This window comes from Scophthalmus maximus, chromosome 2, assembly GCF_022379125.1.
Source record: "Scophthalmus maximus strain ysfricsl-2021 chromosome 2, ASM2237912v1, whole genome shotgun sequence".
Taxonomy (NCBI): domain Eukaryota; kingdom Metazoa; phylum Chordata; class Actinopteri; order Pleuronectiformes; family Scophthalmidae; genus Scophthalmus; species Scophthalmus maximus.
This window is the reverse complement of record NC_061516.1, coordinates 10,811,952-10,933,847: the sequence shown is the minus strand read 5'-3', so window position 1 is coordinate 10,933,847 and position 121,896 is coordinate 10,811,952. Positions and strand designations below refer to the sequence as shown.

Sequence of the window (121,896 nt, the reverse complement as noted above, 5' to 3'; positions counted from 1 at the left end):
TCGAACGATGAATTTTGAATCAATATTACAGCTTTTACTTCATTTTCTTGGCTTTTTGTTTTAGTCTGAGCGATCTTCTGCTCAAATGACCTCTGTTCAGAATGTCCTCAGGAATTTAGATGAAAACACCAAATCGTTTTATACTGTAATATCATTATTTGTATGTACGTGCTAAATGTTTCTATGGGATCTGTGCCTGTGTTCCAATTGTATGACCTGCCAACAGACGTCTTTGTTCTTATTGTACATGACTTCTGAATGTTACCTTCCCGGACAGAAAAGCTTACTCATGCCTGACAAAATGGCTTCCGAAAGATAGCGCTTCCTCTAGCGGTTCAGTTCTGACTTCTGCCTCAAAAAAAAAAACAAAAAAACGGCACCGAGGCCCAATGTGAGTTTTGCGTCGCACATAAATGTAATCTAGAATTTAAAACTTAAAAGTGTCAAAGTATGCATTCAATGTTCAAATTCATGTTTCAGGACAAATCAGGAAGTGTGCTTTTTTTTTGTTGGTTTGCCAAAAGCTGTCCTGAGCATTGGGTGTGCACTGGGCTGAGTGGTTTCAGTTTGGTGCACAAGTGTGTGTCTGGGCGTGGGGGGTTGTGGGTGTATGAGTATGTGTGTGTGTGTTTTGTGGTGGATGTGGGTGCAGGTGCAGAAGAACGGCGAAGCTGGGGGAAAAAAGGCAGAAGACGGAAGAAGAAGAGCGGTGGATGTACAGTGCAGTCATCCATAAAGTAGAAAGCACTACTAAACTCCATGCCACAGTGTAGTGTTTCCTACTTTATGGATGAGTGTACTGTTGGCTTCAGGGAGAGGAGAGACCCGTCATGGCGCCCGTGAAAGGAAATCACAAAAAAAAAGAAAAGAGGAAGCCGCTTTGTCTCGCAAGGCCACACGTTACCCAGAGTGTTGCCTCAGTCTGTTCACATGGGCGGTGTGTGGCGCAGAGCTGAGCGTGCAAACTCTTTCCTCCATTTTATTAGTGTATCTGTTTCAACTGTCCTGAAAAAATAAAAAAAGAGATTATCGTGTACAAAGTGTATGATATACAATAAAGGTGGACGTGAAGAAAAAATACGGTTTTACATCCAGTGTTTTCTGAGAAAATAAACATACTTTATTCCTGTAAAAAGATCCATATGGAAAGAAAACATCACAATTTCAAGTCAAGAAGTCCTCTGTGCGTGTGTGTGTGTGTGTGTGTGTGTGTGTGTGTGTGTGTGTGTGTGTGCACACTACATCTTATGTTAATGTTCCTCCATCAACACTGCCTGGTCATGCGAAAAGAAACAACTGAAAAACAATATAAACAAAATATTTACAGATGATCAATTCGGCATTATATATATATATATATATATATATATATATATATATATATATATATATATATATATATATAAACAAAGGTTCATCTTCCACTGGTTTCAAACAATGAATGCAGATCAGGAAAGACGAAAAGAAAAGAAAAGAAAATTACAGTTTCCCGCACAAGGCCCAACAACTGTTCATTATATACACTGAGCTCCTACGGCTTCTCCCCAACTGCATTGACAATCTACAAGTCAACCATTGTAGACGAGTCCTGTCTAGAAAAAACTGAAATATGACAAGAACATAAATAAGGCCAAACATGGGTATAACATAGTTAATGCATGCAGTCAATAAAACATCCTGTAAACAACATGGTAAGACTAAACAAGGTCTTCCTGTAAGGCTAAATATGACGGGCTGAGCTACACTACGCCTATGTGGGTCGAGGTCCTCCTCAGTCACCAGCGGAGCTCGAGGGTTATTACTTGTGCATTAAAAGGCCGTCGAATACAAGATCAGTACACAATGTTCGCTGTACATTCCGGCAACTTTTGATCACCCGCTCCCTCTTTAAACCAACATGAGAAGAACAAAATTTAACACACAGCACAGCCTCGGCCTCGCCTCTATCCTCGCTACGTCACGTCTAAGTGTCCGTCTGCCCCTCTCTTAATATTCTTGCCATCATCATCATCATCATCATCGTCGTGCTCCCTTCATGTAACACTGACAAACCGTTCAAACATTCATGACATCAAAGAAAAGCACTGGGGCGTGACTCCGTCCGCCCGCGTGGGGAACGTCAACGGCGTGAACGAAACCAGGTGTGAAAAACAGGCCGACCCCGCCTCAACCCCCGCGCTGCTCTCTCTCACACAGCTACGCTTAACAGACAAAGCACCTAATAATTTTGGCATATGCAGTTTTGCTTTTTTTCAATCCCGACAGGCGGAAAGTCAACAGGTGGCTTAGCGCGAATGAGGAACTACAAGTTGAAAAAAACCTGAGAAGTGACCCGGCAGCCGTCTGCCATCACACCAGACCAGAGATCCAGCGAATCAGCACGTGTTGTTGTGACTGAATACTGAGGCCCGGTCCAAACATTCACATGCACCATGGAACCCCGACTTGTACTACAGCTTCATCTACGTTAAGCTGTCGCAAACAGCACGGTGCTGTTTTTTATTCTAGTATTGCTAAACCAAACAGTCGAAGGTGTTATGACGCTAATGCATGGACTAAAAAAAAACACTGCACGGGCTGAAAAAGATGTTACTAAACTGTTTACTCTGAGCCAATGTTCACACACTGCAAGTTCAACTTCGCTGACCCCCAAACACGAAGGGAAGACACGTGAACGACTTATTACCCAGTCCATCGCAGTATTGTGGAGCCAACGGTGAAATCTGTTCAGTTGTTATGATGTTAGTTGATTATTGTTACTGGCTGACAGACTGTATGTTTAGCATCGGGCTGCTGACGGCTCACTGTAGCATCCTGACACTGCGTCATTCTAATCTGGATACGCAGCTGCACAAGAGTCTTTTGGGCCTGCAGCCTGGAAGCGAACAGGAATGTTGTACATTTAAACAAAGAGCCCCCCAAAAAGAACTTGTTGCCCACAACTAAATATCAGATTTCATGGCAATATGGGGACAAGTGACATGTGGCCACACTCCCTTCCAATTTCGGGAAGTGTAGCTCCAAAATGTAGGGCTTGATTATCCCCCAGGTAGAAGGAAGACAAAGACTTGTAATGGGTGAGACAAAATGTATAAATATGAAAAGGGTTCATATTATACCTGGCGACACTCCTTAGGTTCTCATATGAGAGAATTTGCTCATAAAAATGTATCTTACATTTTAGTTAACTGAATATATTTGGGGCAAGACAAAACATGACTGGTGACTTCACGTTGGGCACACACACACACACACACACACGCACACACGCACGCACACGCACACACACACACACACACACACACACACACACACACACACACACACACACACACACACACACACCATTTAAGCTAGTTGTGACTGTAGTCACAAATATCAAGAGTTCCTGTGTAACTGTCAAGGCTTCTGTTCACACCAGTGGACTGTGCAACTTCATCTACACCCACAGCCACACGCACACACACTCACTCACACACACCAAAGAAGAGCAAACTTCCACACTCTTTACATTTAACAGCATGTTCCACTTCAACCAACAGCGCCCCCCCTCCTCAAATAAATTAGACCTAAACTACGTACATCAAAGTGGACCGTCCCCGTCTCTCTGCCTGACGAACCTCCCACCCTGAGGTCACTTCACGCGACAACTGGGGCAAGAGTCTGAACGCAATAAATAACATGTTCTGTACATAGTATAAATACTCTTAAAGACAAGAGACACGCAGTAGGCATATTTAACTCAACTCGGGATGAATAGTGCATTTTTCTGTCAGTCACGCGGACCATGTATAAACTGCAGCTTCTATTTGTTCCCTTCATCTAAATAAAGTGGCACGAGTACGTGGGCATTAACGCCAATATACAACTAGCTGTGTCCGAGTTGGGCCTGAAGTGTGGAGCTGCTGTTCAACATTAGTTTGTGTTGGACTAATGGATCATGGTTATAAATAAATATGACCCACTGTTGGGGTCTATATGTAAAGAACGTGAAGCAGTTTACGCGTATTAATCCCTGACTTTCTCTGTTGCCTAGAAAAGCTGATTTCTACATAAAAGTACCAAAGCATGTGACAATTTATGCTTGGTTACCGAGCAGCTCGTCTCGACGCCTCGGGTCAACGTTAGCCGTCGACATTGGAGCGGCTCCCATCGCATCACAGGCTTCATCATGAAATCCTCGTTAGCACAAAAAACAAAAAAATCATTCAAGCTCATCTGGCCATTTGGGGGTAAAACAAATAAAATAAAAAAGGGTCAAACTAAAATTACTTTGGTTACCTCATCTATCAACATGTTGCTGGTCAACCACGCTCAGTCTGGTGTACGTAACGTCACCGCTTTGGCCGATGGCCAGGACGCAGCCTACGGAGTTGCGAGCACGCTCTCCGGCAACATGATGCGGACTGCCGCCTGCTGTCATTAATAACGAGGGTTTTCTGAATGTAGCACAAAGAACCTTTAAAGCCTCCGACGAGTTGGAAAATCTGCTACTGCTTATAGAATTAGGAAGCATATATTTGCACACTTCAACATGCACCATGCTCGTGTGACGCTGTCAGCCGTACTATGACGTTTGAACATACATGTCAAACAGCTGGTCTTGCAGTGCTCTAAGGCAAATATATAGTTACCAACGGTTAAAGCGTCAGTTGTTAGATCTGACAGCAGCTAACTGCACAGACGAACCGACCGAGACGAACAGTGAAGAAAAAAGTGCATTCAATTTGGCGCTGAGTCCTGAGTCAGGTGTCCCCAACTCTCATTCCTTCTTGCTGGATCCCAGCTTTTTGAACAGCTTCTTGCCTTTGGAGAAAAAGCCTTTCTTCTTCTTCCCTTGCGCAGGGCTGTCTGTCTTTGTGGGGCTGTCCACCGGAAGAGGGGCTGGGCGGGAGCAGCACACCTCCACTGCAGCTGGAGCAATAGCTGGACCCAGAGCCGGGGCCAGGTCTGAAGTGGGGCTTGCGGAGGGCGCTGGTTTGGATGGTGGGTCTGTGTGTGTTGTCGGGTGAGGGAGAGGAGGTTCTGTTTGGGTGTACGAAGATTCTTCTGCAGTCGAGCATCCGGGATGTTGTGGGGCTGTAGAAGACGCCCCAGTTCCCTTCAGGAGGAAAAACAAGAGTTTCAGAAGGAGCATGCCAAATTTGTTAATTCAATAATATCTAAAGCTCATTTCGGTTGAAAATGATCGTACAAAATGGGGGAACACTAAGATGGGACACACAAAGTAGGAGACTCTCTCAGCTTTTTCACCTGTGTTTCAAAAAACTGGATCCAGAGGTGGCAGTAGGATGTTAACAAAGGAGCAGTGTAGAACTAAAGTACGGTTGATGTAAACAGGGAGAGAGTGGGGGACACTAGTGGTGATCACTGAGCGGCTGCAGTTCTGTCTCTGAAAACACTTACGATCAGGTCTCAAAGTGAACACTTCGTTTGAGCTTCTGTACAAGGCCATGCGGGAAACGGTGGGGCAGAAAAAATGCCACAGGGCAAGATTAAATAGGCAGAACAGAAAATGACAGCATGCAAGTGATGAAAAATCAAATAAAAAATAATTATGACAACGGTGATTGTGTTCCGTATATGGCAGGGTGTGCAAACGGACAGAAATGCAGCGGTACCTGGGACTCTCTCTTTTGCTCTGGTGCCGGCTGAGCATGGAGATGCTCTGCTGGAGCGTCCTCTGGGAAAGCCTGCAGGAAGTTGGATGGCACCAACCCTCGGTGTCCATTCAAGTCACCCTGGAAGATAAATCAGAGACAAAGATGAGGCTGTAATTCCCCAAAAACGATTTATGAATCACAACTGCTGTGCTGAACATCCTCAACACATATGACTACATTTTACTAATACAGCTACTAAGTGACACTATATTACAAATTTATTGTTAGGATTGTGTATTTATTTTGAATACATATACACATATATATACATATATTCAATATTATTTTTTATCACTGTAAAGTGTATGTTGCACATAAATGTATATTATATTATCATGTATATTACATGTATTTTTCATACTAATATCTACTGTTAATGCCTGTATTTATATTTTAAATAGTACACACCTCATGGAGTGGCACTGCATGTATTTGCTTAGATAATGTAAATATTGATATAATTCACCTCTGTCATCTCTGTATTGTAATTGGTGTCATTTGGTTTTATTCAGTCGTCTACATCTGTTGATGTAATGTAATAATGGGTTAAGTCGTGTCTAATCTCATGCTGATGTGTCTTCTGTAGAAACTGTTTTTGCCCACTCTTTTTTATAATTGATTAGCTGAATCATTTTTGGGATTGAAGTACAAAAGACAACTACAACTACTAAAAATTTTTAAAATTCACACCAAATCACAGAGGCATGTTAACACTTTAGAGCTGCAACAGTTAATCGATTAGTAATGGACTACTTAATTAATCGCCAACTAATTTGATACTCGATTAATCGGCTCAATTAGTTTTTATGAGAAAAAAAGGGAAAAATTCTCTGATTTCAGCTTCTTTATTGTGAATATTTTCTGGTTTCTTTGCTCCTCTGTGACAGTAAAGTAAATATCTTTGGTGTGTGGACAAAACAAAACATCCTCTTGGGGTTTGAAAAACACAAACAACATTTTATGGACCAAACAACTAATCGATTTATCGAGAAAATAAACGCTAGTTGTCGCCCTATAACACTTACGTAGAAGAAGCCGTCTTCGTCCATGTCACCAAACACATGTATGACGTCTCCTGCACTGAAGGTCAGCTCCGCCTGAACACAGCCAGAACAAACAGGGCAGACAATTGAGAAAAAAACAGCTACTACACATATAGTATGTTTTTTATTATGAAAACGTTATGCACGTGCAAGCCCTGACCTCTATGTCAGTGTTAGGGGAGCTCTCTCGTGGGTCATAATCAAAGATGGCGACCATCCTGCGGGCTCCTGGGGCGACGCTCGCCTTGACTGCCACAGGAGCAGGCTGGCTGGGATCTGTCAGTGGAACAGAGAAGGACAAACAATTCAGTCGGACATCTTGGATAATGAGAGGAATGAAGACGCCCTCTGCGACCCCAGTCAGCTCATCGTGCCTGCGTGTCCAACTCACTCAGCGTCATGCTAAGCTGAGGTAGAGTCGCACCACTACAGTCAAACACAGAAAAATGAAAGACAACAGGAGGTTAGCAGAGTTGTGACAAAGGTTGTAACAGCTTGAGCTGTGCTGCTGTTTTAAAACATCAGTCAGGGGATGAGGAGTGAACCTAGCTCTATACAACACTGTTAGTGAAAATGAGGACATGAAATGATTTGATGATGAAACTTGAACTGTGAAATGAAAAGATAAATTAGCAGAAGGGACTGTTTGACCTTTATAGCTTGGGGAAAGCAAAGAGCTTAAGAGCATAAAACATTAGTATTTGAATTGATGCTACTCACTCTTTCCCTTATTTTGATAATTTCCATCCCAATGAGTCCAGATTATTCAGTATACCCCAAAATAGTCAAACAGTTCCTCATGAGGATGTATGAAAGTGAGTCCTGATGTTATCAGCAGCAAGAATACAACTCATGTTTTTCTAACCAGTCCAAAAATGTCCCAAAAAAGGCAGTTCAACACACAAGTGATCAAGCAGACACATGCTGGCCTCCGGTGGACATTGGAGCAGTTCGTTCGATCATGCAGGGGGCAAACAGAGGCAGAAGTTCAAAGGGCGAACCACAAACCTTGGCTGGAGGAGTCTACGCTCTCCTCCCAGAGTGCTGCAGACTCCACTAGAAGAGATGAGGTGAGGGAGAAGAGCATGAGCATAACTCGCAGAACGGTGGGAGATGCAGTTTTAGAACCTCAAAAAGCCATAATCTGAAGTTACAGTACCACCACAGCGGCATACACAAAGTCACAGATGAAGATCAGAGGGGGATGGACGCTTCAACGAGTGATTTTCAGGTTTATGTGATCATGTAATGCATTTGGGACAGAGGAGCAGAACACTGGCAAAACGACTGTTCTGGGAGATTATCGCTCAATGAGCGACGCACTGCCACATTCTGCTGCCGTGTCCGCAGTGTATTACATGAATAGCCAATGAAAGCTGACCACAGTGAATCAGTGCTCGTGCACGTGTACTTTAAGAGGTTGTGAAGGTGTTCAAAATCACTAAACGTAACCTGTTGAGCTGATTAACCAATTAAAGGGGCAGTAAGCGATTTTCTCCCTCTTTCTTGTTGATGTTAATGATTTTACTGCTCTGGCTGCAAGCCACAGCTGGGCTGGGCGATATGGCCTATAAATAAAATCCCGATATATTTTTGTTATATCGCAATATTTTTTAATCTTGTCTAAAGCACAATTTAACCCTTTGATGCATACAATCCCGACAGTATAATGATTCTAGTATTCCCTGCAACCTATGTCTGTATTAAAACATTCTTTAAACTTAATTAATTAATGGTTTCTAGTGGGACAATTTGAAACTTGCAAGCAAAAGGGGGAAATCGCAACCAAGTTAAATGTAATGAAACAGTATTATTCAAACCAGGCAAAAAGACCAAGCAAACAAAATTTTACGTGACAATTTGTAGTTGCGGTATCCCGCGATATAGTAATTTAATACATCTCATGTACAACAAGGCGCGATACATCGAATACAGACAAGATACCGCCCACCCCTACCCACAGCCTCGGGTACTTGAGACCAACACGTTAACCACACGGCCAAAACCCCTAATTCGTAGCTTAATTCGCTAGCATGTCTCTTAAGGTGTCGACGAGTGATGTTTACAAACTGTACACTGAGTGTTGTGAGGTGCGGCCCGCACCATTTATTTGGATTTCGATTAACAAAGCCAGGGCTGCGCACTCTCAGATTTCTACAAAAAGTGGCTTGGATTAAAATTGCTTACTGCCCCTTTAATTTAGCATTCGTGTCTTGATATTTTTCTCACATATTATGAAACACCAGTCTATGCATTTCTTGTACTGCACTGTAACTTTTATCACCTGTCCAATTCTACTTTAACATGTTTTTATTTTCTCTTTGTAATTATTGTATTTTAATCTTATCTGTTTCTTCCCAATGATTTAATGTTTTATGTAAAGCCCTTTGAATTGCCTTGTTGTTGAAATGTGCTTTATAAATAAACTTGCCTTGCCTATGATTTGTTTTTGCCGCGCATACAGAACTGACAGCTAGCGGACCATGAGGAAATCAATTTTAATATTTACATTTACACTTTTACTGATTTAAAAAAAACAACAACGTGTATTTCTTTAGAATGGCTTAGTGCCCCTTTAATACTAAGATAGAAAGTGGACTATGTAACACTGGGCTTTAAAACAGAATATGAAACTACAGTAGTGGACATCTATTCTTAGTGGGAATATCTGACCGTGACTGATAGCTCCCCCCACTGTGAGAGCACCAGCTAAAGTGAAAGAGACAGAAAAAACAAGCAAACCAGAAAACCAGAGCGGAGAAGAAAGGATGGAGGTGGGAAGCCGCAATCGGCCGCCAGACACACCTTTCTTGGATCGCCTCGGTTTCGGTGGTGGAACAGGGCGGCGTGGGAGCTGTGCGTGTGTGCGAGTGCCTTTATGGAGTTTTAGAAAGGAAAACCACAAACACAACAACAACAACAACAACAAAAAAACATTGAAAACAAAAAGAAACACAGAGGTGCAATTTTTTGAGAGAAGCAGACCGGACAAAATAGACAATGAAAAAGCCAAGTGGAGAGCAATCTGAAAATGGCAACCGGCGAGCAGCAGACACAGAAGTGAGGACAAGTGGAAGTGAAAAGGTTAAACCATCTGCAAACACGGTTCTGGGTAGGAAGCAGGAAACAGAAGCAAAGTGCCTGCCTATGTTTACAGGCAAACACTGAGTTAAGTTTATTCTTAGAAAACACAGTCAGTCACTGAGAATATGTAGATGGTTGTGATTTTCTCAATAGCAACACAGTGAACAAGAATCCATAGATGCATACCAAACAATGCCTGGGAGGAAATGTTTGGTTCCATTTTAATTCGCTTTCATTAACTGATTTCATCTGGAACAAAGGTTTTGGATCTTTTCACAGTGAAAAATAAAGTGGATTCTGTTCCAATTGTGCTGCTATTTTAACTTACTACTTAAAAAAGAACTGTGGTGATATTTCAAGTATACCTACAGCATGGGGGAAAAAAACCACATCCAAATATACTAATATTCAAGTGTTACACATCTTACACCAAGCAGCATAATTACTTTGTATCATTGACATAGAATTCAGGTAGCTGCTACATGTTCAACTGACTTTGTCACATACCTATCTTCTCCATGGAGGCCGCTGTGGACAAGTAGCCCTGCTGCAGGAGCTGCTGCCGGGTTTCCTCGTCCTCCACCTGGATCTCAGACACCATGTTACAAGGCACGTAGCCCAGACGACCACTGGACTCCCCCTGGTAGAACCCGTCTGCGTCTTTATCACCGTAAACCTGAGGAGAAAGGAAAAAAACGAGATGAAGACCCTTTCAGACGCAATGCTAATGTCCCTTGATCAAATCTGATGACAGACAGTAATATTCCATTATTCAGATCTAATGTCTCTCTATAGTTTGCATATTTAATCGTATGCACGCTGTCGACATTCTGTTAATTTGAGCTTGTCGATGTTACTGTGAAAGGAAAATGTGCGTGATAGTCGGTGTTGATGCAGAGGTGTCTGGGCAGTGAGGGTCTTACTTTGATGATCTGTCCTTCAGAGAAGGGCAGCTCCTCCTCAGCAGCATCAGGATTGGGCGACATGGTGGAGGGATCGTAAGGGAAGAGGGCCACAAAGATGCGTATGACGTCACCATCTCCTTTGACCTTTGCTGAATTGACCCCACCTGCACCCATACACATATCATTTAGAATTCAGATGACATGTCATACAGTACTGAATATTTCGACCACCATAACCAAATCGGTTGAACTTGATTCTTAAAAGAAATAAGAATGTATGAATCTGTTTCCATTCATAATTCATAGAGCTGCACCAATTTGTCGATTAATTGATCAAGATTAATCTGCAACTATTTTGACAATCAAATAGTCACTTTAGTAATTTTTCTTCAAGCAAAAATGTCTAATATTTGGCAGATTAATCAATAATAAGAATAGTGACTAGTTGCAGCCCTAAGTCATTCATTTTACATAAACCTTTGTTTTCATGCAATTAATTTTCTTCTGTTCTTTGCTCTTTGTAAAGTTTTTATGATATAAATGCAATTCCACAGTTGTACCAACACAAACTGTACTTTGCAACGACACCATGCGAGGCTTGCAACGAGTTCTGCAAAAAGTACAGCATGCTTGCCCCTCCCCCCATGGCCTACCAGCAGTAGTGTCACTATGAGCAGTGTTAGCCCGGCGCAGGCATGTCCTTAAAACAGGTAATCAAGCTAAACCACTGATCCTAAGCCGTGTGAGCCGTTTGAAAAAAAACAAACCCTGCACTCGTTCATGATCTGCGGCAAGCGAGCAACAGGGGAAACGGTGTTTGACCCACTCTCTGATCTAAATCTGAGGAGGTTTACTGACAACACAGTTGCAGGCCATCACAAAAAAACCCACTGATATCATCACATGCTTTTGATACGATCAATGTTGCAGATCATGCAAAGCAGACGTGAGCCAGTGTGACTGAAGGCATTACGACTGTAACCTCTTTGACAGCAAGACATATTTGAAGAGCTGTAGTGTGACTTTAAGCTGCACTGGAGACACGTGTTCTCCATTTCATTATGGAGAATCAGGCCATCTGTGGCAAGAGTCACGGGCAGACGACTCGCACACTTTCACATCCTCACCGATTTTCTAGTATATAGGACAGAACTACTCCCTGCTCCCTTCCTCTATCTGTGTGCATGTGTACACATGTGCACTCATCTGCGTGGTGTACTGCGCAGACACACACACACACACACACACACACACACACACACACACACACACACACACACACACACACACACACACACACACACACACACACACACACACACACACACACACACACACACACACACACACCATAAAGGCTAAACGCGAAGAGGAGAGGCAAGTCAGGGATGATAAGGAGGGGAGAAAGAGAAGGGGGATGTGCGTCCACACAGCAGCCTATTTCTTTGCTTGCTAATCGAGGTTACTATTTCAATGTCTGTCACTTCCCCCATGCCATGAGAAGCCACTTTGGGTTAAGCCGGTTCTCAGCTTAGCAGGCTCGCTCCCACTTCTCTTCTGCAGCTACAGCACCTCCTCCTCTCCGACACCCCCCCGCCCTCTCTCTTCCTACACAAGATGCTAATCTGACTACCATCATGTGAGGTGGGGGGAGGGGGGGCTTGCCAACAGAGAGCACAGGTATGTCAGCATCGCCTCAAACATTTCCACTATACATTTGGCTTAAGAGACCGGCAACGAAAAAGACACAGAGGAATAGAGACAGACAAAAGAGGAACGATAGTCTGACCTTTGAGTTGCCTGGCTTGCGAGCATGCTGGTTTGGAAGAGAGCTCAGCCTGACCCCCCCACGGCGGACCTGCCTCAGCTGGAGGGATTTGGCTGGGCTCCTGCTCAACATACAGAAAATAAAACAAGACAATAAGAAGAAAATGTCAAACACAGAACCACACTGACCCTTTTTAGGGAGGAGATAACCCCCCCCAGGGTTTCAAACATTCCACTTTTTCAACCCTCACGTTCCTTTTTATAATAATAATAATAATAATAATAATAATACACTTTTCATTGCTAAAAGCAATCTCAAAGTGCAAATTTTATGCACTGCAGTAGCCTTAACAGACACTGACACAGATCAAGACACATCCACTGTAAGCTACAGTAACAAAAGGGAGCACTAACAGGTTTAATACAAGAGCTGAGTGGTTTCCGAGGTGTAGTAGAATGTGACAACGATGGGAATCAGGGCAGTCAGACAGAGGGAGGGCAGATTCAGTAGTGCATCCATCGTGGATGAATAATGCCGAATGCAAATCGGAACCAAGACAATATTGATGAACTGGTTAAATGTTTGGCAGCCAGTGTCCGGCGACTAAACCAACAAGCCAAGAAAAATATGCTGTAGGATAATTGCTGTTGTGAGACAAAGCTCCCTGACCCCCCTCTGTCCACTGCAGGGATGATGTTGGAACAATTACGTTGTTCTCTACTGGGCGGTGGAGTGAAGTGGTCTCCAATTAGGGTCAGATCCACACTGCTACAGGGGGAAGGAGCTGGGGCTGGGACAACACACCCATTGTGGCTGGCCTGCGGCGAAGTTTACGAGCGGCTCCGCCTTTGGCCCTCGACGGTGGGGAGACCTGCACTGCTCCGTCTGAGCCCCTTCCACCCACCACTCAGAGTTCATGTGCTCCATCGCCGCCTCTCCAGGACCGTACTCGGCGGGCTCCTCGTTATCATCTGTGCCGTACTCCACGTCAATCTCCCCCTCATGGCCGACAGGAGTTCGCCCCGTTTTGCTGACCGGGTGGGGTCTTGGCGGGACAGGGCCATGGCTGAGGTTGCCTGCCGTGGCGACAGCCCTCTGACTCCTCAGCATGGCCTCCCTCCTAAGGCGGTCCCCTAGTCCTCTAAGCAGCACTCTGCTGTTGGAGGTCGGCTGGGGAGGACACCGCCTGCCGGTGGGACCCTCATATAAACTGTCCTCATCTTCAGGATAACTGATGGTGTCCACTGTGTCCGCGTAGTGCACCCTTTGCTGCGTCCTAGGCTTAACCCGCATGGGTCCATGCCTGGGTGAAGGCTCTTTGGTTAGGGACCTGGGATCCGTGTTGAAGTGGTGATGGTGAGGGTGAACGTGCGGCTGTGGGTTGGGGTGATGTTGGTGATGCTGGGGGCCGTGATGAAGGCGCTCTGAGTCTCTCGGGTGGAGCTGGCCGGTCCTGGGCCGAGGCTGGCTGCGGTGGGTGAAAAGCTCCTCCCGACCACTGTCTTCCTCATCTGTCACCTCAGGAATGATGAAGAGCTGCTTGTTGTTGTAAACCTGAGGGGGCAACTTAAGGATCCTCTCAAGAACCTCCTCATCACTGTCTGGAGGCTCCAAATTGCGAGACTGCAAGGGGCCGCATTTCAATGCAAGCGAGAATGGGGTGGTAAAGGTTGGGATGAAATATCGTTTTGTTCAGTGAATGTAACATCATTGCAGAAAAAAACAGATGACAATCCGGCCATGCATAGGAAAAAGGAAAGAAAAGAAGAAAAGAACACAAACAATCAAAATCAAACACTATCTGGAGTATGACAGCAGAAACAAAGCCACAGAGTGAGAACTTGAGAATGCAAGGCAAAGTAAGAGAAGCATCATTTTATTAAGAAAACAGACCATATAGTGCACTGATGCCTTTACCCTTCTAGCTCCAACTGTGTAACCCCTGGCCTGTGCTTCTCCAAAGTGGTCAGAGTAGAGGTCCTCCTCCTCCTCCTCCAGAATGTCAGACAGGTCTGACCGGCTGTTGTCTGCATGGTAGTCACTGGGAGGCTCCACAAGCCCTCTGCCATAACTCTGTAAAAAGCAATAAGTAAACACACTGAATCCACGGAATCCATCTCTTATCTACGCTGCTTATCCTCCTTAGGGTCGCGAGGAGCTGGAGTCAAACTGAGCCGACATTGGCTGAGAGGGAGGGTACATCCAGGACAGGTCGCTAGTCAATCACACTCCAATTAACCAGTATGACTTTGCACTGTGGGAGGAAGCCAGAGTACCCAGAGAAAAGGCCTGAACCTTTGAACCCAGAACCTTCTTGCTGTGAGGCGACAGTGCTAACCACTGCTAACTGCCCTATCAAACCATCCAATGTCAAATTCCTTTGTGCATTTATCTCGTTTTAAAAGTCTTACTTGTTCAGTGTTCATTGTTGGAGTAAACATTGAATATGAAAGTTCAATAATGACATGTTGCAGGTTTTAATATGGGCTTGAAAATAAAAACAAAACGATACATGTTAGAGATACATGAGGTGGTCTTTTGGCCTTGACCCCGTGCGTCAGCTTTTGAGAAACAGCACTGGGAAGAGCTTTACTGACTTCCATAGTTTAGGCTTTCATAAGATGTGAGAAAAATATCAAGACATGCATGCTCAAAACTTTGCAATTTATCTCCATTAATTCCTCCGGATAAAGTGCTTTATCAGCAACAAATTCTTATCAACTAAAAAAGTAGAGTATTTAAATAATATTTAAAGTGGAACTGATGTTAGTAAGATGAATCAGGCCTTTTTGAGGCTGCAGATAGAGCTGGGCAAAATCTGATTAATTGCTTCAAGTGATGGTAACTGGACTATATATGACCACTCAAAGCGCTTACAGTTCAAGTCGATTTCACACATTCAAACACATTCACACGTTGAGATCAAACCGCAGACCTTTGGGTTAGTGGAAGGACGACACTGTCTCCTGAGCCACAGCCGCCCGCACTTTCAGTGGAGTACTGCTTTAAAGCTCTCCTCCTTCAAATCTGATTGCTTGCATTGGACACTGATGGACATAATGATATTCAGATATATTCATGTTCAGGACAATCTGTTCACGACTCCGGAGGAAATTATCGACTACGCAGACTACTGTGAGGCTCAGGAGAACACCTCCACCTGACTTCAATTATCTAGTCAGTCCCCTTGTCAAAAAGCGTGTGAGAGACAGAGAGAGAACTCGTGTGACAGGAGATGGGCAGACTCACACAGAGTTTAAGTTGTTGTATATTTTGGGTTTTTCATTACTAAAAGAGATACTGGTGAGCGGCTGTGGTTCTGGTGTGTGTTGGGTGCCCCAGGGTGGACAGGATGTCTGCAACAACTACATCCATGTGATATACTTTATAACCTGCATCATTGCAGTAAAAAGCTTTTAAATTAATTAGTGCTGTCAATCGATTTTTTACTAATTAATCGCACAATTTGCTATCGCGATTAATTACTATGTTTTTCCTTAAGACTGAAGTTTGTAATAATGGATATTTAAATGTAAAATGATGGATTTAATTTAGAATCAACACAAAGGAAGTATTTAAATTCCAATACTATTGTTTAATAGCATCTTTTAAACTTTGATCACAGATTCTCTCCTGAGAACTATAGGTTTAACAATGAAACCATCAAGGCCAGCGTGACTCACCGAGGCCGACGTGTCCAGATATCTATCATATAAATATCTGGACACGTCAGGGAACCGTCTCCTGTGTGAGCTGTGGTGTGACAGGCAGTGAGTGTGTCAACCTGGAAACCACAACAACACTCTTCCCCCATATTCTCTGCCTTTTCCGTGTTTCTGAAAAAAATCATGGAGCACACTATATGTGGGACTTGTTTCTGTCATGTTGAGAGTTTTCACTGCAACAGATGACGACCGTAACCCTAGCTCTAGCTGACATTGATGCGGAACCACATTAACGCTAAGTTATTTCTCTCCCTCCGCATAACACAGAGAGCCACTCAAATTACTTCCTGTTTCGCGTGTGTTTCGCATATTTCCCCGTGTCACTTTTTCGCGTGTTTTAGTGACAAAACGTACTTTAAACTCCTTCAACTCCTTCCTTGTCCATATCCATCTTAGCCAGGATGGCTAATGGTTACGTGACACGCGTCGTCACATAGGTCAGCCGCCACAGGAAGTAAACAAATGCGTCAATGCCGTTACATTTTTTTTCTAAGCGTTTCATAGTTATCGCAAAGATTAATACGTTAATGTTGACAGCACTAAAATTAATTGAACTGATGTTTACAGGTAACTTAGACAACCTCAACCTCCCCCCTCAGATCTCAGCCATGATCAGTCTCTGTGGTACAGTATATACAGTATATACTGTACCACATTTATCTAGTAAAGAGTCAACTAATCCAAAGAACAGCCGAGTGTCAGGACTGACCTGCTGCCTCGCGCTGTATGCCGGCTCCTGATCCTGTCTCAGGAACTCTTCCATGGACACCAGGCGGCTATTCTCTCGCTCCTCGTCTACCTCTGAATCCTGCGGCGACGTGCTGGGGGGTCGGAGGAGGTTTGTGTCCTGGGCGTTAAGGACGTCTGTGATCGGGGCTTTGGGCGGGAGCGGGATGTGCTCAGGGGTCTCGAGCTTGGCACTGGCGTCCTCTATGAACTCTGTGATGGATGGAAAAGGACGTATCGTCCCAGGGCTGTCCGTGTCTCTGCGCTGCTCCAACACTGCGGCTGCTGCCATCACTGGTGCATGTTCAGGTGCTGGTGCTGCTACTGGAGATGGTGGAGGTGCTGAGGTGGTGGGGGAGGTCACACTAACCTGATAATGAGAAAGAGTCAATGCGACATGACTTAGTTTAGTTTATTATTCTAGGAAAAACAAAACAAAAAACAAATTTGTGGTCTCTTAGATACAGTGGAGTGAGGATTACCTCTGGAGTTATGGTGGGGGCGACTGGAAATGAGGTCTCACACACAGCTAAGGCAGCAGCAGATGAGGGGTTGGCCCAGGCCTTTACATATGAGGCAGATGAGAGAAGGTCTTCTGAGTGGAGAGCATTAGGAGAGTTGGCAGCAGCCTCCACTACGAGGCCAGTGTTGTGTGCGTCTGATGGCAAGGTGCTGGGCAGCATGGAGACTTTGGCAGCATAGTTCATGTAGGATGGCGATGAGGGCAGGCTACTGGGACCTACTGGGGCGCAGGGTAGAGGGGGTGGCACAGCTGGGGCGCTGATAGCTGGGCCTGCCATGATGGCGACCAGCTTGGAGGGCACATTGACTGGCAAAGAGTCACAGGACTCCCCGTGGGCAGAGGTGGTCCGGACAGTGAGCTCCTGAGCTGCCTGCAGGGATTGGATCTGAGAGGGCCCGAGCAGGGCGCTGCCGGCTGTCGGGGAAGACACCTCCAGCACCTTGGACGGGAGAATGACAGATAGGTAAAATCCCCAATCACATTAAAGTTATGTCCCTCATTACATCTTACACAGAGCCACAGACAGCTATATCCTTCTAACCTTTTTCCTATCAGCGTATATAGTGTATCCAGTGACACGGACACCGTTGGAGGTCCCGGCAGCATCTATAGTGACCGGCAGCCAGCTGATGAGGGCGATGCCCGGAGAGGGGCCGTGCTCCAGCTGCACATCCAGAGGAGCATCAGGTGGACCTGCCGTGACGAATGGCACCCCCCCACGATCAGTGGCAAACACAAGATAGAGAGGCATGGTTTTGTATGAATGTCGGAGGAAGTGAATTGCTAAAAATTGAAAATGCAGTGCTTGGGATTAATAATCACAAAGAACACATGATTGAGTAAATAAAGCTGCTATCTAACACTCTACGGGGACAGTAGGGAATTCAGAAACTATATACCTGTGTTCCCAGAGTGTGGGCATGAAACTTAAGCACATTTGAATGATCGTTTAGAGAAAAACAAACTTACATCTCACGTGACACTGATCATGAATATACATTTTACAGGCCTACGGTTCCTTCAGGGAAGCTAAAATACTGTTGTCTTGGAAAAGTACAATGACAACATGGTACCTGACATCAAATGATCTGACTGAAAACTCAACAAAAATGACTCGCTGTTCTTTCTGACGCACAGAGCTTTGTGGAGAAGATGCACAGGAAATGACCAGTAGTCAAGATAATAGAACCTTGCTTCTCGCTAATTCATGGCATCAGCAGGAATACTTCAGTAGTAGTAGTAGAAGGTGACATGACGGATCAAGTCACCCCTTTCCCTTTTCAAGCAATGCATTCTGAGCCAAGTTGCACCGGTTGTTTGATGAAGGAAATGTGATTCAGAGCAGCAGCTCCAAAAGAGCAACTCTCATGAGTAAATGGATGATAATCCACTACAATAAGACATAATAATTTGCACTGCAAACATGTACTGTAGCTCTGATAGGTGCTGCTCTCATTCAAGAACTGTTGAACAAAAGTTCAGTGATATTAGGTGAAGAGCTGAAGCAGCAGTGGACTGTCAGAGCTGTCGGGCTATGGGAGGGGTCGTCAACCAGATAAGTCCCTGCCATTAATAGTGAATATGGAAAACTGCTGTCAAGAAAAATTTTGCAAAAGACTGACATTTGCAAAACTGAACAAATACACATACATCGAATGTACAGTTCTTTTAGATCCAGCCATTTAACTCTTTACTGCCTGATTCACAAATTATATACCAATAATGTACTTTCAGAAAACCTCACGGATTTGCTGTGTGGGCAAAATGTGTGTATCTACTACAGTATCATGCTGCAGTTATTATTCAGAAGAGTCCTATCATTTTTGGTCTAGATTAAACTTAGGAGCCAGACTGAGCCTTACATGTTCTGTACTTACTTTTATCCAACTTAAATGTTTGATTTAACTTTGATTATGGAAAAATAGTCTTGATTTATTCATGATCCATAGACTGACGCCTTCAGAGGGCATTTAAAATGAGAGGAAATTCTGAGTCCTGACCTGCCATCAGTGTGGTGAAGGTGATTGTGGCGCTTCTGTGTTCACGGCGCTCCACAGGTAACTCCCATGGTGTGCGGTGCGGCCGCGCCTCCACTTTGACGTTGTACTGCAGGCTGGGCAAGAGGTTACTGAGGCACAGTGAGTAGCAGCCAGCCTTCACCAGCTCACACTCTTCCTCATTCAAGGACACAATGTGCACATAGTTACTGTTGCTGGGCAGCCAGGTCAGGTTGGCAGAGGTGGCGGTGATCCTCTCCACACGCAGTTGCGTGGGAGCCACACAAACGTCCCGGCCGACTAGCATGCTGCAGCGCAGCTGCTCTGACGGGCCCTTCTCCGTCAGGCTTTGCACTGACACGCGGTAGGCCTTGAGGTTTACGTCCAGCCGCTCCAGCACCGCTTTGGTCTGGGCACCAAAGGGCACATTGACCCGCAACTCCTGGTCCACGTACACATTATAGCTCCACACGTTGCCCCACCCAGCCGGCACCAGCGGCGGGTCCCAGCCAATGATGATGCTCTTGGCAAGCTGCTTGATGAGGGTGAGCTTACGTGGGTAAGGCACAATGTCTACTCCCACCTCCTCACAATCCAAGTCCAGGCCGTTAGTGAGGGGGGCTGGGACAGCCAAGGCCGATGCTGAATCCGAGGGGGCTGAGGCTGGGCCAGAGGTAGCAGGGGCCTCTGTCCTTTCTGAGGTGCTGGCGCCCACGTGGAGGTGATGTTGGTGGCTGGCACTGTGAAGGATGCTGTCAAGCAGGGAGTTGTGGGACACGTCCCCCGTCTCTGGATGGTGCGTGCTCATGACGTCGTCGTCCGATACACGCTCCACAAAGTTAGAGGGGACCAGCCCTCTCCGTCCGTCCATCAGCTCGCCTGAAGGGAACCAAACTGATAAACTGATTACCACGCACAGACACGAGTGAAAATGTTCATAGAACAGTTCAGAATGGCAGACTTACCTTCATAGAAGCCGTCGTCATCCATGTCTCCATACACATAGATGTATTCTCCAGCAGTAAGTGGTAGCTCCACTTCAGGGTTGTCGTTGGGGCCATCATAAGGATTATAGCTGTTTGAAATTAAAATTCCCACTTAAGTTATTTTCAACACTAGTAAATTGTTGATGTGGTGAGTTGACTTCCTCAGTACAATGCTTTTACCTATATCTTGCAATGAAAACCTGAAGCTTCGCTGCTCCTCTGCTGGCTGTGTAAGGTGCCGGGGCTAAGTCAATGTCCAGCTCCTCTACTTCACTTGCAGTGTCCACCTGAGAACCATGAACAGACGGTGAATCACTGGGACATGTAGGCATTTCTTAAACTGACAGAAAGAAAGAAAACAATGATTTAATTCTTTATCAATTTATTAAGCAGTGTGTGTGTGTGTGTGTGTGTGTGTGCGTGTGTGTGGGGGGGTCTGATAACCTAAATTATAAAGAAACCAATGCTGCAATTTTAAAGAAAGTGGGAAAAAAAATGTAATTCCTGGATCCGCCCCTTAATCCACATCTGCACCAGAACGTACATGCGCAGGAACATGATCTATTTCTACACCAGGTTTGGTGGAAATCGGTTTAGTAGTTTTTGCTTAATCCTCCTCAGAAACTAACAGAGCATCACACAGACATGGGTGGAAACATAACCTCCTTGGGGGAGGTAATAAATCATACCCTGAAGAAGGTTAGAGTTCAGGTTTTGTTTCAAAGGCGTTGATTCAACTTTCAACAATTCAACAATCATAACATCTATTAAATTTGCTACCAGATGAAATTTTTTACACATGTGAAAACTGTCATCTTGAAAGGTCATGAAATAAAGGCCATGACTGAAATTATTGTGATTGACAAAAACTTATTTTCATCTGTTTTTAGGATTTATAGACAGTATTAAGTATTTTTTTATTACTTTAACTAAAGAAATAGTTCTTTATCACCATAAATTACCGCTCACTTTCTATTTGTTTATAATGAATATTAATGAGTCACTGTAGATGTAGGAGTCACATTAATACCTGATGTGGGGTGTAAATTCTATTCATTCTGACTAGACACGATACACCAGGAGAGACGCTATATTTATAGCTCCTTGGGAAAACCTTTTTAAGGATAATCACTTACAACTACTACTGTACAACCTTTATAATCCACAGGGGATTATTTCACTAAAAATGAGCCTTACAGAGCCGTGGGCAGACGAGTGACGAGATGAACAAACCACCGACATGTCTGCCATGCAGGACCAGAGACTGACTCTTTGGAGACATGGCACAACAAAAATACGGAATTCTGGCGGCAGATCCAAATGATATCTCTTTTATATGTACATGTATAAGCAAACATGGCTCTAGAGTATTCAGCTATAGTCTGTCCTCATGAGAGTGAGATGACAGAGAGGGTTAAGAATTTTAATCCATTAAATCCACACAATCAATGTGCCCGTGCATAGCCTTCTTGGTAATCTTGATGAGTGATCTGCCCATCTATGCAGAGACAAATGAAGCGGAAATATTGCGAGCAGAAGTCCTGCAACAAAGAAGCATTTTCACAACCCAATAACCAGAGCTTCAACACTAACTATGCCCATCAAATGTAGGAAAAAAGGAAACCATTTTGCATGACAGATATCCAGAGTTTATGGCGGCTTCCAAACGCAGTAGCAATATTAGTTTCAACAAGATGATTTCAAGCGACATGCTTACAAATTCTAATAGGTTGTGAGATGTGACTTCTGTTTTTGGCCAGAATAACAAGAATTGCTTCACTTTCCACACAAAGTGTATCACACTGACTGATAACTCTGTTCAATCTGATTCAACTTAACCAGAATTATCAGTGGCAACTTTATTTAACAACCACAATCAGTGTGGTAAAACATTACTGATGCATACAATAAATATGATAATTGTTCCAGCAGCAATAGCTATTTAAATTACAGTTTGAGTAATACTACTGTAACAGTATCCACTTAAAGGGGATTCAGTGATAGTTGTGCTTTAATGCGGTTTAATCAGTTTTTTGTACGTGATTTTCTTCTATTTAATGTATAACGTCAGCCCGCTGAAGAAAAGCCGCTGAAAGGCTTTAGGCTAAAACTAAATTGAATCCTAGTGTTCATTAGTGTGTGTTGCCCCTGATAAATAATGTAGAAAAAACAAACAATCAAAAGAAAAGAAGTATGAATTCTGAATGTGAATCTAGAGATGGGACTGTACGATATCAGGCTCGTACCTCGTGTGTTGGGCTTGATTTGTGCGGACTGAGGTGGGTGTCAGATTTGGGGGTGAGGTGCGTGGTCTCTGACTTGCTGGAGGAAGAGCCTGACTTGCTGACATTGATGGTGGGCAGCTCTCGGTGCTTGGTGACGGGCGAGCGCTCCACCCTGGACAGCCCTGCGGCGTGGGGGGTGGCCCCCATGCGCAGCGCAGCCGCCACATCTAGCACGAGAGAGAGAGAGAGAAGAAGAGGATAATACATAATCCATGACTTTAATGGACATCTCCAGCCCTCTCACTGGTTAACCTGCTTGAATCCGTGTGCAGCTACAGTATATGGGTGAGGTCATTGGATGACATGCAGGAAGGCTCAAGGTTGAACGTGGCTGATTAAACAGTGGAGGGAAAAAATCCCGTCTCCATCTGTCTAAGGTCAGAGGTCACGCTAACCTGTGGCAACGTGTGTCACACCAGCGCTGTTAAGGGGCTTAACTGGTTCCACCGTCCGCAAACGTTTCTCGGACTCTCGTGTGGTGGTGAGAGTTACACACACACAAGCTCTGTTACAGTGTAGGTGAGATGACGGGTTTAGAACATGCCGTGCTTTCGTGACGGTGCCCCAACACATTATGAGCAACGGAGACGGCAAGCATACCGAGCGGATCATTACTCTCAGAGCAGGAGACAGTGTCACCTCCCTCAAGACTCCAGAAGGCTATTTCACCCAGGGACACCATATCCCATGAGCCATCAGTGCAGTCTACAACACATGAACAGTGTAGGAGAAAGAGGTTGGAAACATACACAGTAGGAAAGATGTGGACTAGATTTTGCACTGTTGTCATGCTCAGCTTTGGTTGGGATTGTATTATAATGGATATTTGAAAAACCTTTGTTGTTTTGTGACATCATTTAAAATGCCTTAAAATGCATTAGAGTAACAGCCGTAGGTAGGAGGACACACACACACAGTAACAGCCGTAGGTAGGCGGACACACACACACACACACACACACACACACACACACACACACACACACACACACACACACACACACACACACACACACACACACACACACACACACACACACACACACAATGTGCCCTCAGTGTTTAGAAGGAAACTATAAGGCAGTAGCAAAATATCTTTATAAATACATTAAAAAAATATACTAAAACTAAAAAGTAAAAAAAAAAAGGATTTGAATCCATACTTTTTGTCAGAATTCAAATCCTCATTTAGTGTCAGGATTATATTCGAAACTTAAAAAATCCACTTATACACTATGGAAGTTGAACTATGGTTAGACAATGATTGCTGTTTATCAAAATGGAATAAGACAGATATTTTGTTCTGAGCATCATCATCCACGTAGTGGTAACTTCAAAGAAATATGGTTGTTATCTCAATTATCTCTCTCATTTATCTAATATGCACTGCTGATATTGTGAATGAACCAAAGCTATCTGTTCCTTTCACCTGGTTGTTTCATACCCTTTCTATCACAAGAATACATGTTCGTGATGGCGTGGCTCACCTCGCTCAGTGGTCAGGCCCACCCCGTTGGTCAGAGCAGAGAGGCTCGTCGGATTATTGAGGATGGTGGTGCCAGCCAGGTCCACCTTCGATGCCTGCAGTCGAAACTTATCCAACTCCTGGGACAGCAGGCCAAACTGTTCGCTCTGGCTGCGACATTTGTCCTCCAAGTCTCGCACCTTTGACTGCACGTGAGGTGCAACAAACATGGTGAACAGATAAGAAATACAGTACACAGGTTTTGAACCAATGGTGCAAAATGACTTCAAATGGGAACATCCACCTTTCTACACTATTAAAATGGGATATCTCCAATGTGTGATAATCAATACATTTCAGTGGTCACTGTTTGATGAAGTGTGACAGGTATAATTAGATTTCACCTATGCACAAGAGGGTTATGTGTTTTTGAGTAACTTTATCCCTTCATAGAATCACAACTTGTTCACTGTAATACATCAGTCATGTGGAAGAATCAAAGGGAAGAAAAATGGACCAAGAAACTTTTAAGGTGGTTAGGTTTCTGCGAAACAAAGGGCAGTTACTGAAACATACTGAATGTTAAAGGAGCAAACACAAAAGACAAGCAATTACTTAGAGGGAAGAAGATGGGAAGGAAGTAAAGGCAGGTAGTTTTCTGGTAAGAAAGGAAACGGTAATAAGAGCTGGAAAGTAACATATTGTACTGCTCTTTTACACAAATCAGTCACTTTAACAAAGTCACAACAACAGTGTTATTTGCGAGAACGCTACAGAGGTTGGTCTGAGCCCTACTGAATTTCTATATGCTGCTGATTTCACTTCCGGTTGTGGTGGGAGTTTCCTGGCAGCCTCATCTGACAGAAGCCTCTGCACGAAACTGTCTGAATAAACATTTCCTGTTAACGCTCTCACCTACGCAAACCAGAGCCAGCAGTCAACTGTTTTCTAGCTATGCCGAGCTGACATGGTCACGAGTACTGAAACGCTAAGAGAAATCACTTATTAACCTCAATCGAATCCTCTGTTACAAATTCTACTTCACTGAAATTAGATCAGAAACTAAACCTGCATGATGAACGCGAGGAACATGCTCAGTGCAGCTGGGAGCGCAAACTGTGCCACAGGCGCACTGTTATCTGGAGCCATGTGAATGACCCAATTTACAAAAACCTTGGTGACCTAAATTTTTTTTACCTTAAATTGGCTTCTATGACCATATGAAATATTCATGAACGAGTGTTGGATGTTATGGTTTAAGGATAACGATGTACGACAGATTTAAAGAAAAGGAAGTGGGGTTTGCTGGTTTTATCTACAGGGGCAAGGGAAAGGCTTTGTGGCAGTAAGATACACAGTCTGCAGAGGAAGGTCAAGCAGGCTAAAGGTTAACAGTACCTGCATGCAGTCCAGTGTACTCTGGTTAGCAGAGAGATAGCACAAAAGGGCAAAAGTAAATACATGCTTCAATCTGGGACAGAAAAATTATATATTAATAAAAGTAGAAACACAGCAGTCTGAGTCCAGGTCGATGAGAAAAAAATCCCTGGCAGGAGAACAGTATCACCAGAATGTCTCTTGGCCTTCAGCAGCCGACACCTGCCTTAAGCTTGAACACAAATGTTCATTATGATCTTTTAAATAAATTATTTTAACAGACTGAGAAAGGCTGCGTGTCGAGCTCAGGCTTCTTGGAAGACAGAGAGACTTTCTCCTGTGATGCTCTGGGTTTAAACCGAGAGAAGAAAAGTGAGTGAAACAAAGCAAGAGGAAGGAAACGAGCAGTTTTTTCAAACAAGAGCAACTATACTCTACCAGCTCTCTCCGCAACACAAGCTGAGTCAAATCCTAAAATAAAATACACACTTCTTTTAGGAACACTTGTCACAAAGCACAGTGTGAAATAAGGAGCACAAACAGCAGATGTATACAGTCATAGATACAGTCATCAACTGTGGATGATGAAATTTGAGTTTTTGCTGTGGGCTCTTAAGATCTCTTTGATCTTTCTTTTTTTGCTGATGTTGTCATTATTCATAATCAGCAGCCAGTGACTGAGAAGAGGAATTCAACTGTCACTGACATTGTGGACTCATTTCAAATTCAAAGTGTGTTACACTGAAAGCAAACACACACGTCCCACTAGAGCAGAGAAGCCATCTGCTCAAACGGTTTTTCCAGACCCTTCAGTGCAACGAAAAGTTTTTTCTGCAACAACTTCTCCGCCAGGTGTTTGAATAAGCACAAAGAGCTCATTGTACTGTACGTCCAGGCTGCTTCAGCTGCAATGGGATGTCTTTTGTCTACTCAAATGTTCTATTATGACGAATAATCATTCCAACAGACGGAGAGAACTGCATGAGAGAAACACTTTGAAAATAACTCCTCCTCTCTCTAATGTTGGAGTAAGTTCCACTCTTTTGTGTGGCTCTACAAAACACTGGAAGCTTTGATTTTTATTTTGAAAACTCCTCCTTAAAAGTCCTGGAAGCATCTCAGAGCTCTACTGTATGGTAATAAAAGCACTGCATGGTAAAAAAAACACAACTCTTTATTTGCTTTTCTTCTTCGATGAGTAGTCACAGTGCTGTGATACAGACTCACCTCCAGCATCTGAACCACTCCTTCATGCTCCCTCTTGGCATATAACTGAGCCTGAAGAATAAAAAGATATTAAAGTCGGTATAATGTTTGTTATTTGCTGAAAAAAAGTCTAATTCGGAGAACAGCTCTGTTGACTAAACTCTGCTTTCTAGGTGACCAAAGGTTGCCTCCTGCTGGACAAGACTCCCCATTTCCCAGAATTAGCTTAAAGCAACCAAGGGGTCATGAGGGTTACATTTAGGCAAGAAATATATTTCTAAGAGTGCAGGAGAGGCTGTGGTTCTCACCCTCTGTAACCGTTTGATTTCATCCTGTTTGAACTTAAGGATAGCCAGTGCCTGCTCATGTTCCAATTCCAGCTGCTGCCTTCGCTCGGCGACCTCTCGCATATGCTGTTCAGGAAACAAAGGAAAACGATTAGAAGACAAGTAGCATAGTAAGGATTTAAAATGAAAATAATACACACAGTATCCGACCCCGTATGTACCTTAAGGACCTGCTCTAGGTTCTCCAGTTTGGCACGGAGTCTCTGGTTCTCCTCGAGAACTGAATTGTGTTGAGCGGTCACTTCAGAGAGATCTTCCCTCAGCTCCTCATTCTCAGCCCGAGTCTTTGGAAACAACCAACAGGTTAGATTACTGCACAATTTTCTCTTTATAACCATGTTCGGACATTTTACGCCTAAACAAAATTTAACTGAGAAGTTGTTAACAATCTCTTTGATCACAGGAAGTTTTTGGTGCTTAAACTACTAGACCTTTTAGACGAGAGTTTTAACATCTCTGCATCACCAGATATCAGCTTTGTTGGCGGGTTAAACATACAATTACATACGTAGGATGGTTCTTGACAGGGCGGGAAGACACTGACCTGGTCGAGCAGCTGTGCCTTCCTCCTGAGGAGATCTGCCTCCTCCTTTAGTTGCTCATTTTTGCTCCGCTCATCCTCAAGCTGGCTCTCCTGTTAGGAAACCACAAGTTCAGATAAAAATGAGGAAATCTAAGTTAGTCTCTTAAGTCATCCCTATGTCCTCTCTGGTAATGATTAAAGCAGACTGCAGGGCCGCCAGACAACACATGAGATGGCAACACTGGAGCAAGACGATTCCTTACCAAATCCAGACATCTCTTCTGTCGCTTCTTTACTTCATGCTCAAGGTTTTCACATTCTTTTCGCTTCTTGCTCAGCTCACTTTCCTGAACCAACAATGATAACAAAAGCAAAGACAGTTACACTACATTCTTATTTTCTGAAAGTGGCTCTAAAACAAGATCCTACTTTTTGCGTGGTTTTAATTTTTTTCTTTTTTTAAACAAACTCAAAAAGAGCAGGACATATAGTACAAAAGCAAAATCATGACAAACAATATATAAAATATAAAAGCAAATGATTTATTTTTATGTATTTACATTCAACAATGCTAAATACATTGACTTTAGTTTCCATATTGACCTCTGGCATGACAGCAATGAGGTATTACAAAGCTTAGCATCCTTTAATTATTCTAAATGCAGCTTACATGCAGGACCAGCATAGGAGAAATCAGCTTATTTCAGCATGGCCACAGGACCTTAATCAAGTATTACCACTGTGACTGTGTGGGGGGAAGCTTCAGCACAGACAGGCTAATTGCGGACCACCAGCAGCTTATTGGAAGTAATACTATACTCTGTCCAGTGATGACACAGCAAGACAATAAAGATAATTAAACTGCAATCTGTTTCCTTATTCGCTTGAGTATGTATCTGTCACAGCTTTTAAAACCTGAATAATGTCGCATTATTCTGTTGCAAAGTCAAAAAAATGACTATGAGGCTAAACTGTCGTGTCTTGACAATGCTGATTGGAATTTCACATTTAACACGGACACTTCTCACTGAACTGTTCATTTTTTTTGTGGCTCCATCTTGACAGTTTTCCCCCCTCCAGACTTTGATTGTCCAGATCACTGCGTGGCAAATGTTTCTATTGCCAGACTATCCTTGAATTCTGGGATGTAAACTAGACTAACAGTCAAACAGTAATGCTTGCAGATCTGTTAGGCTGCACTTACGGTAGGAACTGTAGTGTTTCATGCCAACATTAGCATGCTATCATTCTCAAAACATCAATGCTAATGCTAAAATGTGCTAATCAGCGCTAAATACAAAAAAGGTTAAGGGATCTCTTAAGTTATTACAATTAATTCACTGGACAACATGCATGTTGTACAAAATCTCATTGAATTCCATCCAATAGTTGCTGAGGTATTTCAGTCTGGGCCAAAGTGGCAGACCAAACCACATAGCTAGCGGCTAAAAATATAACTTGCTTGCTTTCTGGCCTAAATCAGTTCATGGACGCTGAGTGCTTGCTCAGCTGATGGGCTTTGACCGACACTTTAACTCATTAAAGTCATCTAAGAAATCCCACTGTTCCCTCACGACTTAGTCATGCTCTAGGAAAGATAGCTAATTAATCTATGATGTAAGTTTAAGATCCTCTTAACAAACCAAAGCTACAAACATTCGAGCAACATTTAGGCTATTTTCAGCACGCTTTGTTAAACTGGAAGGACAAAGCTGACATGAATTACAATAAGGTCCTCCTTGTCCATTCCGTGACTCCCTGCAGCTTTAATTAAATTAGGCATTTGAGCAAACCATGTAGGCTACATGTATTGAGGAGAATTTAAAAGCAGTCCTTACAGTGGTACACTGGCACATAAGTTATGACTTTTTCATAACTGCCAAAAATGTTTTTTCAAATGTGACTAATGTAGTGTCAATATGATCCAATTGGACACTAACCACATTCATGAAATAATGACTGATCTCCAACAGGTGGTGAATTAAGCTTTTATTGTTTTTGTGAATTATATACAGCCGGTTACTGACACTATTGCTACTTTGTTATTAGTTAGTTTTCAGCTGATGTACAGTATCAAATCAGTGCTCTAACAATAAACATTTCCACTTTCCATCCTGACAAAAAAAAAGTCAATACAGAGCTAAGAGGGACTATGGTCTATTTAAACCACGAGACCCACTTGTAGAATCAGCGATGTGCTATTCTTCTGTTTCCAAGGGACAAGGTCAAAAATAATCCCAGCATTACATAACAAATCTGACCCTGGTTTTTCCTTCAGTGGGAGGCAGCTCTGCCGTAGCACTGAAATTCAAGCTTCAGTTTCACATGGAAAAGCACAGTGGAGAGCAAAGTCCCGTCCCTGCAATTAGTGCTGCTAAGACATATATAGGACTCTCTTGACTGTTTGGAGGAAAGGACTGGTTTTTAAACCATGTCTGTGATATTTAGTAAACCTCTTCATTACTAGGCCTCTAATTTCAGCAACAGCTCCAATATAGTTAATTGTACATGACAAAGTTGAAACTTATTAAACTCATTAAACTTATCAAACAAACTGCTTTCATGAGCTATTTTCTCCACATGAAAGCAATAGTTCCTATTGTAATTCCAAAAGGAAAAACATTGGCATGTGAGCAGTGGAAAAACACTGCATGGTTGTGCTCTGAACATCCCCCTGCTTGTCGCTCGACGCTCTCACCAGAAACTGTAGGCGCTGCTCCTCTGTGTGTTCCTCCTGATGGGAGGGGGTTGGGCTGAGGCCCGGTGGGGGCGTCACTTGCAGCCACGACTCCTCCTCTGCGGGAGTCTTCTCACACCTGGATGGAGCTTCATCTAATGCCACACACGGGGTCTCTCCAACAACCTGACGGGGACAGGAAGAATCATTCAACCGGTCAATTTACACATCCAGAGATAATCTATACCAGCCAAGATCCACGGTGTTGAGCTGAAAAGCTTCTGCTCTGATGCTAAAAATATGACCAACTGGCCAGAAGGAACCAAGTGTGTGATTGTTATACTGTACTATTGCACCAAACATTACACCCCCTGTTGTGAGTGAGGGATTAGTGGCAACCCTCCTCCCCAGTGGTCCAGCTACAAATCAATGAATAATCCAGGGGGAATCCCTGCGGCCTGCAACATGACTGGAACTCATTAGCAGGATGCCTGTCCTTTCTAATTAGGTTGTGTGTAAAATACCTAAATGATTCACAGTAGTTAGTTTTTTTTCAAATGACAGCTACACATTCATCTTTTAAAACTTGTATGATTTGTCTAACTGGGATCCCGGTGGGGGGCAGGCTGACATTGGTGAAGGGTTAAGAGTCGGGAATCAGTATCTAATTTAAGAGCAAACCTACTTATGCTCAGAGTAGAATGGTGCTAGTGCAGCCAAGGCCATGACCCAATAACAGGATCAAAGGCACTCAGCCACGTGCCGCTCAGGGGATCTCTGCTTTACTCTCTACTTTACTTCACATTGTTAGTCATGAGAAGGTATATCACTGTAGACTTCAGGTGAGAAGGACAGTCAGAACCATTCTCAGTATAGATTCTATAGGAGTGCTAGAAAGCAGCCAAATACCCCCCAAAAATCCATTTATACATCTTTCAGATGCATGGGACTGATTGCAAAAAAGATTATACCCATTTAATCCACATGAAATACACAACAGGAAAATGAACAGTCCACCAAATCTAGAATATGCAAGTTATGTCTCACTCTGATGCTCGCAAAGAGTTTGTGAAAAAATAAATGTTGTTTCAATTATCTAAAATCTTCAGCTTTATAATATTGTCATGAAAGATTGAATAAATAAACAAAGCTGGGACCACTGGCTTCTTTTCTTACGACATGCGTTTGGCTCCTTCACACAATATGATATCATGTATTCATTCGTGAAGATACAGTTGAACCACCAAATGTATGATGTTGGAGATAAACAGGAAAAAAATGAAATCTCCAATTAGAAATGTAATTATAAGAAAGACTTCTGATTCAGAAAACAGTACTTATTGCGGCTGATCTGTACAGTCAATAACAATAACAAGACAGAATGGCTTCTATGAAGAAAGCACTTAATACTATAAATAACAAGGCAGACCAATTCCCAGGATACATTCTTTTTTATCAATATTACTTCCACATGTGGCATATAAATCCTGTACAAGTTTCCTGGCGCCACTGTTAAAGGTCTGTTAAATGTCTGTGTGTTAAATGTGCAGGTGCTTAATGTGAGCTCGTCTTTCACGCGTGTCCCAGCTTCCATCGGGGACAGTGGCGGTTTGTCGTTTTCCAGTGGTATGTTCAGAGAACACCTCGACATTGGGTTGATTACTCATTGCGACTGTTCAGCACTTAGTCGGTGGCATGTCTGTGAAGTTAAGCAAGGCCATCCCTGGTTTATCTTTTGGAGAGGGGACCAGATGGTGTTAGTAGTGGTGACGAAAGGCCAGCAGGAGGCACTAATTCCATTGGCCCCTTCACAGAAACTGCAGAGGAGTGAAGGCCTTCAATAAGTGCTCTGCGTTTTTTCTTTCCCTGTTCCCGATTTCCTTTTGGGGTTCATTAAAGATGCTATCACATCCGCCACAAGTGCAGATGTGTCGGGTGATCCAAGCACCTTTGCAAAATACCCATTTTTGTATTTTGGTTGGTTGTGGTTAAAACAGTCGGTCCTCTTGTGATTCTTAATTACAGTAGCTTGTAGCTCTTCATACCATTACACTGGGCGGGCTTACAGTAAGTGCGTGGCGTCCGCTGCTAAAACCTGGCAGCCATGCAGCAAGGTGGGAGTGAAACATTAGTAAGAGAAGATCCCTGAGCAAAAACAAACCACACCCCTTTTTATTTATTATTCAACTACTTTTGCAGGTCTTCTTCTTTAAAAAAACCAACCCTCTTTCTTTGCACATAAAACTTTCCTAACATTACTGAGATCTGATAAGTAAACATACCTGCCTAAAAATAAAACATTACTTTCTGAGATATTTTAATGGAACCAACTACACAGTTCTAATATTCTATAATCAGTATGTTGTACATCGATCTGCAGGTAAAATCCCTTAAAAGAGCAGTCTTTTTGTGAAGGCGCACACACAATGATGAGCAAATATAATCAGGGTTCAGGCAACATGTGATATAATTCTGTCATGGTTTTGACGAATGAGCACGGGGGTGAATATTACATAATGCTTCATTTAGGACTAAAGGGGACTGTCATAGAGAGCATTAGAGCAAGGCTTAGGTTATTAAGAATCATTTCAAAGGTTTTTGTGCCAACACACTAACCTAACTAAACTCACAAGCTGTGCATGTTTTAGAGATTTCACTCCGTCGTGGTGCAGTCAGTGTTTGAGACTCATATTCCCATATAAACCAATAAGAGAAAAGTTGAAGTTTGTTGAATGTTGGTGCTGGAAAATATTGAAACAGGATATATTACATTTGTTAGCCAAAATAGTCATATATGTTTACATTTTGTATGTCCTATGTACAGTAGCAAATTGTGTATTTTGAAAAGATAATGTTTTGGAGGTTTTGTTTATTGCTACTGCATAGTTAGAAATACATGAGCTGAAAACCATTGTGACATTTAAGTTGTTTTTACTTCCTGATGTCAATTTATTTCTTAATAGGTTTGAGCCACGTTTCTTATTTAAAAGAATATAAAATCAAAATTTACCCTGCAAAAAGAAGAAAGTCATCCTTCAGAGTGTCACTTGTAATCAAAGGAAAGAACCACCAGTTATTTCAGTCCTACCACCAAACACAAGAAACGTCACTTACCTTTAACTACTTTTATCAGTTCAAGAATGTAGCATGATATAACAATGAAGGTGAACAGGTCCCTAAAGAACCACTCAGCCTCTGAAGTCAACTATTGTGTTCACATAAGATGTATATTTAAAATTAGACGACACATTGAAAAGATAAATCATCCCGCATATTGGCAAAAATGTTGTGTTTGTATCGGGCCTAAACTGGTCACAAACAGTCAGTCAGTGTATCAAAATGATTTACCTCGAAAAGATGAAGCCTCATTTTAAGGAATATGATCGTGTGTAAAGCTGCTTCCTGATTTCATATAGTGTCATTCAGCTGATTTCTCAAAATGTAACATTAAAGTTTACTTCACAATGACATGATTTATTGTGCCTGTATCGGTTATCAAGTTATGGAAATGGTTACGGTAGATGCTCCTGTTAGCATTAGGTTAAATCATCTTTACACTGTGATGAATTCCTCACACTGACATATTTGTGCAAGGGTAATATCTCTACACTTGAAACTAGTATTCATTCATTCATCGTCTTCCGCTTTATCCATTTAAGGGTCGCTGGGGGGGGGGGGGGGCTGGAGCCAATCCCAGCTAACATTGGGCGAGAGGCGGGGTTCACCCTGGACAGGTCGCCAGCCTATCAAAGGGCCACATACAGGCACTCTCACATTCACACCTACGGTCAATTTAGTGTCTCCAATTAACCTAACCCCATTCTGCATGTCTTTGGACTGTGGGAGGAAGCCGGAGAACCCAGAGAGAACCCACGCATACACGGGGAGAACATGCAAACTCCACACAGAAAGGCCCTGGTTGGTTTGAACCAGGACTCAAACCCAGAACCTTCGTGCTGTGAGGCGAAAGTGCTAACCACTACCCCACCGTGCAGCAGCATCTAATATCGTCAATGCAATTTCTGCTCAGTCATCAGAACAAGACGTGCAAACACATTTATACCATCGACAAATACACTTTGGTCTTTGAAGCCACTGGATTCAAAACACATCGTCATTGAGATTTAGTCAGTAAGACTGGTTGCTGTGCTGGCTCCATGATTACTCAACACTTAACAGTTAATATATCATATTTACAGCAAACAACAATTTACAATATTTTCTGGTATGCAATTTTTTTAATTGGAGGGATTTAATCTATCATTTACTTTTATGTTAAGAAGTGCTAATTTATTAGTCAATTTAACTTGAACTTTTTTTTAATAACATGTTATAAATGTGTACACCACATATGAGCTTTCTAACTGTTTACTAAGCAAAAAAGCACTGAGTTCAAAATAAGGTTGGCATACAGTACAAATGTAGAATTATTATCATTACAACATTTGGCCTTGAACAGCTCCAGATTGAATTTAATGTTTTAAATACTTGGGGTTCCTTGCTGTTTTACTTCAGAGCAGACTCTCAGTTAAATTTCATTGAAAATACCTGGAGGAGGCATCTTTTTTTGGAATGTCCTTTGACTGGGTTGTGACAGACAGGACAACAAGTCCATAATTTGAAAAAAGACAGCAACACATAGAAACTGGAAATAAAACTTTGTGCTCTTTGTGAAGTAAAGTCCTATAAAATAGATAGAGGATCTAGAAAAGTTTAGATGAGAGTTTGAAAAATCTAATTGTTGGCTTCTCGGTCGCAGTAGCACACATTTGAAGTTGTATCTGAGTCTGAGCTAATGTGTCAAGTAAATGAGGTTGAGAGGGAGTGTCAGAACTGATGAAAACTGATGAAATGAATAACGCATGAGTAAGAACAAAATAATCATAATAGTGGATTATGTAAATATTGAGTAATTCTGACTCCAATCCTGCTGAATGTAAAGACAATCATGATGAATCATCATAAATAAATGGCCTGATGAAGACTGCCACGGTCATGTCTACAGTCTCTCCTCGTGCTGAGGCCACAGCATGTGTTATTGTTAGACGAGGTCCTTTGCTTTAAGGGTTCACCTCTACTCGCACACTGCTTCACACGGCGAGGTGCCACTGTGGACACTTCACACTGATGTGGTCCATGGATACTAAAGGATCAAGTACACCCTGGGCCCATGCGTACTAAAGCAGGGTCAGATCCCATTCAGCAGGCCCTGAATGCCATAAGCACATTGGTATAATCCCTGCAGACTACTGAAACGGGTAACTGGATCACTTCTTTTAAAAGCACCTTAATGGATTGGCCTGGCCGTTGATTTTTCTTTTTAATGCGGAGCATATCAATGTCCACCAATCAAATGCTCTGACACCCTATTACTGAGTCGGTCTGTCAAAACTCTACATCTGGAAGCTCCAAAGTATGACTGTTACAAAACTGAAAGGCTGTCCTTGACCAGGCCTCATGCAAGTGCATTCTTTCTAATTTATAAGAAAGTGGCAATCTCCTCCCGCACGAGTTGGGATTTTAAAACTGAATAAGATTAAATTAATCTTAGAAAAAAAACAACAGCTATTAAGACCTAGAAGAAAAAACTCCTTTGCTGCGAGACATATTGTAGCCGTAACATGGTGCGTGCATCATACTGATATTCTTTCAGAATGAGCAGGTACTTTAAACATGCAGCCCAAATACAACATGCGCTTCGCTGTGACAATTCTCTCACATCCTGGATTCGTCAGGATACTGATCAGTTTTCAGTGTTGACTCCCAACTTTGAGTCCTGCACAGCCTCAGCCTCACAACACCAACACATTTAATTTAGCCAAGGGGAACTCCACTTGACCACGGAGACCTACGCAGAGAGACAATGACACCCAGAAGATGACCTACCCCTGTCGTGTGATCTGTGGCAACGTCACGGCGTCCCTTGGCCTGCTAGTTATCCAGAGCAGGGCGAGATAGAAAATTCTCAAGTGCGGCCGGAGTCTTACCTACCACCCAAAACCCTCTCACCGCTGCCACAGCAACAGAGAGCGGATTACTGGACTGTACCATTCTGTTGTTAGAGGGGATTAGAGTTCACACAACATGGCCCCTTTCTGGGTGTGCGCGTACCACTGACAGTGCGTGTGTGAGTCCCCGAACGAGAGATTACCACAATCGGCCGTTCTCATTTGAGCTCCACAGGCAGATCATTTTACTCTACTTCACAGGCAGTGGAGAATTTTACAGAAAATAAATAAAAGTATGCCTTTTCAGTGATACAAACTGAAAATAATTTAACTAAATTGTACCTTCAAAATGTACCTCTTAGAAGCATTTAAGTGAAATTAAATGGCCAAATAAAATGTTCAAAAGGCAAATTATACTCTAATACATAATTACGATATATATTCATATATTTATGATACTGTATACAGTATGTGACTGACATCTCTGAGCATCACTTCATTGGTGAAGAACTGCTTCTAAGAATTGAATAAAGGAGGAGATCAATATGACATGCAGAGAGGATCAGAGTGTGTGACTTTGGTATCTTTGATCAGGCCCAAGTTCAAGACAGGGAATCATCTCATTATGGCTTGTGGCAGATTAGTAGCGAGTCCAACGACAAGCTATTATATAACACTGCGAAACAGCCTCCATGCCAACATAAACATAGACTACATTTCAAAAAAAAAAAATGCAGATGACCAAAAAGAAAAGAAGCATAATCTCAACTAAACCGTAGTACCAACACAATCAATGCTCCTAGGTGTGAATGCACAATCTATTCTGTGCTGGTTTCATAGATTGATAGATTGACATATACATGTACTTTATTGATCCAAAACTGGGAAAATGTAATACCAACACCATCGATGCTCCGAGTGTAAATATATGATCTATTCTGTGCTCGTATAATCCGATCAGCTTTTTAAAAAAGTCTTACAGTTTTATACATTTACACTGACTAAGGTTATTTTGGTGTTTTTATTTTTTTAACGTCCTTACTACATAGCAACTATAATAGAATTTTCTCAGCCATTGTTTATTTTGATGTCAGGTCTAAAATGACAGTTGATGCTGTCAGTTTTAGTGTGTGTGTGTGTGGACAGTGGTCAGTGAAGTGCTGTGTTGGCTTTGACATAGGAGGGCTTGACTTTACCTTGTCCTCCGTCACAGTGTCCCCACACTTCTCTGGGCCGCTGGGGTCGGGACTGTGGTTCTGCTGCCGAGTGGATGATGTGACCGACAGTTGCCTCTGGAGCCGCAGCACCTCCCTCTGAGACTCCCTGAGAGCCTTCTCAAATTCCACCCTGCCAGATGGAACAGCGGAGCCCTACGCCGACATATACACATTCATTAAAGATAATGGCATCATCAATTTAGCACATTATTAGTAGTGTTATTTTAATTTTAGTTATAACATTCTTCTGCATCCATAACTACTAAACGGAGTCAAAGAAGGATTTAGTCATGTGCATTGTGACACAGTCCTACTTTTCTTGTAACTTAACAGACTTAAAACTGTAGAAGTGTTTCATTTTTAAATTTATCTTGAGTGAAGTACTTCACCCACCCTCCCTCCCCGTCAGCCTAATCACATGGTGAAATGTGTTGCGGCTTTATTAGAGATTCTTGTCAGATCAATGCACAGCTCATCCTCTAAGACCTTTCTCTATTTAACACAACAGATGTTCACATTCAGGATATGAGCTGCAGAGTCACTGGAGCAGTAATTAAAAACAGGCACTTTGAAAGGCAGCCTATTCCTGCACTGTCATGAAGGCATCAGCAGTGACGCAGCCTTCGTAATGCGGGTTTAAGAGGGGGTTAGGATGAGCGGCGCCCGTGTCGTCCAGCAGAGGGCGAGCTTGTGGCATCAAGAGCCTGCGGCAGGGGTGATTAATGGGAGGGCAGGGTGATGTGGTACAGTAGAGCAAAAACTTGGAAGATCAATGACGGTCAGTTATATTAAAAGGAACTGTGGTCTAAACTTGATCCATCTTTCTGTCAAGAAACAAGCTCAGTTTCAAATTCATGACCACAGTTTAATTGTTGCTGAGAAAATGAGTTTTTGAGGAGTTGCATTCTGAATACCTTAGTGGTGCCCAGTCGTGCCTCCATCTCTCTGCACTCCTGCTGTAAGGCGGCGATCTCCTTGTCCTTGGACAGCAGTGCATCCGCGTGCTGGGCGAGGTCCCGCGCTCGCTGACGGGCAAATGCCCTCTTGTACTGCTCCACCGAACCGGGTCGCATCAGTGACGGGGAGTTCACCTGTACAAGTGCGAGGCGGAAGTACGTACTTATCACCACAGAGGATATCAGAGGTGAAGTAATGCTACAAGCAGTGAAGCAAAACGACTCAGTTTTCTACAAAAATCCATGAGCGATCAACATTCAGTGAGCGACTGGAGGTGAGCGGGGATAAGAAAGGAGATGCTCAGGGCTCTTTCCATTTCAAGATCTCTGCTCCGTTACATCAAAGGCTTCACATACTTCTTCAGACTCCAAAGAAAAATACTGTGCATCATGCAGCTTTTCATTAGAACACACTTACGATACAATACAATTGTACTGGATTAGATATCATTACAGTGTCAATGTTATTTTTAAAGATATTTTAAAATCATATTATTTGTGGGTTGTGGCAAGATGTTTTTTAAAGTCGTGTTTTCATGAAACTTGGATTCTCTGGGACAAAATTCTTTTATGCGAGTCAATAACAATGATGTCCAGGGGGAGACTGCAAAACCATTTCTAAGCTACTATGTAAAATATCAGACAGGAATTAAAGACACGCATTTTGCTGAAGCTATTGTATATTGTTTTTGTGTTTTTATGCCATCAGAACAGCAAATATGTATTTATTTGCTTGTGTTTGCAGCCGTCCTCCATTTCTGTTAGCTGTCTTACAAGCTGCTGCATTAATAAAGAGGGGATTAACCAGTGTATTACTAAACATACTTGTTAATTTTTTATCCTTTAAGCTTTAAAATAGTTGATATTGAGGTCTCTGCGGAGGATCAGATGACACCTATTACTAGTGAGCCATGTTGTAAAACCAGTCAACCACAATGTCCATAAGGCGTTGTCACCTTCATATCAGGTTTTTAAATACTGTATTTAGGGAGTGTTTCGTAAGGAGTGTAAAGGTTTTTAACTGCCAACCACTGTGTTCGTTCTTTGGTTTGCTTTATGTAATCTTTGTATAATTTCTTTGCTACATCATTATATAAGATATTTTCAGGACTTCTCGCTGGAAACTGAGTAGCTATTCTACTGATGATTAAATTATTCAATAGGGCGCTGGTATTTTACAACAAGGCTTCCATTCATCACTTAGTCAACTATTCCATTCAACTCATTACCGGACATTAGGGTGATGTGGTGATTTGGATGGTGGTCGCATGATAATGAGTCACTCCCGGCATTTGGGTCAGAGTGCAGGCAAATTGGCTCAGCGGTGACTGTGAAATTAGTTGGGAGTTTTTTTTATTTGTGTGGTATACTGTACCACTTTGAGGTTGGCCTCCTGCAGTTTCCGAGCTCTCTCTTCCAGCCTCTTGGCGAGAACAGCCAGCTCTGTGTTCTTTCTCCTCAGCCGCCTGACCTTCTCCTCAGTCTCTGGGGCGCTGCTCTTCCGCTAAACACAAGGGAAACAAAAATCATCATCAGACAATGCCTGCAGCAAATATTAACACAGCAAACAAGGATGTCACACGGTTATTCAGGTGGCGCTTATTAACAGTTTGAAAAGGGAGTCGGACACACACCGGTTATAGAGTCTGGCCGATATTCAGATACTGTACAATATTCAGCATTCTTGCGATTATCGGAATCGCCTTTTTTTTTTTTGATCACCAATAAATCATGTGCTACTTTGACTGTGATGCATTTGCCTCTTCATGTCTGTAGACAGCATTCTGTGATATCCAACAATGTCCTGCCCACAGGACTGTCTGATTGGTCACATATCATGCATAATAGCCAAGTCAATTTATTAGGTACAGCCAACTAAAATTAATTTAGTCCTGCAATAAATCCCAGGTTATAATGTTCAGTTTTTATCAAAAGCATTTTAAAGAGTTGTTGATTCAACTGTCTGATCATTTTTGCAGGATGCACTTTGTGGTGCTGTTGAGCTGTACCGCGTTACATAGAGAGGTATTTCTGGTATTTAGGCTTGTTGACATAAATGGGTTGGACAAAATAAAAGATACACCTAGAAACCACAGTGTCCACAGACTTTATGTAGCACTAGTTTAGTGATGGTATTTCTGTTACCACCAAGATTTTCATTTTTACTGCAAATGTATAGGGGTTCAAAATATTGTTTATCGGTCCCTTTGATAAGTAATGTCCCTGAAAAGAAAAAAATATTGGTGGTCCCTTTCTTTACATCATCTGCCTGTGTTATCATTGGAAATTCAGAAGACACATGTGGAAAGGACAACATGCTGACAAACCTATTTATCTATTTATGAACTGAATAAATGGCTGTGAAGAAAAAGACACAGAGCAAGTTACAGCGCCCAACAGAAACGATGCAAACGCAGACGCTTTCTTCCACATGTCTGTGCACCTGGCCTACTTCCAGAGAAGCCCTCAGTCGAGACAAACTGTTATTTTAGGTTTTACCAGCAGGCCATTCTCCTCCCTCAGCGTGGTGCAAGTCTTCTCCAGCTCATCGAGGGCTCGCAGGAGTTCAGAGTTCTGACGCACCAGGAAGCCATAGTCCGTGCCATTCTGAAGGAACAAGCACAACAAAAAAAGATGCAGAGTTTATTGACCACTCTTTTTCATAACACACAAAGACACACTCGAATATAGGCGTTATTTTGTGAAACAGGGATAGATCTTCATTTCTACTAATTTGCTTGAATCATGATCCAACTGTCAGTTGCATGAAAACTTCCCTCTGCTGTCAGCCGGTGTTTACTAAGCACAAACTAATGGTGGCTGACAGATTGAAAAAGGCTTTTCATTAGAGCAACTCAATCAGTCTACCACTGGCTCCGAACACCTATTACACCACACCAACTCACTACAGGATGAATAAGGAGAGGTCTGCTCTCACATCATACTGTGGAGAGGAGGAGAGAGAGTGAGAGGGCAAGAAACATTAAGAGAAATCCCATTTCATTCTGACCTGTTTTGCTGTTTTATAGATTTAATTGTGTAATAGCTTTTAAACCTCAGGACAATGGATTGTGAGATTGTAAATTAGAACTGAGGAAAAAGGCACCCAACTATTTTCCAAAGGTTTTTTTTTCCAAAGCTGGTAGTGTATATTGAATAGCTGTCAGTTGTAATGCACTAATAAGCTTGTTATATTGGGAGCTTTTGTGAAGGGACAGTTGAACAAAGCAGCAGTCAGTGTGGCACATAGTCAATGTGGCGATCAGGGCTGTCATGGGTGATTATTGTCCATGTGGAGGGAACACTGGAGCGGCGATGCCACTGTTTCTCTGTGCCTCTGTGTCAGGGGAAGCTCTAAATGAGCTCTGGGGCACAGAGGGACGGGCTGAGGGCCAGACCTGGCACACATGAATGGAATGGCTGCGGTAAGAGCAGATGGACAGACAGGGTGAACACATAAGCTGGAGGTAAGGGGGGGGGGTTTGCCCTCAGACTAAAACACATTTGACTATACCGTCACCTGGACTAATTTTGGCCACATCCTGTGAAGAGAAAGTGATTACTGATGAGAAAGGTAATCCTGCTGGAGGATGAGCTCACAGCGACAGATAGATGAAGACAGGAGAAATGTGGGGAAGCACTGTAGTGTGTCAGAATGACGGAAGCACACAGATGGCTGCACATGTGAAAAACCAGTAAACCTGTTCACGTCTTCCATTATCGTTTGTCTCCATTATGCTTCCAGAACCTCATTGCTAACATCAAATAGCCCTATGCTACAATAGCACATCAGTGACACAAAGACTAATGTTGTGTTCCAACACCCTGGAGATATGGTGAACAAAAAAAACAACTAAAATGTGTAAAAATCATCTTTGAGATTATGTTGTCCTGGTAACTGCAGATGATGGGCTATTTGGTGGCTCCCCCGAGGGTTTCTAATGCCACTGTACCTGTTATTTAAGTGAACACTAATGACCAGCTGTTTACCAAACCGGCAGCTGAGGCTCCCATGTGTTTATCTTTCAGTGCCATTGTAACGGTGACGTGGGGCATCCCGTCTGAATGTCTAGTTGGTGGGTTACAAACTAGTGCCAGGAAGACCATATTGTTTCAGGGGGAAACCTTACAGAGAAATTGACACGTGTTCTACTGAGAAAAAAATTATATTTACATAAAAAAATTGGAGAAAATAAAAGTAAAATCAGTAGCAAGAATAAATTATGTGGAACAACACATATTTCCCTGCACAAACTTCCAGCTGGAGTTGGCAGAATTTTAGTAGGTGAGGGAAACAGATATAAATAGATTGTCACATGGTAGATGGTCAGACCCACTGCAGTTCCCCAGATAAGTGCATGTTTTAGTAAATTGCCATTACTGTCTTAATGAGTTGTAAAAAAGCAAAGATGTGATTACTAGTTCTCACTGCAGGCGAACATAAAAGATGGTTCATGGACGGCATTTATAATCAATACACGTACTGAGTCAGCAGGTGCATTTACACAGCTTGGCACCAGATAAAACATTGGACAATGGTAACTACTGAAGCTCTGACATCATCTGACAATAAAAGCCTTCATATTTTCATGAAATCAATCCCCATTTTGATACTATGTTTGATAGTGTTTTGCGTTTCTTCTGCAATGAGTCCTTTCAATTTATTTACACAATTATTTACATAATTATTCCCTTACAATCTCTCTTGATTGGTTGTGGCAGAGTCTGATTGCCTACTTAAGCACGTAGTAAAACAACACATACATATCATTGATATCAGCTTCACTCTTTGCAAAAAACTGAATCAAGTTCCTGTTGATGTGAATGGATCATCTTACAGCTGCTTCAAATTAAAAGGACACAACTGGCAACACACTTTGGCCTTTTACCGCAAAGCAGCCACAGGGAATACACTGTGTTTGTCACCACTTTATGCTCTGGATCACAAAAGGTGAGAAATGGCTATGGCCAGCTTGCAAGTTTCAGGCCTCTCTTCTCATCCTCCTGGGATGATGTATAAGGGTGCATAGAGAAACTGCAGACAAAAGTCCATCTCTTGTTATAATAACCCCTGAACTGCACTTCATGACCAGACTATTTGCTCTGTTGATGATAAATTAATTTTCAGGGACACGTGGAAACTGCTTATTCGACTGTCTGGGCTTGATTTATTTCTTGAACTGCAATGTTAGGGATAAGGGAGTCAGTGCACTCAGTAAAAAGATCAGGTGTACTGATACAATGATTTTTTTTTTCAATGAAAACCGTAGACACATTTAAAAAGAATCAAGACAATAATTTACTCCCTCTTTAATCAATATCACAATGTACTTAAGCATCAGATATAAATAAATAAAAGGAGAGGCTGAATATTAATACCAACGAGTCAGAGCAAGAAGTGATCACTCAAAAAAACACACAAAAAGGTGCTCAATCTGTTTTTTGTTTTTCCCCACAATAGTGAATTACTTATGGCTGTGACAGCAGCATCATGCTGTGTTGTAAGTACAAGGAATGAACCAGGAAAGTAGGGACAGGAATTGTTCAGTTAAGCATACGGCTTGCTAAAAGCTGCTGCCCACACCTCATCATCTACCCAGAGGCTGTGGCTACAGTGGCTGCTCGCTAACCGTGCTCCCTTGAAACATTTTAGACCAATTTGCTGACAAATATTCACAAGAACCAATGTTTTAAATCAAACAAGCGTTGAGAAGTCAGTCACGTAACCACACTTCAGTGGTTATGTCAATAACTCTTCTGGCTCCTTGACAATAAAGGTGTATTCAGCACAAGTTCAGTGTTGTTCAGTTTATATCGTCCTGTATTTGAAAATAATTGCTGGGCATCATATCAAGTGAAGTTATTTCATATACTTGTGGACGGCTTGCAACCATTAAAGACTTGAGACCAAGCTGTGATGTCAGCCAACTGCTGAGATGCCTGTCAACATGTTGAGATTCTGATTACTCAACTAGTCATTACCACATTGTTACATGAGTGCTAAGTAGTAAGTGATGGGACCACACTCCTTTCAATCTCAACTGCACATCTGTGAGGTTTTGTGACTTGCACAGTTGTGATGCTCTCATAGTGACAAAATCTGTGCACAGCGAGACAGACAGACGCTGTCGCAGTTGGTACAAATAGTACGCTCTCGATAAATAGATCTATAGGTAATGCAGCTCTGCTGCCCAGTTGGACCAAAACTATGTTAGAGGCGAGAGTGTTACAAAATAGAATGGCATTATAAAAGTAACCCAATGATAAAAGAGAGACACTGTCTACACATAATGACACCACCAAGTGTCGTTAAAGTGAAACACTGCAACTACCCAGAGATGAAAGAGTTGCAACTTGACTTTTTTGTCAGATTTGTTGAGATGTTGTTGGCTGTTGATGTTTTTTTTCCTTTCCTTAAAGCCCCAGTGTGTAATTATTGTAATTTTCTCAGACGGCATCTGGTAAAGTTGCAAACCGCAACCAACTGAGCAACCAACAGGGGACACTTTATGGTGGTGCACCGCTGATTCCATTTCCGGTAGCGCTGAAAATTGAACGCGAATGCGATGTATTCTGGACCGTTTTGTGCAACAATCGTATTCGTAGCAAAAATGGCGACGAACACGGAGGTCAGGTCCACCTCATGTAAGTACATTTAACTCATTCAAAGTTGACGAAAAAATAGCGGTATTTTGTTGCAGGTGACTATAGGTATATGAACACATAGTTATGGACAATATATTAAATTTCTCTGAATAAGTTCTTCTAAATATTACACACTGTACCTTTAACATAAATGGGCAGGATTGGGCAGGATACCAACAACTGTTCAACGATTCAAAGAAAGTTAGGCTCCGCTCTCAGGTGAACCTTTGTGTCCTTGAGAGTTATTCTTCCATCAGTCAGATGAGTCAGCCGGTCCCAGTGCACCAGTCTTCCTCTTCCTCCTCCAATCAATCACCTCAGAGGAAGGCCAAGCTGGAGTGAACGCAGCCCTACGCCTGCTTCCATTCTGATTCTAATGATCTTGGAGTTCATCCATGTCTTGTAATTGTTCCCCGGGAATCATAACGAAACGCACCGGAGGCTTTTCTTTGAGCGTGAGGTAAAGCTGGCTCCTTATAAACTGAAACGCACCCTGCTGCCGCAGAAAGGAGCAGCAGGTGGTGAGGTCTACTCAAGGCCAGTGTATTAGCATTCAGCCATGTCTCCTCTCTGACAGCAGCGATGTTTTCACATGGGCCTGGCTCCCTAAGAGAGGCAGATGTAACTCAGTTGCGGGAGGCTCGGGGTCTCCATACAAACGTCTGTCAGAGGAGCCTGAGCCTTGGCAGGGCAGATGGGCCTGATGGAGCCATCTCCCTTTGCTCTGTTTGAATCTGTCTGCAATTATTGTGGTGACAAGTAGATTATAACACACACACACACACACACACACACACACACACACACACACACACACACACACACACACACACACACACACACACACACACACACACACACACACACACACACACACACACACACACACACACAATGATACTGTCTACAGCCTGCAGGGTCTAGACAACACTCAAATGTACCACATATTAAACTTTTTTCCCAATGTTATTTTCACTGTTGATATGAGAAAAGGTGATTATTACATTTTATTGTGAAGCTGGGCAAAATGTGTTTTTTAGTTTTTGCATGTCAAAGAGCCCTCGGGCAAGATACTGGGCCCCAAATTGCCAAAGTGTGTGAATGTTCGGTTGATAAAGAATATACAATGCTATCTATATGCACAGACTGTATGACCGTGAGTGTGAATGGGTGAAATTGACCTGTAATTACCATTCATTTTGAAAATCGTGATTACGCAATAACTGAAAATGAACAACACAATAAACCGGAGTTGCCCACTGACAGTCCTATTAGAGTGATTTTGCTGCGATAGCTCTTGTGAGACGGCAGATGAGTCTTTACTGATTGGTGTGTGTGTGTGTGTGTGTGTGTGTGTGTGTGTGTGTGTGTGTGTGTGTGTGTGTGTGTGTGTGTGTGTGTGTGTGTGTGCGTGCGTGAGTGCGTGCGTGTGGTATATTTTGTGCCATGAAAAGCCTCCATAGCATCTGGGTCAGCTTTTCAGTATAACACCATTATCTTCTTTTCCTTCCTAAGGAGAGGATGTGAATCACACTGGGCTTTTCAAACAATCACAAAGCACAGTTTAGTTTCCGGTCTACAAACGAGCTCATCAAACACTAATATACTTCCTCCTACAGGGATACTGAGTATTACTCATAGGAGATTTGTATGAGTGAAAGATCCAGATGATTTAACCCAACAAGGTTTGTGGCTTCCAGTTGGGGAAACTACTCTGACTTAAAGTCAGTGTAGGCCCACACTAAGACAAACTCCACCATCACATGGCTGTTTGGCTACACAGCAGATGTTCCAACACAGGCATATGATACTGACCTTGAAAGTACAAACAGCCTTAGCCGTGCAGTTGAGTCAGTTTAATCTCAATTATCATTAAAAAAAGTTTCACAGACAAGTAAAACAACCTGAGTCAAGGACTAATAACATCAAAGATATACTCCACGCGTGCCTTGTTACAAATTATCTACTTCCATGACTTTTATAGCAAGAAGCGAGCTGACAAGTCTGAGCTTTGTAATGAGAACAGGCCAAGATCGCTCATGATTATCTGGGTCAGTTGCTGAGGGTTGTCTTGAGGGTTTTCTGAAAATCATCTTCAATTGAAGAGTTGCTAGCTTACAGAGCTGCTAGTACAGGGCAAAAAATATATGGGATAATAAAAGGTGAGAGACAAAATTATAAAATCTAATAAGAAAACATGTGTAAATGCTCTGTTGACGTTCTCAAAGTGTGAGAGAAAACACACATGTAGACACAAAGGGAAGACTTTTATCTGTTCTGTGTAGATTTAACTTCAGTGTTTTATATTTAAAGGGGAAGTAAGCAAATTTTGGAGAAAGCTTGTCCCTCTCTTTTAGAGCTGCAACAGTTATTCGATTAGTAAACGATTACTAAATGAATCGCCAACTATTTTGATAATCGATTAATCGGTTCAAGTAGTTTTTATGAAAAAAAAAGGGTAAAAATTCTCTGATTTCAGCTTCTTGAATGTGAATAATTTCTGGTTTATTTGCTCCTCTATGACAGTAAACTAAATATATTTGGCGTGTGAACAAAACAAAACATCATGTTGGGGTTTGGGAAACACAGTCGGCATTTTTCACAAATTAACAACATTTCATGCACAACTAATCGATTTATTGAGAATCGACAGATTAATAAATTATTTTGTTGCAGCCCTACTCTCTTTGTTGTTGTTGATGATTTTACTTTTTCTTTAAACATTTTTTTTGTATTCAATTTACTGAGCCAGAGCAACACAAAACGCGAATTGGTTAAAAAAGCTTACTGCTCTTCCTGATTCTTCCTGACCTATGACAAACCTCTATTTCTTCTGTCTGCGATTCCCCCAAAACACCACTGAAGCAATGTTCAAATGAACGTCTGACGAGTTTCATCCAGGCAGCGTTAAAAATATGTAACCTGAAAATAACTGCTGACCAAAAAAAAAAATCTAAGAACACTACAAAAGGTTGCAGAGAAAGGAAAAGAGGATAGGTTATTTTTTGGGTTACATTTCTGATTTAATAAATATCTATCAAGAAAGATTTAGGCAAATCATTAAATGTTCGGAGGCTTGTTCGTGCATATTCATGAGGTCACACAACCAGATTATCCTTTTGTCTGGGACCCACGGCAGGCTTTTGTAAGGCGTATGGAAATGTCTACAGTCTGGTTTTCCACAGAAACACCAACATCAGCATTTTTCGCTGACAGCTAGATATCCCCCACTAGAGTATAAGCCTGTAAGGAGACAGGAGGACAAAGGCACAGACATGCACATAGGAGCACACAAACACATGGTCTGCCATTGTTCAATCTTTAGGATATGACAATTAAAATAGGAGTATAAAAGCTAGAATCTGCCACCACTGTGCAACATCATTTCACCCCAAAGTCCATACATTTGTAATCACAAGTGAGAACTTCCGATTCAAGGTCGTCTGCTGAAGCAATACATTGTTCAGCACACCAGCAATTATACAAATTGTAGACTGGGACTTAAAAATAATGACAACTGTTATTTTCACTGCCATAGTTATTGGCCAGTGTTCCTCTGACATTCCCAGAGAATCAGCACAAAGCTCACTGCTGGCTGGGGACGGATGGAAAAAAAGGATAACACATAGTGGAAACTGAAATTAAAAAAAACCAGTTACATATTCTGTTGCAAGTAATAGGTCTGCAGACTGCATATTTTAAGAAAGCAAGGCTCAGCAGCAGTATTTAAAAATTAAAATACTTTTTTTGTGATTGGAGGATTATTGTTTTTGTTGCAATGCATCTCAATACTGGTGCATGCACTGCTCCGATTCTACTGGAGGCAGCTTCTTTCAAAGAGGAATGTGTCCTTCAGCCTGGACACGATCATCCTTTTTTTTTTTTACTCTGGCTTTTCAGAGATGGATTTTTCTATAAGCATAAACACAACCCAAATCTACAATACTTGCTGCTGAGTTTCACTCGACCGTGCCGCTCCGAGGAGTGGTATGAAGGAGGCAGTCAGCTGAATCAGAAAATGTGCCTTAATTAGTCCAGGCCTTGTCTGCTCTCAGCAATAATGAAAGAGGAAAGGTCTCCTCCCATTGACCCCAGACCTCAAACATCACACGGTTGGAGAAAATGACTCCTGGGCAAAGTTTTAATTACTACAAGGGCTGAGGAAAAACAACATCCAGCAAAGAGTGGGAATGGCTGCCCTTTCCCCCAAAGCGGATACTGATGGACTTGACGATATCATTGAGTGTTACAGTTTAGAGCCGAATCAATGACGCTCTTTATCTCCGTCTCCTGCATCAGTGGTTTTCTAATGACTTGGTGCTCTGCTGTCGAAAATCCTCCAAAGACATGAAAAAGTTAGGAGAAGTGTTTCCTCTTCCACAGTACATACTGTACTTTGTAGTTTTTTTGTTGTTGCACTCAGTCTTACTAACTGAGTGCATATCTTGCAGTTTAACAACTCACTATTCCTTTGTTCTATAACATGCAAACACCTTTCCCAAGCCTGTGTTTTGTTCTTATTAGTGTGATCAAGGCAGCAATATCCACAGTATTTATAGGACAAAAACTGAGGCTGTTATCGCCATCTTTGAACAAAGCAGGGAAATATCTCTGTAAAAAAAATTACAAAAGAACCACAAAGCTGTTTGTGGCCAGTGGTGTTTTATCAGCAGCATCTCTATACCTACACTCATATATAAGTCATGAAGAAGCTCTCAAGTATCCTCTCAAATCCCCCCCCCCCTGTACTAATCACGACTCATCTCCCCAGGGGTACCTGACGGTGACAGATTAGGGGGTTTCTCATGCAGCGTTAGAGAACAAAGAGCCCACATGAGACCCCCCTTTTCACCCCCCCCCCCCCCCAGGCATCTAGCAATCTACCTCCAAAACCCCTCATTTGTCCTCTGGGTGAGGTTGTGCACAAATAAAAAGCACTGTCTTGGAAATGCTTGTTAGTGCCTTTTCACTTCCATGGCTTAGAATATAAGATATGCATGAATTTCAACACGTGACCTTTTGGTGCTATAAAGGATCATGGGATGATGGGATCTAAACAAGGTAGTTCATACTGCCAATTGACGCTCAACGTCATGATATAGTTATTGTCATGAAGCAAGGGCCTAATTTATCAGTTACGACAGCAGTGATTTTATGCTTAATCCAAGTTATGAATTAACATGGAACCCGTGGTCACTAAATTTTAGCATGTGCTTTGACTAAGTCATCTCCTCAGCTTGTTTCTGTTGTGGCTTGGAGCTGTGTCAGCCCTTCTCCTTAATGCAGCCTTTATAACCATGACCACAAACACGGTTATTAAAATCCATACTAGCATGGCTGCCTCATCATCTCATAGTCCACAAATAATAATGTCAAAGCCCGAGAGCCTCTCCGGGGCCTAATAAGGTGTCAGACATGCAGCGTACATCTGGCTTTTTAAAAGTCGGACAGAAGGAGGGGTCTAGAAATTATGCCTTTTCCTGCAGCATCAGCAAAAATGATTGGTTTCTCCCCCTACCCTGTAAGAATATAACCCTTAATCTTGTCAAAGAAAATTGCATTGAATATACATACTACCCTCGCAGTATGCATACGACCCCCCAATTGAACAACATTGTTGCAGCAACAACTTAATTTGGGGTGTAGCACAACAGACACACTCAGAAATGGTTTAACTGAACCTGCTTTAACATTTTAAACCAACATCAGTCGTCCTGAGGGAGACATATTCAAATCATTCACATCCTCCTAACTGGAGCTTTGTTCTAAACAATCAAAGTGAGCCAGTGACAAATACAGGCAATATGATTTAGCCAGTTTCATTCTACAGATTGGACTGACCTCCCAAGCAACCGCGCACTCAGCCAGAGATGGATATGATTAAAATAAATTGAAAAAGGCCCCTTTATCACTCTTGATGTTGCCAAAAAAAATCACTCCTCCTACTCTCTGTCACTATTATCACTAGAAACAGCATCTGGAGTGATAAACGGCTGACATATTTCCCCCGGATGTTTTCACCATGGAGACAAAGTCTTTGTGAATACTGGGAATTCCCCTGTATCAGCAGTCCAGGGCCACCAAAATAAACCATTGTTACTTACATACTTATTTTTTAATGGACCATCAGACTAAATACCTGAACAATAGCACACTTTAGAGTTTACAGTGTGATGATGGGCTAGGAGTATTTATCTGTGACGCGAAAAAATATTGATTAGACTATCCGCCACACAGGGAGTTAACGCCACCATATACCGAAACAAAGAAAACAGACCGACCTTCAAAATACATATCTCTATTTGCTGTACAGACCATGTGATAGCATGATCTTGAAGAAGGCTTGGCCACGAGGAAGGCATATCTAACATATCGAGATCAGGATGGAACACAGCAGGCTTAGAGGTTTGCTTCTACTCAACAGAATCCTTAACAACACACACACACATACAGACTGAGTAGGACAGGCCACCAGAGGGTCTAGACATTTGATTAGTCGCTGTGGCTCTATTCGAATAACCAAACAGTATTATAGTATTCCACAACAAACCTTTACAAGTCAAATTGAATAATGTACATTTAGTGGAGGCACTTCAGTAATGACAGGGTGGATTGACCTTTTCTGACATTCAGTGGGTCAACAGAATTAGTCTTCCTTTCTTCCTCCAGGCAGAGAGCATTTCCCATTATGAGAGGGGAGCAGAGGTAATCATGGGTTTAATCTCGCCAGCAGTTTGGGACCAGGACTACGCTGTTGGAGGACTCAACGGTGGGCAACACTGTGTAAATGTGTAGGATCAGCTCCACAGTATTCAGTGTATTCTCTACATCCCACCTACTGTCTTGTCACATATTGTGTGAAGGTGATACCAAAAGATTAGGACTGCGCACTGCAAGTGAACGCGACCATGAACACAAAGCCTGGCTGACCCTTGTCTGCACTTCGTGGCAGCCAGACAGCAGACAGACCGTGATGTTCGAGTGTGGAGATGGTGAGAGACCATTACTCCAGAGATTCCCCTCACACTGCCCCATCAATTATTCACAAGTCATAACATGGCTGGCCAATAAAACACACTCATGTGTGCACACACACGCACAAATTGAACCCTTGTGGCTAAAGAGTCGTACACAATCAGCAACAGGAATTACTCTTACACAGATATTTACTTAATTTAGACTTTTCCCCCAAATTTTCCAAAAAATCTAATATTGCGACCTTTTAATTAGAATTGTAACATTTAGTATGAAGAAATGTCAGGAAATATTTTGGTATGCAATTAATTTGAGTCAGTTTTAAAGAAAAAAAAAACTCAGGTTGTTGCTGCTCTCGTGTGAGGCTTTGCTGCTTTTCTATTTTTTGACCAAACAAGACATCTGAAGCACATGGACATTCTTTATTATTTTCTGATATCTAACAGACAAAACAATTTATCCCCAAATCAAAATAATCAACAGATGAATCAATAGTTAAAATAGTTAGATGCAGAACTACATTATGATGCACATCTGTGCAATGTATAAGGGTTTGATTACCAAAATCCAAATTATAAATTCTCACCTATTGTAAGACCTGCAAAAATATATACATTGCTATGCCTAAAATATTGCATTTTAACAGATTATTAGAAAGGAGAAAGAATTCTTCAGAAAAATATTTGTGAGAATAATATGGATAGTATATAATCATACTGCAATACATCACAACTTCACATCTCATCACTACTAACATAACACGCTTCACAATTTAAGTTACTAGAGTTGAGCATTGATATTATATCAAGCATCTTGATTTGCCAAGAAAGGAAAAGATCTATAATTAACATGTTACTAAAGACAAAAAAATCAATATGTCTGTAAAACCCAGAGGATGCAAGGTTCATGACATGCTACATCGTAAAAGGAACAAAGTTGGCATGAAAACATCCTCTGAGATGTTGAGCAATTTCAAAAATTGCGGGGCATGTTATGGTAAAATCTGATGCTCATTAGTCAGGTGTTCTATACTCAAATGCGTATTGGTCTGGGACCTATCAGTTCATCGTGACGCAGACCAAAATGCCTCCGGACACAATTGGATAGACCTACAACCAGTGAGAGCAACGAGTCATGTGACGTCTGTTGAGCGACACGAAAAGGTCAACAGACGAGAGCAGAGAGGATATGCCTGTGGTGATGATTCCACAATGTCTGTGAACGAGTGTTGTCGTGTTTGTGGGAGGAATTTGAAAATATCGGGTACTTTAATACAAATGCTAGTTCATTAGCGGCGGCGATCTTGGTTGTTTACAAAAGTAGCTTCTCTCCGCATAATGGTATTAACCCCGCCCATTATCAGATAATCGGTTGTGATTGGAGCGGCAAGTTTTCTGCTAGGGGGAAATCACATCCCAATGGAGGGGATCCCAACGTAGTCTGGCGGAGCAAGTTAAATGAGCTCCCAGAATACCTCTGGGTCCCAGGCTAATTGATTTCTGTAACAAACATTAACACAAAGCCTTTGCTGTTACGCCTCCAGGCAATACTGTGTCTTCATTTCACCTGACAAGCACGTTGTGGGAATAAAAAGCACAGCCAGAACATGTTCACTGCAAAAAAACATTTTCCTTGACTCGTTCAGATTGGTGCCATCCACTGTGGAAAAGACAGGAAACCCTGAAAACATTCAAATGCTTACAATGCAACTTTTTTACCTTGATAAATCTGACTGCACTTGTTATAGAGCTGCTCTCAGTAAAGAAAAAATAGTGCTCAGGATTTTTTTGTACGGGGGCGTCAGTCATGCCATTGTATCCACACCAGAGGAAAATACATGCTGACGAGGTAACAAAGCCCACGTTTACAGGGTACAGAAGCACAACTTTCAACAGATTGAGCGACACATACTCTTATTTAACAAGGCAGTTTTTCCTTGTGTGAAAAGCAGCAGCAGCAGCAGCAGCAGCCGCCCATATTCAGTGTGGTTTTGTCCGCACCCTTGGGCTGTCTGAAACAACCTGACCAGATATTCCCAAGGATTTAAGTACAGATTTCGGTACCAGGATTCCTTGTCACAATTGCGTCCAAATTTATACTCGTAAAAAACAAAAAAAAGACCACTTCCAAATGGCTCTCAGACGGCGCCTTCCTTGCTTTAGCTCCATAATGTCCTTTGGCTAAGTGATCAAGGCAATGTAAATATGGGGTCATCAGATAAAATAGCTGTCTTGAGCGCAGTGATTCTGTTGATTTCTTTGTACAGTAGCCCCATTTGGAACTCCCACTGTGTGAACTCAACACTCATTAGACAAGCAGCCATATGGCATCCAGACAGGTGTTAAGGAGCGCAGATCACAGAGGACCACACAGTCAACAAGCTCATCAGTCGTGGAAAGACTGACACTGACAACTGCTTTACAGGGTGGCCACTGAAATACTGATAACGCACATTTGTGATAAATTTGTCACATAATTTCCATCTTGCTGACATACTTGAAAAGTGAAATCAGATTATTTAAGATTCTTGGTGACCGACAGTTCTTTTTTTTTAGCATACAGTTCATTTAATGAAAAGAGAGAAAGGACAGGAGAGACTCTTTCACGTCCTTACCAACTTGTTTCATGTCAGTGGATACACATATTCCTCTGCACCAACATGTGGCAGTGCCCACTGTCCTGCATCTATTGGCCATATGTCTGCTGACAAACATAATGTTTGACTTTGTGTTTGCACAAGCCTTTGTGCCAGAATTCATGCACATCGCAACGGTCAATAAATATAGATAATTCATTCAGTGAAAGCTTCCTCACTATGTCTCCCAGGATAAAAATGAATGCACAGTTAAGTGTTTAGAAATTTCTTTTACAAAGAATGTTTGTTCGTCTTAAAGCTTCCATCCCATGTCATCCAAGCTCGTGTCTAAATATCTTTTAATAAATCATGGTAAAAAATGCATTACATATTATAAGAATTCGTGCAAATAAATATAGATTTCCCCCAACAAACTCTTACTCAAATAACTAAACCAAAAATAGTCCTTAACAGCTTTATGTGGAATAACTTTCTGCTCTTTCTACACTAGATCATGGACATCAGTAAAACCGTTCTTCACTCTATATATTCTATTAATAACCCAGCCTGTTCATGTGGGGGTTAGCTGAACACAAATTCAGCTTTCCAGGTACAGTTTCACCCACTTTCCTTCTGCTGTACAACACCTGCTCAGCCTCTTACAATGTTTTCCTCTTATTTCAGAGGGATACAGTGGTTGATTATATTCTCGTTAAAATGTATCCTGTTGTACAAATACACACACACACACCATCATCAATCATTGGTGGAACTTGTAATAAGAAAAACAAAATGGCCCGTGGTACCCCTACTGCAATTAATGGCGTAAATATAAACAATAATCTACGAGTGACAGCCCCAGCAGGTCTGAAAGGGCAGAGTAATCATTTCTAATGCATCATTTAATGCTCCCTCTCTGCTTTTGTGGCAACGCATCCTCTCCCAGGTTGTGTGTGTTGACAGTTCATTAGGGGTTTTCATCAGACTGTGATTGTGGCGATTGGGTAATGAAGTGGCGGGGGTGGGAATATACAGCAGCTGCACACAGATTACTTCCTTGTGTAGATGATGAAATCCTGTCTCAGGTCAGGATAGATTAAAACAACCAAGCAAAAATGAAGGGATTGGTGGTTAAAAATGCTGTAGTTCAGAGAAAATATGACCCAAAAATAGCTGGTAACTATGAGTTGGCATTCTTGTCCCGGCAATGTCCAGCATGATACAAATAAACTAATTAGCTCATCCCAAATTCACCTGAGAAGGAACATTATCTTACACTAAAATGGAAATGAGAGTGTGGAAAAACACATGAATAAAACTTTACTCAAAAAGGCAAATAATGTGCCAGGTTGCTGAATGGCACTTCAACATGGCCCAGCTGCCATCATGCGTTGCTCTCTGCAGTCTATGATGAAAACAATGTATTGTCTATAATGTATACAGTACCAAGACACTATCTGCAACCTTTGAACAATATCTATTAACTGTGTTCAGAAGAAGAAAAAACACTCACAATCTATTATTCCAGATATTTTTGAAGATAAACATATCACTTGACATCTTGAGTTGGACTGAGTACTACGTGAAATTTCCTTCGACTGGTGTCTCTTATTGTCCAATCTATATGAGCATCCATCAGTTACATGGAAAAACTCACAGGTTCTCTATTGATTTCCACCTCGCTACTATTAAATGGATGTTCTCAGTAGTCCTAACAGGATAGGTAATTAGAAACAGGGTCATCATAGGTCAGCATAATACCTGATAATAACACTGATCACAGCAGCCCTATCCCAGATAGTTCGATGTAACGTTACTGTAATCCGATACAAATAATAATCCAACTTCCTGTTTTAAAACGTTGCCAAATTAACTCTGCATAATCCTGCATTTTCATGTCTTTGCTCTATATATTTCATAGAATGTAAAGAACCAGATAATACATTACATTTTGCGATGTAAAAAGGATAACGCCACAACTATTGACCTTCCTCAAACACACAATGCCATGTTACTCTAACAGTGAAGACGCCTCTCACATGTTTCCAGGCCAAAACATTTTCCTGTCAACCATCTTCAAATGATTCTGGGAGGCACAACAAGTGTTGCACACTTACCTTACATATCCCTTCGACTTCAAAGCCGTTGAGGTTTGCATACAGCGAGTGGTGCCTCTTTCCTAGCAGTGATGTTGACGTGACATGAGCCGTTGTCGGGGCCGCCTTGTCCAAGAGCCCATGTTGTGTATTAACCTGCTCCTCGGACGTCCTGAACTCCTGCTGCCGTCGTCCAGGAGCCTCCGCCTCCTCGCGGCTCTCCATCCCTGCGTGTGCAGGTGCAGGCTCAGGCTGCTCAGGCCGAGTGCACAGGTCATACATCACTCTCTGTCAAAGTCAAACAGTGCAGATGGGGTCAACGTGAACATGTGACGTCCCCAGCCAAGACCAAGCCATCACAGGCTTTTTATTCTCAGGAGGAGAATGACACGGATCAGTTGTGGCAGGTTGAACTTCAGAATGATAAAGATGTGACAATCCTCCCTTGCTCCAACAGTTCATTAGCAGGAGTTTTTTTCTATTTACAGCTCAGGTTAAGTGTCCGAAAACAAGCAGAGGACTGTTTTTGCCATGGTTGTCAGTGAGGAAACACAGTCTCTCCCCTATGCAATGGGAGTTAAAGCTGACAAAAAATGGACGTTTTGTAGATTACTTAAAATCTGTTAAAGTAGGAGTCAGTTTGTCATATCCAAAACAAAACCAGTGACAAAAAAAACCCCAGGAGTTGGAAAGTAGCTCACATCTCTCTTCGCTGTGACGTTAAAAAAAAGACTACCTCCATCAAAAATGGATCTGACATATTTTTGGCCTCAGCTTTTTACTGTCATGATAGTCATTGCCCTGATAGCATTCTTCAGCATCCTGTCATTAGTATTATAACAGTGTATAAATCATATTCAGAGTCTGCTTCATCATGCCTTACCGCTCTGTCGTCTGAGAGGGGGGGTTTCATAGGTGCTTGTCCGGAAATTGAAAAATACGCATTGTTCCAATTCTTCACATAACGCTAAAACAGCGCATGCAGGCCCAACTGAGATAACAAACAAGACGAGACGTGCGATGGAGAAAAGAAACAGAAGAAAACGCTTCAACTAACAGGTCTCCAGTCCAGCTCCCATCCTCTCAGTGAGGCGGAGATGTGGGTGGCATGTTGACTCCTCAGCTGTGAGTCTGTCCTCGTTGATGCTGCTGTGTCAAAAAGCATTTCATCCAGATGCTACAGGACTCGACGGGGCTGCTTAATCCCATCTCGGTTACAGTGCCGTAAAGGTGAAGAAAGAGGACGAAGGGAAAAAATGTGTGTGTGTGTGTGTGTGTGTGTGTGTGGGTAAGACGGCGAGTGTCGCTGAGAGGAGGGGGTAGGGAGGACTGCTTCAGTCGTCCTATCACAAAAAAGCAGGCTTTGAGACGGGGCCCAATCATTACCGCGACCAGAGCTCGTTTCCATGGAGATGACGCTGGAATGATGTTGGCTGCCTATTGATTGTTCAAGAGGCAGTTCACACTGCAACACGGGGAGGCTGCGGGAGGCAGGCGGAGGAACAAGTGTGTCCAGTCAAGACTACTTGTGATGTTTTACGGCAGTCGTCCACTATAGAAACAAATTACGTCCGGCAGAGTGATGAATGCTACTCATGGTTTACGGACATTAAAAATACAAGTAAAACAGGTCCGGTGCTGAAAAAGATAAAAGCTGTGTGACAACTTAATGCTGGTTCATTTCATTTCTTGCTGCCCACCTCTCTACACTATAGGAGGTAGTACTCCAGATGATGTGTATCAAATGAGCAAGGCAGCCGAATAAATCCCATTAACAAGCAAAGGCCCGACTATGAGCTGAGATGGGTTGTCAAGTTGTTGAAATGACGTCTGATTGAATCCTCACTCAACCATGAGCCTCACAATTCTACTGGAGTTAACCGTTATAAGATCACAATTTTACTGCAGCTGCTTACTTTATAGCTTGTGTGTAGTAAAAATAGAATTGAAACAAATATAGTTTAAAATAATAAGCCATACACAAGTCAGCAGACCAAAGCCATTACAAAGAAAATCATGGACTTTACTTGATGACCAGTAATTATCTGTAGTCAAGGATGAAAGTCTCTGAAATTTTATACATCACCATGACCAAGATACACAAGACCAAGTAGACCATACTTCTCGGACATCACATTACAAGAATTGTTCAATTTCATGTTACTCCACACACTACAAGCCAAATCCAAAGCAGCAATCAGTTTTAAAACTGACTAACGTAAGCTCATTGAGCCTGAATTCTCGGTGGGTGGATGAAGATTTACAGAAAAAAAACAACTTTTTATTACACTGTCAAGAAATGCCAGGGTCCCACACTGCTGCCGATCTAACCACATTCTAAGAAAAAACATACTGTTGGAGGCGGATAAGGAGAAGTTCAGCAACATGGAAAAGGAGCTGTTGTACACTTAGGCCACTTTCTTGACCCCAGGCAAGTGATTAGCCTACAACTTCTGTAAACTTAATTCAACGAACATATCTATATAGCTATGGGCTAATTGTGTTTGCCACGCTATATCTGAAACAGTAATTTGACCTATGCTTCTTGTCTGCTTATGCAAAAGGAACAAGCATCAATACTTCTCAGCAGAAGTTGAAGACAGGTACAGAGTCACCTGTTGCTCATCGGCAGAAATGAAAAAGCATTGACCTATTGGAGAATCAATAAAGATTCTCAGCTGGCCCGAGCCAACCTCTCTGTCCCATGTTCAAGCTTCGACAGTGTACACTTGTTTAGTTTGGCAGGACATGTGGTAGATGAGAGAAGGAAATGACAAGGCAGACATCCTACTGTTTGTGAAGAAAAACTTGCCATTAATGATCAGGTGACTGCATTGTGCCTATACATATGATAACAACAACCTAAACATGTCTTGTTATAGTCTTCTGTTTTCATTGCCTCTTTGTAAAAGTACAAAACTGCTGTTAATTTTTAGTTGGAGGTTTTATACAAATACAAATACAATTTCCCAAATTTAAAAAAAAAAAAAATGATTGTGTGTTGTCAAATATAGAGGCTAGATATAAAGCGAATCTGAATTGTCAGGTCAGACTTCCAAGTTTGTTCCTCTGTAAATTGGTTTCATTTACAGGGTACATGTTGAATGATTTCAGTCAGCTTTCAGAAGCAATGAAGGTCATGCTCATTTATAATCAGAATGAATAAAGAGGGTATCCTATTTTCGGGCTTGTGCACAAGAAACTGATAAATTTGTTAAGGCGTTAAATGATTAAATAAAAGCCTTAAGGTGCTTTCAGCCAGTGAAGGCCTCTGTCACTGATAGACATTGGTATGTCTGGATTTTGAATGGTAAAAACTTCGGGTTGTAGCTTAAAGCAGAGGAAAATCTGACAAATAAATATTGCAAGTTTAGCTAATCAATAGCAAAAAGACGGTTTCCTGGTCCAGACCAGATAATGAAACACTGATTACACTGAAATGTTTATTTCAGGATGCTGAGATATTAGGTAATTTGGATCCTGTACCATCTTCCATGATGTGGTTTCTGTGGTTGCCATGGTCACAGCAGGCCATAGCCAGAAAGCTGGGATGATTGAACCCTGTCCAACTTTTCCCTATCAATATCAATTCTGACACCTCAACTTAGAGCATTTGCTGTTTCCCCGTCAGCTACCCGACACAACAGCTCCTTTTTTCTACATTTCAAATCTGTATACCTCACGGTGTAGAACTCATTAAGTCGTAATCACAAAAGTTTTGATTTTGATTTAAAGAAATGAGGAGCCCCGGCCAGACAGATCACGCTCACACATATTCCCAGTCTCTCTCAGAAATGAGCCTCTCAGTTTGTTGCCAACATTGCATTTCAGTCCTTTGACATTATGAATTTTGGTGTACGCACAAGACCACGGCTTTAGTGGTAATGGCGGAGAGAGCAAAACTGCCGTAAGTCTGGTTGTACTTCACCAAAATCGATGGAGACGACGCTCGTTGCCACAAGTGCAACAAATGTTTTGCACGTAACAAAAAAAATATTTTAGTGACAGTACAGTTTTAGACAGCCTAGCTCGCAGTTCGTCTCCCATTTCCCCTCCAACTCAGGTTTGTAAAGCTAGCCCACAAGGACCTAATTAAATTCTGCAAACATAGGTTAATAGAGTATATAATAATAACCATTAGTCATATAGTATATGAATATTTATGAAATAAGAATTTAATTTGTATAACATTTCTTTTATCAGAACATTGTAGTCACTGATAGTGATATTTTTAATTGAATTGTATTTAATTTATTATCCCATTATACTTTTTATTAGTTATTTGTTCAACATAGTGCTGTTCGGTGTTCAAGAATATACTGTATACAGTACAAAAAAACAAGTCAATAACATTCTATTCTCATTTTGTTGAATTGTTTCTCCTAAAAAGGAGGAAAGAAAAAATCAGATAAGAGTACCGTTAAAGTACCGTATCAATGAGAATTATCGATAAGAGGAGGAATACCATTAAAATCTTAGCGATATCCATCCCTATACACGGCACACAATTCTGAGTGAGCATTCAATAAAATCCAGATTCTCTGCAAACAAATGCAAATGTCCATCTAGCCATTTCTCCAAGTCCATCACGGCTCAGTGGTATTGACTTCCTATCCCACTGACATGTTTTGACAAAGCCTCCCTCTCTGCCAGTCATGTGACAGCAGAGCAGGCTGGTGGTCAAATAACGTCCTGACATGAAATCGTATCCATCAAATTAGGACTTGAAAATTACATCTCTGAAACATAATTTGAAATTTTTGCAACCCCCCCCCTTTACAAATGCCAAAATACAATCGCAGCTCTGTCCTTCACCTGTACTGGTGAATTATTATTTTTCCCCATTATAGACCCTTCTTACACATGACATGATAAAAAGAAGCAGCTAATGCTCGTTTTAAAAGAGATTCCTATTTTAAAAATTGAGTTGATCTCAAGGCGATATGCTGTTATACCAAGGGTGATGCCTTAGCATGATGTGCAAGAAAAATTAAATAAAAATGAGGCTGGGCAAGTGGGCGAGCTGATTGCATTGCTTCGGTTAATTATTCATGTTCGTCTCATAGAAAACTTGATCCAAAATTTAGGAGACAGGAGCACGTTGACCCACTTCTGCCACTCCAAAAAGGAAAGGATGATCCAACACATTGCTAACCCCTCCCTCTCTGCTCACATCCCACACAATCAGCAACTACAACATTGACAACAACAGAAATTGACGTATTAAATACTATCACTCATAGTAAAAATGTATTTTCTTCTATATTGCATCATATTTTGGTGACAGATAAGCCTGCAAACCAGACAGTGTTTTGTGTTCTCCCCTTTGACTGTCTATATATAATTGAGAGAAAAATGTAACTCCTCAGAAATGTTACTGGTTTCTATTTTGTTCTCCATGTCACTGTTGCTGGCTACGCACCACTGAGGGGGGTAGTCTTCACTTGAGACCACAAAAGTATCTTTTGATAAAAATTGCCCACTCATATCAATTTACAAGGAATATGGGTGTGTTGTGCGTGCTGAACCAATGTTAGGATATCAGTTTTGATCATAGTGGTAGTTCGCCGCTCGTATAGCTCACAGCTAATATAGCTATGTTAATAGTTATATTAAAGTTTCTATAGACGTTATGGAAACATGATGCTATTACAGGCAATGCTCCTCAACCTGTAATTTACAAAATGAGAATAAACTAAACTCCGCTACAATACAAAAAGTGAATGTGTCCCAGTTTTGTTTATCTTGTGCACGAGCATGGGGATGCAGGTGGTGGGGCGCAAACTCCTGTCAGTGGTTTCACATAATTTCACTAATGTACAGATGGCAGGACAGTTACATTATATGTATGTGTAATTCCTTTGATTACAAATCAACCGGGCACCTTCAAGCAAACTAAGGAAATATCTTAGTATTGCTTTCCTTTAAACCACAGGGAAAAGTTGCAAGATCTATGAGTCTAGAGCCCTCATGTTCCTGTCAACTCCTTCCCACACAGCAGCCACTATTATCTGCAGTATCTATAAACACAATGTCTAGCAATACAGCCTGACGACTTCAATTCAAGAAGTGAAATATACTGTTGATGATTTTTTCCCCCATCTTTATTTGGCTAAAATCCCTTCCCTCCAAAACAAATGTGCAGTACATTGTATTTGATAAAAACCAAAAGTGTCTTATTGCTACAGTCTTTTATAGTGTGTCTGAGTGTGAAGGAAGGAAGAACACCAAAAGTGTAATAGAGTCTATACACCACAATTTCAGTATATATTCCTTTGGGATCAAAAACCAGCAAGATATGACATATCTTACCTCCATGTTTCTGTCCATGCATTTGGAGGGCGAGGACTCGTCTGACCCGGAGGACTCGCTGCAAGAGGGGGGCTGGTCGTCCCGGCCTGCATGGGGAGTGCTGTGAGGGTGACAAATTTTCAGAGAGCCGCTCTGACAGGTGTCCACGACTGCGGCAGTGGTGCAGGGGTCAGCTGCACACAAGGCCCTGCCCGGGGACTGCTTTTGCTGATCTTGTTTGGTGTTCTTCTTCGCTGAGTGGGAGGCAATCGGGGATCTCGGATGTCTCTGACAGGATTTGTCTCCGTCTTCCTGAGTTGGCTTTCTTGAGAGACTTTTAAAAACGGAGCTGGGTGGTCCTGCTCTCTGTCCTGCCTGCAGCCGTCTCCCGTGGGTCTCTAGCAACTGGCAGAGGAAGATGGACTTCTCTAGCTCAAATTCCTGCCGTGGATGCAGTTTGTGGACTGCCTGCTCACCATTTATCTCCTCGTAGAGTCTCAGCAGTAACAGCTCCAGCTTCGTGCGTGTTTCTCCACTGCACGAAGAAACAGCCTCTTTCCCTGGAAACTCATCCTTACTGTGTCGTCCAGCGTCTTTAACGTTCACCTCCTTCGCCACCGGACGCCTGCGTCTGTCCGAGTGCCTGTCCTTTTGGGACCAAGGCCTTGCCGTCAGCTCCCTCACGGCCCTCTGCTGTTCCCTCTCCGCTTCTTGTCGCAGGCGCCTTAGCTCCACACTGAGGTGTCCGCGGGCCCGCTGTGTTCGCCTCCTCTCCGCTTCCAAGTCGGCACGCAGCCTCTCCAGCTCCCGTCCATAGTCCGTCCGGCTCTGGCAGGGTCTCTTGGGCGACAGCGCCAGAGGGTTATCCCTGTCTTTCCTCATGATGCCTCATTCACAGCACAGCATGCGTGGAAAGGCAACACACGGCCCACATCTCTAAAGAGGGGTCCGTGCATCGGAGCTGAGAGGACGTGCAGGTGGGCGATGGGTGATTATGACAGACATGCAGCATGCAACTATCGCACCGGGTCTCAGGCTTACTGGGAAGATGAGACAGTAGAGGATTTGAGAGAAAAAGGTCAGGTTGGTATGGTTGTTTTAGACGAGTGCGCTAACATGACATGTGGTGTTTCTAACATGGTGAAAGTACAAGTGGTGATTCAAGTGTCCCCCTCTCTCTGTTCGCAGGAGGATTCAGAATGAGGGGAAAAGTCTTGGCAGCGGTCGAAAGAGATATACAAAAGCAAGCATGATAAACACACACACACACACAAAAGAATGTGATATTTTGTCATAAATTCCGAAAGGAAAACCATCAGTGAAGAGCTAAGGAATCGAAAGGGTGCAGCTGATCGTGTCAAAAGTCCAAACTATATACGTGTGTGACGGTTTATATGGACACAAGAAGCGGTCCTTTGTGATCTATTTGAATCGTGTGACGACGTGCGGGGCAATATCAACCCATATTAATAAAAGAGCGTCTGCTCGGGCAGCAGTCCCCTCGGACGATCAGCTGAGGACGCAACAGGTGACGACGAGGTGAACCGGACCGTTAGCTGTGGTGACTGCAGCCACTTTCACCACCGCGAGCTCGACTTGGTCCACTGGGACACGGCTCACATTACAGAGGGGGGGGGGCTTCTTTAGTAAATGGCTAATTAACTAGCAAACTAGTACATGGTCAAACAGGAGCAGCACGTCCCCGACGTAGCTCGCCACGTCTCGTCAGCTAAGCGTTAGCTCGCCGTCAAGTTTTTCTTTCCCAGCCACAACTTGCTTCAAAACTCACCTCTCCGCGGACTCGACTGTTACATTTCACCTTCTCCTCTCCGAGGAGCGGCCTCCCGTCGACGCGAGGCGCTTTCAGTCGACGGTCGATGTTAGCGGCTCCGGCGACACGCAGACAGCTCGTGGTCGGCGGTTAAAGGTCCCCGGAGCCATGCGAGCGGCAGCTTGTTTACTGTGGCGGGCTGGTGGCGCGTGTCCGCCGCCGCTACTGCCGGCCGGACCAGGAGCCGCGATGCCTTCACTTGCCCCTTGTCCCAGGGACTTTCCGTTATACCGGATCGCATTGTCGCGCATTTAAACGACTCTGATAATGTACAATTGGCTTTTCAGTCGTGTGGGCCCCTATCATCCATTAACATTCCTTCTAATTACATTCACCCTCTGCCCGCAAACTCTTAGAGTCCATGCTTTGTAGTGGCAATTTGCCCACAGATTTATTTGAGTTGTGCGTGCGCGTTTTGATAACATGTTCAATCTTACCGACAGTCCTTGAAGGCAACGTAATCGCTGAGTCCAACTAGCTTGTGTGAGATGTACGCCCACTAGTGGCCAAAAGGTGGTAGGGCTGAATCTGCCCGTTCTATGAAGGGTTTATAAATAAATGCTCATACCAGGATCTGGAGGGTAATTGAATATTTTTTAGATTTTTTGATTTTAAAAATGTGGCACATTCTTCTCATGCTCACAAAGCACTCGTTGATAAGTGGACACATGGTCATACACAACATGTATTCTTTTCTCATTTTTGTTATGATAACAAAAAAGAGAAAAGAATACAAGTAATACGAGTGTTTTCAAAGGGTCAACATGCAGACCATTATAATTTTAGGTCAACGAGAGAAGAACTCAATCTTATGAAACGAGTGTAATTATATACTCTGAGATCAAGAATTTAACTTGATTAAACTACTATAGTTGCTTGAAGATGTACCAAATGTGATGGCTACTCTTTGGAAGAATTATCAGATTTTATTGAATCAGGTAATGTTACAAGTCAAACCTGTGCTCTTGTATTATGTCAAGTTAAAACGTTGCCTCTTATTTGGATTCAATCTTCCCATAAATTGCAGTATCAACATACTTTCTTAGAAATGATTATCATTTGTCAAATCTTACCTGTACATTTTTTTCCCAGTGCAATGCAGTGTGTGTGCCTGCGTGCGCATTGTGTGTGTGTGTGTGTGTGTGTGTGTGTGTGTGTGTGTGTGTGTGTGTGTGTGTGCATAACACTACCAAACCCAACTTTTGTCACAGTTTTGTACAAAGCAGACAAAGGGTACAGCAGGTGAGGTCAAAGTTCAGAGTCAAGCTCACAGAGACCACAGGCATACAACTGATGTATTAAAACAGGAAAAGGGGATTAAGGATTGGTTAAAAAGAACGACAGTAGTAGTAGTTGTAGTAGTTGACATGCAGTCAACCTGTAAGCAGAGGAAAAGAGCCCAAAGTCAACACTGCGGTAGTAATAATTTATCATAACAGCTCACTATCAGATATGAAATGAGACTAAGAAATTGTAATTTAAGTGCCCTTGTAATAGCCCAAGTACAGTTCGCATACAGGAAGCATCAACAGGAATGCAGTGTCTAAATGACCCCTGAGACCTTGAAAGATTCTTCCTGAGATTTCATTATTTGGCAAAGCCACTATTGAAATGTATAAATCCTCAAAGGTATGTACATACCATTTCACGTTGCCAAAAACCCATCAAAGAGGCAAAGCATGCTACAGGATGTCTGACCGCAGGGTGTCATTTGAACATTTACTCAATCATTTTTGAAGTGTACAACTTGTTAAGCACATTTCTCAAAACGCCTACTGTACCCTCTGAAATTTTTGTCCCTGTGTTTCCAGGAGAACATTAAATATAAAGTTATCTGTATCTCACTCTTCTTTTTATTTAATTTTTTTCATTTTACAATAATCAGTAATGCAAGTGCATCAGTTGTGAGCATCCCTGATGGTCCGTGTTATTTGTGAGACTGAAAGCGACAGAGATGAGAAAAAGAGTGAGATTCAGCATACCGCTTTGTGTTATCAGGGTGTCCTTGGGCCGCTCCCTCTCTTGTTTCCATCTCTATCTGCTCACGTGTGGCCGACTGTTGGAGAGAGGTAGACACACACACACACAGAGAGACAATGCACCGCAAACATCCCAGTTCTTGCTGCTGCATCTGCTTCAATCATTCAGCACATTTTCCTTCTAGCTGTGTGTTCTACCTCTGCAATAATGCCATTCTCAAAGACTTTCCCTGCAAAGAGATAACTGGCTTGTTGTTGTCTTGTCATTGTACAACCGCCTTGACATGTATGTGCTGAATTTACCTATAAATCTTTGTCGAACTCATACACATTCACTGAGTGCGTTTTCCGTCTGCACAATTCTTGCGTCTTCCCTGTTTCTGTTGTAGTGATCTGAAGTCATGCACATGATGTGAACATATTTCTGTACCTATATTTTAAAAGATAAGATAGAATAAGATAATCCTTTATTCGGCTCACAACGGGGACACTTGGGTGTTACAGCAGCAAAAGATAAATACTATATACAGAGCAGTAACAATAATTGCACATGGAGAGTAAGTATAGCGCAGTTAGTAATTGCAGTTGTTTTCATATGTTCTGGCAAATATGGGATCTGCATGTTTGGACACAGTACCGTCTGTGAATACTACCAACGCCTATTTGTGTGCCTGGACTCATTTCTGTAATTTTGGCCATTTTTGATAAATGTATAGAACTCTGTCATTTCTACTGACAGTAAAAAAGAAGCCTAAATGATAAGAGGCAGATATAGTGCTCCTCCTTTTTTTCCCACACGTAACCTTGTTTCCTTACCGTAATGCATGATCACAGGATGCATAACAGGAATACGGGAGAAAAAACTGAAATGATAATCTATTACAACATAGGTATTTCCTTACAGTGTCCCTTTTTGATTTACGTAATACCCCCAAGGTTATGTAATATAGCAGCAGCATGTCTTTCATGTCAGATTAAGTTTGCCCATAGACCACACAGTCCATACATGAAGCTCACTGCTTTTAATTATTTCAAATAAAAGAAATTCAGAATATTATGGCATAACAATGATGAATTTGAAGTATTGACGAGTTGTATGGTATTGATGAACTGTGTCACGGTTTCCAACAACTAAGTTATAGAACACCTATGTCTGTCATCATGACCCACTTTACGTTATTGTCCAGGACAAAGGTGTCAGGATGTCATGTTGCACTATTTGTGTCAAGTTCAAATTCCAGGAAGAAAAGCATTTAGATAACCCGCGTCCTCTGTGGACTCAGTGACATCTATGATCATCTAGGTGATCGGTGGGTGCACTGCCTGTGCATCTTTAGTTATGTCAAATTCTCTAACGACATGTATGATAGCTGACCTCACCAAGTCGACCAACCTGCTGTTGCAGAGACGGACTGTTTGCTCAAATTTGTACGTGTCTCTGCTGAGGAATACAACTGGGTGGTGAGGAGGCTGGTCTCCCTTGAGCCTTGTCTTTCTTGCTTCAAGCCTTTTGTTCAAATAAGTCATTGAGACATAGGGAAAGCTTTAACCGTCGCTGTGTGTCCACAACGCTAACACAAGCTGATCCGACAAAAGTTCAGACTCAAACAGTGAAGAGGAAGCAAAAGTTGTGACATCAACCCAACAAAGAGCATCTTCACAAAGCCCCTCGAAAAGCAGGGGGTCAGCGTCATCGGCCATTACTCAGCTAGGTCAGGTTTTTACTGCGGCTTATCGCTGCTGAGCATCTCTCCGTCATTGTCTGTCTTAGCATCACCGGGGGAACGTTGTAATATGTGTTTGGAAGTGTCCGGTAACACGAGAGCCCTCCGCCACATGCTGTAACAGACCTGGGAAAGAAACGTCACCTGTACTGTACATCACATATCAACTGTGATTGTGTGCAACATTGTTTACAAGGAGACATTGGCAAGAATAGAGCTGTTATTTTTCGCAAGATCAAAATCATTTCCATGGTTACCGTGGGTCCTATGAACATTGACAGCAGCAATGTTTTCATGTCGTGGCAAAAAGGAAAAGAAACCCTGTTATTTCTGCTGCCTGGTGTACACATACGTCTGTATAATCGATACATTACAAGTTATTTGGTGTTATACATTAATGTGATCATCTTTAAGTCACTGCAGTGCAAGGTTTTCCTCTATTTGTGCATGTACTGTACACTTTCCAGGTACAGAATTAACTTGCTATGTACTGTAGACACAACAGGTAAAGAGGCAGAAACCCTAAGGGAGAGAAAGAAATGAGGGCTCCTTCTCCCAGGACGGACAGAAGTGCAATGGATGTTGCGTGTAAAAGAGCACATCAACTAAATACATTTTTTTAAACCTTTATGAGAAACAACAGTGTCCCACATAATTGGAGAGATATAGCAATGTTTACTGCATTCAAGCAAAAAGACAATGTCTGACAGAGGTGAAGGTGTGAGTACTCTTGTGTGTGAAAAGGGTTGTTGCCACCGCCGCTTCCGCCGCCATCGTCGTGGTCGTCGTCGTCACAAACCCTTAAATAAATATCATCCAGTCTGTAGCATCCATAAACTCTGTGGAGCATTTTAGCCTCTTTCAGCTGATTGTTTTGGTTTTACAAAAAAATCAGTCAATGCAGGTCTAAAGACTTAAAGATTCTGTTTAGAGGTTTAAAGATATTTTTCATCCCCTTCACTTGTTTCCAAGATTTTTATTTCCTTAATAACATTTATCAACGCAAAAAAAAAAAAATAATCCCAAATCTTCGAGGCAACCAAAGCTAGTAGATTATTACTTTCATTGTTGTTTGTCTGTGTGGGAAAGTATGACACGCACACGCACGCACGCACGCACACACACACGCACGCACACACAAGCCTTGTCTGTGAGCTGTTGTGTTTTCTCAATCATTTCATAGAGGTTCAGAAAATTGGCTCGGCGTAACAGAATCCCCCCCTCAACCACAGATACAGGCGACATCGCGGGGGTTGGGTGGGCATGAATTGGCCCTTGAGAAGCGTGACAATGGCCACGGACAGCCTGCACGTTTCTCCGCAGCTCAGGAAGGATTAGTGTGCGGAAGCAATTGCAATGACGCGGCCGCACAATTCAGAGAGGCCCCCGGCCTTTCCATGGAAGAGGGCATGCAGTAGAATATCTTGTCGGCCTGAAGTAGAAGCACGCTGACACACATTAAGCTTCCTTTTCGCTAAAAGGAGAGAAAACCAATAAACAAGATAGAGTGTGGGGGGTTCATGGACGGAGGATTTAAATGACAAGCAATAATATTTATTTCAAGAGCTGTAATATCCTGAGGTTGAAATCATGAAATAATCCTCAAGATGGTGTATTGTTCATTAATCGGATGAACAAACTCTTTCTTAAGTCAAATGATCCCCCACACCCAGCAAAACCACGTCTTCTGATGGATATTAACACAAATGAGCTGTTTAAAGGTTATTAAGCACCCGGGCAAGCTGTTTATGAGCAATACGCCTTGTCTTTTCACTCCACAGTGTTTGATCCGGTGTTATTTGACAGTCATCGGTGTTTCCATCTGACTAAATGAAGAGTGGAGGATTTTTTCAAACCTTCAAAATTGCCAGAGAACTACTAATACACAACTTTCCGATCCATTACTTTCATTGTGGTTTGTCTGTGTGGGACAGTACGACACGCACACGCACACACACACACACACACACACACACACGCAGGACCCGAGCCACAGCCTTGTCTCACTCTGCGAGTGTGTGCAGAGATGAGCAGGACCGCACCTTCTGTGAGCTCTACCTGAAACTGGAGATGCTGGGGTACCAGTGAAGGGTTAGCTTTCACTGTCTTTGTCTCTTTTTTTGTTTTGTTGTTGTGTCATTTGCCCCTCCCGCTTCTTTTAAGTATAGACAGGTAGAGGGCGTTCAAATATTACCATACAATGCTCTGGTATTTAATGTTTTACGTAATCTCTGTCACTGAAACCAGGTACTTATAGCCAAGCCGGGTGGAGGAGATGAAAGACCAGACGTACGTAGAGCTGGATGCTCTGAATTTCCTGCCTCCGTCTCCACTCAAGCTTTCTGTGGGTTTTCTGTGACTTGTGGAATTAAGCTGCCTGCTATTAAAGCTCTGAGGACATTTTTTAGAACTGTTTTTTGGGGAAAGGAAACAATCTTACACATTTTTTTTTTTTTTTACTCCGACAGAAGATAAACAGTCTCACATCAGGTATGTATTTTATTTCGTGAAATACCGAGTTGATGTTTCTTATTTATTCACTTCATCTAACTAACATGAACCCCTAACCCTTTTTTTGTCTCTGAAGTTGTTTTCTTTATAACTGTGCATTTATCACAATATGAAAAAAGGTTGAGCCTCTGGGACAGAGCTCAATTCAGGCTATACAGCGTTTATATAGTTAATATATATATGATATCATTTGATGTGCAATGCTAAAGTTATATGAATCACTGCTTCAAATTCTCTCAGTAGTATTGATAAAGGATATTTCTCTATTTTCAAGGATGTTTTTGTTCTGCTATATATTATTAGAACTAAATGGCAAAAAATGGCATTACCCATGCTGTGGTCAGACACTCATGCTGACAAATCTATTGATTCACTGTTTGTATGCCTCGGGATTCTCTCCATTAAAGAGACTGACAGTGTTACTCTCTGGGGCTGAGATCTTTCAGCTATTTCTCAGCGCAGGGAAGTGAGAAGGGAGGGGAAGCAGGGCCGACACAAAAGGCAACATTATTCCCCAGCGGATCTGCGCTACATCCCACCATGAATGGAGTATTGAAAAACATTTCATTGGGGACTAGATTGTTTTTCATCCCTCATAACTGAGCCATTTGTCCCAGTGTTTTTGAGTGGTTTTGTTGGGACAGCCTGCAAATGAGACAGCCGTGGTTCTTGGGCGCTACTGCTGGTGTTCAAATCCACACCTCCCAATTGGACGTACACTGACTTCCCTGTGGGCTTTTGGCCCAACTGCACTGATCCTACAGAGACAATGCAGCAGTCCAGGGAATGCGGACTGGACCTGGATGAAAACTCAATTGTCCACAGTTGTTCTGTCAAGTGTTGTCATGGCAACCATGTCTCAAAATCTACCACGGGGGGCTGAGCAACAGTGTGTTAGCTTGACCCCCACAAGCTGGACATAATTGTATGTATACTCTACAGCGGCCCAAGATTTTAACACCCCTCCACCCCCCTACTCCTCCTGCTCTCCGAGGAGACGAGAGGCGCCCCTGCAGTGTCATCAGGTGCCTAAGCGTTGTGGAGGGTTCTAGTGACAGATTGCAGGAAGCAGCGTTTATGCCTGACGACGGGGACCACAGAAAGCAGAAATGTCTTTTTGTGCCCCCTGGGCCCGGAATGTCCACTATCTCGAGGGGCCAATATCAAATTCTCCCCTCATCATCCCCTAATACGCATTCCTGTGTAAGGTCAAGGGGAATTCTGCATGAGTGAAGAGACAAACAACTCAAGAGTGAACAACACACTGTGGACTCTTAATAGCAATGCGCATAACAACACTCCTCAATTCATTTTGGGGACATTCTGGTAATATGCAACATTTTTTCAAATCCAGCCGGGTCGCCTTTAAAATTCCAGACAGCGTTAAATTTTCTTAATTTTTAAATCCCCTTGCAGTATAAGTAGATGTCCTTCATCCCAGTTTCTCAGATGTGAAGAATGTAGGGTATTGAGTGTCTGCCATTTTTTACTATCTCACACTGATTATTGAGTGATCGACCGCGAATCCCAATATTCTCTGTCTGGAGGAAAATCCCCTTGAAAGGCACAAAGCAGGTGCCTGCCTCTGCCTGTAACACAAGCCTTCCTCAGCTGTTGGTGATGCTGGCCAGCTCGGACATCGACCTTCGTCAGCTCTGACCCTCAGCGTAACAGAGCCCAGCCTGGTCCACTCGTTGTGGCCTCTGTTATTCGCTGCTGGGTTTGTGCATGGCAGCCATTTTGTGCTGCCAAAACGGCAACGAAACTTGACTCCCTGTTCCCGGTGGTTTACTGGCAACAGCGGCACTACTTGGTGCCGCATGCTCCTCTCTGGGGAAACCATGGGCAACTTTGAGTTTAAAAAATCTGTTCCTGGTTTGCTCCGAGAGAACGTCCCTATAGCTCTCTAATGTCCCTGGAGTGATGTACATCACACAATCTGTTTTTAGGTGCAAGCTTCCCAAAGCCTGACCCCAGACTATACCATCAATACCTACTACAGCAGAATAACAGTAGCTGCAGGCGCCATCAGAGAACACAATCCAATACTATAATTAGGCTACTCTGAAGCAGGAGGAAAATAGCGATTGCTTTGTAGTACTAGAAAGGTCTACTGCACTCGGGTGCGCTACATTTAGAAGTGTGTTCACACAGAGGACTTTGGGAAGCCGGATGACGGAGACTGAGAATGTGTGACCGTCTGTGTTGCAGGCGGATGGTCAGCCAGGCAGCTATGCGAAACCAGCGTGTGGTGGAGAGCGAGTGCAGGTGCTGGAACCCGGCCGTCTGGCTCCTGGTACCTCTGCTGGGCTCCCTGATCTTGGTGGCCGTCAGTGTGCTGCTGCGACTCGGTGGTGAGTGTGGGTGAATACTAGATGGGATCTGGACAGAAGTGATGTTTTCCCCCTCCATGTACTTTTGCTCGGCGTATACATCTAGTGGTGCGGCATCCTCATTAAAGGGAACAACGTGAAATATGTATGCAAAAGTAGTCGGCCTAAAAAAGTTTGGGACTCTTGTCCCAAGTTCTCAAAGGCAAGTCTCTGACGGAGCAGCTAATGAATATCATTTCTTCCAGAGGTAATATTTCATACACTGGCTCAGGACCAGAGGTTGGTTGTATGAAGATTGAAAGTGATGCTCAACCTTTAGAAAAAGCCATTATCTGCCACTGTAACATTCAACAAACTCTAGAATTTAGTGGATCTGCAGGACTTTTTTTTTAAATAAGGCCATTCAACATTTTGCCTGCCAATGCCGTCTATTGACCAAATACACTTTTGGAAAGCATCATATTTTTTAAAGTAGTCTTCAGGGGAAAAGGTTACTGCTGCCATTAACCGCAACAGACTGTGACATATGAGATGATTTCTTGTGTGTCAGCGCTCATCCACACGTCTGAGGTGTCAGTAACGCTTCAGAACCGGGTTTACCTGCAACTGAACTCCCCGCAGATCAGTGCCTTTGTTTTCCACAGTCACTGTCTGGCCTGTGTTTACCGGCGGTGGCTGGCTGAAAGCCCTGCAGGTACTTCTGAGTGGAGCCTGGGATCAATTCCACTCACTGGACATTCTGGGTCACCGTATAGGGAGCAATTCATCCAGATGTGCTGACTTGAGCTCGTTGGTTCCGTCTCTTCACAGAGCCAGCAGCTCTCCCAACGTGTGCCTTCACTAACATTTTTGTTTTTGTATTCTAATTTCAGGAGATGTGAAAATAAACAAGCGCGCTCTATCCAGTAAGTGATATTCAATTTTGACCTCTCTTCTTAGAGTAGGAAGTGTGTCTTACCGGTATATAAACCAACGCCCAACCATGCATTTGATACTGTAAACAGGTGTATTACCAGCCCCTGGAGTTAAAATAGGATGTTTTTGGATGTAAACCCTGTACTTGTTTCGGTGACACAAACAAACGGGAGAAGCCTGTGAATTGACCTACATTGGATGTGACGGCAAAAAAATAAAAAAATCCCTCTGGTGTCTTTGTGAGCCGTCGAAACCTGAGATATGAGTCTTCGGGCGTCACAGCATCCTTCATACAAGCTCGCAAACATCTTCCAGTGTGACGCGTGGGAAAATATGGGCTGTGTCGAAAAACACTCACATCTCAGAAGAGTATGGGACGCAGAAGAGCGCTACATCCCACCTGTTGTTTAGAATTAAATAATCCAATCTCCTTTGGAATGGGAATGTGTGGGAATGGGGGGGGGGGGGGTGATATATTCTCAGAGGACCACGAATCTCTGTGTAAAATTCAACAGCATCCATTCAATAAATGTTGACGTTCCCTCTCTTTCCAAACATACCCAAATTAAAGGAACAAGCTCACGTATTCCTGTTGTAGCCGGCGGTAGTGAGCGGTCTGAACAGGCCTCCTGTTGTGGCTTCAGTCTGTGTCTAGTGTTACAGGATAATAGATATAGTAGATATAGAGTACAGCAACTATGGAAGGCCAAGATCCTCCTTTCAACAAATAATTTGGCCATACTTTTTCTCTCTCTCTCTCTCCCATTTCCCCTCCGCCCTCCTGTTTCAGCCGATGGCGTGCACGCCTCTGACAAGACAGAGTATAAAGGTAAGAACGAGCTGTACCGCAACGTCCACCTGCCCAGACACTCGGTGTTCAGTTAAAACATGTCCGCATCCAGGTCACAACCTGAAAACCTATCAGCTGTGTGTCAGCGAAAAGAGAAAGCAGAAGGTGGATCAGTACCTGGGGCTTTTTGAAACAAGGTCACTCTCCCAGCTCTCCATTTCCCTAATCCCCACTTACCTCCCACCCTCCCGCATCCACCTCTCTCACTTCCCAGGTCTCATGTGGCCCATTGTGTCACCTTAACTTGGTATGATTAGACTTATTTCAGAGGTTCCATTCTTTTCCGTGCTATTACCACCGTTAAATCAGAGCATACTCGTATATGGCAATGGCACAAATGGCAGAAACCTCCTCACCGCACTAAAAGACAAGACAAAGCAGTTGTGCGGAGCAAAATCAATCCGACAGGGAGAAGGCCTGACAGGTAGCTCTTCTGCTCATTTCTCCACAGTACAACTGGTGAACGGACGGGACAGGTGCGAGGGCAGAGTGGAGGTGCGCCACACTGACGCGTGGGGCACAGTGTGTGACGACGAGTGGGACATGGTGGACGCCAACGTGGTGTGCCGGCAGCTGAACTGCGGCGTGGCGGTGGCGGTGGGCAGCAGCTCTCAGTTTGGACAGGGCACGGGGCTCATACTGCTGGACAATGTGAACTGCAGAGGCAACGAAACAGAGCTCGGCCAGTGCCGAAATCTGGGCTGGGGCGTCCACAACTGTTACCACTTCGAGGATGTGGGCGTTACCTGCAGAGGTAAGGGCCTTCATACAACTTCAGGTCGGCTAGGGGAGTTCTAATTCGTTTTCATTTTAATTCAGTTTCTTCTTCTCTTTGTTTTTTTTGCTACCAGAACCAGCATTGGTAGCGACAAAAGGCGTGGAGGGTCTTACTACGCCACCCTGGGAGAACTCTGGTTTACGTAAGTGCCCCCCTGCTTTTATCTAAATGAAACTGGTCTTCTGCCAACCTTAGTCGTCAGAGGGATGAAATGTGTCTTTTTTTTGAAAAAGCATGACATGGCAAATGGCCAAAATCCAGAAACAAATGTGCCAATTTTTGAGATGGTGAACTAGGGACTATGTGAAACTTAGTACAACTACAACCCCAGGTGTAGTGAAACAGCAGTAGAACTTGAAAATGACAATAGTAATCTGATTATTGAAACCTCCTTCATATCTGAATTTGAAATGGCACTAATCAGTGTTTTCTATCTATCACAGCACTGACCTGACTGTAATTTTCACTGTTTCCGTTCACCCTCGCTGCTCCCATATTGTCATTTTTGGCAGCAGGCAGCTGTTTTTTAAAGCTCCTGAACACCTCGTGTGCAGCACGCCTACACAACGACAAACAGCAGATATACAAAGTTAGCCAAAAGGATCCAGATTCCCTCGCGGGTCACTGGAGACCAAATCAGACCTAAAGCTGCAGTTTAAATTGGATCTCGTGATCAGGAGACCTGCCTGTCGGTGAACTTTCAGCATTTTGTTTTCTGCCCCCAAGTAGCCAAACAAATCTGTTGCTGGAGTTCTATACTCTCTGAGAAGTCTCACCTGTGTCTTTGCCTTGATCTACAGTGAAAACAAATGACGAAACCGGCGATCCAGCTCCAAGACAATGGAATCAAGCCGCTATCAGGCTTATTTGCATAAAGGTTTTTAGGGAAGCTGCCCCAGTCGTCTTCCTGAATAAGATCAGAGCATAATTCATGTCCACATCTCTTTCCGAAGCAAATAATATAAAATAAAAAAATGCAAATAGCACTTGTTCACTTCTTGACTGTAGATGAATCTATGTTGTATATTCAGAGGAATTTAAGCTCACAGGTGCCACGAAATGCAAGGGCATGTTTTCATCAAATAATGAATGGTGGTTTAATTTGTCGCAGTGTGGGTTCAAAATGCTCATGCACAGTCAGGTTTATTTACAATATATATATATATATATATATATATATATATATACATATATATATATATATTTCAAAAAAACACAAGTTGAAAACTGTCACCAAATAGAAACCGACATCAAAGTTCTTTTCAGCTCAGTGGAAAATATCTTTTATGTGAAACTGCACAATGCGAGGCCTCTAGAATTCCAGGCCGTCCGTATTGTTCGCTGGGTCCACCTTTGTTGTGTTCACTACTGTTTTTTCCCCCCCTTAATTCCTGAGAGGAGCGAGAGACACCAGAATAGAATCAAATTGAGTGAACAGTTCTTTGGTGGCCCTCATGAAACCCACTGGGAAATGCAGTGTAGCTTTCCGTATTAACCGCTTGCTTTAATGATGGACACATGAGAATTTCTATTGTCTCTTCTGAAGGTGTGTTTTTGTCCGGGCCGAGGCATAAGGTGACAACATCTGTGCTTAGTGCAATATCAGATGTTCACTTTTTTGTTTTGTTTTCTGGAGCCAAAGTATGTGTTGTATAGGCCCACGCCCTTCTCCATTCTCTGTATCAATATCTGAGTCAGCTCCGCTGTCTTAAACTTCCCGGTGCAGTGAATGTAGATTCTAATAAAAATCTACAGAGAATGTTGTGGAGTGAAAAATGTGTTTAACACTAGTCTCTATTTATTCCTCCCTCTCGGTTCAGGAGATGGCAGTGTCCGTCTGGCGAACGGACAGCACCCCTGCCAGGGCCGAGTGGAGGTCTTCTACCAGGGAATGTGGGGGACAGTGTGTGATGATGAGTGGGTCCTCAGCAATGCCTTGGTAGTGTGCTTACAGTTAGGCTGCGGCGAGGCAGTCTCCGCACACACCAACTCCTACTTCGGCTACGGAACCGGTCGGATTCTCCTGGACAATGTCAAATGCCAGGGCTCCGAGACGGACCTGTCTGAGTGCAACAGCATGGGCTGGGGCAAACACAACTGTGGCCATCATGAGGACGCTGGAGTCACCTGCGCTGGTACGCTGAATACGATCAATGAAAACCAAGAAACTTTAGGGCCTGAGCACCGAGGTGCAAGGCCCTATTGTTTTTTTGTTGTTATTATTATTATTGTAACAAATAGGTTAACATTAGTCTATTTCCACGTCAGCCACTCTGACAGGTTACACTTCTTCACAGCAGTGGTGTAGGCTGAATATTAACAAAGTCGTTGAGATATTTCCTTTGAGAATATGTGTGAACGTAATGGTGGTGCCATGGGGGAACGGTCAGGAGAGGGGATCATCAACGACAATATGGGTCATCCTCAGGGGAACATAAACAACTGTACAAAATTTCATGGCAATCCATACAATAGTTGTTGAAAGGTCGCAGAAAAGGTCAGTTAGTAATGTTGAGATATAGAAAAATATTACGTTTACTAGAAACAGTAATCATTGAAGTTGCGCTAAAAGTATCAAACAACTTATTTCCATTTACACCCCTTCAGGAATCCCTTCTGAGGCTCCGGTGGCAACACAAAACTCAAGAAGGGCCTGGGAAACGTTCACCACTGAAGGTATACGATTACACGCGCAAAAGCCAGCACACTTGGATTATTGTTCTCATGTATCCACTTTATTTATTTTTTGTGCACTTATACCAAATGACCAACAGGGAGAGCCATTTCTCCCCCAACGGTCATTGAGTCTGTTGCACCCACAGTGCCGCAAAACGTGGTGTTGAATCTGTGCAACGGAACAATAACCCTCCATAACCATTATACACAGCTACTCTGATACACTGGATTATGTCATTTGTCACATCTCTCCTCCAGCAACACAAAATATCACAGTCACCGACTCGCCAAGTACGACAACTCTTACCACGACTGCCCAGACAAAAGGTACCAATACTCAACTGATTTCTGCTTTGTGAACCCAGATACATATTATAATGTCATATCTTTTTATGTAATTATCAGCTGTATAGATTCCATTAGAAGAGACGGCCATAAAATTGCAGTGATGTACCAATCTGTTTATCGCCGTAGGCAGACCAGCCATTCGTGTGATGAATGGTAACAGCAGCTGCCAGGGCCGTGTCGAGGTCCTCTACAGAAATGTCTGGGGGACCGTGTGTGATGACGACTGGAGTTTAACCAATGCCAACGTGGTGTGTCGGCATTTGGGCTGCGGCCCTGCAGTCGAAGCCAAGACCCAGGCCTACTTTGGCTACGGCTTAGGTCCGATCCTGCTGGACAATGTGGAGTGTAGTGGCATGGAAGAGGAGCTGTCCCAGTGCTTCCACCTGGGCTGGGGTCAACACAACTGTGGCCACCACGAGGATGCTGGCGTCATCTGTGCATGTAAGACCTGACTAGTCTATAGGGTCAGAACAGGCACCTTTATGACATGTGCGCATACTGTACAACACCAAACATCAGTTTACATCAGTCATCAGTTCCACTTAAAGTTAACATTTCCTATTTATCCAGTCATCTATGCTCGCCCCTGCTGAGCTGTCCAGTTGCAATGCATGACCGCAGTATTCTCTGAGGAAGAGACAACCCCGGAAAGCCAAGCCACATCAGTGTCACCTCATGCCCACAGGCCAGATTTCATTTCTTTGAGGCCAAATCAAAAGCACATACTGACTTCCCTTTACTTAAATAGCACATCTTCGTCTTCAGGTTGAGAGGAAAGTATGATTATTTACACCTTTTCTTTTTTTTTTTAATGCAGAAGTTTTGATCGTTGCTCTTGAATAATTATTTCTTCAGCAGGTTATACAAAAATTGGCAAAGATGACATAATGTGTTTGTGTGTGTGTGTGACAATGAGGGCTATACGCATATGCCTCTGCAAGTTGCAGTGTGTCTCTCCTCAAGGGAACCAAGCGAGAGGCTTCCTATATTGATCAGTGGTGTAATTATAAAAGAGCTTTGCTAATGCCTTTGTGATCTGATATTTCCTGAGTGTGCCCAGGACGCAAAAAAGGACGCACTCCTTATTTTCTGCTTTCTCCCTGCTTCCCCTAGCCATTGAATACTACGGCCCGCACGGACGTGGCTTTGGAGCAACAGAACAGACACCCGCCACCGCCGCCACCACCACCACCACCACAACACAGCCCTCTGAAGGTAGTTCAAATATTCCTTCAACTAGCTCAAAACCAACCAATTGACTGTCAAACTGGGTTTCAGAATCGTTCACGACTCTGAATTTATGTGATTCTCCTTTGCACTTTTGAAGGAATGGTGAGACTGGTGGGTGGCCAGCACCAATGTGAGGGTCGGGTGGAGACGTACTTGAACACTTCATGGGGCACGGTGTGTGATGATGCCTGGGACCTTGCCGACGCTATGGTCGTGTGTCGGCAGTTGGGCTGCGGAGAGGCGACAGCGGCCCGGGACGAGGCTTTCTTTGGGCCTGGGACAGGAACAATCGTGATGGACAATCTGAAATGCAGAGGTACAGAGGCCTCTCTGCAACAGTGCTCCCATATATCCTGGAATATGCACAACTGTGACCACTCTGAAGATGCTGGTGTCACATGCTCGCGCTCGTGATTTCAGCTGAATCACACCGCGGGTAGGAGGTTGGCGCACCAATCTAGGACTTGTACACATAATGTAAATAACAGCTTTCACCTTGCTGAGGGAATACTCCACCACCACCACCAACATGATTACATATAATGACTATCTATGCATATTAAGCACTTTATAAATAAATATAAGATATAAAATACCATGTACACAGTTTTTTTATTCGATAAACAAAGAAAACCAAAGCTCTTTACTGTCTTGCTTTCTTTTGCCCCAATATGTTAAAAACATTTACTGTGCATTTACAGTATATACTTGTGCTTCAAATCCACAATTCACAAAAAAAATATGAACTGAGACAAGAATTAAATAGAAATGTGAAAATATAAATGGGTTATATCTTGTGAATATACATAAATGTTGTGTTAGTTGTGTCCTGTAAACAATCATATAAATAAATGTAACTAATAATCATTTACATGTGACAAAATAAATGTTCTTATTTTTCGGTACATAATATATTTTTGATGCATAAACAGGGATGTTTAAATCAGTGGCTGCATTTGTCATTGTCCTTAACATGTGCGTCTCTAATTCTTTCATTCTTTTCCAACAGCACAGCAACGAAGAAGTACAATACACATCATTTTGTTGATATGTAGTTCTCAAATTAAATGAAAAAGGAAATGGTAAATGGACTATATTTATATAGCGCTTTTCTCGTAGCACCTAACAGGACAAGTCACATTTTTTCTGTGACATTCATAAACATTCATACACTGCCGAAAGAACCGTCAGAGGCAATTTAGGGTTAAGTGTCTTGCCCAAGGACACAATGTGGACTGGGGGAGCCAGGGATCGAACTGCCGACCTTTGTGTTAGTGGACGACCGACTCCACTAACCTGAGCCGCAGCCGCCCACAAACAATTGTAATACAACAAAAGGTATGATAAAATGGAGTGAACTGGTAAATGGCATACTGATAAAGCCACAATGGTACCATTATGGCTAGAAGTGATAATTATGGAAATTGAATCAAAAGTAGAGCATAAAGTGAGCAAACTGATTTTAGTGATGTTAGACAGTGCACACATGCTAAAAAAAAGATTCATTCAGGATGTTAAATTTGATTAAGACAATCACAGATACAACATTTTCGGTTGCTCATTTGACTCCTGTATGAATCACAAATACGTACAATGATAACAACTGTGGTAAACAGGAAAAAAAAGCTACGATGATTTACCATTTTCTGGCAGGCACGAGAGCAAAGTCAGAGCTGATCAATTTCCTAACTGTCCACAGGAAGAGAGAGAGAGTGACCTGCATAAGAGGGTCAGACTCAAGATAAAATGACTCAGCATATCAGCATTAGGAGCCTGATTCATGCCTGCAATCTCTGTAATCAACAGAAATATTAGGAAATATAGTGTATCCGTGATAACAAAGGTGGCTTCACAAACGGTGCACCATTGTATGACAAAAAACCCCATTATATATTATAAATAAAAATTATATTCTTGTCATGCAAAGTTATATCATATGAATATGTAAAGAAACATGCAAAACATAATTCACTTTACAGTGAAAAGTGTAAATGTTAAGATAAATGTGTTCGCCTTTAAATGACAATAGGACAACTATTATCTGCCACAGCCTACATCTGATGTCAAATATAAGATATGAACTGCTCTGTGGGCACAGGCGTCTTTTCTCTATCACCTACACTAGGTGACTCAGGTCAATCAGACTCTGAGGACATGGATATCTGTTTCACTGACTTCCATTATTACTATAAAAATCCTGCATTAAACATAAGTTACCTTTTTTTTTCCTACTTAACACTACAGGACTTGTATGTACAGTAAGAGCTCTTCTGGTTTACGTCAAGCTGACCACACTGTACATTGTTGTTTCACTATATTGTGGCTATATACCTGGAATAACCTGGAAGGAGGCCCTTGAACAGGAATGAGCTTAGTTGGCCCCATTACCCCCCTCACCATTTTATCCCTCTAGCTTTGCTTTGCTCCCTATGCCATCATGTGACATGACAAGGTGGGCTGTGTGGTAATCTGGCAAATCTAATGAAGTAAGATTATAATGTTAGTTGGTATTGTACTTCAGAAGTGCATATACCATATACCTGAAGTCAACAAAAGGCCTCTGAGGAGGGCCGGGGCACAAGACAGATGGCTGCCTACTTGGAAAAGTGTAATAGAATTGGACTGCTGATTTGAGGAGTGATACTCTGATCACCCACCACATTTTAATATCTGCCACTGTCAAAGGAAAGGGAAAACCCCCGGAGCAGAAGGTGTCGCTTAACGCGTCTATTACAGTGGTTGCCAACAGCCATTAAAAAAACGACGAAGAAGGGTGAACAACTAATCACGTCGCAATCTCTCAGCTAGTTGTGGCCCAAGAACACGGCCTTTACCATAACGCTCTCCAGATTAGCATTTTGACCAGCGCCATCTTGGTTTTTTGAAACCAGAAGTAACCGGGGGGGGGGGGGGGGGGGGGGGGGAGTAGCGACATCTCCGTTCACTCCAATGGACCAGTTTTTTCTACAGAAATGGCGGAAAATGGAGCCTCTTAATAGTTCCCAGAAGTGAGCAGCAGCAGAATGGATCAATGGACCTTCTGTGTTGCACTAATGAAGGGTAAGACATTTTTAATAATCAGATTGTTTATTATCAACACATGAATCAAATCAACATGCGCATTAAAGCATGTTAGTGGATTATGATTTATGATTGATTTATGATACAAGAAAGACGTATTGACTAACTACATAGAGTAACTACATGGGCATGTCGGTCTGCTTTTTCATAAATCGATACATTTATTGACAACTATTTACAAAAATTAGTCGCTCTGAATAATGGATTGGAATTGTGCGCCAAGAACTTCCGGGAACTATCTGAAGTCGACATGACTCACGTGACGTGCAAACATTTTTGGACTTCCGCTGCCATGACTCTCATTCAACGGCGCTGAGCACATCCACCTACACCTGTGTGACCGCGCGCCTATTGGACGACACTAGCTGTCAATCACGCAGTGTCCACGCCCCAATACAGACGGCGCCTGGTCGTCCATTTTACTCTAATTTACTAAATGGACACCGGGCTGTATTGAAGGGAGACTTGAAACCATAAGAAAAATGTTTACTGACGTTAAGAAAAATCCGGTGAGAAGTAATCATTTTCCCATAGGCTTCTCTGGAAATTCGGAGAGTCGCCCTCTGTCGGTCATTCGAGAGAATACAACTTCCGTGTCGGTCCCACTTTGGTGGCGAGCATTGTCCCCATTTATAGACAGTATGGTGTGAGCCGCACACCGCCCTGACTGTGGGGCGGCGGGCTGCAGCTTCTGCCGCCCCCTGGCTGCCAGGGGCCGTTACTTCACTCCGCGAGGACACGCCTTTCTGGGTGGCGACACGGCCGAGGGGGGGTCCCGTCGGCAGGCGCACAGACAGCAGGCAGCAGCTGCAGCGAGAGGACGCCGCCACCGCCGCTCTGCATCCACACGCTCACACCACGAAGCGCACGGGATAGCAACACACACACACACACACACACACACACACAGCTCACACACGAACACACACGCGCGCGCGACATCCAAAATGGTAGACCGCGAGCAACTGGTGCAGAAAGCCCGGCTGGCAGAGCAGGCGGAGCGGTACGATGATATGGCAGCTGCCATGAAGTCGGTGAGTGATGAACCGTCTCTGTTGGACCCTTCCCATAATCTGAAAATATATCTTTTTCTGAACGTGTGTGTGTGTGTGTGTGAAACAGCTAGTTGCGCTAGCATTGGGGCAGCGGTGCGCAGACAGGGGTGGGGGCTGGGGGGGGCGTGCCCCTGTGCCAGGGCGCATTACGACCTTAGTGGATGGACCGCGGTAAAGTGGTGTATGAAAGTTCCGATGAAAGACTCCGCTCGCGGTGAAGACGCGGCCGTGGACGCGAGACGGGGCCGCGGTGGTCGGTTTCTGGGCAGCATCATCTTGAGCAGGACTACGAGGCCCAGCGTGCCCATGTTCACACACGCACACACACGCACACACACACACACACGCAGGCGTGTCTGACACTGCTGGTGACATGGTCCGGCCGACGTGACTCATTCACAGGGGATCGGACGGCCTTCGGGCGGCGGCGGGGCCGTGTGGTCGTGCGAGATGCGGACCGTGTGATGTTGGGGCGGTGCCTCTGGCCCGGCTCCTGACGCCAAACGAGCGGGTCGGCTCTGCTGCAGGAAAAAAAAAAGGAAACCGGTGGAAATAACGCGCGGCATTGACGTCGGGGCGTTGATTTTTAACCGTGTGTGTGTGTGTGTGTGTGTGTGTGTGTGTGTGTGCGCGGTGGAAAATGCGGGGGTTTGACAGTGCAGGTGTGTGTGTGGAGAGGGGAGCGCGGCGAGGAAGATGCGCATCGCGGCGGGGCAGAGGACGAAGCCATAGGTGGCACCGTGATGATGATGATGATGATGAGAGTGACATGGTATAGGCTGAGCTGTTCCGGTTTGCATGATGCTGAGCACCGCGTATACTGAGCCATGCACCGAGTGTGTGTGTGTGTGTGTGTGTGTGTGCACCTTCCTCCACCAACCCCTCTTCGTGCGCATCGGAAAGATGCCGGCTGAAGGTTGATCGATTTGCGCAGGAGCAGCGCGCACCTCACGGAGCGCTCAGCTCACAGACGTGGGTGTCGGTGGCGGCCCGGACAGCTCCCAAGCTCAGAAGGCTCTGTAGATGTCATATTGCAGCAAATGCAGTTTTTTCTGCGAACGGTGGCACGACGGGCTGCCCGCCGTTAATCGATGCCGTGCAGCAGCAGCAGCAGCCGCCGCCGCATCCCTGCGTCCTCGACCTCCTCCAGCAGGTTCCCCACACAGAGGCGTGCCGCAGCATCTGCCAAGATGCAGCACAGGGCCCACCCGTAGTGCACCATTTCACAGGCAGCCTTTCATCACTGCTTCACAATGGCTGCATCTCTCTATCTATACCATCAGTTGTACCGGACAATGCCGCCACACACACACAATGGCAGGGGAAGTGTAGGAGGGGTGTGATGTGTGGCAAGGCCCACTCTCCTTTTACTGCAAAGATTGGTCTTAATATCCGACTGGCGGAGGCTCACATCGTGGCTTTGGTCACTCCCAAGGGGTTATAGAAGAAGAATTATTATTTTTAGGCCAGTGGTTTTTGGTGTGATTTCTATGAATTTCATTTTCACATGATCACAGATATTTGTCCTACCGGCAGTTGGCCCCAAGCTATGCATGGCAGTGGCTGTGTGTACGATTACAGCAAGGCAATATCACTGGACGCTACATGTTTCTACATCAGCTTCAACTCCAGGAGTCAACAAGTATAAGCTGTCAGCATCTTTTATAAAGGCCACGGTGTGCACTGCTCTTTCGGACCAGGGGGTAGTGGTAACACCAGAGGGGGTCGGGCTCCACCCCTTCCAATTTATGCCGAGTCAGAGAGAGAGAGAGAGAGAGAGAGAGAGAGAGAGCTTCCCCTTACCCAGACAGTCTCTCTGCAGCACTGGGCAGCGGGGTGTGTCCGCTGCCTCGCCCATCGTTTGAGGGGAATCCCTAGCCACTGCAGGCATTGGTAACCGTGCCAACGGCACAAAATAGCCCGGATCACAGGAGGTGACGCTGCACCCATCCTCAAAAAGGATTGTGTCACGCTCCAGAGAACAGGAACCAGGCACGACCCAAATGGATGATACTGCTGGTGGGGCTGCTGTTAGCACTGTATTATTTACCACCACCAGATTATGGTGAAGTAGTACATATCCGAACAGCATCAGGCCTCGCCTACGGTTGGGGTGTTTCCAGCTTCAGTGACCGAGACATCGACGTCTTTAAGAAGAAAACGGGGAGAAAAGAATCAGATTTATCGAACAACATTAGAAGATATCCTAATGATCTGGGACATGTTTTTCAGTGCTTGTAAATCAAGCGGTTTGTGATTTCATACCCTCAGTTAATGAGACAAATAGTTAGTGCTCATATTATTTGTCAGAATTATTACACCCTAGAAAATCATCCTCGCAATAGGACATCATCACGTCTCCCATGTTTTTCCAAATGAATCTTTCGTTGGTGTGTGTGTGTGTGTTTGTTTGACACATGAACTCGCGTACAGACGTGAGCTCATCTTCTCAGTGTCTGTTGGGGACAGCTGTATGCGGATCAGATCGACCACAGTTTTGTCACTGTTGTACATTCTTATTTAATATATATATCAGAAAATCTGGTATGTGTGGGTCTGGTATGTGCATTACAGTAAGAAAAAAAAGGAAAGGGAATGTGGACCCTGGTTTTGTGAGAGAAAATTTGATTATTATATAAATGTTTCTGACCATATTTTATTCAAAGGGTGTGATACAAGCCAAATAAATTCACACGCAAAACATTAGCTCCGAACAATGTGTGATTTGTGCCACAGTGATTTGGTAAATGTTAGCACTTATACAAATTGGGTATCTCCTAGCAACTAAAACATCTCTCTCAGATCTCAAACACGGTAGACGAAGATGACGTCATCACAAAATTTGCCCCAGAGTTAAAATCCTTGCTGTGAGCGTGGGCTTCACCGGGAGAGCACTACCACACTAATACCTAGTTATCAGGATGACAAAATACGATCCATCTCTTGACGTGTATCATATGTACTATACTCTGCAGTGTGTAACTGTATATTATAGTCAGACTGTATATATTACAAAATGAACAAGCAGTTTGTCCACTCATTAAGAATTTTGTTTTTCAGAGCCATTTTGGAGAGTGACGGTGAATACAATCGTTACTACAGTATGTGTATTTGATGAAAGTATTGCATCATAATATCCACAGGGGCACAGCACTTCGGCCCTCTGACACAGTAGTGATTCATTATTAAAGGCTGACCTAACAAACCTAGACCAAGACAATAGTTGCATTGTGAGAAATGCATTTCCAGTGTCTGGAGAATGTTGAGTGTTTCTCACCAGCATCTTTTGAAAGTGTTTTTTCTGCATGTTATAGCCCAGTCACTTCAGGACATCTTCATCTTATTTTATCTGGGAGACAAACAATAATTGAGGCTTTTGAGTGTGTTTTTCTCCCATTCATTTCCATTCACTATTAAAATCAACGTCATCAAAGTAAAGATGAAGCAGGAACATAAAGTTTTAATAATACTGCTAAAAGCAGAAAAAGAAATGTGTTTTTTGAGCCATCTGCTTAATTTGATTGATTTTAATGGTTGAATAATGATCATTTCTCAAATCAACCACACTGCCTGTTTTTCAAACCATACAGGGGGTTCTTCTCCTTTCATAAAAACCCAGGCATGACACATGGTCAGACGGGAATCTGACGACTTTCACAATTTAATACCTGGGCGTCACCCTTCTCAGAGGCATCAGTCTGCAACTGTAGCTGCATACAAATGACTGCTAAAATACAGGTTCACACAGAATTAGATGGCGTAAAGCAACCGCACAATAAAGGTTACATTTCTCTTCATTTACTCTCGCTTGTCTTTCTCATCAGCTCTTCTTCACAACTTAGCCAGGTCACACACAAAATGTCTTTGAATGATGCTTGCTGCGCCTTTTTCAGACATTTTGACTAATTTCACTAAAACATGCAGAGCAAAGATCCCAGCATCTAACATTGAACAGCAGCTGAGACTGCTTTTGTCTATAGTTTAACCAACTGGAATAATAACGCACCATAGAATGAATCAATTATTGTTATCTCTTATCTCCAATAATGTTCTCTAATTTTTCTTCAGAACATTTAATATCAGTAGTTAACAGTTCAGTAAGTACTGCTGCAGCAATTACAACCTAAAAACAGGCGTTCCCCCCCCAACACACACACACACACACGGCTGCAGAGCTGTAAACATCTGCATCATAGGACGTGCAAGGCACAGAGAGCCAGGGCTTCCATCATCACACTCGATGAACTGAGAGCATTATTCTGCCACGGAAGTTTGTTCAATGCATTAATATATGCGCTGTGCTGCAGCTGCCCCAACGCATATGTATATTTTATATTTATTGTTTTACTGCGTTGGATAAAGAAATGGTAGTTAATGTCTGTAAATCTCATGGTGTGGCAGATTGAGCTGATTTTACAACTGCCTCAATTTAAATAACTTAAATAAAAGCTGCAAAAAAACTGATGTTTATTCGTCAAAGCCTTTTCCTCACACATGTATGATCACGGATGTAGTGTAGTCCCACACCATACGCTCCGAACCTGTAGCAGGAGTGTGTGATCCTGCAGGTCCCGTGTGGGTGGGACTGAGTGGTCAGCATCTTCCATTGCAGGATGACTGCATAAATGCAATACATGATGATATGCCAGGTTATTATTGTTAGTTGTAATTTTTTTTATTGCTATTCATATATTGTAAATGTAGTGTATGGAACTATATGCCACCAAAAACTGAAATAAACCGATTATTGATTGGTTTCTTCTGTAGACGTTCACATTGAAATGTCAGTATCATTTCTTAAAATCACCATCACTGCTTCTCTGAAGTCGGCAGCAACAACATCCGATTTGTCTGTTGCTATGGGAAACTACATGCATTAGTAGAAAAACAGGGGCTTGAGCTACAATATTTTTTTTGCCACCTCGAAGTTCTCGCTGCTTAAATCAAAATCCGTGGACTACCTGGGTCTTCTTTTTGCGGCGGGACACGTTTTCCAATCGAAAGCATTGTTGTGTGCAGGAGTGATACAAATCTCCACAGGAGTGGGTGTGAGTGGGATGGTGCATCTCGTGGGACACGATTTTAAAGATAAGATGAGATTTATAGTCTCAAAATGTTTCCATGATGTGACTGAAGGAGTGAGGGTTGTGCCTTTTTTTAATTTGACACATATGCAGAGCTTTACTTTAGATACAATCAGTGTGCAAAACTAGGAAATGGGGTTATAGCCCCAGAAAATGTCTGACTTCTCTGTCTCTAGTTCATACGCATCCTCATCGTGCTTACTTCTAGATTTCTGATCATTCTCCTAAATCTCAGTCAAACTCATTTTAAGTGAGTGCCGGGACACTGAATGCATGCGGCATCACATTGTCATTGACCTACAGTTGTATTAGAGTTCAAAAGAAGGGATGGACAGTTAAGAGGAATAATTACATTTTTCCACTGAAATTAGGGTGCGGTCGAATTGTCCTTCCTTTTTACTATTTCTTGACCTCAGTGGAAAACAGCATGAGGTCAAGGAAAGGTGTAAAGGAGGACTGATAGGACCAGGGTCTGCTTGTAGGATATTCACATTTCTCCTCCAGGTGTTGTACCTGACAAAAGTCCTACATTTGTTAAACCCTTTTCCCAGACCCTAAAAAATGAGAATAAAGATTACCTTATTATCTCATTTTACTTTGTTACACTACCAGCAACTGTTGATCAGCGGAATAATGTGAAACCAATGGCACAATGTGAATTTTACCACCCGTGTGCGTGCCTCTGCACACAAAGGATACTTGCGAAATGGAGACCCACTTGTCAAAACTTTTCTCCATAGCTCCACGGCGTGCCTCTTAAGGCCCCCTCTCTCTTTTTCAGCTGATTGAGATGTAACTGGACTGTCACGAGGGAAACGTGGTGAAGTCTATGGCTCCTCTGTGTCTTAACTGACTGAGTTGGCGATTAAAGACGGCGCCTGTTCCCACCCTCACACTTTTACCTAGCCACGCCTCCTCTTTTCTTTTTTTGTATGCCGATCACATTTATACCAAAGATGTCAACTGAACGATGCCTCATTGTTGCTGTCACAAGCCCGGTGGCAACATCTCCACACTGTGGCATCCCTACGGGATACGTCTTCAAATGCATTAGACTGTTACACAAAGTGGGCCTCCTGAATTGTATCTAACCAGTACCAGATGCAACACGTCCCCACTAACACAGACTTTTAGGTCTGAACTCCTAATGAAACAATCTTCTCCTTCAGCATTCAAACGTCGCGCCATGCACACACAGATTGGATGCGACGTGGCAGCAGTGTCTGCCAGAATCCAATGTTCAAAGATACCGAATAACTGTGAAATCGTCTTATTTGGAGACACGGTCACTCGTCAGTGTCACATGCCTTCGATAACATTGTTGTAGGGACTGTGACGCAAAACTACCAGAGCACATGAGTAATGCTTTCTAGGTATTGGCAGGGTCAGCAAGGTCTCTGGGCCAAACAAGGACACTGCTCTCCCACCTTAAGAATGGGGTTTTATCAGTGTTCGGGCTTTGCTGAACTCTGGTTCTTTCTTGCTTGCAAAAAGATTTCCTCCCCACTTTCATTTTTGCTCGTTTCTTGTGTTTTATTCTTAGTATTCTGTAGACGCTACATTTAATGTTTATAGAAGAATGGTTGAAGCTGTGCTTTATTGTTTCGGCACAACGATGAGGGTTATTTGTTAGGGGATTTCATGCACTTGTATGGGTGTGCAGGGTTATTAACCGGGAAGAGCAGGGGAGTATGAAAGGGGGATATGTCCATTAACTAGTGTTTGGCCCTATCTCCGTGCCAGTCCGGTCGCCTAATTCAGTCCACACATCTTTCTCATTCCTTTTGAGTGATCAACCTTCAGTGCGTCTAATTTTTGGGTATCCGTGGTAATTACGGGAAAAAAAATGCTGCCATACGTGGTTGCTTAGCAACAAACCGGTACCTGAGGATGCCCCTTCATTACTTAAGACATGCACATAGACCGCTTGCATCCCTGCTTTTCTTAGAAGCGGGCCCATTGTAGCTTAACCAGTTAACTCCATTCACACCACCAGTGACGTCAGGTGGTCCACGGTGCCTTTGTTCTCGGTTGCCAGAGAGAGGGTCAGTTAGGGGACGGGGGGGTTGTCGGATCAGGTTAGGAGACTGGGGATTGACAAAAAAATGAGCAAGGAAAAGACAGAAGGGAAGTGTGGACTAGGAAGAAAAATGGGGAGCTGTGGGAGTGTGGCAATGTAAATGTTAAATGTAAATGTGGTGGCCATTGAGGTCCAACCCGGCCTCTACCAAAGCCCAACAGATCCTCTCACTGACCCTAGCAGTATAGCTCCCTACTGTGTCCGTCCTGTGGATATTAATGGACATGCAGAGAGCTGTCAAAGAGGAAGTTATTGATCGTCCGGGCTGGCCTTTGTTTGCATTAACACTCGGCTGTTTAGAAGTTTCACTGTCTCGTGTAAGGATGAGTCACGAGAGAGCGGGGAGCAAATTGATGAGCTTTATGGGTAGACAGAGCTCTATTGTAATCGCTGCACCAAAGCTTCCGTCGGGGCTTTCTGCTCACCCTGCAGCCTGCTGAAACAATGGCAGCCATGTTTGTGCAGGCAGGGTTGTTTAGGCCTCGTTCTTCTGACCTTCCTGCTGCTCCAGCGCCGACCCACTCTTCTAGTTGCACTCGCTGTAGCTCAGATACTCATTTGCGCTAATTGTAATTTAATGAACCGAGGCATACGAAGCGGAGCCGAAGCATTGCTTCCGGAATGACTAATCGGGGGCAGGGTGACTTTCTCCTTTGCTCGTAAGTAGGGTCATCACGCAACGGATGCCATTTTATTGTTTTCCTGTACAGAGGTTATTTTAGATATGAGCGTTGTAAATTTCACAATGTTTTATCTCCTTAGTGAACAAGCATAAACCTCTCCGGCCCTAGTGGAGGCCCTCTTCAGGCTGCATTACAATGCAATACCAGGAAGAAAAAGGATACTGATGCTGTAGCTGTAAGAGCGTTGAGGTTTGGGAAAATGAAAAATTTTCACCTCAGGGTGGATCTACAGAGCCTACATCACGTGATAGTTTTGCTGTCACTGGAGAGCATGAAAGACCACTTAAATAAGTGGTCTATTAAATTGTTTAATTTAATCTAATGGATCTAATTAGAAAGCTAACATGATATTGACAATGCTTTTGTGCTGACGCATAGCAGGTGATATTTACAAAGTTCAAAATCTCAGTTCTAATACTATTAGTTTTGCAGGTATTTGATCATAAAGCAATGTATCAGAGAAATAGACATTTTGACCTGATAAAGGAATTTCTTGCCCTGGGACCTTGAAAAAATGAAATGAAAATTTCATGGTATTCTTTCCAAAAGTTTCACTCTGAATCAAAAAAATAGACAAGGGATCTCCATAGTAACAAGGATACATTGTAAGGGAACCATGAATGTCAAATATTGTGCCAACGCATCCAGTAGATGTCAAGATATTCCACTGACTGCTTGGAGACATTCACCTTCTAGTGGCACTAGAGGAAAGGTCAGGGATCGCCAAATCGATCGACTTCATCTTCAGGGGACCTTGAATATCTGTCTCAAATGTCATGCCAATCCCTCTTGTAGTCGTCAAGATATTTCTGAAAGATCAGTCTCATGATCACAATAGTGGAAAAGTCAGTGGGTATCATCCTCTGGGGACCATGAATTTAGTAGCAATTCATCCAATAGACATTTCTGCCTGGAGGAAAGTGTTGGAGTGACTGACATTGACGTCTATAATGTCACGGACATGCAGTTATCCACATTTAACGCGTACGAGTCGACAGTTTCATGGTGGTGAGGAGAACTGATGGATTCTTCATAATGTAAATTGTTCACGCTGCATGGATGTGTTCAGCAAAAAGACAGAGCAGACGGACCAGTTGACTGACATGTATGTGGCATGTGGTTTTGGAGTCCTCCCATGCTTCTCTGTGTATGAGTTTGTTTAAATGTGGGAAATATGAAGTAAGTGCTGCAGCTTGCTCCAAACCATCAGCCACGTCAGCATCCTTAGCCGAAGAAGCTTGTGGCCACTGTCTCCAGCAGAGATGGTACCGTTCTAACAAACAAAGCAGATTTTGCAGTCACCATGGAAACAGGAGATTGCATCAGAGATTGCTGTTTGCCCTCTACTGCCTCCCTTTCACAGTTCAAGTAATCTTACTGACTGTAGTAACAGCTGCAACATGGATCAGCAGCTACCGTGTGATTCTCTAGTCAAGTCAAGGCAGAGCAACTCTGCTGCTGGCTCACAATTACTGCGATGCACCTCTAAGGTCACAGGATTAAGCTTTCAACTGTGTCACTGCCCTTGAGGAAGATGCCTAGGCTCCGCCATGTGTCGGTGAAAGCCGCCGGCGATGCCTCATCATGCAGTGCAACTTCTGGAGGATTTGAGTCCTGCTATGTGATTAAAAAGTTCCAAAATGACATCAAGTGACCCCACCTGGGTGGTTAGGATCATACACAAACACAGCAAACACTCAGAGATGGCAGATCTCCGCCAACACTGAGCAATCCCCCACCTTCATGTTGTTTCACCCAAATCCCTTTCACGCAATGAATAATCTAATAAAAATCTTGCGTCCAGATCCGGATCTGGATCCCTACCAAAGATGTGTCACTTGTTATCATGCCCAAGATCTATATTTGAAAAATATGTACAGATCTGTCCATAACTCTCAATCCTGCTTACAAACAAACCAAACTAATCACATTACCTCCTTGGCAGGATAATGCAGAAATAAGAAAATTACATTTTTCAGTTTCTTCATTAATCAACTTAAATGGAACATTGAAGGTTATTCGCTGCACTACAATTTGATTTAATACTGGGGTTTTCTAAAAATCTTATTGAGTATATACAGTATGTATATATCAGTTTTACACCTAGAATGAAATTTACTGTTGACTGATGTGGCGTTCGGTAAAAGCTTTGTGAAGAGCTGTTCCACGTGATCAGCTGGGGGCCCCCCGGCACGTGGAGCTGAAATCTGTGCTGAAAAAGAAAGTAACAACAGGCTTTACACTCAGAAAAGGTCTGTAAAGATGCCTCTGCCACACAGTCCCAGTGGGGTATAAAGGATTAAATCCTCCAGCCAAACACAGGCCTGTGGAAACAAAACAAAAGCAGCTTTCAGACCTTTAGCCAGCCAGTCGGGAGTCGCCACAGGGGATGACGTCAGTGTGCCGGAGGCGTGTTTTACCCCTCTGGATGCAGCGACTGTTGTCTTGGGTGTTGTGCAGATTGTTTGGAGCCATCTGTGACGAGTTTTTAAGAGTTGTAGCTTCTTACCTATTCTGCTCTGCACCTTGCGATTGCTGCAGCAGGACGTGCAGAGGTCTTAATCGTTCTCTTTACGTGGTTAGTCATATTTAATTGAAAGATTTACAACTTCCAAATGTCCTGTTGTGTGATACACATTTTCATAAATGTAAAGACGATTGAGGCAACAAAAAGACTAACGGCTGCGTATTATTCTCTCTTTCTTATGTTTTTTAGGTCACAGAGCTGAATGAAGCACTATCCAATGAGGAGAGGAACCTGCTCTCCGTGGCCTATAAGAACGTGGTGGGGGCAAGGCGCTCATCCTGGCGCGTCATCTCCAGCATTGAGCAGAAGACGTCGGCCGATGGCAATGAGAAGAAGATCGAGATGGTGCGCGCCTACCGGGAAAAGATCGAGAAGGAGCTGGAGGCCGTCTGCCAGGACGTGCTCAACCTCCTCGACAACTTCCTGATCAAGAATTGCAATGAGACGCAGCACGAGAGCAAAGTGTTCTACCTGAAGATGAAGGGCGACTACTACCGCTACCTGGCCGAGGTGGCCACAGGGGAGAAGAGAGCCGCGGTGGTGGAGTCTTCTGAGAAGTCCTACAGCGAGGCCCACGAGATCAGCAAGGAGCACATGCAGCCCACCCATCCCATCCGCCTGGGCCTGGCGCTCAACTACTCCGTCTTCTACTACGAGATCCAGAACGCCCCGGAGCAGGCATGCCACCTGGCCAAGACCGCCTTCGACGACGCCATCGCCGAGCTGGACACCCTCAACGAGGACTCCTACAAAGACTCCACTCTCATCATGCAGCTGCTACGAGACAACTTGACGCTGTGGACGAGCGACCAGCAGGATGACGAGGGCGGGGAGGGCAACAATTAAAAGAGTCCAAAACCTCATTCTGCCAAAACAACACAACACGCGCGCTCACAAATGTTAACAAAACAAAAAATAGTTTAAAAAAAAGTTCTTAGAAATTTAAAAAAAACGGGAGGGAGGGATGGGGCGGTGGGACATCGGCGGCCAATTTAGCCGATGGTACTAACGCGGCTGCTGTTCTTTATTTTTCCAGTTAAAAGTGAAACAAAAAGTCGGAGGAGGAGGGAAGACAATTTTAGTTTGAGAAATAACCTTGAATTAAAAAAAATTAAAATAAACGAACCCCCCCCCCGCCTCCTTGAAAGCCTCTGCAGCTTTTGCCAAAATACCACTGTAGAAGCACGAGGCGTGTCACCCGTCACGGCGTGACTATTGGGTGACGACGCCTTCACACGGGCCGAGACCGGTCTCCTCGCGCAAACGAAGCTGAGCTGTCTTGTTGTATTTGGTGAGGGGCGAGGAGCATTAAGAGGTGGAGTTCGGATGCTTGAGCGACAAGAAAATTTTGAGTAACCTTGAATGTCATGGCCTTGTTTAGTGAAAGACGGACAGGCGGACAGACGGAGAGAGGGAGGGAGACTGAGCGAGAGAGAGCGACGGGTTACGGAGCTGTAGACGGGCTTTCAGGGGTGTCGGACTTCACCGCGTAACCAGGCGTCTTTAGTTGCACCGCTTTATGATCGCTGAGTGAGAAGCAGGTTGGATCTGTTATTGAAGATAACACATGGGGGGGGGAGAAACAACATTTTTGTTTGCTTCGTGTCGGGTTTGTGTCCAGCTGAGTCACACAGTCATACTGTAACTAAAAAAAATACAAATTCATAAAGTGAAGTTAGTGCGGCTTGTCCCTCTCATGTGCTGATGTGCTTTATTGAATAAATTTACTGTTTTCGGACGCCCAATTCCTTTTCTTTGTTAGTATTGTTGTTACGATAACAGCCTTCATTGGGTTCTACAGGAAATGATTTGATTCACAAAAGTCTGTATGGCAAAAAAAATTTAAAAAATAATGGAAATTTGGACAAACGTGTTAAATTATGAAACAATAAACGAGTCCACCCTTATTCTCCAGTTATTCTATCTTCATAACAAGCGTCTCTGACACGGCACCTGTAACCACAGACTTGATTCGTGAACTTTGTGGACAGAGCACATGCAATGTGAAGCGGAAGCTCTAAAAGCAGACTTGAGGTTTGTGGATTTTACTTTGTCCTCAGTTTCTCCTTGGTCAAGAAATGCACTTGCCTATTATACTGTTTCTTCAGTGTAAGATGATAACTGCTCCAATATCCTCCATAATACAATATTGTGCATGCTGGTGATGTATTTATACAGTAGCTTCAATTTATTAACTTATACTGTAGATGTTATGTATTCATATGAACATGAAATTAATAGACCTTAACCAGATTATTTTCTATTTATTTCTTTTTATCGCAATTGTTAGCTATCTGATTTGAATCTGTGTTTTCTTTACTCCATTTGCTGAAGTACGCTATACCAAAACAGTGATTGTTAACAATAAATTGATCTGTTACAGACATCGCTATGGTGACATGCAGTTCTTGGCAAGGGTTGGCGGAAAGTGACGAAAAAACGCATTGTGACATTTGACTGCGGGAGTTTTCAGGTGTTCTCGGACTTATTAGTCACGCGAGAAAATCATGACGGGTTAAAATACAGCAAATAAAAATATAACCAGTAAACTGCGAAATTCCTCTGGCTACATCTGGTGTACAGTTGACGTAAATGTTTTCAATGCAACAAATGACGTACTTGTAATGTGCTACAGTATCGAGAAGCTTCCGTACCAAACATATACAGCAGCAAACACCTCCACCTAGAAGTTTGAGTCAGGAAAAAAGTGAAAGATTTTCATGTTTCAGTGGGGACACTCGGTGGTCAGTGGTGGAGAACGGATTTTAAGTAAAAGGTAGCGATGAATAATTATCAGCAGAATGTTCTTCATAGACAGACATGACAGAATGGCAGCGTTCATAATGGCGTATACAGCTCCAGTACCTCAGATTCAATATTTGTGAGTAAATACACCAAGTCAGCCTAAAAAGGCACCAATAACATATAGCTAAAAAAAAAGTGACAGCATTTAAAAATTAACGAAAGAAGCATATGCACGTTCATAAACCCAAAGGACATATCCATATGAGAATCACTTGGCTCTGGCTGATTATTCTCCAAAATAGCAGAGAGCAACTGTTTGGAAGTTCTGCAGCTCCTTTAAAACAAACTGATAGCTTGCAACAGAAGCCATTTGGTGTAGTGGGTGTAAGAACTGAAAGGATCCAATTTCGATTTTCTGATTATATTTGTTTCTTGCTTTGAGGAAAATCACTGCATTTTATGTCACATACACGTTGCCTAGAAAGAGAAAACATAGTGGCTAAATCTAACAGCTCCCAGGTCATTATACAGGTGTTGTGGATCCATTTTGTGTTCCCAATATATCAATTCAAATGATATATTTAGAATTTATTATTAATTCAAGACTCAGGCTATAGATTGTAGACTGCTAACATTGCGAGAGATTGACCAAAGGCAAAACTTTGGCAATGGATTCATCGTTTTAGTCATTAAAATCAGTCATTGAAAATAATAACCCTTTGGATATTGACTCATCAAACTGGGTACGCAGCCTTGGGAGACTGAAACATAGTTCTATTATAATGGAGCAACATTGCTTGAAAAACATGGCTGACATCAACCGAAAAATCTTTGAAAAAGGAGCGGATTAGTAAATCTCAGCTATATCTTTTTGAGAATTTTCTTAAAACTTGATTGATGTCTTCAGGCCAAAGTTAAGAAAAGCTCTACCAGAGTATTTACAGCCCGGCTGATGAGGGGCGAATGTGTATGTTGAACTTGGTCTGCAGTCGTTACGGATCGAGTCAGAATGAGCCGCTTGCCATCTTTCACAACGTACATCGAGTGTCTGCCAGGGACTGATCTTAGGGAACAACGATATCAAGGAACAATGGCATTTGCATCCGTTTTTTTTACTGCGCGTGTCTGCCAAGAAAAAAGGACTTGGAAAGGAAAAAGCACCCTACGGAGTAATGATTGGTACAAAATCAAAGATAACAGAAGCATCCTAAGATTAACCAAGTGAGCGGCCTATTCATATTTCTTTTGCTCCGATAACGTTTTTCAAAACCCCGGTCGGTGAGAGAGCGGACCACGTGCAGCAGTTCCCTGGCTCACGGGCCTGGAGAGCTCCTGGACTGATGGAGACTGGCATGAATAATATAAGGCCCGCATTACGCCGGGAGGAAACGGTGACTCATGGAAGAGGAAAAGCTGAGAGGCTAAATGGTCCAGAGACCGCCGCCTCGTCTTCAGCCAGTGTCTGCCCGGCCTCCGCGAACGGCAGCGGTTCCCACTGAGCTCACTCTGCAGAAGATATGAGTCGTGAGAACGTGTATGTCTAATTACACACTACATTTTCTGTTGTTTTGCGCAGCATAGAGTAATTACGTTGTTCGTATCAAGCTCATGACAGTGGACGAGCGGCGTGTTAGTCACTGCAGGTCCGGAACCACAGGGGGAGAAATGAGCACCGGCCCATGTCCGCCATCTACCCTGTGCGACTGTACAACAAGCCGGGGGCTGGGTGCATGGCGGAGCGCTCTATAAATAGATCTCCCCTGCAGCTTTGGAGTCAAGAGTAGAGTTGGTGTGTGCATCAGTGGGCCTGGCACGCAACATGAACGACTACAAGTCGACAGGGAGGAAGAAAGTGATGAGGACCACCAGCCACTCGGCGCGTCACCAGTCGCGTCGCCGCATCCTTGGTCTCATCGTGCAGTGACTGACGGTTGACTGGAGGGAGATTAACAAGACTCCCGTTTAGAATTGGCTTCACATATACGCAGCTGAACAGTGTATGGATCGTGACCGAGCCCTTCAGTTCATATGGATTGTTGATGTCATGTTCTAATGCTGCCCCTGGCCTAGTTCCTCATAGAAGTTGTTTTGGTTTTTTTTGAACATGTTTTAGTTAGACTGCAATGGCGTTTGAAAAATGTGCAGGATGTTATGATAATCCACCAGACGGTTTCTTTTCCAAGTCTGGAGTGTCTGCCCCCCCCTCCCCCGTGATAACACAAATGATGTGAAATGTTCTGGCACATTACTTATACATTTGCTCTGATCACACGGGGCACGCCGATCCAAGTTCTTCTGCTTCTCCACCGCCGTCACGTGATTCAAATTCATATGAATATTTGATGAAGGGGAGAATAAGAACTGAATCAGTGCTCTCTCTGTGTTCACCCGTTGAGGCATCGCGGCGGTGATGAAAACCAGAGCTCCTGTAATAGGTCAGCCGTGCTTCACTGAGGAAAAAAACCAACTGTACTGCACATTCATAACAGAGCCAGTCACGCTATTTTCCTGGAGCCCGCGAATACACAACGTTTAAGTGGTTTACTCACTTACAGTAGAACAGATGACATGGTGCACCAATTAAAGTCGAACATGCTGCACACACTGCAGCCTCATCATGACTCGAAGTCTGTGGATATTATAACAGAATGTGACATAATAATCTTACGAGTGAACTAAAAGAATATGATCTGGTAAATTGCAGGTCAAAAAGTCTGCAGGTCAGATTATATCCTTATGTTTGACAGCGTTATTACTAAAGGGTTCTTAGTTGAGGATAAACCACGTTTGCCATCTATCTGAAATTATTAATTACTTTGGGGGTTTTAAGAGACGTCATGACCACAGCCATGCCAGCAGCTATTTGAGGCTGTGCTTTAGGCCCGGTGGTGCTTTGAGCTGAAGGCTGACGTGCTCACGATGCCAATGGTGGCATCATGACATCGAGCTGGCAGGAATGATATTTGCCATATTTAAACATCTAAGTTCAGTGCGTTGGCATGACAACATGCGTCCATACCCATTTGCATAGCACAAATTGGGAACGCCAATGCCATCAATTGGGAACGCCAATGCCCGATGACGGTGCAAGATAAAAGTAAAGCAGTCAACAAAGTTATGAAAATGTTGAGACATTCGCCTCAAAATCACAAACTTCGTTGCGGCACTAGAGGACAAGGAGGTGGATCACCAAAGTCGAGGGGCTAAATTCTCTTTGTAAATCCACTCCAACAATGTGAGGCATTTCACAAAATCCGGTCAACCTCATGGTGGCGCTGGAGGAACGGTCAGGAGATCAACAGCCTCCATCCCCTGGGGACTGGTGCAAAACAGACATGGTATTTCGTCCAATAGTAGCCACAGATTAATTTGTAACGAATGACACGCACGCACGCACGCACGCACGCACGCACGCACGCACGCACGCACGCACGCACGCACGCACGCACGCACGCACACACACGCACACACACACACGCACACACACACACACACACACACACACACACACACACACACACACACACACACACACACACACACACACACACACACACACACACACACACACCCACCCCCCTTTTGGTTTCAGCTGACTCTGTAGTATTCCCCCTCCCCATTAGCATCCGTACCTGGTGCAATTGTTTTAAATGACCTTGCTCAGTCAAGAGTAAAGAGCATCGCCATCATTTATGAATCTACTGTATCTGTGCGCGAGTGCTTCGGCAGAGACGTTCTGTGTGATGGAATTATGCAATTTCGGGGTGGTCACGGCACATTTCAGCGCTGATGAGCGGCAGATACGGCTCCATTTCCCTGTACGTATACGACACCTCTCTCATTCATCAACTACTGCCTCATCACTTTTACTCCACCATATACAGTAGCCCACACAACTGCCCCGCAGATCAGGAGTCCTGTCTGCTGAAGGTCACTTCATTGTGAGTCAATTATGAAAAACTGAATCTCGTGTCATATTAGACTTCAGGTGTATAATAATAAGACACAAGATATCAACTCCTTGTCACTGTTAATTTGACACCGAGTGGACGGTCACGACACATGAAACCCAGTCCATTCCGACACCGTAGGGATCAGACAGATGCAACATTTATTAAGTGGGAAAATTGCAGCAGTGAAGCGTATCATGTTGAGCATGGGCTGCTTCACTTGCTCCCTTTTGCATGGCTGATCCCTCAGATGTATAATTTAGCTCAATATCATTGAGAAGTGTTTCAGTGTTTCCATTCAGCTATCTGTTCCCAGAAACGCAGCAGTGTCAGGATGACACTTCCACGAGGAGGAAGACCACCGACGTCGTGTCACCAGCATGCAAACAAGAGCACAAAAAGAGGAGACCCCATGTGTTCTGTTTTTTTCTTTATTCTTTGTTTGCATGACTGAATAGCTAAGTTTCCAAAGGCAACGGTAGCTGAAACCAGTCTACTTCCAGTCTGTGATCGATCTCCTGGGACCTTGGCTCCTTAATTCACCAGATCCCTGCTATTACCGTCCACTCCGCTGTGGTCTTTAGTCTGTCGGTAGAGGCAGCATGACGGGGATTTGCTCAACAGAAACGAGAAAGGTGTGTGTGTGTGTGTGTGTGTGTGTGTGTGTGTGTGAGGGAGAGAACGAAGGCAAACCGTGAGTGGGGCTAAACTGAGATTTCCTACGTTCAGCAGCGGAGTGTAATTACAGCAGGAAGAGAAGGCATATGGCCGCGGAGCAGATGTGTTTACACAGTGCACTCAGCTGGGGTTGGCTCATTATCAGAGAAGGAGAGGTGGGAGACAGAAGAGCGAGGGATTGCCCTGGCTCCTCTGTCTCTGGTGTGCGAACTGCTGTAGGTAGAGCAATACGCGGCTTCCTCACCTTTCTGAAGGCACTTTGTAAGGAAAAGAAAGAGAAGATTATTTGAATGTGTGTGTGTGTGTGTGTGTGTGTGTGTGTGTGTGTGTGTGTTGGGGGGAGGGGAGGAGGCTCTGTGCTGCTTTTCTTCCTACTTCTTCACCACGCCACCTTTGTTGTCGGCGGTGACGGGTATGGTGACCTCTGAGGACTGGATGGCCGGCCTGATCAGAGGAGCCTCGATGGTGAGAAAGCCCTCAGGAGACAGGGAGGAGGTCACCTTCTCAACGTTAGCTGCAGAGGGGAGGCTGGAAGGGAACGCAAGTATGAGTGAGTATAAGAAAACCACTCCAGTAAATTTACAGTGAGCTCCTGTCCTGACGAACAAGCTGCACGGCCACCACTTAACCGACCGACTGACATGTCAATGATGTCGGTTCCGTTTGCCCCCTCAGTGCACGTTGTGGCCCCTGGATGGCAGCAGAGCCCCGTGTAGCTGAACCACTCGGAGGAGGGAGGGACGCTGGGAGGTGGAGGCTGCTGCTGCTTTTCAGAGCATGAAATTCGGCCATCAGCAGCAGCCTGCCCCTCTACAGGCCGGACCAGCCCCAAAACTAAAAGCGACTCACGATTAGAGAATCACAGGAATCTCAACCTGGCCTGAGAAAAGCCGCCATCAAACAGCCACAGCGAACCCATTTTCAATGAGGGATCTCTCTTGAAGTGAGATGTTGACATATTGCCAGTAGCTTCCTTTAGTAATCGGAGAATAAAATCCTTAAAAATGTCACAGGAACTAGACTTATTGGGGTTAACCTGAGTTCTACAAGTTTGTCCCTTGATAATTCCTCCTGGTTGACAACGCTGAGCTACTTACGTGTATTTCCTGGTGAAGGTTCTGGACACAAAGCCGTGCTCATCCTTCCTCTCCTCGTGCTTGCCTAAAGAGACCGGAAACATTCTTTTACCAAAACGTGGCACTCATCCGAAAGACACGCTCACTGTGAGGAGACGTGAGTAAAAGTGATGTATAATGATGCACCGATTCTGCAAGAGAATATCTCTTATGTCTTTATGAAATGCATATTAAATGGGAAGAAAGGCAATAAGGGGGAGAGGGGGGGAGTTGCTTGAGGAATAAAGCGCGAGCAGAAAAAAATGATTGCATTGTGTACAGCAGATCCCAGTACCTGACTTTGTAATCCATAATTTTACGACACACTTTACGAAATGAGGTAGGCGTGTGAACTATTAAAACTCATCTTACTGACAGGACTCGCTTAAACCAAAGTTTGAGTGCGTTATTTTTAACTAGCAATCTGAAGTAGAGTCAATATTTTGGTGATGATCAACATTTAGATTATTTTCACATATTTTGTCATTGCAGTAAAAGCACAGGTCCAACTCGAGTCATTATATATGGCCCGAATAGATTTTTGCAATAACAAGCCAATCATCGCCATAAAGACCATCAAAGGAAACAGAACCAACAGCAGCACCTTTGAAATGCACCTATTAACTTGTAATATCTCATTTGGTCTGTACCAGAACTGAAATGTAAAACTAAACGTAGATTTTATTGTTCTTTTTACTGGTAGATTTTATTTGGACACTGTTTTCCCTGTTTCTTGTCTTTAAACTCTTACGCTCCTGGCTGTTGCATCATGTTTATTGTTATTAAGTGTATAGTGCTAGACCAATGAACATGTGGTGACATCTTGGGAAATATGCTTTTTTTTGTTGGACTTGGATGAGAAGATTGATACCACTAATGTGCCCCCCCCCGTAAAACACAAAATAATTTTTATGAAGCTAGAGCCAGAAGATGTTTTAGCCTGACATAAAGGGTGCGGTCGAACTGTCAAATTTTCCTAGGAAGTTTCCTAAATCCTGAAACGACCCTAAAGTATTTCATCGGCAGCCATGGAGTGGTTCGGATTCTCGGAGTGTTTAGAAAAGGTGCTTCAATCTCCTTCAGCATAGGGTACGTTGGACTTTCCTATGCGAAAGAAATAGAGAAATAGACGCCCCACAATTCATTGTGGCAGCAAAGAATAACGCGATGTGCCATGCACGAACTTAAGCGATTAAGTAGAAGTAGAAGAAGAAGAGTATGAACCAAGATGGACACACGTCATCATGTAAGCTACCGTTGCCTATAAAGCACTTCCATATGATGCCACACGGTGATCGTGTGGAGGAATATGAGTGGACGGGAGCGAGAGCAAACATTCTCAGTGTCCTATGAGTCCTCCTTTACACTTTTCCTTAACCTCATGGTGGTTTCCACTGGGGTCGAGGAATAGTTGACCCAAATGGGTCATGGAGGTATTTTTTTCTTGCACGGCCGCACCAGCCACAGAAGACCCTCACCAGTCCTAATCGTGTCCCGTCGGGCTCTCGCATACCGGCCCGTGATGCTGAAACACTGCCCTTCACCCCGCCTCCGCAGTAATATGTTTGTTGTGACAACGGGCCGATAAAGGTTGCGTTCCTCTGGGAGCCGTCGTCTTTCATGATGGCACCGCCAGTGTGAGCGAGTGTCCGACCGGGCTGCTACTTGTTTTGAACACGAAGGCTCATTCGTTTCTGAGTGTGCATGGACACGTCAGGAAGCTTTGGCAGCAAAGAGTGGCTGCACTTTGATGTGTACACAAAAATCTTGCATGAAGTCCCTGCCATCATCTGTTAACATACCGTCCTCGTTCGCTGGCGACATAAGAAACATGAGGTGGCAAATTCCACTTGGACTGAGCCCCGCGCTTTGTATATCTTTGTTTTTTTCTGTCGGTCTAATCTCGCACCACTGAGGTATTTGTCAGAGCCTGGCCCTGAACCCTGTGCCTGGACAAGATCCAGCAGTCCTTTTAGAGTAGCAGACCCACCGTGAGTCACGGCAGAGAGGCCGGAAGAGGCTCAAAGGATCCATTCCGAAACCTTTGGCAAGTTTCCTCTTTGGGCCTTCACGACAATGGACAATATGAAAACGTTTCATGTCGACAAGTGAAACCGGCAAACAGCTTTTGCACTGTGTTCATCTGTGAGCCGCTGTAGGAGTCGACTCCCACACATTGAATTGTGGGTTGTTTTGCATCTGGCAGGCATGCATCCAAACCCCCCCCCGCCCTCCGGTGCACTGGATCTCGGCATATTGTCTCGAGATATTATGTAACTCTGCAGCAATGCATCTGCCCAGTTTCCCTGCCTTTCTATGTCGTCTTTGTTCCTCTCTGTAGCAGATTCTCTAAACCTCAGCACCTACTTTCAAAAAACTTGAGATTTTTAATCTTTATGCTTAGAAATACTGTTCCCTCTTTAATCAGCATGCAGTGGGCAATAGTACAGCATAAAGGGGGGGGTGGATGAAATGAAAGCTCACCCGTGATTTCCACCACTCCATCCTTGGTTTTCACCACCAGCTCCTCGGGCGAGAAGTGGTTGACATCCAGGGACACCTTCCAGTTGTCCTGGGTCTGCTTGATCTCCGACATGCCGGTGCTCAACTGGCGGGACAGGGCGTGGGCCTGCTGGGCCATCATGGCGCCAGGGTACACCATGGGGGCGTGGGGCATCATGCCGCTCATGTCCGGGGCCAGCATGGAGGGCCGCAGGTATCCCGGCCAATGGGTGCTTGGGAATGTGGCAAAGTCTTGTGGCAGGGCCGGCAAGCCGAAGGACTGGTCGAACAAGCGGCTGTTCTGGTGCCAGTCGCGGAATGGGTCCCAGCTCGGGGTGCGAAGCAGGGTGAAGGGAATACTTCTCTCGGCCATGGTTGCTGTTTAGGCGGCAGATGAGTGCTGTCGTAACGGAGAGCTGCTGGCTGCAGACTGAGAACCCTTTCGCCTGGCTGGAAATGTTCTTCCAATGTGCCGTCTGCCTCTCAGCTGAGGGTTTTTATACGCACAGACACCACCCCTGTCAACAGAGTCCTCCCTTCTGACTCAAGCCCCCCCAGCTCACACCCCCAACACCATTATGGAACGTACTAGAATATCTATTTGTGGCAGACATAGCAGAGGAATGGAATCCGACAGGAAGGCCCTCCCCTGTAGCAGCTGCCCAGTGCACTGTTAAACCTGTCCCCCCCCTCATGCTCTGTGTAATCCCCCCCTCCCCTCTCTGGACGTCCCAAAGAGCAAGAATCTGGGAGGCTGCTGGGAAGTCAGCGAATCCGTCTGAGCAGCACATACTGTCTCATACTGAGATAAGACTCACATGCTATTTCTAACATGGCTCTGTATAGGCCTTGATGTGATATAGCTCAGGCAATGCCATGCTATTATCAGCCTGATGACAGTTCGGACACAAACCTATATACCTATAGGAGAACAACAGGAAAACGCACGGTATGATGACACAAAATCTAAGACGACTCCTCGGCTCATTTGTGAAATCATGACAAAAACATTTGAAAATAAAGTACTTTAGTGATACAGAGTTAGGAGTTTTTACACTTAATAATCAGAGTGCAAGTCTGAATTACTTGTACTATATTTATCCATTTTAGTTGAATGTTGGGATTTCTTTTCTAGTTTATGTACTCCTGAATTCCTCACAAGTGGGTGGAAAAAACGTTCTATACCAACAATTCAAAGATGTTTGCAAAAATTACTAACGCACAACACAGATATATTATTAAAGCTCAGCACCGATCGTAGACAACACAGAATCATTATGATTCATTGGACAAATCCCATGTAGAGTAAAGTACATCTCTCACTTTGAGTTCATTTTGATGTGAACTCTTTCATAAATATAGTCAATATTATTTCACACTTGTGGGGGTAACAAAAAAAGGTTTTTAGGTGAAAGTGACAACAAAAAACATATTGAAATGTCTTGATAATCAATTCCACTGTGTTTCATGGACAACTAACAACTTATATTTGACATAAATTGACTTTTTGCAACTGTATGTATAGCAATTCTATTTGTCACCCCTGAGGGCACTCAACACTTCTCTGCTGTCATGGGGAGAGACAGGAAAGCGTTGAGGGGTTAAGGGTCGAAGAGGGATTTATTATATAAATATAAATCTAATAGTAAAGAAAACAGGCTCACAGATACTCCAGGTGGCAGGAAGGCAGGAAGTCCAAACGGACCTGAGCAGGAGCTCGAGGTGCAACTGAGGAGACGAAGTGATCGAGGGGTGACTGGAGACACAGGTGAACCACCTCATGCACTCAGCAGAGAGGGAAACTGGACGAAGACAGGAAGTGAAGCAACATGAGGTGGAACAACTTCAAAGTAAAACGGGAAATAATAACAGACGGGAGAAACAAAGAGTCCAAAGGGAGGTTTTGTCCCATAGAGGGGCAGATGACAGCAGAAAGACAGATCGCTATGGAATGCTGACTTTAATTTCAGTTTTTAATTTTATAAATATTCCCCATAGTGTTGGTGAAACATTTGATCGTTAAATATTTAGTGTGTTTAATCAGACATTTAAAATGCAGTTGAATATAAGAGTCCAATAAGAATCCAGATTTCAATCAGACTGTGTGTGTGTGTAAGTGTGTTTGTTTGTGTGTTAAAAGACTCAACTTTGACTTGATATTCAGGATTTGTGTCTTAGACTCGCTGTCATGGAGGGAGCTCCTCCAGGGGTCACCGGAGGGAGACAAACAAGTTCCACACAGAGTTGTACAGGGAGAGTAACAACAACAACAATATTAATGGGACTGTAATGATTGTAGCTGTGGGTGTTGAGCAGGGTCACGTTGGCAGCAGGAGGATTGAAATCACAGATCCAGACTCGCCATGGGACGTCGGACGTGTCTGCTGTGAAGAGCACACACACACACACACACACACACACACACACACACACACACACGGGTGTTACAGGGGTGTGTGTCTCTGTCTCTCTCTCCCCTTACACATTCAGGGAAAGGAGCTAATAAAAACGGGTACAGCGGACAAAAAGAAAGGGACAGTGGAAGAGAAATGACCAGCGGGGACTCCTGTCATCAAATGTGGCAATCCCTATATTTTTTGATTGTTGGAAGATTTAGCTAGATCCCTATTGAAATGAATACAATCCAATCATAGATTCAGTATGTCACAACAGAAGTAAATGGAGTCGATATCCGCACAGTCCCGTGAATAGAGCACTGCTGGTCTGGTTTGACTGGAGGCTTCAGTGGTTCGGCAGAGCGGCAGAACATTCTCGAGCGTTTTGTGAGGATTTCGAGTTTTCATCCTCTGAAAGGGTTTTCATCAGCGCCATCTGTAGGCAAATACACAGGGTGCACTCGGCCTGCACCTTGAAGTAAGAGAGACAAGGAAAGAGCACAAGAGTATCAACCAATCCCCATTAGTATCTGTTTATTGTCAGGTATAATAACTTGTACAATACAAAGAATGACTCGTCGAACCAAAGGGGCACTGCTATACTTGGAATAAATGAACGGGTTTGCAGAGTATTATAGTTTGGGGGTCACAGTAGGTCACACTGGGAAATGCATCACTGAGTGAGTGACATGAGACTGGGCGAACGGTTAAGGAAGACTTAGGGTGATCCCTGATTGTTTCGCCACCAGTTTGCCTCACGACTGAAGCTGGAGACAGTCGTATACTGTATATATATATATATATATATATATATCCACCTCTTCAGGCTGGTAACCAGGGGACCTTCAGAAGCACGGTGTGACCCATCATACAAGGGATAAGAGCATGTGGTGGTGGTGGCGGGAAACATACAGCAGAGAAGAAGATCAGACCGTCTTCTCCACACAGGGGGATGTTCTGGTTCTACTTCAGGCTGGTCCCTCGCGTCTACCTACAGGAGGAGCCACAATGGCGTGCATCAAAATGAACCGCTACAACAGGTGAGGGATGCCACGGCGGCAGTGGTGGGTGAAGCAGTAGGTGAAGACTCGGATTCGCTGGCAAAAAAAAAATCAAGAGCTTCGTCAACACACACACACACACACACACACACACACACAGCGCAGCTGATCTACACGCCGCTAGCGGAATGACATTTTTTTGTTTTTTGCCACGTTAAGAAACTGACTCTGTGTAAAACATGATAATACGTCTGCAGCAATCTCATATTCGAAACATGATCCACACCGCTTCACGGCAAAGTTTTAAATAAATTAAATAATCAATAAATAACTCAATAAATAAAACGAATAAATACCATTTGAGTCATAAATAGATGTGGTCAACGCAAACGTGTGCATGGAAACTTTTTTGCAGACAGTTTTCCTGTACAGTAGCCTTAGATGCGGGCTACAGTGGACACGCATGCACGCACACACATGATTAAAAGAATGAACATAATAATTTAAACAGGGAAAAGAGTAAAACTACATAATACAAGTTTTTCTCCCGCTCGTTCGTCTGTAATGCAGGTCAGACGGAGCACAGACGCGTCCCGGCATCACAAACTTCCACTAGGATTCTCTCCTACGACCTGCAAGTCTCTCCTGATGCATCATGCTAAACAAACCTCCTCAAACTACGTGGAATATATATAGTGCATAGTTTACAAAGCCAGAACTTATATCTATACAGAGAAACCTATACAGTACAATTTTCGTCATTTAAAAAAAAAGTCCCTTTTTCTTTCTTCCCTTCCTCTCGTCGTCCGTCGCCTCTGTCTTTTGTTCTCACTTCGGTTGATCTCTGTGTGCTTCGGTGAAACGGAAGTCTTTGGGGGAGATGAACACATGATTAGGAGGAGAGAAAAAAATCTGGAATGTACAGTAAGCCATCGATGTGTCCTCTTTTTTTTCTTCTCAGCTCCTATTTTTTTAAGGATATATATATTTATATATATATATATATATATACTGTATATTTATATAGTTTTTAATGAATTCATTTTGGTTGTTTTGTGGTAGAAGAGAAAGAAAGTGCTAACATACAGCAAGATTTGTTCTTTGGGCTCGACCAAATGAATTGATGCCATTGAAAACCCCCATTTCCCTTGGACAACTCGGATACGTGTGTGAAGACAGGAGTGACGGCCAATTTTCGTAGTGATGTGCTCTATCAAAATACACTTGTCCTCTTTGACCCAGGCTGTGTGTTGGAGAGGGATAGAGGTCAAGGATCAAAGGGTTTGAGCCTTGGACTGTACGGCTCTGTCGAGGGCTTGTTAAAGATACATAATAACTGAACCGGAGCGCGGCCGGTTTAATTGGACTCCTCGTCTGTTCGCTCTTGTTTCCCCCTCCCCTCCCCTTCGCTGAGCGTTCAGCAGCCGGGGCTGTCGTAGCTGCTGCGGCTGTAGTAACTGTGGTGACTGCGGGAGCGACTCCTGCTGCGGCTCCAGCTCCGGCTCTGGCTGCGGCTCCAGCTCCGGCTGCGGCTGTGGCTGCGGCTGTGGCTCCGGCTGTGGCTGCGGCTGCGGCTGTAGCTGCTGTAGCTGCGGCTGTGGCTGCGGCTGGACCGCGATGGGCTGCTGTCGTCGCTGGACGAGGAGGGACTGGGCCGGTAGTACGGGATCGGCCTCTTGCGAGCGCTGAGGGTAGGAGAGAGGGGGAGGAGGAGGACGCAGGGTTAATGGTTGTATTAGACAGAAGTTTGACGAGTTGAGTTAGTGTCAGTGGTGTTCAATTACAGCTGGTGTGAAACACATGACGTATTAAGACGAGATTAGATTGCTCTAGAGCAAATCAGTGGAGAAGGTTAAAGGAGTGGTAGACTTTAGGATCAGTACAGGATCTGAAAGAAAGCTGTGGGTTAAAAAAAAGCTGCTCAGCCACACACACACACACACACACACACACACACACAGACACAAACAAACACACACACACACACACACACACACACACACACACACACAAACACACACACACACACACACACACACACACACACACACACACACAGAGAGAGAGCGATAAGCATGTTGTTAGTTCAAGCTTAAGCTCAGATTGCCTTGTTAATAGCCACTCTGGAAGTGTGTTTCCTGTAAGGTAATTAGCTGTTAGCTCCCAAAAGAACCTCTTCTTCTCAGTGGAGGCCAACACCCGGAAAGAAAATCAACAGTCAACAGTGCAGGGAGAGATAAGCGCTATCAAGGTATCCCTGCTGTTACGAGGTGTGTTCCACCTTGTCATTGCAGCGGCGTTGTAGAGAACTCTGCTTTAGCTTTTGTCTTCCGTGTCTGCCGTGGAAACCCACAGCCTGTGCAACAGAGGGTAGCCTGCTCACTTGAATGCACCTTGATAGCATTTTAAATCTCTCTGACCCCGTGTTACATCGTTAGTGCATAACCCCATGAAGGTGCAGCATTAGAGTCGATGTGAGTTTCTGTGCGTGAGTTTCAGGGAGGAGGTGAGGGCGCGGAGAAAGGACAGAAAGAAAGAACAAAGGAGAACGCCAGGTTTACTCAGGGGAGCTCTGATGGTTTGCTGTTCGGCCGAGCTTCAGGAGTCTGACTAGAGGGGTCCTGCTGCGCGGCAACTGTTACCGGGGTAACTGGCCTGCAGCAGCACATTTCAGCAGCATCCCGTTGTCGTGGCATCAGGAGCTTTGGGACTGGAGTGAAAGACGACAAGGTACACACGTTTCACCCACGTCTATTTACACATGAATGGGAAAGGACGAAAGGTGACAGGGAAAACTTTTTCACAGGCTTGAAGGAGGTCAAACATGTTTTTATCAGCAGAGGAGGAATCCAGATACGAATATGGCCTCAGTATGGAGGAGCCTTGTAAAAGGTCATGAATCAATTCATAAAAAAACAAAAACTAGTGGAGATGAGATGAATATATTTAATAATCTCATGTACTCGTTGTTAGGTACAGTATATTGTAGCATTTTCTTGCTTCAGTTTTATTGTGTTCTCTTATCTTATCCTCTTATCGTAATGAGGCACTTTATGATTTAAAAAGAGCTATAAAATAAAACTATTATCATTATATGAATTCATATCTAAATAAATTGCAGAATCACAACCAAATTTAAAGGAATCGTTTAGATTGACGTCACTCATGTTTGTACACTAAATACAAAGCCACAACTCATCTTAGCATAAAGACTGGAAACAGCAACAGTGACATAATCGACCTACAGACACCTCTAACCCTCACCAATTAACAAGTTATATTTTTGTGTAATTTGTACAAACATTTGACAGATTAATGTGGTTCTTCTGCTTTTGTTGTATTCCTTTCACTCGTCACTGTTGTAATGCGGAGCTAAGAAAGCACGACTTGAGCCCAGAGCTGTCGAATTATGGGAAATTGTATTTGTATTGAAGTGCGTCATACTTAAGTGCATACTAATTCCCAACATATATATGGCTGAAGACAAACTGTCTCACTGGAGCCTCTGTGACTCTGGTGTTCTGCTGGAGGAGGTCAGCTGTGAAGAAATGTCCAAGTGGGAATTAAAATGGGGGGGGGGGCAGGAGGTGCTTTATGATTCTACACATCTGTGGTACCTGGTGATCCTGCGAGCCTCCATGAAGCTGGGCGAATCTCTTCTCCTTTTGCGAATGGGTGAGTAGCTGCGTGAGCGGCGACGAGCTCGGCTGTCGGTGTCGGAGCGGTTAGGGCTGTCCCTCTCTCTGCAACAACAACAACAACAACATGAGAACAAAATAAAAGCATAAGCTGACAGAGGAGTGTGACAGAGAGGGCAGCGCGTCACCTGGAGTTGTTCTGTCTGTTGTGTGGGGACTTGGCCTTGCTGGGACCTCTGTCTCTGGACGCAGAATGTGAGGATGAACGGCCGCTGCTCCAGGAGCTGCTGCGCTGGCGGAGGTTGGCCTTGCTCCGAGACTCCTCTTTCTTCCTGCCTGACGTGTGCGAGTGGCGCCCTGGAGATGCCGACGCGCTCCGATGGTGCGCCTGGCCCCGACTGGAGCGGTGGTGGCGCTTGGAAGAGTGACCCGCTTTTGTCCTGGAGTAATTGGACGAGAATGTCAATTGATCGTCTCTCAGCGGCAAAGCTAGAGTAGAGCTATCCAGCAGTGGTAAGAGCCTGAAAAGGTAAAATACGCGAGGGCTCACTTTCTCTGGTGACGGGAGTTCCTCCCCCTGTGAGTGTGTTTGTGCTGGGAGTGGGTTGAGTCGCTGCTGTGAGCAGGGGAGTGGGAGCTCTTGTTCTGGCCTCGCTGGCTCCCTCTCCTCCTCGGCGTCTGGGTTACGGAGCTCCCCACAGCTGTGTTCCTGCCGTCAATGCTCCCAGCCTCTCCTGATGCACACATCGGCCCCGTTTGGCTCCGGCTGGAGGCGCTGTGGAGCTTGTGCTCTCTCAGGAGAGTGGACTGGATGCTTGCAGAGCCAGCAGTCAACAGATGGAGCTTCTGTAGAGAAATGATGACCAACAAAAGGAAAAAAAAAGAAAGGAAAAAAAAAAGAAAAAGGACAAAAAGAGCATTAGAGTGTTTTCAGGTTGGTGATTGAGTGCTACGGTGTACTTGCCAAAAGAAGGTAAACATCTAAAAGAAAAAAAGATCTAGGTTTTCTCCATATGGCTTATAGATAGTCCTCTATGGTGCAGCGCATGCAATACTTGGCATGCAAAACCATAATGAGTTGAAGAAATCATAATCGCAAAAACAAACAAACAAAAAAAAAATAGGAAGAGGAGGAAGAGAGGGAGAAAAATAAAAACAAAACTGTGACCCAAATAAGTTTAAGAGCAGAGGCAGAGAGTACAGAGCTACAGATTGTGTAGAGTAGAAAAAGAGGACTTCTTCAGTTATTTTAGTAATGGTTGAAAGAATTAAACAAAACAGAAAGAGAAGACAACTTGACAGAACATCACAGAAATGGAAGGAACAAAATAAAGATCACAATTATTGAATCAATTGAATCAGAAAACAAATCGTCTGCTACTCAATTTTCTCTTTCTGGATTTTTTTTTTCCTGAAGACAATTGCTGAGATGTGAACAGCGACCCATTTTCTTTGTTTTACTTTTTTTAATGGTTACTCTTGATTAACTCCCTTCTGGTTAACATCCACTTACCAATAAAGTGGTATTCCCTCCTTTAGTAGGTAAGGTATGAAGAAAAGGGAAAAGTGGGGCAACATAAGTGCATCATTAGATTCACAAAATGCAAGAGAAAAAGACACAAAACCCTTCCCTGCCAGTGACTCATGAGACAATGCATGGAAATCAATGGAAAAGAACTCAAAAGCAGAGAGGAAGACCACAATGTGCGGGGCGTCCCTCACACAGAGAGTAAATCCTCCGGGCGCAGTCACCTTCCTGAACATCAGAGTGCAACTGGCTGGCGGGATGTCAAAGGTATTTTCTTTACCCTTTTTTTCCCCTCCATAGCATCTACAGTACCACAGGGAAGGTGTTACGTTTCTGCCTGAGACGTTTACGGGATGACTAGCTTCGCTTTTACTGGCTCGTGGCCTCCTGGATACAAGACACTTGACAGTTATCACAACAGCAAACGTTTCCAGTCATGTAGTTCCAGGGAGTTGTTGCTACGTGACAACAGAGCCTGAGGATACGACTGAGACCGACTTGGCTTCAACCACATCTTATGGCCATCAGAGGAAAAATTGTATTCTTTATTCATACATTTTTGGAGGTTTGGGTGGAGGGTTGTGGGTGGGGTCAATGAAAGGTCAGTGAAACTGCATTGGACTGTTTTAAAAATAAGAACAGGATTGGATCCCTGGATCCATTTGATTTTAAAGTGACATGTTTCATGAAAAGGCTTGAAACTAATTGTCAAAATCACTGTATCATAGGAAGAGACTGGCAAAATTCTGTTTCCTTTTTATGGAATTGTCAGTAAATCCCATGAAAGATCGAAATCAACAATGACCTGACCCTACCATGATAGCATGACATTGTGCCGTAGAGCTCCGCTTGTTGTTTAAAAACTGTTAAACGCACATTATTGAGCCGGAGTGTCCCACCGGGTGACACGTTCCTTCAGAAACACGCAAACTGTACTTTATTTTGAAGCAACACAGACTCACATAGACTGTCCTACAAATAATCAATAGATCACCAAATGTGTATCAGTTCACTATTAGCCCCCAACAAATGCAGTGCAGTGAATTTCGGTTGCTGTTTGATAAATCCCCATCCTGACATTCTTTGGTGAACCCATGACTTTTTTTCTGGCACCACCCTGAGGTTGAAATTTGTTTTTTAGTGAACTGTCTCAACGGTCATTGGATAGATTACCACGAAATGTGGTGCGAACATTAATATCTCCCTCAATGCTTGCTACCATTTTGGCGGCCATTTTCCCTCCTTTGATTACACAATTGATCAGGTCAGAAGTCTGGCATTCCCAACACTAACATAGCTGCTAGCGTTGACTGTTGACTCGCCTTGTTTTAAAAATTAAACTAGCATTTTAAAATAATCCATTTGAGGCTAAGTTCTGGAAATCAGAAACATATTGACAGACTAACACATTGTCGGTTTAGGTCTTTGCAAGAGATTTGTTAAGAAAAACAGAGTTTTGCCAGACTTATCACTTAAACTGTGAATGGAACAGTGTGAGTTATAATATATTCAAAACCCCTATTTTAAGCATTCAACAAAAACAGAACTAGATGTAAGTGATTAAGTAAGACTTTAGGCACTGAAACATGATGCACAGTTAACCACTGCTCATTCAAAGCAGGTCAGGGGAAAAAAATGGTGTAAATCTCCTAAAGGCCTTTTATATGAAACCATAAACAACTGGCTCTTCCACATGAATTATCATGTGCAGTCTGAGCTGCTTTGTAATCTATGATACAGCAAAAGCACCCACTGATCCTTGCAGAGAGGGCAGGCGCTCTCCGCTGGAGAGAGGACAACTAAGTGGCATAACAACAAAACACACAACCACTGGTGCTTATGACAGTTGTTAGAGACAGTTGTGGAAATCAATGTGGTGGAAATCATAAGACGGATGTACTAATTCACCGACAAACAAGAGAGATGCTGGACAAACAGGAATGCATTCTACCAAAACAGAAAGAGAACAAAAAATGGACCTGGAAGATAGAGCGGGATATTGGACTTCAGAGTGAAGTGGAGGAGGAGAGAGAAAAACCCGAGCTCTACGTAATCCAATCTTTGAAGAGTCAAATCATAGTTGATGAAGTCAAATTAATTTGGTTAAAGACCATTGGTAGACAACAGAGAGAGAGAGGGAGAGAGAGAGAGAGAGAAACATTGACGTCACTCAGGCTAGGGTGCTTGTCACATTCTCATCTGCATAAAGATCACGTGCGTAGGCAAAGCATTACCTACCTTCCATTTCAATCAGTGACACGTATGCAATATCAACAAAAAAAGGAAAGAAAGAAAAAGGAAAAAAGGAGAAAGGAATGTTCTCCGCAGCGAAATGGGAAAAAGACAATGACCTCTTTTAGTATCAAAGCTACATATTTAGTCCAGAGACTATGGAGAACTAAACAAACCAAAAAAGTATAAAGAAAAGAGAGGGGAGGAGGGAGAAAAAAATAATCCACATGGAATTCAAAATCAAAGAAAAATTAGAAACAAAGGATGAATCTCTACAAAACTACATGATTTGCTTGGTCTTTTTCGCTTGTACAAATGCAGCCATATTTGTATCAAAACAAGGTGGGGATGGGGGGATGGGTAAGCGAATAGAGTTAATTGTCATATTAGTTGACATCCATGTTGAGAACAGTAGCTGAGAGGAGGAAGTAGACAGGGGTGGAGGGAGGGGGGCATGCGGAGCTGGCAAGATATGAAAGACACGTGGGAAGAAAAATGCCGGGACAACAAGAGTGAGACGTGAGCCACACGGGACACAGATGAACAGGTAGGAGAGGAGGAGACGGGGGGTAGAAGAGTGTTGAAGGAGGAGGGGGAGCAGTCACCGCTAAGATGGACAACTAAGAGAGTAAGCTCATTTGAAAGGGACCCCAGTCTCATTTTGGCCTGGGTCTCCTTCAGCAGCAGCACTTCTCTGTTCTGGACTCTTTGAACGTCAGCCCAGCTTTATTCCAAGCAATCTCCCCCCCGTCATCAGGAAAAACACAGGTGCACTGAGAGGGAGCCTTGAGGAGCTTTGTCAGTTCTGCTCTTTAAACTCTCAAGGTGAAGTGGTATAGGTGAAGCGAGCGAGTGTGAGTTCAAAATGGCTTGGGTCCCTTTGAAATAACATTCACGTCGATAAATGTGTGAGTCGTCCTAGCTTATTTTCCTTGTACTTGTGTTCCGTGTATTTGAATACACCCTTGAATAAAGAGAGAGAGGATCACCAGTCCCACTTGGGACCGTCTCAACATCTGAGTGGGAGACAGTCTTAGGCCCAAAGATGAGCTTTAGGACAGAGTTTGTGCACTGCTCTTTATCAGAGATGGGAAGTTAAACACGCCTACAGCATATTCACTTAACCGTGTAGTTAGTTCCCATCCATAAATGGAAATTCTCACTGTGTGCAGCTCACATCAGCGCCTCACATTTTTTCCTACTGCATGTACCAGCGTGGTGCACAGTATGACTGAATCTGGGATTGGACTCACTTAGGCCAGTTTGATGGATCGATGTACTTCATTAATCCCAAAATGTAGCATGCTGTAAACCTCACTTCATCAAATCATATTATTCATCATTTTATATGTTTTTTCTATATTAAATTGCGCTTCATTGTCTGTCTGCCTATGTCATTTAAAACATTATATGATATTATTTGTATTCATATCAAATTTCGTCCTAACAGTTCTGAAACTATCTCCATCTCGCTTCATGTCGCTGCTCTTTTCCCGAATGTGCTGGATTCTAACGCATTCTGATCCTCTTTGAAAAAGAGCAAACATGGCGTTGGTTGGGCAAATACATGTCTCCGTAACTTTCCCGTCTCCGATAAAGAACAGTGCGTAGCTACTTCTCTAAAGCTTTTCGATGGGAAGCGTCCAGAGCTGTCTCCCCTGCGGTGGGTGAGATAGTCTCTAATGGGACTTAAGGACGACTACAGGCACAAAAAACAGAGATGACAGATAGAGAACCAGAGCTGCTAAGCAGAAGGTCTGCTAAGCTACACAACTGCTGCAGTAAAATCAGACCTCAGTGAGATCCAGGATCTGCCACGCACACTGTAACCATCCTCCTGTGCAAAGATTTCACTTTGGAGGATTATTATGACATATTTTAGCCTTTGGTGGGGATTAAAAACGAGTGGGGCAGCATCACCTTATGCTGCAAAGATGCTGCCTGAAAAAAAAGTGAGCCAATTAAATGCTCCTCTTTCAGTATGTCCCGTCTGAATAGAAAAAAAAAGACCGTAAACCCGACAGACATCCCTTGCCATTCTCCACTGGCCTGAACAGACAAGAGTAGAAACACAACGTCGGGAACGGAAGATACACCGCCACCTAAGGGTAACATGCACGTCGACATGGTAAAGTCAAGCGGTAGAGAGGAGCGTGTGTTTAACCCCTGGTGCTTTGGCAGGAGCTGTTGGACGCCTGGAGGAAGACAATCTATCACTGAGCAGAGCAAGTGCTTGAGAAGAAAGACAACTGTATTGACAAAAAGAAACTATGACACGTACCCAGTTAACCTACTTGGTCCAGTTCCAAAGCATTTGAGTGCTTTTTATATAAATGAGACAGAAAGATTTGGGGATTTATTCATGGTTATACCACTTAAATTGATAAGGAAAAAAAAAGAAAAGAAACAGTAATGACAGAGGAAAGAGAAAGAGAGATCAGGTGAGACCTCATAGACACATGCAAGCTGGATTAGAAATTAGGAGACATGAACTCATTGGAGGGAGTGTCTAGACAATATTCACCGCCCATTCTGATGCTTGTTCATCAGAGGGAGATCGTCTCGCAAGCGATCCCTTTGCTTAAGTGATGTCTTTTGTTTCATTGCAACATAATTATCGCTGTCATCCTTCTGTAGCTCTAATGATCCAGATAGAGTGTGGAAGAGCAAGGTGGTTTTCACAACAGCACAGAGTCGTTTAAAAGCCCATCACAGGAAGTGTCTTTAAAATAATCAGAGAATGACAGAACAAACAAGGAGCAGTTCATGTATAATTTACAACACTTTGGGCTTCAGGAGTGTTTTGTGAACCATGTGGTCCTGATATTTTTTAAGAGGAGAACTGTGGCCCATTCAGAATAAAAGGGTCAATTCTGTGACATCATATGGATTCACAGCATGAATGGTCCTATGGAAGACTTCAAATGCCAAAAATAAAAACAAATCAAACAAAGAAATAAAGTGCAACACAATGCACTTGGTTGAATGCAGAGATTTAAAGTGATTGATTGAATGATTTAGATTTTTATCATTGAATAACCTTTAGTTACTATGCGCAGCTTTATCAATCCCAAATCTGCACTAAATGCACAGTGAATGGTTGCGTCCCTGCACTAGGATATTCCACAGGAAACAATTTGATTGTTCGCTGCACCTGTGGTTCCACGTAACTGTGATTGGACAGATTATTGTTTTTAATTTTGCCATGTATTATGGGTCTCATGAACACTAACAAGTGCTGACAGCTCTATGCTGCCGTCTCCTGGACAACATTGAAATGCAATACACCCCTTAACTTTGATTTCTGTGTTGTGATTTGTGTACCTGTGTTGATTATTCACTTCAATTTCACCCACTTCCAGTAATCCAATCACATCTGAAGAATTGGATTTTAATTCCTCTTAAAACTAAACTCACCCACATATTCTGTTTCACTTGTAAGTAGTTCACGTTACTTACAATTCACTTTGATTTTTAATTTGGGGAAAAAAAACTATTCATTCAGGTATTTAAGACAAAAAGCTAAATAATTGCACTGCTTACATGTGTTTTTAAATTTAATCATTACAGTAAATGCATGCATAAAAAGGAAATACAAATCAAATTACTGTATTTCACTTTCTTGTTTGATTTGGTTTCATTTAGGGATTTTAAATCTCCTATGCATTCCAGCAGATACCTGCTATGGTGAACTGCACCTTGTTCATAGTCATATTTTGTTACATGTTCAGTTTGGCATACTTGGATCTTTACGCTTTACAAGTAATTGGACGAGTCAGTTGGAGAAGGGATTGCAGCACCATCAGACATCTGAGCGTGACTCTGGTATCACTGGCTAATAGACACATTTTCTGTGATATTTCTTCACGGACGTGAAGCTTTGAGGAGGAGCAAATATTGGAATTTGTAAAACCTTTTCTTGGCTCTGCTTTTTTTCTAAATTTGTGTTATGCCGCAGCACGCACCCGCTCAGAGGAAACAATAATTGTTTTGCTCATTCATTTGGAAACACTGTGTGCCAGTGTGGCTGATGTTTCCATCCAAAGTGTGGTATGCTAATGTTGTGCACTAACTCAGAGCATGTGTGCTGAACAGGAACACTAGAACCTTGGTTGTCTTTGCTCCCTCCCTCTGTTACCGGTAAACAACAAGAACAAAAAAAACAAAAAAACACGATGGCAGAGGAGTCAAAGAGAGCCAGAAACAAAGCAGCAGCGGCGGCGGTAAGTTTTACACAGGACAGCAGTGTCTTCAACACGTCACAAATAATAATATTTATATAAAAACTGTCCTGAGAATAACTGATGAAAGAACAACAACAACAAAAGACTGTCAGCATCAAAGAAGATGGGAATTCATGTCAACCAACACAAAAGAGAAAGATAAAACTTATTTGCAAAGACTGTGGTAGATACCGTTGGAGTCGGGTGGGGGGGAGAGTGGGGGTGTGGGAGCAAAATAGAGGAGATTACATACATCGTGCCCTTTCTCGCCCTCGACGTGGTTGAGTCTGCCAGCCTTGCCGTTGCGGCCTCGCTGGACGTGGTCGCCGTTGTGCCACGTGGCAGGACTGTTGGGGCCCGGGGACAGCAAGGTGCCAGGTGCCCTTGGTCCGTCCGCCTTGTGCTTGGAGTTCAGTCTGGACAGGCAGAGTCACACACAGCAACACGAGAGGTGAAGCGCAGGCACCCTGCACTCTGGGGAACAAAGCTGTGAGGACGCCTTTTGTATCTGAACCTTTTGTTTCAGGTATTTTTATGCTCAATCTTTGGAACACACTTCCCCTTTCCCCGTGTGTTTCCAAAAGGAAGATGTAATCTGGATTTTAATTTTGGAGTAATGTTAAATTGGACACACCTTCTGAAACACACACAAACATTCAAGAGCAATTTCACAAAATGAAGTGGTTCAAGGGTACAAATGTTTTGTGTGGTCACACTGACCTTGTCCTTTAACCTATGACCACCAAATTCTAATCAGTTCATGCTTGATTTCAAGTGTTAACAACAATAACTATGTGCAGACTGAGACATCACATTCATTTAAGACACGCTAAGGAGCTGGCCCCATTTGTATCCTAATCTGTCCCCTGAGAGTAAATAACAGGGAGACTGACAGTCACCACGGCAACTGCTCAACAGTCAGTACACCAATATCAGTGTGTGGTAGAGAAAAAAAAAATCAAGCGTGTGTGTGTGTGTGTGTGTGTGAGGAGTGTACCTGGAGGGAGATTTGGAAGTACTCTGGGTGGAGGACAGGGAGGCGCTTCGGGAGCTACAGCAGCTGCCTTGACGCTGTGAACTCCTACCGGGGGTCTCACCGGGGGACCTGATGGACGACAACAAACGGACAAACACATCACATCACACACACACATGCGCGCATGCACGCATACATATACATACCCAAAGTAATGTGTGTGCA

At 43.4% G+C, this 121,896-nt stretch overlaps 5 protein-coding genes across 20 annotated transcripts in view; 2 read left to right on the top strand and 3 right to left on the bottom strand.

Annotated features, from left to right (window-relative positions):
* Positions 1–1,095: 1,095 nt before the first annotated feature.
* Positions 1,096–65,025, bottom strand: LOC118300483 (RIMS-binding protein 2). 12 transcript variants are annotated; one of them, XM_047327416.1, is made up of 35 exons: positions 64,792–65,025; positions 63,024–64,042; positions 56,733–56,999; positions 40,920–41,027; positions 39,796–39,924; positions 38,379–38,555; positions 37,444–37,617; positions 30,321–30,485; positions 27,886–27,969; positions 27,644–27,733; positions 27,261–27,383; positions 27,061–27,165; positions 26,774–26,824; positions 25,985–26,017; positions 24,192–24,375; positions 23,306–23,410; positions 22,667–22,872; positions 20,601–20,707; positions 20,400–20,509; positions 19,438–20,313; positions 17,979–18,130; positions 17,397–17,876; positions 16,898–17,284; positions 14,381–14,536; positions 13,268–14,086; positions 12,485–12,584; positions 10,714–10,859; positions 10,298–10,466; positions 9,512–9,580; positions 7,715–7,762; positions 6,867–6,982; positions 6,689–6,760; positions 5,622–5,741; positions 5,407–5,441; positions 4,965–5,101 (listed from the first exon to the last, which is right to left on the bottom strand). In XM_047327416.1, exons 2-34 carry the CDS (start codon positions 63,882–63,884, stop codon positions 5,409–5,411), a joined length of 6,822 nt encoding a protein of 2,273 aa, XP_047183372.1. In that variant the 5' UTR covers positions 63,885–64,042; positions 64,792–65,025; the 3' UTR covers positions 4,965–5,101; positions 5,407–5,408. The 12 variants fall into 12 exon arrangements, with proteins under 12 accessions (XP_035480809.2, XP_035480810.2, XP_047183383.1 ...); XM_035624916.2 differs by lacking the exon at positions 5,407–5,441 and having other exon boundaries at positions 1,096–5,101; positions 64,792–65,024; XM_035624917.2 differs by lacking the exons at positions 5,407–5,441; positions 25,985–26,017 and adding an exon at positions 25,568–25,588 and having other exon boundaries at positions 1,096–5,101; positions 64,792–65,024.
* Positions 65,026–70,627: 5,602 nt separating this feature from the next.
* On the top strand, positions 70,628–81,206 carry LOC118301600 (scavenger receptor cysteine-rich domain-containing group B protein). Of its 2 annotated transcripts, XM_047330633.1 has the most exons (12): positions 70,628–71,026; positions 73,259–73,401; positions 74,253–74,285; positions 75,086–75,124; positions 75,597–75,899; positions 75,997–76,065; positions 77,744–78,058; positions 78,531–78,599; positions 78,858–78,926; positions 79,074–79,388; positions 80,061–80,162; positions 80,275–81,206. In XM_047330633.1, the coding sequence occupies exons 2-12, from the start codon at positions 73,263–73,265 to the stop codon at positions 80,589–80,591; spliced, it is 1,770 nt and encodes a 589-aa protein (XP_047186589.1). In that variant the 5' UTR covers positions 70,628–71,026; positions 73,259–73,262; the 3' UTR covers positions 80,592–81,206. The 2 variants fall into 2 exon arrangements, with proteins under 2 accessions (XP_047186589.1, XP_047186588.1); XM_047330632.1 differs by lacking the exon at positions 70,628–71,026 and having other exon boundaries at positions 73,223–73,401.
* A 2,782-nt stretch (positions 81,207–83,988) lies between these two features.
* On the top strand, positions 83,989–97,073 carry ywhag1 (3-monooxygenase/tryptophan 5-monooxygenase activation protein, gamma polypeptide 1). Its single transcript, XM_035626798.2, has 2 exons — positions 83,989–84,292; positions 94,877–97,073. The coding sequence occupies exons 1-2, from the start codon at positions 84,206–84,208 to the stop codon at positions 95,531–95,533; spliced, it is 744 nt and encodes a 247-aa protein (XP_035482691.1). The 5' UTR covers positions 83,989–84,205; the 3' UTR covers positions 95,534–97,073.
* Positions 97,074–101,795: 4,722 nt separating this feature from the next.
* On the bottom strand, positions 101,796–106,172 carry hspb1 (heat shock protein, alpha-crystallin-related, 1). Its single transcript, XM_035626385.2, has 3 exons — positions 105,660–106,172; positions 103,158–103,221; positions 101,796–102,588 (listed from the first exon to the last, which is right to left on the bottom strand). Exons 1-3 carry the CDS (start codon positions 106,048–106,050, stop codon positions 102,432–102,434), a joined length of 612 nt encoding a protein of 203 aa, XP_035482278.1. The 5' UTR covers positions 106,051–106,172; the 3' UTR covers positions 101,796–102,431.
* A 2,418-nt stretch (positions 106,173–108,590) lies between these two features.
* srrm3 (serine/arginine repetitive matrix 3) overlaps positions 108,591–121,896 on the bottom strand; it is a 66,613-nt gene continuing 53,307 nt past the window's right edge. For 3 of the 4 annotated variants that reach the window (XM_035626381.2, XM_035626382.2, XM_035626383.2), the window contains 6 exons: positions 121,693–121,800; positions 120,949–121,111; positions 113,263–113,558; positions 112,901–113,152; positions 112,692–112,817; positions 108,591–110,759 (listed from right to left, as the gene is read on the bottom strand). In XM_035626381.2, coding sequence (XP_035482274.2) covers positions 110,492–110,759; positions 112,692–112,817; positions 112,901–113,152; positions 113,263–113,558; positions 120,949–121,111; positions 121,693–121,800 — 1,213 coding nt within the window. In that variant the 3' untranslated portion in view covers positions 108,591–110,491. The other variant, XM_035626384.2, reaches the window with a different exon arrangement.

Excerpts from the sequence above, each read along its gene's own strand:
- LOC118300483 (XM_035624916.2), bottom strand. The coding sequence starts at position 63,884 with ATGAGGAAAGACAGGGATAACCCTCTGGCGCTGTCGCCCAAGAGACCC. Across the intron at positions 12,585-13,267 it reads CCGCAGGCCAGCCACAATGG|GAGCCCAGCCAAATCCCTCC; the intron begins GTGTGTTGTCCC and ends TATGTTGAGCAG. Across the intron at positions 5,742-6,688 it reads ACGAAGACGGCTTCTTCTAC|GGTGACTTGAATGGACACCG; the intron begins GTAAGTGTTATA and ends TTTATCTTCCAG.
- ywhag1 (XM_035626798.2), top strand. The coding sequence starts at position 84,206 with ATGGTAGACCGCGAGCAACTGGTGCAGAAAGCCCGGCTGGCAGAGCAG. Across the intron at positions 84,293-94,876 it reads TGGCAGCTGCCATGAAGTCG|GTCACAGAGCTGAATGAAGC; the intron begins GTGAGTGATGAA and ends TATGTTTTTTAG.
- hspb1 (XM_035626385.2), bottom strand. The coding sequence starts at position 106,050 with ATGGCCGAGAGAAGTATTCCCTTCACCCTGCTTCGCACCCCGAGCTGG. Across the intron at positions 103,222-105,659 it reads TGGAGTGGTGGAAATCACGG|GCAAGCACGAGGAGAGGAAG; the intron begins GTGAGCTTTCAT and ends CGGTCTCTTTAG. Across the intron at positions 102,589-103,157 it reads ACCTTCACCAGGAAATACAC|CCTCCCCTCTGCAGCTAACG; the intron begins GTAAGTAGCTCA and ends GTTCCCTTCCAG.
- LOC118301600 (XM_047330632.1), top strand. The coding sequence starts at position 73,236 with ATGTGTGACCGTCTGTGTTGCAGGCGGATGGTCAGCCAGGCAGCTATG. Across the intron at positions 74,286-75,085 it reads AAACAAGCGCGCTCTATCCA|CCGATGGCGTGCACGCCTCT; the intron begins GTAAGTGATATT and ends CTCCTGTTTCAG. Across the intron at positions 76,066-77,743 it reads CTGGGAGAACTCTGGTTTAC|GAGATGGCAGTGTCCGTCTG; the intron begins GTAAGTGCCCCC and ends CTCTCGGTTCAG.